Genomic DNA, 144,179 nt, shown 5'->3' on the forward strand with positions numbered 1-144,179 from the left:
ACCAAAAGGGTAAAGAACAAAATCCTTATGCCCATCAAAGTATTGCTCAGAAGGTGTTAGCCTACTTAACTCAACGCTTGGGTAAGTATGAACAAAAAAGTGCAATGGATTAACAAAGATTTATATATATACAGTATAGGTCTACGTATTATCAGTGTTTCAGTTTGAATATCAGAACAAGTGGAACTTTAATTCCAGCAGTAATCCGCTTTCACTGAAATTCTGTAAATCCTCACATGGTCATTAAACTATGAACAATTGTTTCAGTGATTGCAACTAATTTCAGCAGACCCATTACAGCTAATTCTTTTGTGGTTGAGACATGTCTTGCAGTGTGGGCATGTATGCTCTGGCTTCATTCGTAAAGGTCAAATACATGCATTCATAGCTGCAACACAAAAGAATCCATGAGGACATTGTTACCCTCTCTTAAAACCTCGAAAAAGTCAAACCACCTTAACAAATATGTTACATTTACAGAAAGGTAAAAAGAGTGAAATAAAATAAGAACCCAGACAAAAGCATAAAAAAATGTACATTCTTTCCAAAAATCAATTATGTCCTTCCATTCAATATCCACAACAGCCTTCACTTCCTTCAGCCCATTACCTGTAGTCAGTCCCTGACTGTTTTTTTTTTCTTTTCAGATGATGGTGACACTAGCTGAGGGCTGTGCACTCTCCTCATGAGCGTGGCTCTTCAGCAGGTCTTTCATGAACTGCTCCAAGGCAGCGAAGTAGCCCTGACACTGCCACGTGTCGTTGTGTGTGCCCTCTGGAAAGATAGCCAGGCGTTTAGTCCGCGCAGGAGACAGCTCATACAGTTGTTTCATCATGACTGGTGGAATGAGCTGGTCCGACAGACCAGACACAAACAGTGAGGGCATGCGGCATAGCGCCACCTGCCGATAGGACAGGAACTGATTCCTATAGCACCACAAGGGCAGCAGGCGCATGGGCAAGAAGGAAAAGAGTGTTGCTGCCATGTGGGGGATGCTGAGAAAGGTGTTTTCGACAATAATGGCAGCTACGCGGTGGGGATTTACTGAAGCCAGGCGCACAGCCACAGCACCTCCCAGTGAGCGGCCGAATAATACCACCTTTGTCTTGTCGAGGTCAGGACGCGTCATGACATAGTCCAGTGTTGCCTCGGCATCCATGTACAGCCCATCCTCACTGGGCTCACCCTCACTTTTTCCATAGCCACGGTAGTCCACCAGCACCACGTTGGCTTTCAGATTGACCAGCATTAGCAGGGCATTTGGCACCCTGTGACCAATATTACCTGCATTGCCATGGAAATAAAGGATGGTAGGTGGAGCAGAGGAAGCAGGGCTGCTTTGATTGCCTGGGGCAATTCCAGGAGGTGTGTCGCCTCCTGTGTAGCGAAGCAGGATGAGGTTAAGCTTCACACCGTCCTTGGTGCGAATGTACACATTCTCATGTGGGATTCCTGTTGGCATGGGAACATAAAGACGAGAAGAGGAGGGCTGGTCAGGGAAGTAGAGGAGCACATCCTGAAATTTGTAGAGGATGCCCGCCACAGAGGCAAGGATAAGAGCTAGGAGAAAGAATCCTCCATACAGGTGGAAGGTGAGGATGAGGGCCAAAAGAGAGACTCGACAAGCACCCCAGGACCAGGAGGCCAGAGTCAGGGTACAACGCTCCATTGCCCCCCACAGCCTCCAGGGCTTCTCCATGGCTTCACAACAGCTGAGTCACGCGACACACACTCTGTAAACACAAAATAAGAGTACAAGGGAGAGAAGGGGAAATGGCTGAATATAAATGGAGATGACCAAGGAAAGTACTGTATTTAGAAAGTTTCTTGCATTTTGGTGAGTCTATAAAGAAAGTGACGAAGATCTGCCCAGAATTGGTACAGAATGATGCACATTAAGTTCATTATCAATAAGGCAATCTGCTAATGGTTTACTTAATAGTAAAGAGCCCAAAGTGATGGCTTCAAATTGCTTCATTAATCTAACAATCCTAACGTACAATAATGTCCATAAGAGGAAAAACAAACTCAAATCATAGGATCCGCAACAATTAAAAATTTCTGATATTCCTGTGCAAAAGCAGACTGATTATCAAATTACCACCTGTTAATGTTCATCCAATCAGTGGATACACTCAATAAAGTTTGACGATTGCGGCCCTATTTATTTAAAAGAATGCTTATATACAGTCCAGCTAGCCTGCAGCATTTCAGCTCAGTAACAGTAGGTGCTAGTTCTGCAGTTTATGTAAGAGCCACTAGCATTAAATTACAAACAGTATTAGTGCATTATCATTACACACATCACTATAGTGTATAAGGAAAGTTAAATGTTAAAAGTACTTATTTAACTCGAATTACATTTTACAACTACATTTATTAAAGATGTAAGGTTTGGTATCACTACCAAAATGTGCGTACATTTACTTCACTTAATCACTTCCATTCTGAATGTTATATGTCTGATCAGATTCAAGGTTGGCTATTAGGGTGAGAGCAAATTTACTGTCCATACTGTCCACAGCAGGAACTGGACTATGATCTTATCGCAATTACAACCGCAATCAGTCCCAACCATCACTTCTATCAGTCTGTTGCAAGCAGATGTAAGAGATGCGCAATCGAGGTCCAAGACAGCTCCAGTACAACACATTTTTCATCTATAGTGTAGCCTAAACCTGATGGATCAGGTGTGTTCAGCCAATTCAAAGGCTGGTGGGCACCAGCTCTTGATGAACTGAAAACCCCAACTTAACCGAATTAGGCGTGGGCAGTGGTGGGGTTCTCCCGGACAGGGAATGAGCACCACTGAAGGGGGTATGTTACATTAGCGTTAATGTTGCAGGGAGCAAAGTAAGGATGCATTTACAAATATTACAAGACTGAACAGTGTCTTCACCCACCCACAATGAAGAGATGGTGACAGCTGTTGTCAGCCTGGTGAAAAGCACATACGACTAACGTAACGAGTACTTGGAAAGTTAGCGTTAGCCAGCTAACGTCAACCAACGTTTCCGACAGCTATCACTGAGCAATGTAATTCTGGACTGTCAAAACAAGCTGTCAAACCGGGGGCGATACATCAAGATTTGATGTTGCTCACCATAAAACCGAACAACCCCTATTATAATTAACGTTAGCTATTTGCGAGTTAGCTCCGTAACATGCATGCTAACTATCAAGCTATCCTTTGCTCCTATAGCTGCTAGTGCTATCTGCTCTGTAATAGCGTTTTAACTTAGCCACCTATCTCCTCAATGGTTTGCAAGGTAGCCACATACTCACCCTTCTCTCATTTTTAGCGACTCAGCTGCATGAATTTTTTACAAGGCAGTAAGACGCAGACAGCACGGTCACTGTCATTCAGCTATGTACCAGTTAACTAACTGAACAATGAAAGTTAACTGGGGAGAGCGCAAGGTGAGTAACTGTCAGCAGGAACCGGCGAGGCTAGCTGCACAGCTGGTTAGCACAACGAGTGTAGCCTTCTTAAGGTCCGTGTTAGGCTCGGCACCAGAAACAAGGTTCCGCGAGGAAAAAGGTTCTTCTTCTTCCTCTTGTTTGATGTTTAAAGGCAGCAGGCACTCTTAGTGTTGCACTACTGTCATCTTCTGGATTTACTGAATTTCTACAATGTGCGGTTTGTCAGCTTTCCTCAATCTGTGTCCTCTGTCTCTAATCCTGCTCCTGTTAGCCTTAATCTTTTCATTTCTTCCGTCTGTTTTTTTTTTCTTTTTTCTTTTTTCTGTCTCACAACTAACAAGCACATATTCTACAGTTTCTGGTACCTGTTTGTTCTCAAAGACTGGTTGGATGCTTCCTTATAATGTGAAGTATGACTTCAGTCCTTTATTATTGCCATTATTTTGGATAGTAAGTTCAGGAGATCACTGGGTGCACCTGAATGGACAGAGACTCAGCTACTGCAGACTAGCTAGATCTAACTGTAGTTTGATTTGTGCAGCCCATTCTAAAACCATCAAAATGTTGTATAACTCAACACTATACACACTTAAGAAATTAGAAGTTTGTTTTTTGTTGTTTGTATATTTAAACTGTGGCTATGAACTACATCTACTATCTATTATTAGATATGTCCCTTGATCCACTGGTAAAAGCCCCAATATAGTCTGTATATAACAGTCCTTACAACAATGAAACTCACTCACTAAATCTGCACTTCTATTTCTTGTCTTAATCTGCAACTGCAAGTCTACCAACAGAGTTTTAACTAACTAAACAAAACACCTTTTCATATACTTTCATGTACTCCGTAGTCTCTTGCTGCTGTCCAGTGAAACCTTGATTTTTATGTTCTTTCTCCCTTTCTGAGCAGGCCTGTTACACTTTTTTTGGCTGGTTGACTATCGCCATGATTCTCAGATTCATACAATAGTTAGTCAGGAGTTGTTTTCTGCACTGTGGCATTTCCTCTGTCTCAGCTTGTATGGTATACACAGATAAAGTTCTTATTGCTCCTGTCCCTAATGTAAGACCCCGGGCTTGGATCACATCTCATCCACCACGTACAGTTTTTGATGCTGATCCATAAACTACACTCCCATAATCACCCTTGATCTTATTAGAGATACTGTCCATATAGTGTAAATATTTCAAGGATGCAACTCCCCAGTCCAACCCCAAGTGGAATCTGATCACATATTTAACAATTTTCTTTACACTTATCCACAATATTTTTCATTTGTTCTTCTCCATAATAATCTTGAGTCAAAATGAACTCCTAAAAGCTGAAATGTCTCAACTGCTTCTCAGTTATTTCAATACAGTTTCACAGGAAACCTATGGTCCACACCCATTCATTAAACTGTTGCAATGTGCTGAAATACTATAATACTGCCAATGCCTCATGTCAGTCATATGATATTGATAGCATTGAGTCTTGCACAACATAGCAGATGGGTGTTGAAAACAGTGGTCTGATCTACAATTGAGCCATCACCATTGCATGTGCTGTTCAATTTTTGCCCACCAGGTGCTGCTCTTAGAAAGAATATAATCCAGAGAATTCACAGTGTGAAGGTTAATTTTACAGGCAAAATGTAAATGCCACAAATTTAAGTTATAGGGATGTTTTATGAAAAATCAACAATGCTGTTTTATTGTGCACAAACAGACAGGGACTGCAGCTTTTATTCATGCATGACATAAAGCCAAGGCAGGAAGTAGTTTTTTTTCTGTTGTGCTTTTAATGTTGATACAGGACTACACGAATCAACAGTGGTCATTAAGAAGCAAGAATCTTGGGGAAAAAAAGTCTCAAAGACTCTATTTCCTAAATGAAAATCCCTATATAAAGTATACCTGGACAGCCCATGTCAGCCTCTTGCTGTGATCTCAACAGCAGACTATAAAAGACATGTTTTTAAAGTGTTGGTGGACTGATGGAACTGACACATCTAGCCTACAGAAGTGGGTCAAATTGTAGATGTGACAGTTGTAACACTCTGAGCTGCTGACAGGTAGTGTGCTGAGAGAAATGGCCTTGAATGAAATGTCCCTTGATGGAAGAACAGAAAGTGCAGAAAGCATGTCAACCTGCATGCAACCTTCATCTCCAGCCATCTGAGGTCAACAAAACAAACAAAGGTAAGATAACTAAGGTTTTCAGTTGCCTGTTGTGACTGTACGTACTCGCACCGCTGATGACTTCACAAACAATAATATGATGATCTTCTTAAGTACGCAGAAAATAAAGAAATGACATGAAGCAAAGGGCTTGCTAAATATTATTGGATATTATATGTTGATGTTTTTTTCTCTGGTTGCCTATTGGTTTTGCTATATTCAACATCTTGCTCACACTCAGTGTGACCTTGGAGGAGACAGACAGATTATGTGCAGACTGGCACAGCTGTTGGCCGTTCTCTGCCCTTGAAGTTTGTTTGATTCTGTGGTGTTGAAGTCAGCATCAAAATCCTACATGGAGCATGCTTCTGTTCTGTTAAATAAAAACTTCAGAGGCTACCAAAATTGAGCATATGAAAATGCTTGTGTATCAATTCAGCAGGGGTGGGTCTAGGATGTTTCTAAATTAGGGGCCATAAAGGGGCCACATTTTACATACCAGGACCAAGTATATGTCTTTGTGTGGATTATTTTCATGTTTTGGACTAAATATTTTTACTGCAGTGGATTGTCTCGATCTTTGGCAGATCACTGAGAGATGCAATCGGTGAGTTGCCTCAATGTGGCATCAATTTATTGTGCCTCCTGTTGTGATTGTATCTTGAAATGCATCAGTCGATTAATGAGAATCCTCGCTTTCTAACAGAGCATAAATGTGAAGTAGTGTTTTTGTCAACAGACGGAAAGAAAAATAAACAACAAGAATGCTCCTATGGCCCGTCTGCGGGCCATGGGAACGGTTTTGACCTGACTAGTAATGTGTCTTAGTAGCTTGCTGCTACCTTATGTTCCACAATCCTAAATTCTGTGACAGCAGCAAATAAAGGCTCTTTTAACACAAATTAATGTGGGGAATTGTAGCTTACAATGAAGTCTCTAGTGTGGAGGATGAATTCACTTGGAAAACTGCATCTATAGGGATAATGATGCTTTGCACTAAATCATCCAGACTGAGAAATGAGAATGAGCAGTGATTTGTTATTTTTTAACAGGAGGAATGGACCAAAACCCAAAATCAATTTACTAGTAACCCAAAGCCTATAGTAAAAACTACATCTGCAGTCATTTCTCCCTTAAAACAGTTTGTTACAGAGGTGGATTGGTCTGGGGTGTATTTTCTGTATTTTATTTTTAGGAATGTTAGAGGAGGCAGCAGTGTGTCTCTGTGATCCTCTCACTTTTCCGTGACTATGTGTCGCTACTTGTCACTTTGATCGTGAAGGTGACATTACTCTATACTCTAGAGGATATGGGCTACAGTAGAGGATTGAGTATTTATATTGTATAGTTTGGAGAATATTATAGATCCAAGCTGAAGGGCAGGTGTGAGAGAAAAAGGCACAATTACAAATCTGATTCTTCAGCACCACAGACAGTTCCATGGATTTATCAATACACAGCACAGTTACACTACTGATAATTCAGAGCCGTGTTCGTGGTCTTACTTTCTACCATGCACAAACCTCAGTCAGATAAATGATCAATGAATCAGGCAGACTAGACTAACTATTCAACTAAACAACCCCTCTGCCCCTGCATTGAGAATGTGTCCCCCTACGCTTCCCTCAAACCACCTACTGAGGATGAGGGACTGTACTTTTTCAACTTGAACAGATTGACTTGAAATTATGTCCATGTTCAAACTCCATTCATTATTCAGACTGTGTCGTTAAAAAAAAAAAAAAAAAAAAAGCTAATAATACAGAATCCTTGAGCAGTGGCCTTTTCAGTGGCTGCAGCCCTGCCTGGTAGGAGGTGCAGTGTCAATGGAGTGCACACACACACACACACACTCACACACACACAAACTCTCTCACTTGTCTCTTTAGGTTACAGGAAGTGCTGCATTCTGATGGATTCAGCTTATAAGGGACTGACAGCTGGCAAGTTCACTCTCTCCTACCTACCACTCAATTACCTTTGACATGTCAGTCAAAACATCTATTACATACACACACACTCTAACTCTCATACACACTTGTAGCGGTACACTATGTGGCTCCACTCTCGTATTCCCACGACTCAATTACTTGATATATAGCACTCTAAACAGCTGGAGGGCCCAAGCTCAATAATACAAAGTCGGAGCAAGAGGACGAGGAGTGACTGTGATGGCCTGGCTGGGAATATCATATCACCAGGCTAAGGGACATGCTTATCATTCACCTCATGCCATGCGCCCAATGGCCAAGCTATTGATACACTATTGACTTAACTGTCAGTCACCATCGTTTATGACTGGCTGCTGTGGCTTAATCCCTTCATGTGTAATAGTTGCTATCAGTGCGTTTCTGCTGGGTTTGTGAAAGACATAGTTTAGCCCGCCCGACATCAGTGTGAGTGATGCCTCTTTGATTTGCAAGTCACTGAATGCCATGCACAAGGTGATAGATGTGGTGTCCATGGCTACAATGTAAATGTGTTGTCACCTTGGAGACAGAGCATTGCTTTGAGTCAGAGTGGGACAGCTACATAATGGCAACTCTTCATTTTAAACATATCACAGATGAGGGGGCAAATACAGCCAGAAGTTATCTATCAGTGCAGCAGAACATTAAACTGCCTTTTCCTCCCCTTTCATGCTGATTCATAATTAACAAAGTGTTAGCTGCTGTGCTCCTATGGCTCTATTCTTGTGTCAGTCAACAAGGTTTAATGAGACTGTACATTGTACAGTGATGGTCTAATCAGCTAAGTGAAATAAGCAGACCTACCTGGCGTTGTGGACATGTGGCAACGAGTTTTATACACTATGCCTGTCAGGAATAAATTGGGTGGAAACTGCTATATGTCTCAGGCAGCAATTAGGAGGGCTCCTGTGGGGAAAAGGCAGACGTTTAATAAAGGCTACATTTCCCTCATTTCCTTTGCAAATAAACCTGTCACATCTATGATGATATCAATCACTCTAATTAACCAGCAGGTATAGGTTTGCGTGTCCATGTGTCCGTGTGTGTGTGCTCCTGTGTGAAATCTGGGTCCTGTCATGGTAAAGTGCAGGAAGTGGTGAGCATTTAGACCTGTCCCAAACCAAAACTGTTCAGTGAGGTCATAAAGGAATAATTGCATTTTGACTGGACATAGATTCCTCATCACATTGGATTTGAATGAGGTGCTGGGTTTTGTGTAATGATGAACTAAACTTGGCAGGACTTGTAGCTGACATTCCTCACCGTGTTCAGTAAACTCACCAGTGATCACTGCTTTCTCTTACATGCTCGTATCATATCTGCAGCATCTTTAGAGTGTGAATGAACTTATCTATAAGCCGTCATTAATCCCCTGGACTTTGCCCAAACCTTGGCTGATGGTGGAGATAGATAATTAGCACAATGGCCATTGTGCTGAAAATACAGATTGAAAGATGACTTTCAGAGATGGCTTTCTTTGGCTCTTCAGACCTCCGCTGCTGAATCAAGCAATCTTGAAGGTGCAGTTCAAGTGAAAATGCCAGGCTTTGTCTTGGACAATCTTTATTTTTGATCCCGCTGCCACATCGTTAAAGAAATAGTTCGACATTTTGGGAAAATTGTTTATTTCCTCTCTTTCTGAGAATTAAATGATGACATAGATACCACTCTGATGACTGTGCTCTAAATATGAAGCTAAAGCCAGTGGGCAATTAGCCTAGCTTAGCATAAAGACTGGTAGCACAGGAAAACAGCTAGCTTGGCTTGCTTCAAAATTCAAAAATATGCCCACCAGCACCTCTAAAGCACAGTGACTTCCTGGAGTCTCTGCTGGTTGCCTGGTAACCTCACCATGACGACAAAACTCCAGTGACCACCACGACCAACCACTGTTTGGCAAGGAAAAGTACAAAGTAAAACCACAACCAAGCAACATAAAACGTGGTTACTAGGCATAGGCATATTTTTGCTGTTTGGAGAGTATCTCTTTCCCCTGCCTTCATACTGTATGCTAAGCTAGCCTGCTGTTTCCAGCTACCTATGCAACAGTGATATCAATCTTCTCATCTACTGTAACTCTTTGCTAGAGGGAACATATTTCATGTTTCATATTTCCTGAAACGTCAAACAACTCCTCAGAGGCAATAACCACCTCAGCTGCCACCACTGCAGTAATCATCATCATCATTATTGCTATTAATCCCAGTTACAGTAATATATTAACAGCTACTTTGTATCCAGAGCTTGTCATGTTGGGATAAGCCAAAACATGTTTCTCTGTGAAGGGCATTTTCTATCTGAAGGAGGTGCAACAATGAAATGGTGTCAGCAGCAAGCCCTATTTGAAAAAGTGCAATATCAAGGGCATGCTGTAATTACAATGTGTTCAATTTAGCCTGTGGAGACTTCAGCCTCTGCACAGGAGTAGTAGCTGTCCTTGAAAAATGCAGCCACACTGTAAGTCAAGAGGTTCCTAAAGGTAGGGTAAACCGTAGGAATTTGAGTGCATATGGGGCCATGTTGGTAACCGCCATCTACTTAAAGAGCGAATTCACTCAATTTAGAGGAAACTCAGTCACTTTGTGAAGGTCAGTCAGACCAGTAATAAGTGATTGTTTGAGTAGTTTTTGGAGATCACTCCTGACTGGGCTGATACCAGAGGACATGTAGACTGCGCTCGCCTGTAGGAACAGACAGGGTTGTGGTCCAGATGAAAGGTTACTGTTTTATCCTGTGGGGACTGAAAGGCCATCTTTCATTTCTCATTTAATAAGTGCGTGTGGGTGTTTGCGCACGTGAGTGTGGGTTTGTATGGGTGTGTGGATGACCCAAAATGGGAGGTTCAAAAGGAAAGGCTTTGAATTTGTGAAGAATTTGACATGCAAAGCGACAATGACAAATAGTGCAAAATCAGTAGTTTTTTTATAATACAGAAGATGACTCATAAGTTGACTTCCAAATCTTTGTCTTTAAATTACATTTTAAATTAGATAGTGACTTGACAAAGATTTTTTGTGGGCCTTACATATCATTCCACTCCATTTCAATACTTTCACTTTCACTCGCCTACTTTAACACTCCGCTCAGCTGCTTCGTGAACCTGCACCTCCCTAACAAGCATCCATCATGTTTGTAATGACATGTAGAGAGCTACTGGTTGCGTGGCAACTAGCATCACCTCGTGAGTGTCACAAGGGTTACATTCTCTCATCAATGCGAGTTAGCTGAAGTTAGCAATTTGTGCGGACAACTCTGCGGTTCTACATGGACGTGAGATGGACAAACCACCATGGAAAAATTGCTGTGTGGTTCCGTAGAAGGAGGACCAATCACAAACCTTATGAGAAGTTCATGGATGATTTAAACACAGTGGAATAAAAGCTTACACACTGCAAAGGAATGAGGGCTCCTGTAAATACCCAGCGCACACTCTGTTGTTTACTAAGTTGTAATGTCATCCAGTACCATAGCCTTGAAAGTAACGCTTCATGTAATGCAACTGGGGGAGGAAAGTACATATTCATCAGTGTGTGTCAGCAGATCATGCTGTAAATAGATCCTGCAGCAGTGTGTTGCAAATAAAGACTAATTGCCCAGCTGGGGGCAAATAAGTCTCCTAACACCACAATGCTTTGTAGGCAGTACATGTGTAACAATTATCCATTCAATTAAGATCCAGTTACAGACTGGACTGACTGGCCATGCATACTGAAAATCTATCAAGTGCACAACAAGTCACATAAGGTGGTCAGTCACTGCAAAATAAGAGAAAACGACCTAGGAGTAATTATTGCACTGGATGCGGTTTTTAAAAATGTAATATTATTATATAAATATATGTGATATTTAGCTTTACGCAGTCAGAACTCCATGTATAAATTCCTGCATAGGGGCATGAAAATGGACTAGAGTGAGAGCGAGGAAAGAAGAATGATTGAGAGGAAGGGCCAACATCCAAGCCCATGTCGTGATCTATGTATCTGGCTCCCTATATCTCTTCCTTTTCAGTCATATGACCCTGTAGTAAGTCAGTGTAATAGCCATTGCTCAGGGAGCCTTGTGATTTAAAGACAAGAGTTTCAACCTGTGAATCTAGACAATACATCACTGCCTCCCTCCTCGTCTTCCCTTCTTTATCTCCACGCTTGCCTCTCAGTTGTTGTCTGTTTCAAGCTCTCTCTCTCTCTCTCTCTCTCTCTCTCTCTCGTCTGTTCTCCCTTCTCCTGTTCTCTCCCACGCACACACACACACACACACACACACTCCCAGGCTCCTCCCCTCCTCACCCCTGAGGCCCACACAATAAGAGCTTAATGAAAAGGTACTTTACACTGGCGGCTGCGCACTGGGGGAGATATCTTTAAATGTCACTGTTAATGGGAGGAATTAGCAGAGAGCAGGGTGTTCTGTATCTGTGTGTGAATGTGTGCATCCTGATGACAGTGTGTGATACCTGGATAAATGAGTTATAGCTCATTTGTCTTGGTGTGTGTGTGAGAGAGAGAGTTTGTGTGTGTGCAAGAGAGTGTGTGCATGCACATGTTGGTTCACCACCCAGCAGTATATAGTGGCAGTTCATGCAGTTGATTTATGTTCCCCAGGCCTCGGCTCTCTGGACCCCGGCTTGATTACAGTGTATCACTGCAGCTGCAGCCATGACCCCACTGTGACCCCATAAATTATTCCCACTGCATGACGGGAGCTCGCAAAATCAGATGATGCCAATCTTATTGGGCTGATTGATTTAACTATAGCCATAATTTCAGCATATCATTTATTCTCCCCGAGCCTCCTTCCTGTAAATCGAGCATCTCTGTGGTGCAATGCATCACAGCTCCAGTGAGCCCAGAGGAGCCCAGTGAGAAGGATTGATGTTTTTCCGCGGATCACTGCCGAGAGGGTCTGTTTAATGCTTGCAGCAAAGGTTTACATGCTAGAAAAATGAAGGCAGATCATGCTGCTGCTGTCTGATAATCTCAGCTGATGAAACCATGGATACGCTGAGATGAAACACTGGGTGCCTTCTCAAACTCTGGTTTTACACTGATACACAGTAGACAGAGCCAGTGCAGAATTGATCACTTTTGACCTTTTCCTGAACTTTACACTGTCTGTGGCAGATATTTACAGAGCCTCACAGAGAAGGGCATCACTGGTGGAGAGAGAGAGAGGGATAAGTGTCCAAGAGAGAAAAGATGATGGCTGAAGGAGGAAGGAAGGAGGCCATGAGTGTGTGTGTGTGTGTGTGTGTGTGCTTGCTGCTGTAGAGGAGGCAGGCCTCCTTCACATCAAAGCAGCTTTAGAGAGCAGTTAGCCAAGCTGCAAATAGGCGGATAACACAATTAACAGTGGCACAGACTTTACATTCAACGTGGTCCCAGGTTAACTGAATCTGCGGCGGCGCGTCTAAAAAAGCAGCTTGTGAACAGCCGCTAACGGACGACACTCCCACTCTGATTGTCTCACTCAGGCATAGATTTTAGATTGCCAGGAGATGCACAGATGTGTGCTGTGATCAGAAGTGGAGCAAGCCACCACAGGGAGAGAGGGAGAGGTTCACACGTGACCGGCAGACTGCAGAGTGTGTCTGCAAAGTCATCTGAGGTCGGCCAGTCTGTGTGATGAGATGGATGACGCAGAGTAAGGGCTTAGGCCGAGTACAGCACGGTGGCACACGGGCCAGGGCTCGGAACACGCCGCCTTGCATACTAGATTAGATAGCGATTAAACCTTTGCTTTATTTACAAGCAAGGAATCCACACGGAGAGTGTTAAGTGAGGCGCTATAAGTGACATGCTAGCAAGACTAAAACCCAGCACGGTGGTGCAAACGTCAACATGCTAACATGTTCACAATGACAATGCTAGAATTAGCAGGTAGAGTCTTGAGTCCACAATCTTAGTTCATCATGTTAACATGCTAACAGGCTTGCAGATATTAAACATGAATAGAGGCCTTTAACGTTTGGTTGAGTTAATGTAGTAAATTTACATCTTTAATATAAATCCTTATATACATAAATATTATATATAAATGCATAAATATATACATATTTATGTATATATTGCTATAAATGATAACTAAGCTGGTCAAATGAGAAGCAACAAGGCCGCCAAAAAGCAGCGATATAGCACATCTTTTTTACAATTATGCAGTAAGAAAGTGTTGACATGAGTGAGACGGAGAAGAACTTGGTATGGACCTGTGTGATTAGCTGTGTGAGCTGCGTTTTAACACAGTGGCTGGGAGTGCTTGCTGTTGTTCTAAGGCTCAGCATACTAACAGTGCAAACAGGAGCAAGGAGGAAAGGGAAGGAGGGCTGGAGCTGGGGGATTGGAGCAGAGCTACCCTGGCCTTTCTCCAGCCCCAGCCCAGGCACAGTCTGGATAGTAGCTGTCTCTTTATTCCTGTGAACACGCCAGTCCCACAGGAGGAGAGGTGACTGGATCTCAGCACTGGATGCCGCTCAGGTTCCATGTTAGCCAGGATTTGACTCCACTCCCATTTTCCTCCCATCCGATTGGACTTCTTCAAAGGCTTCAGTGTGCAGCCTTCCCCGTTGGATCCAGGGGCAGACATGTCCCTTTCATCAGGAGGTGCTTTTCTCTGACAGCACAGATTAGTGAGAGGCAAATGCACTTAGAAACGCCAGGCTCATTTTCCTTACTCACGCTCTGAGCCTTTACCATGCTTTGCATTAATGAACGCTTCATCCAAAGTCTTCTATCTGTTGTCCCGTTCAGTTCAGCATATGAATTTTTCATGTAACCTCACATCACACAGCGAATTCAAAGTTCAAGTGATACCAACCGCAGTAGAATTTGATGCAAAGAGAGACGACTAGGAGATGAGGATGGATAGACAGCCGGGGAGGGAATAAGGAGCAGCACGTCTAGCTCAGGTTGGTGCTGTCAGCAGGGATGCCTGATGGGCCTCAGCTGTCTCTGCTGGCGTGTGGAGCCTCACTCTTGGTCCTGGAGCTCCTGTCAGTCCTGCCTTCTGCTGTTTACACTAGGGCTAAAGTTGCAGTACAAGGGCCTCCCTCCATCTGGAGGAAGCAGGGCCATGGTTTTGGTGGTGTTCAAGACACTCCAAATGAAATCGCTTCCTTCTTTTAGCAGCTTTTTGTATAAATTTTACATTTCTCACTCAGATGCCCCCTGCTGTAGAGTCTCCACCTGTGTTAGCAGCACTGTGAGGTTCTGCTGTGAGCTAATGTCAGCATGCTAGCATGCTCAAAGTGAGCAGGTATAATAGTTATTCTGTGTTCACCATCTTAGTTTAGCATGTTACCCAAGCAATAAACACAAAGTACAGCTGAGGCTTTTGCTATTTAGTCATATACAAAAGTGCTGGATAAAGTAGATGGCGGCAAGATGAAAAGTCAGAGGATCATCAAGTCATCAGGATTCATCATCTGGGAAACACGTATGTCTGTACATTACTTTCTATGACCAAGTGTGTGAACAACTGACCGGCAGACTGACAATGCCATTTCTAGAGCCGTGCTGTTCGCATGGCTGAAAATTAAGATTTCACCTGTGCGCCAAAATCAACCACAATGAGGAAACAGTAGAATAAAACTCCCCTCATCAACAACTCTTAACCTTCATAATCATACAGACATTTTGAGTTAAATGTTTAAGCTGATTAATCTTGTGCAAAAAGAATTACTTACTGCTAAGAGAGACTTTGTTAAGAGAAACTGTTCCGCTGTTAGAAATAGAGGAGGAAGAGTTAAACCCACTGTGTGATTATCATTTCACCAGCCTTCTGGTCCTTTCCCAGAGAGCAATCACTCCCCCCGTAAGAGATCGTGTGGAGACTGTGAGAGCATCGGGATACAGTCTCAGGCCATCAGTGATGTAACATCAGGGTAAGAGAGGATGAAGACAAACACCCCCCATACACGCACACACACAAATGCATTTACTCATGCTATGCACATATTCAGCAGTGCTTCATGTAACAGTTGTGAAGTGCTGTGATAGTGATATCACTGGAAGATATTCTCAAGAAGAATGTTTTAAATACTGCAGTTTGTACGATATTGAAAATCAGATGTAGATCATAAGAGGGCCTAAAGAGGGTTTAAATAAGATCCCAGTCAAACAGCGCTAATAATACATATATTAATGCAAGGGGCTTAACATCAGTAGATTTTATTGTAACACAAGCAAGTCTCTTCTACTATGTGTTTGTTTTCTGAACGTCAGGCCAAAAGCTGCCTGCCCTGACAGACACATTTCCTTTGAAGCTGCAGGCTGGCTGAACGCAGAGATCCAGATTGCACAGTGGGAATACAGGCCAGGAATCCAGGATCACAGAGATGGGAAAAAGCGGTGTCCTTGGGAAAGGGAGCTGTGTTGATAAGCCGCTGAGGGATTCCTGGAATGGAAATGGAGTGAGTCAATCGATCAGATGAGTAAAACCCTGAGGCGGAGCAGAGGTGGTGCTGGACGGGGAGTTGAACTGCGTGATGCTATCTCCATCATCGGCCTAATCCCCCTCGATTCCAGTGACCAATTGAACAGTCTGAACAATGTTCATTTGTTTCACTAATCACCCCTCACATGCACACAAGAACCATTGTGTGTCTGCATGTTTAATCCGATTTATGGCAAATCATGTATATATATCATACCACTGCTTTTTTTTAACATCTTTTTTCACCTTCTAGGCAGTCATTGGTTTCAATTAGTGGACTCCTGGGTCTTTCTTCGGTTGTGCAATCCATCATAACAAGCATCCCTTTGCTTTTGTCAAAATGTGTATTATAGTTGTGAGGTACACTGTTCAAATATATCAGCAACCATTAGGTTAGAAGCTACCTGACTTTTAATTGATACATATTTTTATCAGATGCTACTCCTGAGGTCAGAAATGAACTTCCACCTTCAAATAATAATTATATTGTGGCACACGCTCAGAGCAGCAGAATTACCACACATAAGACTAACACATACACGGGCATGTATGCACACCTGTGTCTTTGCATGTGCATGCACCGTACTTGTTCTTAAGTGGGATAACGCACTAACCTTATATCACACATACACTCAGGACGGTAAGCCGCGGCTGAGGGTGTTGTCTTCCCCGACCAATCAGAGAGGCTGAGCCTGTCTCCTTCTCGTCTCTGACGTCAGACGGATGAAAGCGCAGAAGGAGGGCGAGACTGAGAGACGGAAGAAGACCGGGTGATGGTGAGCGAGAGCTTAAGGAAGAGTCATATCAGAAGAGCCGTATTGGGTCAGCTGAGTGGGAGATGACGGATGGAGAGAGACGGTGGCAGTAGGAAACATAGAAGACGAGAGAGAGAGAGAGAAAGAAGAGCAAGCATTTTAAAGAGAGAGCTTGAGATGGAGAGAGATACGGTGACAGACTCATTTAAAGAGATCAATTTCCACGCTGACACAGTGCGTAGGAGGTGAGAAGTTTGTTGATTTGACACAAGTTTGGCAAATGGCGCATTTGGATGATGTGACCTGTCTCTTTTCTTTCACCCCATTCTCCTCCTTGTCTGATTGTTGGCAGGTCTGGTCTAGCAGCCACGTCTCAGATGATGATGATGATGATGAGATAGCGAACACCAGGGTGCAAAAAGGTCTTGGCAAAAAAACCTAAATTGCTCACGGAATATTGGTTTAAAGAGCAGACGCTGTCAGCATCAGTTAAGGCTTGTATGACTCAAGAGTAAGAATAGAGAGTGGTTACTCTTTAGAGCTGGAATTGAATCAGAATCAGAGGGACTTAAAAGGCTTCAATCAGAATACCAGAAAGGCAGTAAACCCTCCACGAGGTTATTTTGGATTCGTTTAGAAAACAATTTGAAATAGACATTTATAAATAGCTGGTAGAGCTTAATCTGAATGACACAAGTGCACTTTCAAGTGCCACTGACAAGCCAGGCAGGACAAAGGTGTAAAAATACACATAAAAATGGGTTTTGATAATGAATGACGCATTTATTATTTGCTTTTGATTTATTTCCTCCAAGTCTGCAAATTACCCATGATTAAGCAAGAGCTACAGTGTCAGCACGATGAGTTAATACAATCAATTCTGCACATGCATGTACAGAGAGGGCACACACACACACACACACACGCTAACACACACGTGTTCCCCTGCATGGACAGTGGATGAGTCATGTCTGCCAGCCCTTACTGTTACTGTGATGGCTCCAGATTTAAGGGCCAGCAATCTGCAGTCATCTCACAGACATACTGTACTCTCTCTCTCTCTCTCTCTCTCTCTCTGTGTGTGTGTGTGCCTCACTCTTGCCCTCACATGTCTGTCTCTGTCTCCTTTACACACACACACTAACGCAGGTAGAAAAGTGTTGGGGGTGGTGTGAAACTGACAACTCTCTGCTGTGCCAGACACACGCTCCGTATGTTGTTGATTGGCTACCTCTCAGGAGCTGACATAAGTCAGCCGTTCAGCTCGAACCAATGGAATTTCAGAGCTGAAAATGGTATTAAGAGACTCCTGGCCCCTATATACGCAGCTGAAGGGGAGACGGGCAGGCACACACATGCATGAAAGTGCAGTAAGGGTCAAAGACAGAGCATGAAATTGAGCAACTACAGTTAAAGGCAGACTAGACAATCCCAGCAGAAGTAGGACATCTATCCCCACGAGGCATGATCACAGCATCCTGCAGTGACATAATATGTGAGAGCAACGAGTGATGAATGATGAGCATTCAAGCACCCCCTAGCACTGACACAACAGATGTTTGCCATAACGCCATCCGCGGTTTCAAATCCAGTTAATGCTCCTACCAGCACTCAGGCCCTGCATGGTGAACTTTCTGTCACAGACGGAGGGGTTCAAAAACATTGAGGAAACTGAAACTCCTTGCGTGAACACCCGCTGACATTTGGTGATAAATCAGCCAATAATGTAATTGACAAGGCTTGTTCCCTCCGCTCAGGACAACATAACAGAAATGGCCCTACATTACTGCAGCTTCAGAAGTAGAAAACATAAGTGGTGAGCTATCCAAGGTGCTGAAATTCAGCTGCTCAGTACTCAATATATAACATTTTCATTTAATTCCCTCCCATTGTTCAATATGTTGTCGCATCATTTTTTGGCAGAGGGACACCAGCTGCACTAAAACTAATTGGAGTGGCGTTAAATGAGCACTTTCCCCCCCTCAACAACAAATTGTAGAATAAGCTGCCTTAAGCACAAATTAATCAGGTAATCATCTCTTGTCTTATCCCCAATATACAGCCCATTAACATTAAGCAACACTCTCTGTGGTAGCACTCCAAGCCATGCACACCGACAATGATTAGTAGCTTTAGGGACCAGGATAAATACTGTAATTTGCTTTCAACAGCCTAAGAGCAACTACCACCTATCACCCCCCCTCTCTCTCTCTCTCTCTCTCACACACACACACACACACACACACACACACACAGGGACATTGCCTATAGAGCTATACTGTAAGTCATGTGTTTGTTTTAAACTCACTGACCAAACACAACAGGACTGATAAGATTTGCCGGGAACAGGTACATCATATTGTTAAACCATGCAAGCACCAACCATGCTTGTTCAGCTGCTTTCCACTCGTTCAGAGGCTCAGGCATGACTGGTCTGCACTAGTGTTGTCAAAGCTTTCACTTCCTACACCTTAATTTCACTTCCGTCTCCTGTGGGTAAAAGGGGAAGCTCTGTCATTTGTGGCTCTGCAGTCCACAATGGGTGTATGAAATGGGCCGGATCAGTGAATCTTAATGGCTACATGGAAACAGTGAGTGTGATGTCTTAACTGCATTGTTGTTCTTGTGAATGGAGGATCGCGTCTATCCTGCACCAAAAGCAAGATGTCGCCAAAAGTGTGTGCTTGTACCTCACCGGGACAATAATTGGCGATTATTACTCAGGAAGCGCAGAGTGGACAGTCAAAACACCTTTAACCACCTTTATGTGTGTCTGTGCTCCCTCTCTCTCTCTTTCTCTCTCTCTCTCCCTTCCTGTGTGTGTGTGTGTGTGTGTGTGTGTGTGTGTGCACATAGGTAATAAGCTGCTCCGCCACTGCGCAACGATGGAGCTATCGCAACGATGGAGATGACGCAAACAGACCCCGCTCTCCGAAAAAGTGTTTCAAGACGAACATGGCGGCAACTTAACCGCGGTCCAAGATGACAATGGCCAACGGGAGAAATGATTCTAGGCTTTCCGCCCAGGTACGGGACAGAGAAACCAGCCTGCGTGCATCGAAAGGGCTCGTTGCTCTCCTTTAAGTGAATCTGCAAACCGAACGGCGGCAGACGCGCAGCATCAGTACCGAGAGGCTCGCAACAGCTGGTCTCCCTGCGCCCCCGACGAGAGAACAAACCCGGGGACGGACGGTAAGGAGAGGGGGGCATGCGGTCAAAGAGGACGCCGTTTCCCCCCGGAGAGCCATGGAGAACCGGGATGCGGCAGCGCGAAGCTTAATCTGTGCGGGCGCGCTAATTGGATCGGAATAGCACCGATTGTTGCGGGCGCGATAGAGGAGCGCCCTGGACCGGCGGAGGCACGGCACCACACCGTTACAGAGGAGAACCAACCGGAGTCCATCTCCCCCCAAGTCAATGAGTATTGTGGCAGAGCAGCCCCCGCGGTGGAGTCGGCCAGGGCAGCACTTTCCTAAAATATGACCAGGGGTGCTTGGATGCGTCGGCAGCATGATGAAGGCTTAAAATTCTGGTTTGCACCCCGAGAGAACGAGAAGCCATTTACCGAGTCGGAGCGGGCCCAGAGATGGCGACTGTCGCTGGCCTCTCTGCTGTTCATCACCGTCCTGCTCTCTGATCACTTGTGGTTCTGCGCCGAGGCGAAACTGACGCGAACCCGAGACAAGCGGTCGGACGAGGGGCTTGCAATTACGGACATGGGCGAGTACCCAAACTCCCTCCACCGACACCACATCCCAACATCACCCGACCCCCGCCGTCTCGCCAGAGAGCAAGATGTTATTTTTCTAGGGAATTCTACCAAACCTCTGTGGCGAATGGACACCTGTCACCCTGACAGCCTGTCCAAAGACTGCTTTACTTTCACGGACGCGGAGACCGTGTGCCTGGGCCTCTCCGGTGGAGGGGAAAGGGGGACACAGTTGGCGTACGTGAATCTGAGCGATTTATACCTTTCTTTTTGTAATTCCTACTCACTTTTGGATTTGTTTTACGGGTTTACGAGTCCGGACGATTTGAATTGCACCCTGGATATGGCCATGGGGGTGGATCTGCTGGGATGCAGAGAGTGTGTCCGGGCTTATCAGAGTCTCGACCAGCAGGCGGAGAAGAACTACCGGGAGTTTGAACTGCTGGTTCAGAAATACGAGACGGATGCGTACTCGGTTAGGACGTGCATGGAGGAATGCAAGGTAGGACTAATGAGGCCGGGTCGCGCGCGCGCACACACATTCAGACACACACACACGCGCAAGTACATTTAAGGGGGTGGGCTCACAGTCGTCATGGCAACCGTTGGACATATCTGTCAGTATATTGGTGTAGTTACCAGTAGGCCAGCAGTGCCTTTGCTGCATCATTGACCCGTCAGGGTTCGCACAAACACACTGTTGCACCACATGGGAGTGACACAGGGGGCCAGAGCACAGGTCAGCAGACCCCAGCAGTCCTTCACCATTCTCTTCTCCCTCGCTTTGTTTGTCTTTTTCTGCCGCTGCGAGCTAATCTTTCTACAAAGCACTACTTTGTGGACGGTGACTGTGGAAGTGACGTTTGACATTTGGAGTAAGGGCCAGGCTTGCGCCGCAGCTCTGTGAGATGAGGGGCGAGAGGGCTGTGGAGTGGTGCTCATTTCAATATCGTTAATAGCACGCGAGTGATTTCTAATCCAGGCTTTGTGTTGTCCCCAGTTTGCTTGTTGTTCCAATAGCATGGCAGTCTTAGGGCACACATCTCAGGCTGTGGAGTACATGTTGTGCATGTCAACAGCATTGCGTGCCAAGGTTTACGTCACCTACTGTATATGCACGCACATGCACACATGCACACATACACACATACACACACACACACAGAGACCAACACACTTTCCCTTGTGTTGCTGTAGGCATCAAGGCCCACTCCTCTGTGTTGAATGCTGAAAGCCTGCCAGTAAATAGAAACATGGTGGGGATGCACTGGTTGAATTACACTTCAATCTGTTTCGTTTGTTGTGCGTTGGACTGTTGCAGAGGCTCCGTCTCCCCCTCAGCTGTGCATCCTACTGTTCTCGCTGTCCATGGTGCTGAAAGAAGGCCCTGCACAAGGCCTATAGGGAAGACAAGCTCCTTTTATTACAAATATCCATTTTTTTAACTAGTCTGGCAGTGATGTATAGCAGTGTACAGTAGATAACTTTACTGGCACAAAAACCATGATTAACATGTTCTCCACCTTGCTCACCTCTACCCACACCTGATTAGCTAAATTCAGCCAGAAACTCATGAAGCCACCTGATGGATGGAGGGTGTCCTGTGTGGGGGTATTTTTTTAACAGGATTCAGAATTGCTGGTATGGAATATGGTTAATGACACTGGGGCTGTGGGAGATTTAGGTGGCGATATGATGTTACTCACATTATTGCACACTAGCCTGTGCTACATGCATTTCGTACTGCATGAACAGTATATGTAGCATAGCTTTATCATCTTGAAATTTGAAAAGTCTGATGCCTGGCCAGTTCCCTCACCATGAACATTAAGGTTTTGAGGAAACGTAATGACAGTTGTTATCAAATGTGTCCAAAGCAGAGAGAGCTGCTTCATCACCAAGACAACGCTGTAACACAGGTCAGGGAATGAACCTCGAAAAGCAGGAAGTATTCCCTCAAAACTACCCTCATAATGATCCTGCAGCCCGAACTCCTTTGTGCAAGATGGATGTTGTACGAGGGCAGATGGTCAGGGTGCTGGGCTGTGAGTGCTGATAATCTATGTGAGTGTGTGTGTGTGTGTGTGTGAGGAAGGATAGTTAGTGGGAGGATATACTGAGGATAAACCTTCACAATGGAATCATGTGCTGTTTATATGTTTGTGTATTGTGAGTCATACCTCATTGTTATGCCTGTTTGTCAGAGACTGTGTGCATGCACATATATATGCGCCTGAGTCGGCTTCCTATAAAATCTTATAGCTGCTTCCTTCCTATGCCATCTAATCAGTTGTGTGCCTTTGCACTCCTACTCTTTGCTAATGTAATCAGACTCAGGCAGGGCTACAGCAGCCTTTTAGCCCCTTTAGCCCGATCTGAATTGCTAATCTGCTTCAGTGGTCATATGACCTTTGTGAAAGCACAGCACCCCAGGCCTGCATCACAAACCGCTGCTCCTTGAAGAATCACTCTGCTGGACAATAAAAAGGCATTAGACAGCTGGAAACAACAGTTATTGCTGTTCACTCTTATCTCTTATTCCTCTTATTCCTCTCACCTCAGACCTCTCCACTGTTGTAAATTCATCCACATCTGAAACAGCTGCTCCCTTCAAATGGTTTCAACGAGTTGAAACCGTAGCATCACGTGGTGTTTGTGTATACTGTAGATGTGTGTTGTCGCTGTTGTGTGAGTTTAGGCGACGGGTGAACAGATAAGAAGTGAGGTAAGAAGAAAGGAGAGGGAAACAGGAACCTGTCACAAAGAGGCAGCAATATCAACACATATAAACAGCACGCACAGATACTGCACACATAATAAGACATAACTAGCTTACTAATCTTCTTGGACAGATGTAAACTGTGGGTGTCATTATCACTCAGACCAGCTAGTTTTCATCAGGATGGTGGATCGCACTGAGTCTTGCCTTGTTTACTGTCAGAGGATGATGTGTTACTAGAGTTTGCCAGTTAGCTAAGCTATCCAAAGAAAAACAACTGCAAGCAACACACATCTATTAGGATATCTGGGTGGTGTAAATGGACTGCATTTATATACTCAAAGTGCTTCGCAACACATGCAGCATTCACCCATTTACACACACTTGCATAGCCCGGCACAGCCATCGTGAGCTATTTGGAGTTCAGTGTCTTGGCCAAGGACACTTTGACAAGCAGGCTGGAGGAGCCGGGGATCGAACAACCAGCCTTCTGATAAGTGCAAAACACGCTCTACCTCCTGAACCTGCCCGGGTGTAACTAAGGCAAATATTGCAGACACAATAACACAAACATAACATGTTGCTAAGTCACTAAACGGCTCCTCTTTAGTTCGAAAGTGATGGGATTCCAAAAAGGATTGTGAAGACCAGCTAAATATTCTTAATTTCTTCTGGTTCCCGGACCAGCTGTTGCCGCCATCTTGGTATGCAGACACGTGAAAGGCTGTGGAGCACCCTGATATGATTTTTTGAGGTAGCTAGGTTGCCCCTGCTGAGCTGTATGTATGGTACAATTTCCATCTGCAGCTCAGCGCAGGTTGATGCAGGATTTGCTTCAATGGTCAGGTCTCCATCCTGTGTCATATACAGTTAATGCAAAGAGAGCTTTGGCATTGTCAGATGACGACTATGCTTAGAAGTGCTTTCCTTACCTTCCACTGTCGATATGATGCTGGCCTTCATCCGACTGTTTTTACTACGAGTACGTGAATTGCTCAGTTATAAAGGTTATAAAACAAATTTTCTGCTATTGAATAGACATGGCTGTTGATCATTTCTATATGTTGTCATGGTCAACAAATCCCTTGAAAACATATAAAACAACAATACTTTGATCCTGCTAGCAAGTGTTACCTGTGTAGCTAAAGCCTGATATAGATAACCTCCAAAAACTATTCAAAATATAAGTGAGCCACAGTGTTGCACTTACTTCTCATAAAAATGTGCACTGTAGTTTTTAAGGAGTCCATCCACATACCCCATCCTGATGACATAATCACTCATTGGTGCTCCAAATGTGTATTAATCAGCAGCTGAACATAGTCCCCAACAAATGCATTACACCTGAACAAGATCATTTGACAGGCCTTTTTCAGAGGCGTAAATAATGAAAATGATGATGATGATGGCTGAATTCCATTTAGCTGCTTCAGATTCAGGGTCCTGGTATCATGTATGCTGGCTCACTGTCACACTGTCATGACTTACTGGGACACTCGAATAAAAAAAAGAGCCATTTCTAATGTTAATAACACCTGTGCTGAAATGGCTGGTGTGAAAAAGGCCAGTTTATGCAGATTGCTGGGAGCAACGTGTAGCCTGGCAGTATCTGGAAAGCCCTGAAAAGCTAATTTCAGAACACTAAAGGACTTACAGCAACTGAAGGTTCTCAATATCTAATGTTTTCAAACAGTAATTGTTCAGACTCTTTCATTTGAAATGGAAGAATGGCAACAGGAGATGTGAACAGATGTGAACAGAGCTTTTCTGCTATAACCATTGGCTGCGCCGACAAACAACACAATTTGGGTTAAAAAGTAGAAGTTTTGGTAAAGTGTGGCCTGTGCAGTACACCGTATACACATGCACATACAAATAAAATCTATCAAATCAAAGATAATGGAAGAAGAATGTGGAAAAGCTTATTTTCGGTGTCATTATGATTATTTTATGCGTGCAGGATACGATACCGAGTCGCCCTGTTTAACTTTCTATTCTTTTCTTTCTTTCTTCTTTCCTGCTTGTGCTCTTTATACCTTTTGATCTGTGTACATGCTATGTTGTATCACACGCACACACACAAACACACACACACCCATACACACACACACACATACACAAAGAGCCCCATGTGCAGTGTTTCCTGCAGGTCCAGACCTGACTGTCCCTTCCGGTGTAATTTAATTTGCACTCCCATAATTCTCTGCTTCTCTGGTGGCTGTGTCTCCAGGGCTGCATCTCAACATGTTGATCTCCTCTCTTCCTCTATCTGTCATTGTCTCTCGCTTTCTTTTCACATCCTCTCTCTTTGTCTTCCTCCCATCTGTGCCAGAGCTCTGAGGAACTGGCATCACACGTACACATGTGTCCAGTATTCGTCTCCACATCATCACCACTGCTCTCTCCCTCCTCCTTATAGACTTACTTCCCACCAGGGGCCTTGGTTTATCTCTCCCTCTCCCTTTCTGGAAAGACTGTATGTGGGTGTTGAGCTCTCTCTTCCTGCTGGAGTGATAGATACTGATCTAGGTTAAGGCCCTTTCCTTCCCTTCAATTACAGGCCTGTCCACACAGATCCCACTGTGTGCTCCTTCACACAGCCTCTCTGGCCCCTCTGCTTATTCAATCACCTGTCTCCTTTATCACTCTCTATTCCTACAAGGCCTCGTATTTAATTTAGCTGTTTAGGTTTGCGTTTTAGGATAGGCTGATTGCATTTTCCTTCAAATCAAGCAGAATTACAAAACTCTCCCTAATTAGCATTATAGCAGCACAAGAAGCAGAGCAGAGATGTAGGGAGGAACAGGATAGAAATATAGCAAGTCGAAACAAGAGTCTGCAGTCAGGCTAGCGGCTAAATGAGGTACAAGCTATTCGAATGCAAGCATGCTAACATGCTAACAGTGACAATGCCAACCTGCAGCAGTTTAGTTGTGTTTAACATGGTCAGCAGCTTTGTTTGGCGTGTTTGCTTGCTACCATTTGGTTACTAGCCCTCAACACAAAGTACAGCTGAGGCTGAGGGCAATCTTCCTAATATCTCTAGAGAGTAGTGACCAGTGAAAAGGCTGATGTTGCTATCCCTAATGCCCAACTGCTAGCATGGCTAAAATGATATATAAATATCAAAGCAATCTAAATTATATGCACCACATTACCCAGGATCCTGATATTTCTGCTCAAACTGACAAATTTGCTAAAACACATACAGTATTTATATCTGTATTATTCTCTAAGTTCGGGACAAGACATTCAGAAGTAGTAACACTATAATAAAACATACTGACTCAGCATATGTTAACACATTTTGCTTTAATACAAATGGATGTTATGCTAAACTACTCATTTGCTGAAACTGGCAGCTTTTTTTATGCAAATGAAATGAAAGCAGGCTTTGACACAGCACATAATGTACAGATTGCTCTGCTATCAACACAAACAGCACGGCCCAACTGCAAGTCCCGCACTTTCCTCTCTCTCCATCAAATTCAATTAGGGCTCTGTTGCCTCTCTACGCAGCTCAAATAGATCCAGGGAAACTCCCCTTCATATGAGCTGCCAGTGTTTGTTTCTCCCCAGGCAGGAGATAAGGGAATGCGTCTGTTCGAGAAGAACACAGCAGCACTCCCATGGAAACGCCTCCTCGTCGTCCTCTGTTCCCCGTCTACGCAGCACTGTGACACCGCACCGCGCGCTCCGTGGCTGCCTTGGGCCTCGGCTCCAATCAACGCATCCACACCCATTTCTTTCTCCTCATATTATTTCCCTCCCTCCCTCCTGCAGGCCACCACTCTAAAAAAAAACACAGTCCTTTCCCTCATTCACTTGGTGTATGGAGGAGTACTGTCCTGTTTGCCCGGTGCGTGGGTACCGTTTATTTCAGCTGAAAAAGTCAAACACAACAGTATGCGCTTGTCCATGCACGTGTGTGTGTGAGCTGCATGTATCCAGCCAGTCACTGCAGGCCATAGCTCAGCTCTACTCATAATGAGATAAAAGTTGCAGTGAGTCCTTTTAATGCGTCCAATTCGATCAGATCTATGACATAAACGCATTATGACTTTTACAAATGCACACTTGCTATCTGGCTCATCTCTCCGCTGTCTCACTGGTATGCTTAGTTGAATGATTTGATGAGTGGGTGATGTGTTAGGTTTGATTTTCTGTGACAAAGTGAGGAGAGAGAAGGGGCTAGAGAAAGCAGAAATGGCTGCTATTGATAACTGATAACTGAACACAGGAGACATAAAATCGTTCAACACTGGGCATTTATTCGTTTAAGCTAATGACAAGTGCTCAGCAGCCCGTATCTGTATGGAATATCTTCATGACTTAAGAACAAAAACCATGATGCTTCTGTGCGACAGATTTTTCACAAACAAAACAAATCAGCCACTGTAGTTTTATGCAGCGTCATTTGGTGGAAAACAAAAGGAAGACGACAGTTGGATTGAGAAACAACAGTAATATGAGGAGACTGATTTTAAAACACAAATCATCTGAGATACACAAGTACCGCCATGACAGCACAGCACTGTTTCACATTTCTGGTCTCCTTTGTGTTGAGATGCACATGCTAATTCAGTTTTTGTGCATAAGCATGACATTAATCTGTAGACCGAATTGTTTATGTGAAAGGGATAGAAAATTGCCAGTCAATGGAATGAATCATTGACAAAAATGGAATCCATTTAATCAGAACTTCATTGAAGCAGCTCTTTGGAAGCCATTTATAAAGCAGAGAGTGCAAGTATGTGCTATTTAGACACGGTTTTTAGAGTAATGTCTGTAAGCTGTTTAATGGTGTTCATATTGGGTGAGAAATGGAATGGAACAGCACATCACATTTCATTTACCGTCTCGCCTAGAGGTGAAGGCATCTGAAATATGAATGAATTTGAGGTGAATGGGGTCTTTAGATAAAACCTCTCTGTGAAACAGTTGAATGAATGAGGGTTAAACAATAAAACTGTCATGATTATCACAATGAAAAACGCAACTTTTGAGGAAATTTTACACATCAAAGTGTGTTTACAGGTCTCAGCTAGTACTGCTGCATGTGGGAAGAAAAAGTTTGAATTCTTTTGTGGCTCCAGAGGGAGCTGTGCAAAAACTGATAAATCACCTTAAGTGATGTCACTTGAAGACTACAAGTCTGTAAAATTAAAAAAAAAAAAAAAAAAAAATCTCGGGTGTGGAGTTAGAGAGAAGTGAGCTCACCAAACCTCTGCAGACCGCTCCTTGCTTCTGCTTGTGGCTAGTGGTGCGACGCTACATTAGCAGCTACGAGCATAGCACACCAGAATCTCCAGCCGAACTGTCTGCAGTTACAGTTGCATTATGGGTAATGTAGGTGCCAGGTGTTGACAAGGAATGTGTGGAATAAAATACACTAGATCCCTGGTGCAAGCAGAGTTCTGGTTCAACACCGAGTGGTCTATCACACAGACCATGAGCATCGCTGGTTATTAAGCTTTTTTTTTCCAGTCAAGATCTGATAAATGTGAATGTGACTTCCCGTCTATACTGTTGATGCTGATGGAAAAGGTCCAAGTTGAGTGTAGCTTTTTGTCACCTCCCCCAGCTGCAGCCACCAGGCGAGAAGGGATTCATCTTAAACAAGTCTATTCCATCAGATCTTCATCCACTCCCTGCTTACATGCACAAATAACGGGGCGTTTTATTCCTGAGAGCATGACTTTTCAGTCAGTGCTTCCTCTCCGGTGTAAACAAGTCCTATGTCCTAAATCGACTCAACCGTAACCTTAACCCTCTTGAAGCTAGACCTACAAGATAATAAGTTGATGGGTGAAGGTAGTAAGTGATGGTCGAGGCTCATTGTTTTTACTCTTTAAGAATTTTCATAGAGCGTGCAGCCAAAAAAGCAAAAAAAGCCAGATACTGAACAGGTATCAATGCATCCATCCCTCCAAGATGCAAACATAGTCCTATGTCTTACCAGGCAGAACTACATCAGTATGCTTCCTGTGGAAGTAGCTGTTCTCAGTGCCTATCCCCTGTGATAACGGCTGCTCAAGTGACACTGTCACTACACTGAAATTAGCCGCCATTGTTCCTGTCACAATAAAAGCAACAGAAAGGAAGCAGGACAGCGATTCCAACACATGGGGTCATACAGACGACATAGGGTGCTTTTGCGGTGTTTGTCTGATCCCTGATCGGTGTAACCGCTGAATGATCTGTGTGGGCGACAGAGCATCGATCTGTTATCAGTGAGGAAACGGTGTGAGCGGGTGCCTGTGAGGACGAGCAAAGCTTTTGTCATGCTGGTGCATCTGAATATTCATGTTCACCCATGTGTTTGTGCTATTTTATGGATAGTTACCTCCCACAAGTCATTGCACAAATTGTTCTTCTACAGGTGCTTTCAGCCCAACAGCTTCAGGTGTGGACCCTGATTTAGCACGTAGCCCTGGAAAACCCTGGGATTGCAATCAGATTTGGGATCCGGCTAATGGAGACGCATTGATTCATGCATCGATTATTAAATTGCATCCAGACTTTACCTGCTTGAAAGACACCTGAAATGGGCGCAGAAACTCCCCAGAGCAAAAACAAAGTGAGTGAAGTGTGCTGAGAAAGCTACAGTCTGAGCATCACTGGCAGAGAAACAGAAACCAGTCACAGTTCCCAGACTCTGGTGACATTCTCACATTACTGAGTCATCACCATCATCAGCCGCTCACAGCATGTCCTGATTCAGAGGGAGCAGAGCAGAACAGCGAAGAGAAGACAGACACACATACATGCAGTCTATAAACTCACATACTGTTCTTGCAGGGCATGCTGTAGCATAACCGACAACACCACAGTCGGGGATGGGAGAGAGGCTGACGGAAGCAAACAGAAGTGGGGTGGAGGGAGTGACAAACGACTGGTTAGATTAGAGGGAATACCCATTGATGTGTGCAGCGTGATGGGCTCGTGTCAGATCCCCTGACATACTGTATTTTCTCTGGGTTTTGTACAAACAATTCATCTGAGCACCTGGTCCTAATCCTTTCCATTTTAATCAGGCTAGTGTTTCTGTCAATGGCTGAGTGTGTGTGTGTATTTGTGCAGTGAGGGCACATGTTTGCATGCACGAGTGCATGGCATAGTGGGAAGTTGTAGTCGTTCCCACCGTTTTTTGTCTTGAATTTAGAATGAAGAGTGGCAGGGGCAAATTCACTTGTTTGCTTTCTTGCTGAGACTTAGATGAGAAGATCAACACCGCTCATGTATGTCGAATAAACATGAGGCTACGTCCCTGATGACTGATAGCTTAGCTTAGCTTAGCAAACTGACTGAAAGCAGGAGGAAACAGGTGCGGCTTTAAGGGCTTGTCATTTTAAGATATAGGATAAAGCATGTCAACGTAGAGGTGTTGGTTGGTGGACAGAGCCAGGCTAAGCTAGGCTAACGGGCCGATGGTGCCAGCTTCATATTTAGGCTTCGGTGCAGACATAAGACTGATATTAGAACTGTTCCTTCTCAGTTTTATGTTTGCTAAAACCTATTTTTCCATCAGAGGAAAATCACAGAACATTCACATTTTATAGTTTGCAACTAACAATTATTTTCATTCTTGATTTGCCAATTATTTTGTCGCTTATATATCAGAAAATAATAAAAAAAAAAAATGGCCATCATAATTACCATGAGCCCAGGGTGACATTTTTAAATTGCTTGTTTTACTCCACCATAAATCCAGGCCTAAAGATATTCAAAAACCAGCATATATAACAAACAAAGGTGTGACGTCATCACCCTTGAGCAGCTGTTTTTCTGGTTGATTATCCAAGTAGTACCTAATTAATTTCATGTCCATCACTTCATTGAATAATCAGTTAATTGTTTCAGCTCTAGCTGCAAACAACCTGATGTTCAGCTGACCGGCGGTGACATTCAGAAATTAAAGTGCAGGGAGGTTGTTGATGCAGTTCTTCATTATACCAAGTGTAAAAATAGACTTTGATGATGAAAATGTTTTCAGTCATGATATATATTTTTATCTGTGACTTCTGATTATAAAAATCAAAACAACAGTATTGCATTGTCCCATGGCTGCTGCACTCAGGGTAACAGCCATTAATGCGTGATATTTAAAACTCATTTCTGTGTGTGTGTGTGTGTGTGTGTGTGTGTGTGTGTGTGATCGCTTATGTTTTTCCTAAAAAACTGTTTTCCAGGTACGATGGAAAAACCTCCAAAGGAGCATTTAGGCAGTATTACACTAAACGCCTCCTCCATTCAGATGATGCAAATGAGTTTGTGCTGTCCTCCTCACAGCCCTCATTATGAAGCCAAAGAGGCTGATTATTCACATCATTACTTCAGTGGCACCTAGCAACCACCTCACCACTGAGGAGCCTCTCCGGGCGTGCGATACAGGCTCAAAGTATGCGAGACCTGCCGTGCATTTGCTGGGCCGGGTGAGGATTTGTGATGGGGCTGAAGTGAGGCAAGAAGTATCCTCGCCTCGACACCTCCTGCAGTCTGACACAGTAATTTGATTGTGGATGGGACGGGGAGGGGCACAGAGAGAGAGGTTATTGATGGGTACAGATAGAACATGGAAAAGGAACAAAGCAAGACAGGAGAGGAATGGAGGGGAGCTTGACCTGATGATGAGGGCCTTATCGGCACCTCTTGGTAATGGTTTTTCACCTGCCATGTGTGTGTATGTGTGTGTGAAGTGGATGGATGGTGGAGGGGTTAGCAGGGTTTTTCACGGGCTGAATGTTTCCTCTTTGTCTAAAACCCTTTCGTTCATTTGTCAGCTGCAGCCGTGTTTCTTCATCCTCTTACTCAGTCTTTCCCATTGTTATGTATAGTTCTTTTTCTTTTTTTCTTCCATCTTTTGCCCTCTCTGAAACTACCTGTAGAACATGGTCGGTGCTTTAGTCCGGTCCTGTTTTGTCTCCTTTGTTGCAGTTTTGCCTCACAGTGGCACTGACGGCCCCTGACTGATTCTCTGTAAATTATTCATCTGTCATTGACTTTTCAAAAGCGGCGAGGAGGAACTGGATCACTCCTCTTCCCTGCTCCCACACCCCTATGACACTGCTGCACCTCACTTTTTTGAAAATAATCACACACACTCACACTAAGGCGTGTACACGTAGAAAGCAGGCAGGAGGTTTCATGCTCTCATATCTTCTTATGGGAACCTTTCCAGGAACCTTGGACCATTTTCAGGTTGAAGTAAACTGCTTGATTTTGTTGGAGAAGCAGGAAACAAGACAAAAAAACAGACAAAACCCACTGCGCTTGAAAAACATGGGTATCACAGATACACAGGTGATTCAGTTTAAACCCGGTATTTCTGCACAGTTGTGAATATAGCTCACACTAATATAATTAGTATTATTTTATTTCTAGAATTAGATTCAAGTGGTGGCTGAGCCAGATTGTCTCTGATTTGTGTGATCCAATTTCCAATAAGTGTTGTAAAGTCCAAACGTCATTTTTTTTTTTCTAAAAAAAAAAGGTTCACAACATGTTTTTAATCAAGCAAAATATTCTTTTTTAATCCATATTATCTTGTTAGCGACCAGGTTAGGATTAGGGCAGAGGTTGATAGCTTGGAGGCTGTTGAGGAGACTCTAAAGTACAGTAACACACTGATAGGGGAAGGGGAGGAGAAAGCCAACTGATATAAATGGTCAATGGCAGGTTTATGCCACCAGCCTATTTCCTGTAAGTCCAGCTGCTTTGTACTCTGCGGAATTTTTGCAAATCTTACACTGTCGCGGAAAGAGAAACTTCTACGGACATTTGATCATTAAAAACCCATTTATGTGCGTTTGTGTCAAAATTCATGTTCCATACGCCAAATTCTCATCTGTGTCTTTCGGTACCGTATGTGCCCAGAATCCTGCAGAGCACATGTGAGAGCAGTCCTTGAGTATTTAGACAGTGGGGATGAGCTTAACATAAAATTAAGCTTTTTATAGTGTCCAGACAGCCGCTGTGTGTGTGCGTGCGTTTGCTTTGCTCTAACCTGCAGGGCATGAATGTGTTTTGATGTAGATATCGTCTTCCCGCTGTAATCCTACAGAGTCTGACCTCCGTATTGACGCGTTCTCCACGCAGTCGTCTCCCTGCTTCCCCTCTCCCCATTTCCTTTTTGCATCCCTTCCATTCCTCTTTCCATTTTTATCAAGGTTGTTACCCGTCACACAATCGCTGCTCCTGTTCGTCACATCCTCCTCCTCCTCTCCCTATCTTGCTCCCTGTAGCCCTAATCCTCCTGTGCAGGCTCTTAGCTGGATAAAGCTGTCTCCCATCCTTTCTCTTTATGGCAGGATTTACAGCAGTACCCTTTCATATCCCCCTTTTAGCACTCTTACGGTAGCTTCCACTGTTACAGGGCCGTGCTCTTTGGAGAGCATCAAATTCAGTTGCTCAACGGAAGGAAATCCCAGAGGGACCCTGAAGGTCTCTGACAGACACAGACTAACTACAATTTGAAAAATAACTGAAGAGACTGTAGTATTTTCATGCATAATTTAACATAATCGTTCTGCACCGAACAGGAATTAAAAATAGGCAGGTCAAGGAAGAACATTCTGAAATTTTTATTTTGTTACACACTGCTGTGCGTTCATGTTTTTACCAGCTGTCAAGTGTAGACCTCTCTGACACAGACTAAAATAAACTGTTTGTCGCAAATAGTTTGGACAGAATTCATCATTCTCACAATGATTCTTGGAGCTTTGTTAGGGAGCTATGTGCAGCTCTTTAGCGGAGATGGGAAAGTTAACCAGATGCACATTACCCAAACTGGCCGGTGTTCTGTGGTAAAACTGAGAATTACAGTTTTAAAACACTTGCGATAAAGTACAAATCTAATCTGTGTGTCGCTGGTCAATGTTTTCGTCCAAATGAGGTGAAGAGGACACTTGAAAACAGACTCAGACAATATCTTTTACCAGAAATAGGACATTAAGGATGAGGACTAAGTAGCTGGTTTGACAAATGCACGTCTGGTTAACTGCCCTGGCCCCCTCAGCTCCTCTATGGAAACCCAGGACGAGGGGTTTCCCATCTCTTTAAAACGTCATTGTCTTCATTTGCAGTTGGAAAATAGATGTTTGGCCCCTCAATTTTGTTCAGTTTCCTCTTGTCCTTGGTGTCAGTTGGTTGTGGTGTGCATTGCAGCACCTGAGCTTAATGTGCCGTCATTTTTAGACTATAATACAGTGTGTGTTTGTGTTGCTTCATCCCCGCAGTGCAGTGTCTTTGAGTGGGACAGGATGAAAAGGAGATGTGAATTTGTCAGATTTTCTAAATGTCTAACATTCAGGATTTAATGATGTGTTTTTGTGTTAGTAGCAGTGTTGGTGGGAGATGAGGGAGGGCGTATTACTGTATATGTGACTGTGTTTGTGTGTGTGTGTGTGAGACTGTGCGAGTGAGTAAGCGAAAAGAGAGAGCGAGAGAGAACGAGGGCGACTTTCACAAACGGACTTATTGATTTCCCATTTGAAAGCAGGGGTGAGGTTTGGGCCGGCAGAGATTGGGAGGTGGAGCCGTCAAAGAAAAAGGAAGACATGAGGTGGAAAGAAAAGACAAAAAGAGAGGGGGGCGGGTCCCAGATTGACAGCTGAACAGTATTGATGATGCTTGGAAAGAGAGAGAGCCGGACACACATGCAGAAGGAGAGCGGACAAATGGGGGAGGGCTGTTGATTGGGAGTGAAGGGGCTTGGCCTTACACACAACCCCCACCTCCCATCTAAGATTGATGCTTTCAGTCAAGGCACACAGATGCTGGCAGCACAACTCTGGCATAGGAAATGATGATGATTGATTAATAGGCGACAACGTGGGTCATATCCTGTACAGAGGACAGCAGGACCGTTACTGACAGCATTACGCCGCCTCTTTCTTTCTCTCTTTTATCTCTTCCTCTGTCTCCATCAGTCCTCTGTTCACCTCCCCCAAACCACCACAACATCATCTCTGCCTTCCTATCAACTCAGCCTCTCGCAGCGTTTCTCCTGTTTTATTTCTCCCACGCCACTGATGCAAATTTAGGGTGTCTGTCGATTTCGAGTAGCCATCTACAGTGATATCAATGCTCTTTCTGTGTGTGTAAATCTCTCCGCGTGGGACCGATTAACTCACATTAACTTATGTGTGCAAGAGGCTGCAGCCACGAATCGCTTCTTCACCACAGTGTGAGCAGAGCTGTACATACACCGACGCTGGATGTTTGCTTAGCTGCCTTTCCTGTGACTGTCAAGCTCTCCGCTCTGGCTGTTTACTGTGATAACGGCGGCCAATTTGATGCTTGAAATTTGCAGTAACTTTCGAAACAACGGGTCCTCGATGTCACACAGAAATAAAGAAAAGTGGGCTTCTCGTTTTTCCCCGATGGCTGTCGATTTTGCTGAAATTACAATCGTCTCAAGTGGATTCTGTCAGCTGTAGCTAGGCCTTCCTAGCATAAGCTGCTGCTGCTTAAAATCCATGAGTGAGTTGGAATTCTATGGCTGGCTTATTTCTAGTTAATTCATTTTAAAGGGAAAAGCCTGTTAAAGGATCTTAAATATGCACTTGATGGCTCCCTACATTACATAGTGCTAAAAGACTGAGGCTGAAGCTACATGTCTCAGGTAAAAAGTCTAGAGTGGAGTCCCTCAAAATACTGATAAACTAACACCTCCTACAGGGTGGATGTTCCAGTCCCCAACAGCTGTTTTTGCAACATATCCTGAAACCCCCCATAAAAACATAGTTCACTTGCCTTTGAAAATAATGCTAGGTTACTACTGTAAGCCAGTTATCTGGGCACACTATCGTTTGAAGCTCAGGCTAGAGCAGACACACACTCGGTTTAATCCGTTCCTTAAACTTTTGCTCTTGTGTTTTGGAAAGGTAATTTTAAAAAGCTGCGATACCATCAAGTTCTTGTCTAACACACACACACACACACACACACAGCCCATGCTGTAGAATAACTGCCGCTGTGAGCAGCGGGGATCAGAGCCGGTGCCACACTCGGTGTCTTCTGTGTCCACAAAGAAAAGGCTTCCCTCAGCTTCATTACATAATAACATAATTACAGCTTCTACATCTCCTCAACAAACCACTTCACCTGTGAGTGGCTCTGTGTTTTTTTTTTTTTCCAGACCAATACTGACATGTTGAAGAATGGCGCTCCTCCAGTGGTGGTTTTAACTGCAGTTGCTAAAAATTCCGTGTTAATGAGATCTAACGTGAGTCCTTGTTTTTCCTTTATCGAGTCAAGTATGTGCAAAGTTTCAATATGCTTTCACATGAAAATGAATTTATAGTGAAGAGCATGCAGGAAGTGGCACAGTATCAGTGGCAGCTGTATGTAATGTGTTAGCTTACCACTCTAAATGAACCATGTGGTATAGAAAACTCTGTTTAATGTGGATCATTGTGATCAATGTGACATTTGGCCGATATCTGCTTAATAAGGCGCGGAAAAACTTCGAAGTGCTGCATCCCTTCCTCCTGCTGCTGCCTGTCTGCGTGTCTCGATTTCTCTCTCTCCCATTCTCTGTATGTGTCTCTCGCTCTTTAAGCTGCGTGAACAGTAGCGCAGTGCAACAGGAGAAAGAAGGAGATTGCAAGCGGAGTACATGATGCTTTTACAAGCCTTTGCTTGTGAAACCTCAACCCCATTTATGTTTGTTTGTCGACATGTGTGAGTGTGATCTGGGCATGTGCGTGCTGTGTGTGTGTGTCTGTGTGTGTGTATCATTGTGTTCCTGTGTGTTCTTGGGGCTCAGTGTAATCACAGCTCTACTCTGTCTGCCAGGAGTCTGTGTGTGGGTGACATTAAAGTTCTCATTAGCACTGTAACTCAGCACCAATGTCACTGTGAAGACACCAACGACACATCCACTGCAGCAAAATCTACCCACCATGTCTGCGTGTGTGTACTGTATGTGTGTGTGTGTGTGTGTGAGAGAGAGAGAGAGAGTAAAAGCTTCTTAAGCTATCAGTTCGAATGATTTCTTGCACCCATTCTCCTCAGTGCGCTGTGCAAGTGCAAGATTAGATAAAACAGTGCACGAGTGCTTGGCTTAGTCGCATGCACTGTTAAAAAGTTGAGGAATAATGATAATAGTGTCGTGTGATTTACCGGTTTAACAGTTCTCTTTATAGGCACACTATTTGATGTAGCTTGTGCTGAAGTATGGCAGGATGAGTGAGAAAGAAGAGGTGGAAAGAAGGAATAGTTGGGAAGGAGGAAGAGATGGGTTGCCATGGTAACAGGAAACGAGCTGGAATTGAATGAGCGATGTGGTGTGGACTGTTTTACTGGGCGAAAACCACAACAATACAAGGACTACCACAGCTGCTGTAACCAGCCATGCTGGCTGTGCAGCTGCACGCATGTCTTTTCTCTCGTCAGCCACACGTCGGCATGTTATTTCTATCGCCAGCCCTTGACCCACCTCTGAATGCTGTCTGAATAAGCGTGGCTGTGAGCGCTCTGCACCAACTTAGTCTGAGTTGTTTGCAGCAAGCATATTAAGTAAAAGAACCAGAGCGAGTGAGAGAAGTGGGTCAGAGGAGGATATGGGCGTCTGTACTCAGACCGGGACTGTCTGATTTCACACATCCCAGCTAATCAGCCTCTAACACTTAGCATCCTCACTTTCTCGAGAATGCTAATGCACAAGCGAGCTGCCCTACTAGTTGTAGTTCTAAGAGAGAGGATAATGCTAACATGCTAACACAGAGCTAATCATCTTTGTTGTGCACAAAAATTACATCCTCTGGAGGATACTGTGGCGTTTTAGGGCAATCCAGCATGGTGTTGCTCCTGTGCACGAGTCAGCCAGGTTTCTCTGTTGTTAGCTGCAGATTTGATTTGAAACAGATGCGATTTTGTGGTTCAGGACGGCTTCCCCTGAATGAATGTGTTTTCCTTGAAAAAGGCAGCAAAAAGTGAAAGCGAGAAAAAGAGTGGAGAGAGCGATGGCAGATCCATCAGACTCGTCTCTCGTGTCCTTGGTGACGCAGATCTGCAGTTTTTCTGCAGTAGGAACAACAGAGAGGGAGACAGAGACAGAGAGAAAGAGAGTACATTTCGAGGGTCAGGGGCTGAGACAAACACTGAAGCTCAGGGAGTGAACATTCGGCACCTGCAGTGGGACTTGGCTGCTACAGTAGTTCATTTTTTTCTGGAGGAAATGGGGTCTCTGATTTGCATTATGCAGCACCCTAGCTGCAATGCCAGCTCTGCTACAAAGTACAAAGTTGAGAAATGTCAGCTTTATTTTCAGTAGCTGCGCTTGACTTGGTGTTGAAATGGATTGACTTCTCATTTGGCCTTTGGGCTGAGAGCATGTTGTTTTTGCAGATGATGGCATGTGCGCTGTATATGTGTGTGTATGTGTAAGGGAGCAGCCAGGGGCTGCAGATTGAATGCAGAAGAATGAATGCAGAAAGCTGAAGCAAGTCGATACATTTGGAAACGTGCTGGGCCACTTCAACTTCATTAACAGATGTCTTCTGATATTTTGGGCTGCGGACGACTCAGTTGTTCCCTCTATGAACCAAAAACAACCTCACAGTCATCACATGGAAATTATCCTTACTCACAGCCAGCTCAATGACGAGAAATAATAGTATTCTCCTGTTGTAGAGGTAACTGAGGGAGCAAGCAGGTTCGCTTAGTCATGCAGAGTTAGCTTGATGACAACCAAAGTGTTTTTACTACGCTCACCTGCTAAGTGGTGCTCTTGTGACAGCAGCATATTACCACTTCAGTTATGTATACAGTTTCACCTTAGCATTCAAACACTCACTTTTACTGGCAGCCCAGTTTCCTGTAATGTCCGGTAAACCTTGAATTTAATTGAACTTAGTAAATGTGCGTCCCTTTCGCTGCACAAAGGCAATCATTAGTTCAAATACTGAATAGGCAGGAAGTTGTATTTGTGAATTTTATTGTGTGAATTCTCTGGACTAAAGAGGTGATCACATGCTCGCAGCAGCAGCAGCAGAGATGGAAATATGGCAGCCCGATGAAGAGGGTTCACATAACCAGGAAGTGATCTAACATGTGACGGATCCTTTTCTGTTTTGATCCTATTGACACTGGTATTGATAGTGAAAACAAGACAGATCAGCTAACAACAAACAACACACAGATCAGTAGTACTGATACTTTACGGATCAATCCGCCCGTGACTTCTTTATATCACTTACTTTGTATTGTTCATTTAGTAAAACTATAAATGCAATTAACACAATAAATATTCATCAAAGATTATTTGCATTCTTTCATGTTTTGTGCTATTCTTCATAAAATTGAAATCAATCATCTTCAAATCAATCAATTCAGACTCTTCTTACATTTTACTTTCTCTAACAAACACTAGGCCATGTATGTACACAAGTTAGTTTATTGGAGTGATGGGTAAGGTGTCTGTGTGTGTGCGTGTGTGTGTGGGGTGATGGAGGCGTGATAGGGGTTGATGGACGGGATGAAAAGGGGGTCAAGCGTAAGGACATGAATTGAGGGTTGAATGGGGATTGATGATGGGAAGGGCCATAGCAAGGAAACCTGGGGAGTGAGACTCAGGCTGGGGGAACGTCTCAATGAGGCTTCGTAGCTTCATTACCCCTCCTGTGGTTCTTGTAATAAGAGGGAGTGCGGACAGGGAGCAGGAAATAGGTTTGGGGTTGAGAGAAAGGGGCTACAGTTTACAGGCAGGCATAGAAAATTTGAATTAGAGCGATGCATAGTCTTTATTTCTGAAGTTTTAAAACTTCAGATCTAAGTTTCAGTATGAAGCATGATGTGTTATTATGACATGAAGGAAGATGTTTTACATAAAGTGTGGACCGAGGTCATTAAATGTATGCGTTCTCTCTGCCTTTTTAAATTTTAACCAGCCGTCTTTAAGCTAATCCAGAGCGGTTCTAAAAATGGACCACTGAAAACTTTTGCTTAATTAATAAAGGTTAATGCATTCAAGATGGAACACTTAATCCTGCAATACAAGGGCATTTGGTTGAACATTCACTTTCAGTATGTTTGATATCACTTTCGTCAATATTTAATATAGAAAATGAAGTAAAATTTTAAATGGTCTTTCCGGCCCTTTGCCAAATCTATTCTTCAAGATAATAAAGCATCTTGTACTTGTTCCTCCACTAATTTCGTAACACAAGCATGCAAATAGAGAGCATGTGACAGATGTTTACTTGGAATTTACTCACCATGAACACGATGGTTGAAGGTGGAGAGTGGCTCTCTGATTCAGTAGTAAGTAGAAGGGCCCTCTGAGAACACAATACCTCTGCTAAGGCCAATTGTCCACTCTTAATATGCAAATCTGCAATTTCATGTTTGGATGTGAATAAGAGTATAATTAGCTGCATATGTAGAATTGCAGTGATGTTACAATTGTACTGGTTTTCCCATGAAACTACATGTGCCGGCTACCCCAGAGAATTACAGTCATCGTCTTTTGGCAGTTGGCTGTGATTTGTCACTACTGAACTTCGACCATCTACTGGATTTCAAGGTGTATAGCACATCTCTGTGATTCGGATCACCTACCAAATTTAGGCCCTTCCTTGGCCCGTGCTACACCCATCCACCAAGTTTCATGAAAATCGGACCAGTAGTTTTTCCTGTAATCCTGCTGACAAACAAACCAAGAAACCGGACGGGGAACATAACCTCCTTGTTAGAGGTACGAAACACTGTCTCTCCTCGAAGCTGTCAGTTGTGACTAGGCACCATCCCAATAAAAGTTGGACATGGTTTATTAACTCCATAAACCAGCGAGGAATCCCATCATGGTGCTGTGTTGGAAGTGAAAGTTTCTTCACACAAAGAAAACACAATACGGTTGAAAATAATACTAATAATAAATACATTGAGGCCTTTATTCTGTGTAGGGTAGTTTCAGCTTCATGATCAATGTGATAAGTAGCAACATGTAATCACACAAGAGGGATCATAGAGACCCACTGCTACCTCTACTGTTCATGTAATATTACTTTCTAGAGTGTGCCAAGATATTAATGTTATATGTATGTTGTGTGACAGAGATGATGGAAGTGAATCTTTCTTCTTTCCTCTGGATAAATTTGTTTATGTGTGTAGTGTTGCTGCAGGGTGTCCTTGTCCTTGGCAGTGTGCTGTATGTTTCATGTTATGGCTGATTAAGAATGTGTACTGGTCTTTATAATCTCTCTCTCTCTCTCTCTCTCTCTCTCTCTCTCTCTCTCTCTCTCTCTCTCTCTCTGTGTGTGTGTGTGTGTGAAATGTGTTTTGGTTGATGTTCATATTTCAGGTACTAACTGAATTTACAGTGTTTATTCTTTCCCAGCCTTCCTGCACTGCTCTGCATGCACTGTAGCATGTTTGCAAATTCGGTTTAACAAATAGCACTCCATTTGCTTTATTACAGTGATTAGGCACTGGGTGGCCTAGCAACTAGTAGAGCAATTGTCCGTCAATGAGACAAAGGCTTCTGCTGCAAGACATTTTCAAGAGGCTGGTCATCCGGCCTCGGCTCTCTTCTCTAAGACCAGAAATCTCCAAACCACACAGAGGTGCTGATCAGAGACGACTTAAACTGGAACATATTACAGTCACAGGGGCTCGCTGAGGACTTCTTTTTGTTTCTTCTAATGTCTTATTGTATGTATACAAATATAAATTTATACATGTTGCTAATCATTCAGCTGCTTTTGTTGGCCCAACTGGTTGATGGCCTCATCACTGTTTGTGTGATGGAATATTTGCACCTCCAGAATGACAAGCTCTGTAGCTCGTGCTGAGGATGATTTCATGAGTCTTTTTTTTTTGCCATAGCACAGACCTTTGTTAAATCGACAAGATGACACAGTTGCAAGCTCCTTCACGTTATATATGGTAGAGAAATTTCAAGGTTGCTTGGTTCCGGAGTTTTTATTTGTCATTGCATGAAGTGGCAGGCAGTGTGATCAAAACTCATTCGAGTGTCATATCACTAGTGACAGTACTGCTGTAAACATTCAAACAAACCATTATTTCCCCTTCCAGACTTCCTGTCTGAGCATCTCTAAAGGTAAAGTTAGGGTCAGATTGAACGCAAAGTGAATATGTTGCCAGCTTCGTTAGCACAATTTGGACCACTGATTTAATTTTTTTTTTTTTTTTTTTTTTTTTGTGGTTGGATATTTTGTAACAGAACAAAAGTGAACTTTGTATTTGTGTGATGTGCTCTGGCTAAGGCAGTTTTAAAGCTCATTCTCTCTATTTTATCCCTCCAGACCTTCCCCCTTTTTTATTCGTGTGTCTGTATTTCATGATGTGAGTCATTTCCACTCAATCCGAAACATTTTCAGCTCACTCGAATGCGTCTTCAACTCGGCTTGCATCACCTTGAGTGAACCCTTGCCAGCCACATTCTGTATGCAGTCGCCAAACACAGCTTTGGTTCACTTTAGTTCACTTTGACACTCCAACTACTAACCAGGAAGTAGGAATTATGAGACAAAAACCAAGACTGGGAATCAAATCAAATCCAAGCTGTTGGGTGCTTTGGAGAGGAAGCGAGAAAAAAAAGAGTTGAGAAAAAGGGTCTCCTCCATGTAGCAATGATTTCCAATGCTGGGACAAACCACCTCACTCACTACACACAGTCAGTGTTAGACTATGAACACTGATGGGCCTGCACTGATACGGTGCTTGCTCCGTGCTTAAACTGTTCTCTTGTTTGTTTATTTGCTATGAAACTGCTTCTGTTCTCAAAATACACATCAGACTAACAGGTGGTATTTCAACAAGTGACAGTTGCAACGCTGTTCTGTGAATGTCTCTTCTAATGTCAAAGATTGTTGCCAAATGTCTCCACTTTTTGACAATTATTGATATTTCATGGTAATCTGAAGAAGAATGCACGGTTCAATTACTTTCTGCGTCTATTGGCTTCCGAAGCTTCTTGCACATGTCAGGTCTGGTTTTAATGTATGTAAACGTGGCCCTGAGAATATATCAGCGCAACCATACAAATACTGCAACCATTAGTATCAAAGGTCAGACTGTTCTGCAGTGTATGCAGAGATTTCAGTGAAAGATGATATTAGAGCAGCTGTGGTAACATATCACACCTGCAGCTGCTGGAAGGTTCCCCTCTTAGCTTAGAGGTTTGCTCATGTAAGTGCCGGTGTGTGTGTGTGTGTGTGTGTGTGTGTGTGTGTGTCTGCAGTGTGTGCTTGTGTTTGTTGCTTTGCACACTCACAGACACACACACACACAGAGTCAGCTGTACACCTGTATGTTATGTCCAGTGTCAGTGTGGCCTCTCTGAAGCCTGATGTTATCGACCTCTGGTGATGAAAGGTAGATAGATCGTCCAGGTGTCCCTGGTTGGTGGGGGGGTCTCTGGAAGGTTTCTAACCCTAACCCTCCTCCATGCCCCTTGCTGAACATTCATGATTGGCTTGTTATTAAGCTATTTCATGCTAATGCAAGTTGAGTTTCAAGTCTAGGCGTGGGCCTGAATCAAATCTTTAGTTCCTCTGGATTTATTTTCATCATTTTGAATAATCTCTCACAGGGCTAAGTGCCTGGAACAGTCACCATGATAACGGAGCACGTTGTGTCTGAAGATTGAGTCATGTAGTCTTAACTGCCTATATTGCCTTTTTTTTCAGCCTTTTAAAATTGTACAATGACTGTCTAATTACAGTTTATATGGTGGAGCATATGGAATATACACTTACCATTTTATGAGGTGCATCAAGCTAACAGGAGTGTTGTGCAACACCACAGCCCTGCACCAAATCTTCATGCAGGTTATAACATTTAGCTTTATGATCATTCATTCTTTGCTCGAGTTTGTGTTAGTTTAAAGATATAATATACATATACGCATATATACATACCCAATCATGATAGTATCACCAACAGGTGTTTTTGGAGCGTTCCACAGCTTTCCCAGTCTTTTGTTGCTCCTGTCCCAACTTGTTTGAACGTGTTGCTGATATTTACAAAAATCCTATCAATCTTAGGTCAATTCTCCCTCAGTACTCTTGACCGAGCCACTTTAAATGCAAAGACCAAATTTTACTATGTTGTACTGGGTATGATTGTATGTGACAATAAAGGAATCTTCTTTACACAGTGGGCCGACTTTTTTGGAATCAGGGGTTGTAATAGCCAAAAAACTGATCCGCATTTTTCATGAACAATGGCAGAATTAATCACTTCCAACAGGAGAGCAGTGTTTCCTCTCCTTGTCATCAAATGATTCATCATCTTCAGCATCTTCCTCTCCCTTTTTATCCTTAGAAAACCCGCATGTTTGTGTGTTTCCTCCACATCTTCAGTACAGCAGGCCAGGGAACAGCACAATACACAGGATCTCTGCTACCTTTCAGGACTCTGAGTTTATATTAGGTGACAAAGCCCCTGCTGAATATTTCAGTGATGCTGCCTTCCTACTGGGATGGATAATTCTTGAAATGAGAAAGCTGTAAGGAAGAAAAGGACCATATGTCACTGTGTAGTGCCTGAACATGCTGTTTGGCAGTACAGGTAGAATAGTGTAAATGGTGTATATATCACTGTTTACCGTCTCCTTTGTATTTTATGTTGTGTAAACCAGAGGATTGAAGGCACATTTGTCATTTACTATGAAGCTTTGGCCTGAATGTTGACTTTAATCAGCATAAATTTGCTTGCAAATCACTTGATTAGTGGGTTTTTAAAATTCACCAGACAGAAAGAAAGATCATGAAATAGATGGAATATAATTAAACAGTGCATGTTTCCAATACAATATGATCCAAAATGGGACTCAGAATGCCAGCAGCCATCTTTAGCAAGCTAGCAGTGCTAACAAAGATGACTGAGGAGTTTAAAGTTCTTATGAAAACAGGCTTTTGGAGGATTTCTTTTTGAATCAATATTCAGTGTGCCCATAGCAGGTATAAGCTGGCACGCCAGTCTCAGATCATCACACCACAGGGGAGCTTGAGGTTGAACGAGTGCGGACTGAATTACTGTTATTGTCAAAAATAAGGACAAACCTGTGGTGTTCAAAACTGTCTGCAGGTATGTGGCTTTACAAAATGTGGGAAAGAAATGCAAAAGTTCATGTTTCAACTGATTGTTAAACTTATTCATGAGCTTTCAGAAAGGTCAAAGAAAACTCAATGAAAACTTGTTGGTATTTTAGTCTTTTTTAGTCATCGGATTATTTTAGCATTCCATTCAGTCTAGTTCAGCCAAAACCACCAGTTTGCTGTCAGTTTAGACAAACCTATTTCACATCTTATTATTATCTGATGGAAAACACAGGTTGAACGATGAAGAGTGCAGCTCTGGCCAAAGTGTGCTGTCTAGTGGTCTAAGGGTATCAGTTTAAGGAATATATCCAGATTCATTTTTATACCGAATCAAATCAAATTCATTTTGAATGCAATGTGGAGGACAGATGAACACACCATTCTTATGTACATATCCATCGGTACAATGGTCCAAGCTCTGAGTTGCTCTGTTTAACACAAATACTGATATTGAGCACTTATAGATTGCAATCTCTCTGGCTTCCCTCAGTTTCATCCAGTGTTAAACTACTGTCAGTGAAGCCCAATGCTTTCTGCAGATGTTTCACAATCAAAGCCCACCAGGAAGGAACAAGATCAGGCCCAGCAGTGAACCACTGGAAGGCTTTTAATGTGAAATACCTGTGCTGGAAACATTGAGTTACATAGTAGCTCAACGGCAAATGAAAAGAAGAACCAACTGCGGTGAATGGAGATGTAAAATATAAAACATCCAAAACAGAGTCTTTCCTCTAATATATTAATATGTTTCAACTGAATGCTTAGATCTTTCTGCATTTGAGGAGAGAACCAGGAGTTTTGTCACCTCACATAAACATAGAAACTAAGTGCTCGGAAAGGCAGCAGAGAGCCTGTGTATGTGTTGTTCCCTTGTCTACTCTGCAGTGTTCAACATCACACAAAAATGCAGCAGGAAGTGAAGGGAACATGCAAATTTGATGTTACCTAAGGGTTAAAGGGCAGGTAGTGTAGATGCTGAAGAGAATGCTGTTTAGGAATATAAGGAATAGAGGAATGTTTATGAGTCACATGAAGTGAAATGTTCGGACTGTGTGCGTTAACTTGCTTGCTCTTTTGTGTCTGTGCAGCTAATAAATGCATTCCTTTGAAAGAGTCGTGGCAGGAGGTAGCCAACTACTGTTCAGGCCGCCCCATCTCCCCTCGCTGTGTACCCCCTGCTGGCTCAGCTGGTCTGGAAACCCACCTTAATATAGATCAGGCACCTGGGAGAACAGCGTGGGGTCCTGGCCCTCTGGCCTGTTCCAGGGCTTTATTGATAGGCCCCGAGCCAAGCTGCCAATATCACAGCAGTGCCTGGACCTAGTGGCTGTTGTGTAGTGCGTGTTTGTGTGTGAGTGTGTGTGTGTGTGTGTGTGTGTGTGTGTGTGTGCTCCTTTGTGTACTGTATGTGTGTGTCTGTGTACTTTCTTCTTTTTATTATTTTGTTTTCCATCTTTGCCCTTTATTGACATGTAAGAAAAATGGTTTTGAACACCCAAGCCCACACACACACACACACACACACACACACACACACAAACACACACACACACAGATACACTTACCTGTCTAACATGGGAACATTCTGCATTAGAAAGCAACTTTTCTGTTCTCAAAGTATTTTCAGTGAAAGAGAGTGTATGTCAATGGATTTTCTTTGCTCTGACTCCATCGCTTTATTTTTATACTGCTGCCCCTCATTTTTAAATGTCATGACTTTTTCCATCTAAATAACGACATGGCAATGTTAAATCAATATCATGGAAAATGAGCACACGGCACAGACATGCACATGCTATGTCTTTCCCCCATGTTACAGAGGTTGTTCTTCATCTATACAGCATATTAGAACATGAATAATCTGTGAAAAATGGGGGTAAAGAGGATGGGTAATGAGAAACTGGGGGAAAAAGTGTAGGAGGAGGCAGACAGAATAGAAGGAGAATGAAGAGGTGGTTAATATTTCATTAGTTAATTAGAGACTGTGCTACGTTCTGAGTGAGTGTGCTGTAGCTCCAGGCTCCTGGGTGTCACTGTGGCCAGCACAGTCATCACTTACTGTACCAGCCTATTTCCGATGGCCACCGCTTCACAACAAATACAGTAAAGGGACTAGTTCTTCCTCCACAAACCAAAGGGAAGTTGATGCAGAGAGCTAAAGGAAAGGGAAAGGTTTCTGGAAGGTAGCAGTGTGCACTAAGGTAAACATTGTGCAGGCCCCAGAGGGTGTAGGAGTGGTGTTTTTTGGATCTTTGTGGCCGGAGGACAGCAGGAATACACCAATCTGATCCACAGATGAGCAATATGGATTGGCCAATAGCATTGTGGTAAGCGTAGAATTGTGTAGATTTTGAAAACTTGCATACAGTAATGTATGACGGATATGAGCCTTAATCGCATGTACTCTGCTGCAAATGGCAGACTTCTGAAAACCAGTGAGAGGTCCCTCTCTATTGCAACCTCTGACCACAGACCCCCTGCCCTGCATGTCAGGAAAACCAGTAGATTTGAATGTGAATATGGAGCCAAGATTAGATTTAAAATACACAATTTGCACAAAAACAGACACTTCAAGCCTTGAAGTATAGCTTTAGCATGTGTGGGTCCAGGAGTTGCAGCAAGATGCGATGTAGCGGCCAACATCCGGGTGACGCCACTTTCTTCTTTTTTTATTTGAGGACAGATCAGATTGCCTAACGCTCTGGACTACTCAAGTGTTTTACTGTCACGGAAACATGAGAGCGCATGTTTAGCACACATACAGTGTTTTTTTATGAAGTTAAAGTTTTTGTGTGAATTGTTTCTTCAGTGACTCCTGATGTCACAGTACATGTTTGATAAATAACTCTGTATGGCTGTGACACTGAGGTATAACCAGATAGTTTGATGTGCGTGGTTACTCAGCAGAAAACCACCAGTCTTCAGGTTATTCAGTTACATATAGGTGCTCCTCCATCTTAATGCGACATAATTACCACCAAACACCTTTTTGCTCTGTGCTCTAAACAACTTTATCTGCCACCTTTTCTGAATCTGCACAAAAGTGAGGCCATGAGGTAAGGACAACCAAGGACAGAAGGCAGCAGTGAGGATAGCAGTGGGAGGCATTGGTGTCCTCAGAGAGAGACCGTAGAAATGCCACGGGTTACCTCAGGCTTCTGGGGAGCAGCACTGAGAGAGAGAGGACAGTGAAAGTGTGTGTGCGTGTGTGTGGAAGAGAGAGACTGACAGAGAGGAACATTTGAAGAGATTTAGCATTTGACACACGGCTGCCGAAAAAGCAGAAAAGTCCCCTGTTGAACGTTCACCGATTCTTAATTAAGTCTCATCGCTATTTCAGGCATAGATGTTAAAACCAAGGTGAGAATGTGTCGTCTCTTATTAACGAGCTTGTTGTGATGTGAGAATGTCACTCTGTGAGCAGAAAAGATACAGATGTCTTTATGATGAGTCATAGATATCACAATAGAGGGAGTGTGAGTGCTGATGGAAGAAATAGCTCCTGTGTGTGTGTGTGTGTGTGTGTGTGTGTGTGTGTGTGTGTGTGAGCAGGTAGAGACAGGAAATCCTGACCAGGTCTCTCTACAGGTAGCGAGTGTTTTTTGATTTGCATATTTGACTGCAAAACATTGTGGAAACTAATAATTACACACACACACACACACACACACACACACACTCACACAGCAATGCACATGAAAAGCTCTGTGCAACGTCGTGCTGGTCCATGAATAAAGTTCTCCACAGAGAGGCTGATGCACACAAGCTGCGATTTTTGCTTTATTGAGCTTATCAACCCAGACAGGAAAAGAAAACCTAATTCTCTAACTCCTCTCACCGCAGGACCAGAGGAAAAAACAAAGAGAGCAGGGGCCCAGGTCTGCACATTAATTACAAGTGTATAAGATAAACCCAAGTGCATTGTGTGTGTGTGTGTGTCTGTGTCTGTGTATGTGTGTGTACTCGATAATTAGCACCAATACAAGAAGAATTAGAGGCTTGAAGCCTGACGAAGTCATTCATTCAGAATAAAAGCTCTCATCGTGAACGCTCGTGCATTTCGCAGCTTTAAAGCATCCCAGCTAATGCGTCATAATGGATTTATTTTTTACCACAGTGTAAAGACAACATTGCTGAAAGCAGCTCGCCTGTTTGACACTAATAACGTTGGTCTTAGCAAATCAAAATAAGGAAATGAACACGAAAGAAACCCAATAACCTGAATCAACTGTCCTCCCTCGCTGCCACCAGAGATTAGATGTCTCTTAATTTCCTCCACCTAAACCCTGACAAAACAGAAATTCTTCTAACTGGTCCTGATGACTTTGCCACCGCATTTGATCATTTTATTGCTCCATTTCGCTCTAATATCAGATGTACCGCTAAGAATCTTTGTATCTGATCAGTATGTGACTTTTGACCGCCATGTTAATAAACCTTCCCAGTTCTGTTTTCTTCAGCTAAGGCATATCAGAAAAATCTGATGCATCCCGGCGTCTATGGGTCTTAAACTATTAGTTCACACTTCCATTTTCTCCTGTCCACATTATTGTGATCCTCTCCACACCTGTCTCAGTCAAGCTGCTCTAAATCATTTACAGTTGGTCAAAATGTAGCTGCCAGGCTATTAACTAGAACTAGCCGTCAGTCCAACATTACCCCTGTTTTTGCATCCCTTCACTGGCTTCCTGTTAAATTCAGAAAGAACTACAAGATCCTGTTGATTTCACAAGTAAGTAAATCAAGCTTTACTTACTTATTAAATTCAAAAATATCTCAAATGGTTTGTAAAATATGTTTTTCTAGACTTTTTAGTTCATTTGTTTTCCGAACTTTGACTGTGTCGCCATTGGTGCTGATTTCTTCACTCCTACGTTCAATGCAATGCATTGTGGGACAGTAGTTTCCACTGATGTTATGATCTAAAACATGTTTCTTTAAGTATATTTCTTCTTTTTTTCCTAATTTTGACTAAAAAATGTGGTTAGAATTATAAGCCTACATACTGTACAACTGGTAAGATACATTTTTTTGAATGATTAGTCATAAAGAATCAAGTCAGACTTCAGTGCTGTACAGTTTAACACAATCCAGCAGTGTTTCCATTGAGTGAGTGACTTTGCGTAACCTTAGGTGGCTTTTATATGTGTGTGAGTGAGCATCTGACTGGCCTCCAGCCATTTTCTGAGCTTGTTATGTGCATTTTCATGCATTTGATGTGAGCCTAAAGCATAGCTGCAGTCAAAGTAAATGCATGGCATGGTTCCTGTGAGAAGCTTGAGGGCATTATGCAACAGAACCATTGTACTGTTACAGTATCCGAGGCAACACTTTTCATATGCATCACACCTTCAACGGCCGCAACTGTATGAGCTTGAGCCCCCTTTGCACTTCAAATGAATTTCCGCTCAGATCCGGGCTGGCAAGTTTGCAGCCTCTACCTGAAATGTTTCACTGAGCAGAATTTATTTCACGTCAGAAAATTAGCATTCTACAGTAGCTTTTACTCTCACATCAGGGTGTTGTTGCTGCTGTTTTTAGCAGTTTTCACTCCTACACTCCTGGTTCTAGCCAGTTATGACTCAGGACTACTAATTGTCTTCATGGCATGAAGGAACCCTCAGGGGTATCAGAAAATAGCTCTGAGTGATAACTCACGTTCATACTTTTTTTATTTTAGATCCGTCCCTTGCTTCCAGGTATATCATGTGATCTACAGTGCGTGTGTGTGTGTACTGTAGGTGTCTGTGTGTGCAAATATTCTTGCATACTCACTTCTCGGCAGTAGACAGTATGTCTACTTATCAAATGTCCCCAGAGAACTGAAGTGATTAGTGTGTGTGAGTGTGTGCACGTGTGTGTGTGTGTGTTCATGGAGTGGTGGATGCAGCAGTGTAACTGGGATGATTCCTGCTGCTGGAGTAGATAGTGATGACCTGGCAGTAGTGTTACTTGGCTGAGAAAAGACTTTGGCCTTCTCCAACCCTCTGCTGTACTGATTACTGACTCCTGACTCCTGGCACACACGCCCCAGCTATAGGCCAGGGCAGCTCCACCCCATAATCACTATTGATTACTGATAATCCAGTTAGGAGAAGGAAAACTGCCTGTGTTTTGGCAATGAGGAGATGGCATCAGTTAAATGAGATATCTCCTTACAGTGCTGCTGAAGCAGGAAGGATAGAAAGCACACCGTGTCCTGGAACCTCTTCCTGACATGAGCTTTGTCTCCTGGGCAGCGATCGTGTCCTCCTCATCCTCAGCTGAAAGCAGGATAAGGAAGAAAACAAATATTACATCACTAATAGACCAAGATATCTACAAGTGTTTAGCAGAAGTATGCTTTTGTTTCAATCTTACCATCCTCGTCATTGGCAGTCAATTCACCATCTTCCTCTTCCTCCTCCACTGATGAAGAGGTTTCATCAGAGCATTCTTCATCTGAGCCTGACTCGTATGCAATCCAATGATTCAGTGAGTGAAATTTATATGTCGGCCTCATGTTTGAACAAGTTTCCAAGTTACTGAAATGTTGTGATCACAGTCTTTCTGGATCAGACCTAGTAGCTTTTAATTCTCTTTGTTTTCATCACATAATATTATATATGTTTTTATTGTACACCTCTAGTTTTATTTCTGGTCTCCTGCTTTCTTTATTGTGGTTGTTATGCACCACAACACCAAGGAAAATTCCTTGTATGTGAAGAACTACACACTCAGTCAACATTAAATAAACAGAATGGGCCTGGATGTACGTCTTGGTCGTCCTTCTAAGACTACTGTAGTAACTCTGTCATTTAAGATATGAAAGTAAATATGAGGCCATTTAAATTCTTCTAGATTCTTCTCATGTCAGATCAGGCTCTAAAGCAGTGTTTTTATTCATATTACTCTTTGTGGTGCAGTACAAAAGAATAAAAAACAACCCTTCAGAAAACCACAATAATTATCAGACCATCAGTCTAACTTTTTTCTTTCATTAAAGATAAAAGTTGGCCCCATGAGTCTGGCAGAATGCTACTTACCATGTGAGCAAATAGGAATTAACTGACAGTCAAAACCAAACGTCTTGTTTTTTTTTTTTTTTGTTTGTTTGTTTTTAGCTCTGTTTGGTCGCTGTCAGACTGTGTGCACAATATCTTGACAGCCTTATTAGGAGTCTGGGTTGGTTGGACTGGTGAGAAGAGGTGATGAGCGTCAATTTTCTAGTAGACGAACAAAAGTTATGGGTAAATACAGTGTTACTCACCAAAATGCATTGGCTTTATCCAGGAGGTATATAAAATGAATTCATTTCCTCTCTCATAAAACATTTGCAAAGCCATTTTCAAAAATGTTTTCAATTCTTCTCCTTCTACATCCATGTCTGATGTCTTGCAGCCTTCTTCTTCACTTTGTTGGTGCATGAAACATTTTTTGGCGCATTACTGCCCCCAACTACTGCATTTGCATCAACGGATCAGTGGAATAGCCAGGAAAAGACATTGCTCCACAGCACACCCAGCGGTCAGAAACACTGCAGGGAACCTTAAGCAACGGAGACAAACATTTAACGGCTAACACCGTGAAACTGTGAACACTCTTCTTCTTTTATATCATTTGTAGCTCAAAGCAGTCCAGCAGCACGACCACTGCCTCTAACTCACCGGATGCTAAATGCTGCATGGTCATTCCACCTCTACCCGCTGTGATCCTGTCACATTTGAATAGATCTGCACCACAGAGACTACGTTTGAATGCCAGAAAGTCATTGCGTTAACAGATGTTTCAGCTTCCATGTCTGGGTCATAATGTGTTACATCCTTTGTGAGAGTGCAAGAGAGTCTGCATCTTTGAAGGCCGTCTATTTGCAGTTCAGCAGCCTTTGATGAATTTGATTTTGTTTTTATCAGCGGTTTGATGCTGTGTACTTCCTGAGCGCTGTTTAAGAGAATCGGATATAAAGAAACAGAAAAGACATTTTGAGAGGAGAGAAGAAAAGGAGAGCGGAAACAGAAAAGGAGGCAAAGGAGAGAGGAGGGATAGGTTAAGGAAAACAGCTTCAGTTAATCTGCAGAGTGGGAGATAAAGAGAAAACGCTGTAGGTGTGAGGCCAAAGTGACTAAAGCATTAACGCACAGATGTTTTTGGCACAAAGGTTGTAGCATTATATCATACTGCAGGTCAGGAAACGTGAAAAGCAACGTTGAATTTTAAAGCAGGACAGCGTGAAAAAACAGATTATGTTTGGATTATATGTTAATGCTCCAAAATTTAGAATAAAGTTTATTGTTATCCATAAGAATAAGTATAAGTAAAATAAATCAGGAGAAAAGGGAGCCTTTCTTCACATACTGTACATGCAGGTGATAGGAGATGCAAGTAAAACCACATAAACCGCCTTTAAACCTCATATTTGAATTAAAAAAAAAACATAATATTGAAAGAAAGTGCACCTTCTTTGTACAGATTCTTTGAGATGCTTTCTGGATAATGGTTAAATGTGTGGAAGCAGGCGTGCACTGCGCTGTGTGGCATAATCCTGGCCATCAACTCCCACGCTCTCTGCATCTCCACAGCATGGAGCATCCACTGTCTGTCAACACTCTAATGGGAGGCAAACCAAACAACACAGAGGGAAGGGGACAAGAATATACACAAACTACACAGAGATAAACGGATATTGGGCCGGCGTTTTACAGATCGGAGCGTTGTGAATGATGCCGGTAATGGATCCTGTTTTAGACGATCTGCGTCGGACAGCTGGAGTGGACTGTTCCTTGTGTCACATTTCAGCGTGATGGCTTCAGTGTTAAGAGGCTGTATCAATTGTAATGCGATTATAAATGCTGCAGCTGGGCTGCGGGAAGAGGGCAGAATTTAGAGGGTCATTACAGCAGAAGCTGTTAAAAGCAGACAAGAAACCAAACGTCTTCAGGAATAAAATCAAAGAGCAGGATGGTTTAAAAACTGCATGGCAACATATATTGATTTGCCCTCGTCGCAGTGGAGTAGATTTAAGAGTGCTTGCATAAAACTGAAGGGTAATTAAGGGACTGAAAGATAATTGTATTTACTGCAATGCACACATGGGGTCAGGAATAAGAGTGAATAATGCTGCACAGCGCAGTCAGTGTGTACAGTGGTGCAGGGCCGGCTCGTGTCCTTCCTGTTCTCTGAATTTGGGTCCCATTGGAGTCTGATGGCAGAGATGGCAGCTAAGTGGGCTCTGGATTGATGTTCTCCCACAGCAAAGCACTGCAGAGGCCTGACTCTCCCCTCTTCCCCCCCTTCTGCTAAACCTCTTCTTCACTCACCTGCATTGCACCAGTTATTTCTCACCTCCAACTTAACATCTCCTCTTGTCCTACAGATTCAGTGCTCTGGAGTCCTACCGCCTCCCTCCCTCTGTCCCTCGACCACTCTCTCTGTAAACACTGCAGGGTTTCATTCACCTGTGCTCAGCTGATAATCCTCCTCATAGCAACAATTCTGAAACACAGACATCGACCGTGAGAGTAGTGATGGCATTTTTCCACTGCAGGGACTTAATGACCCGTAACATGGGCTTTCCCAAAACACTTGTACAAACTTGTCATGTTTTGGTTCTAGGTTCTGCCTCGTCTTTTCACTGTGTTTTACAAAGAGAAATGTTTTAACGTTGTTTTACTGAAAAGGTGACTCTGCTGCAGGCCGTAAAAGCTCTAAGACACCTGGTGTAGGTGAGGGTTAACACTACATCGAACGTTCTGTAAGGTTACAAAAACACTACATTTCCTGTGACTGTTTCACAATAAAAGCCAACCAGGCATTGCAACCAGCTGAATGCCTGCATGTAAACTAGCATCAGTTCACATTAGCAATAACTTAATATACTCTAGCTCTGACATAAGAGTGAGCAGTAGACTGGATAATAATAAAATAAGATTAAAAACACTAACACTGGACAACATGCTGCATCATGTGAAACCCTTGTGTGTGAACGTAATTTAAATCCAGCGTGGGATTGGTGGACCACTAACAAGGAAAACTACTATAGAGAAGTAATACAGAGAATTGCTATTGCTGAAAAAATGGAAACCAAAACAAGGTTTGATTACATTAAAAATCGGAAGTCACGCTATAATCACGTGAAAGTCATTTTTACGTGCCGTTTGGTAGGTGAGGGCAGTTGTTGGACTGACAATAGAGGAATGAATAGTGCTGATCTTTTTTTTTCCCCAAAAGCAGTGAGATGTCCACAGAATGGGCTAAACCAGTGTGTCCTTTGGGGCAGGTTGACTGCTCCGTACCGTTAAACCAGTCTGCTGCTTTATTCCCTCTCTCTCTCTTTTCTCTTTATTCTGACCTCATCAGGACCAACTTTGCGTTCTGTGTCTTTCTCAAAGACACTTCAACATGCAGAGCCAGGGATCGGGTAGCCAGTAGCAACCTGTAGCGCAGTCCTGTGGCCAGAATTGCCAGAAACACGTCATATGAGTTATTCATTTATGTCTTGAATCCTATCCCCCTGAGAGTGAATTTAAAGCCAGTCTCACCTTCTGAGCAGTGGCGAAAATGTAGTTCCATGAGTGCATCCCCAAAGCCCAGTGGAGACAACAGCAGAGCCCATGACAATGGCTGTGCGTGAAGTTACGAGTCGTTGAGTTCCCGCAGTGGAAAAGGCTCATGGGATGGAGTAGGTGCATCACCGTTATTGTCAAACAGGAACTGAAGATGTGGCCCAGCCCCTTATAACATCCCAGTGTTGCTCAGCCTCCTCCGCAACACAGGTCTTGACCTGCTCCTGGAGCAGTCAGGTTGGGTAGACTGTGCCCTCCTCAGCTGCTGAACAGTGAGCACTATTCAAGAGCTCTGCTGAGGGGAACAGGACCCAGCTTTATGCCATCAAGATTAAATGCTAAGAGGGGGAAAGCAGGGAGACCAGGTTGTGTGTCTTTGTTTGGTGTGAGTGACAGTCGTGCGTGTGATTGATCGTGACACTAGGATGTGTTTACAGCATTTGGTGTGGCCACTGTAAATCAGGCGTCTTCTTTTCCCCGTAGCTATGGCAATGACTTCCTGATCCACTCTGGGCTGATTTAATAGTCCTAGGGGACTTCTAAACACACGCCATGGATGCTCTCTGGGCTCTGCTCACCAGGATTAGGCTGCCGTAAATTCAGTTACCGGTTAGACCACCTGTGTGCACTTGGGTGAGAATGTGTTTGCGTGTGCGTTTGTGTATTTTTGCACTAAACAAACTTTCTGAAGTAATTCAATCATGCAGTCAGCCTTAGAGTGTTCAAAAGTCTGATCGTGTTGTGAGATGATGAGTTTCCAATTCAAGCGGAGTTGCGATCCGCCTTGTTCCAGGTTTCTCACTTCCAACAGACACAAGTGGAATTAGTTCATCCCTTTGATGGAAAATTCAATTTTCTTTTAATTTAAAGTCAAATTAAGGCTTTATTTTACATAAACATTGAATCAAATAGCTCCTGCTAGTTCGGTCCCACTGAGAGTTAGTGCCTCAGTCTGAAACAGCTTTTAGCTTCAGCTGAAGTGAATGAGCAGTGAAGCAGGCAAAAACCAACCAGTGGCACTGCTGCTCATATTGGTCTGTTTCTGATGGAGGTGTCATTTCTGAAGTACTGTACACACACAGTTACATTCATTCACAGCTGGAAGCTGCCCAGTACAACCGCTGTCCTGTGTGTGTGGCCAGTTGATAAGACTGTGGGCTTCAGCTACACGTTTGCTAGAATATTGGTCAGAAGACTTTAAATCTGCAGTAGCAATTATCCACCAGATAAAGAGCAACACTATCATTCATTTGGACTCGAGTGTTTTTGTTCACCTGGTGAGTTTAAGTTCAGCATTCACCCCATTTTAGTTCTGGGTTGAGAAAAATGTCTGGCTCTTTGCAGAGAAATGTTTTATGCACTATATTCTCTGTCTGTTTGCAGTTTGGTGCGTGCTGTGGCCGAAAACAAAGCTACTGAGTGCGGTGAGAATGAGCCAAAATCAGTAAATCGTCCCTAAAACCAAAACAATGAGCCTAAAGACATGAAAAATCTCTGCAGAGATGAAGGGAACTGCAAGAGTCTTGTGATCATTCTCTGTGGGTTCATCACTGCGAGCTGCCCCTTTCATTTGATCCACTGTTATTATCTCCGCCAGCCATAAGATCATGCGTTTGGTCATGCGTCTGTGTGTGTGTGTGAATCTCACATACTACTGGAGCCATGAGGCTAATATTTTCTGTGCACATTTACGACTGTATGCTCTAGGACTTCTCATGGTCGTAGTAATTCACAATCGTTGAAAAACCTTTTTTATTGACCGCTCTGTTTTATATCGCCATTCCAGCAGTATTGGCCATTTTATGATATGCATTACAGTATAGCAAAAGGCATTTCCAGCCATGGGCTGTGCTAAAAGTGAGGCTTACCTGGTCGGCTGTGGGCCCATTTTGGAAAAGTGGAAAACGTTTGTTTCTCCTGCCTGATTCTAATTCTGAACAGGGACCTGGTCCTTGTTTCCTCTCTCTTTCTATATGGTCAAATACAATAAAAAAGTTATTAAAATGAATCTGAAACAAAGAATTCCCATTAAAAATTAACTTTCATACATAATCACCTCATAATTTTTTAATAAATGCATGCGTGGACACCAGTCATCTTGCTGTGTATTAGCTATCTTCTGCCATGCTGCATGTACGAGGAGTTAAATGTGGGATTGAACATAGGGGAGCTAACCCTGGACCAGAAATAATAAATAGATCCACACCACTTATCTGCAGCCATAGAAACATGGTGTGAAAATGTGTGTTTTATGCCAGCACGCAAGCATGAGTCTGTTTTCCTCTCTCACTGTCTCTCTCTCTTCCTCCTGAAGACACACACAGACACACACGCACCCACACACACACACACACACACACACACACACACGCACACACACGGGGGGAATGAGATAATGGTATGGTGCATTTGTTTGGATTCAGTTAACTGGTATTAAAAGAGACTGCAGTGCAAGAATCAAGACTGGTCTAAGAGGGCATTGCTGGAAAGACCGTGTCCAGCATTGTGTGTCTGTGCGTGCACTGTGTGTTTCAGAGGAACCGTGTTATCAGATAAACCTAATAAGCTGATTGATCACATGTTCATAAACATCCCTCTGCTCATTGATCAACGAGAGCTGAGGGCCTGTGGCACAGGCAGCTGGGTCATTCTCCCAGTGGTGTAGTAAAGTTACAATTACCAACCTGTATGACACAAAAACAAGTAATACTGGCAAAAGCATCTGTGAGTTTCATCTGTGTGTCTCAGTGTTTGTCGTTAGTGGTTAAGACCATAGCAAAGCACATATGTTTTCCTAAGAATCGTTGCATTACTTTGCTGAATTCTCATTACGTTTGTCTCATCGTGCGTTGAGCTGCATGACTTTACTTTTGCATTGCATTGCAGTTGAAAAGAAAAAAGCAGATCTTAAATGCTCTGAACAGTTTATCAGTGTGAAATGAATACAGCCCTAGTATTTTTAAGCAAAGTGCAGGTGCCATAATAACTGCATCGTTTTTAATATTTAATAGCAAATGTGCTTCATTTGCATTGCTTTTACTGGTATTGCACATTCTCACCAGTGGTGTTGATCTGTTCCTTCTTCCTCTTGAAGATTATCTCTCAAAAGTCTAAAAACACATCTCCACCTTTTTTTTACTTTGTGTTTTGGTGAGGATTTTAAGCGCCGCTCCGTTAAAGTTACCCCGTTGGCTCTGCGTGGCACATGGCTGGCTCTGTCTGATTAACAGGAAGGAGAAAATATATAACTGGGAATCAGTTCTGTAGATTTCTGTAAATCTGTTAGAAAATCTTCAGAGTGTAAAGTAGTTTGTTTGTCTTCAGGACTGGGCCAAGTGAAACCTCTCTTTTCCTAATCCTCTCCAAACTTCGCTCAGATTGCAGGAAGATCCTGCAGTTGAGTTTTTGCACACACATTTACTTTCTGGATATTCCAATGCTCTGAATTTAACTTTTAACTAAACACCACATTGTGTGTACAATATGCGGGATAAACCCGTGTCACAAACATGAAAAACCTTGAATATGCTTGCTGGGATAATGCTGAGTCGACCGCATAACCAGCAAATGTATGATTGAAAGGAAATGAGGAGGGAGTTCATTAAACTCGGGAGCAGCAGGAGTTGTGAACATTGACATATGAAGTTTTTGAAGCAAACAGCTGCTTTTTTACACATCCAGCAGTTATAGATCAATCATATCATTCATTTCAAGAGTTTGGCGTTTAACAGCTAAACCAGAATCAGACTTATTTGCCAGGGATGTGTAAACATACAAGGGATTTGACTCCAGTTCTGGGTAAAAGTCCTCATCCACCCATTCATCCACCCTGACCTCCTCCCTGTGGACAGTTTTGCTCTTCATACTACATCACCTTGCTCTGAGTGTCTAATATTGCCGCGGATGGGTTTACACTGGACTTAGTTGAAAGCCCAGTGCGTCTCACACAGACACCAAAGGGTACCTCGTGCATCGTTATGCGATGCTGCAGGACATTATACAACCTGGGAATAAAAAAGGTCTGGACTGACGCTGCTAGAGCATTTCATATCTTATTTTCACATTGTCATTCACTACATTGTTAAAAGTTCATTACTCCATAAGGTCCAGTAGAGCTGTTTGCACGGTCACAGTATGTAATACATACAGTAGCTACCTTGTGAATGCAAAAATCTCTTTTCACTGAATGTTGAAAATGTCTTGAAATCCTTTTGTGTCAAACTTTTATAAACTAAATGTTAATAGTATATATAATGAATGGATGTTCTACCATAAAGCTTTCGACACTTTTAAGGTGGTACATCGTATTTTATAATGTGGATTCTTAAGTTCATGGAGCATGAACATAGATAGATTAGATTAGAAGTTTAGCCTTTCACCGAAAAGTGTAACCGTGGAACACTTTTCACCAGTTACACTTCCTAACAAGAGCTGTTGGTGGAACTAGGCCTGCGGTTGTCACGGAAACTGCTCTATTCATGCCGGGTAATGTACGCCTGCTTCCTGTGCGCTCTCCCCTCGGACATTTCAGCTTAAACACCTGGAAACGGGCCATATATGAAAATATGAAGCATGTTTGGCGGCGCTAGCTTTGAAATGTAGACTGTTTTCTGTCTGAACGCCTTGTCTGGACGCTCTCCCTGCAGCTGTGGGGGGCGTACACATCTGGATGATGTGATGGATGTGTTGCTCTGCCCCTCACAGTGCTGTTGTAGAAATACTTTCTCTTTGCTTCAGTTGACTCACTTTCCTTTATGGAGGTAGACTGATGTCTTCTTCAGCGTTCACACCATCTGACCAGCAGCTGTCAGCTCTTAGTTCTGAAGGTGAGGATCTGTCTGTCCCTGTCGACGCATTTGACACATATATACACACACGCACAAACACGTCCGCAAACACACGCACTCCCCACATGCACCATGCATCAATCCTGCTCTCCCTTCAAAGGGAAAGCTCTAAGCGATAGCCTTAGGGCATTACAAGGTGGCTAGAAAGACCTTTCAGCCTGCTTTAAGCGCCTCCATATTCAACATGCTGGTACGACTCCATCAACGAACACACACGAGCATGAAAGATTTAAAAACACTAATTGATTGCAACACTGTTAAGCAAACAGTGGCCGACCAAGTTCTCACCCCAAAATCCTTGAAAATCCTGTCGCTCACGCATAACTGGCGACATGTGGATGACATAACGGGTGTTTGCATTGATTTTCAGCTGATAACGCAACAGCACAGTACAGTGGAGTGACATAACAAAAGTAGCAGAAGTAGGAAAGTGAGACATTTTTAAAAGTGAACTGTGGGGACAGGACAAAAGAGGAGACAGGCAAACAAAGAAGGCTGATAAAAACGTGTGATTTCTAGCTGTGTCTTTAATGCGGGGAATGCTACAGCTTTACATATTAAACTGTTTTTAAGTGCTACTTCTAAGAGAGAGTTTTAGAGAGGATCCAGTGGTTTGCTAAATATAATTTTTTGGTGATGTATTACAGGAAGGCAACAAATTTAGTATTTGTAAGGATCACCTGGTAGTGAGATGGAGGGGAAACATGCTGCGTTTGAGGACAGAAACACGTTGCCCATGACCTCTGATGACTTTTGTGTGTGTGTGTGTGTTTGCGTGTGCGTGTGTGTGTGTATGTGTGTGTGTGTGTGTGTGTGTGTGTGTGTGCAGTCGGGGAGGAAGCAGGAAAGCAGTAATTTATATTACATTCACTTGGCAGAGGCTTTTGTTCAAAGCGACTCATAACAAGTGCCTTCAAACTCAGGAACTCAAGAAACAAGAAGCTAATTGTCATTAAAAATTGGAAGTGAAACCTGAAGAGAGGCTGAGCTAAAAGTGACTTCAGAGAGCTGCAGCACCGATTCTTGAGGCTGTTATTCATTTATTCTTCTGCTCACCCCATCTACAGTCAGTTAGCAAACCATACACTTGAATCCAACTTATTAAAAAGCACTCTCAGTTTTTTTTTCTTGTAATTATAGTCGGGCTGAAGCAATAAGTTGATTAAATCAATTTTAAATTGACAGAAAATGAATCTGCATCATTTTAATAATCTCTTAATAAATTAAGTTCATTTCTTTCAATTTAGTTTTCATGCACAAATTCATAAATGTCCAACGTTTGTTGGCTGGAGCATCTTAAATGCGAGCTTTTGAGGCTCTTCTCTGTTTTGTGAGAGTGGAAATGGAATATCTTTGTTCTGGACTGCAAACAGAAAGCACTAACCTTGGAAATGTCTTTTTTTCATAATCCGAATAATTCAACAGTTAATCAAAATAAAATCAGCAAGTTATTTTGTATTAAGAAGAATCATGACATATTATGATCTTCTTTCTATACCCTGTAATCTACATCAAGGTTCAACAGCGACACACCCATCATAAGAGGAAGTGATACTAATCTGTCTGCTGACAGCTGCCTCAGAGGACACATCAACAAGACACACTTTTGAATAAGGGCCGCGACCTTCACTTGGTCTGCGCTGGAAACATTATTATTCACTCTGTAACACATAAACACCTCTATACCATGAGGCAAATCTTAATTATGAACACCCTGTAAACAAGTAAAACCAATCAGTTGTTACAGATGTCTTGACTGTGCAGAAAATGTATGAGCCACACACAGCAGAGTGGAACGAGCTTATCGGTTCTCTTTAGAGGTCGCTGAAATTCATTCTGGGAAGTGTAAGGAATGATAGCACAGCAGGGGAACTACACCAGGCAACCAGGACAAAACAAAGCTAATTGGATCACTCAATTTGAAACATAGCTAATTGATGCTGTTTGTAACCTTCCTCTGTGACGTAGCGCGCCTGGTCACCCGCTCCCCCTCTGACATCTGACCTTTCCCCATGAGGCTGCACTCCAATCACAGAAAAACAGGAAGAACATTGCCTCTGACAGCAGGCGTTACGAGTGGCCTCATGGGAAATGTAGTGCTTGGCAATCTAAAGTGGGGTATGAGTCACCATCTGTCTCCCTCACTCAGTCATTACACAAGCGCTGCACATGCGTGTTTTGGTGTGTGTGTGTGAGAGTGTGTGTGTGTGTTTAAACTGTGATTATATTTACTGGTTATTTGTCCCGCTGCTGTCTTACTGTTTTAATCTATTAGATCTGGAATGACAAGGAATTTGTGATTGACCTTGCGAGAAACCGGCAGCGTGTTGGATGTCAGTCCGTCTCGCGTGTGCAGGTGATTTCGGGAATGTCTGTGTGTGTCTGTGGCGTGCCGTCAGTGCTGGTGGCTGTTGATGTGCACGCAGAGGATGCTGCTGCAGCACAGACACACACGTGCACACACATGCGCACACACACACCACCTCAAGGCTGAGACTGTCCTACTGTCTCTACTTGGCACCATGTTTAGGTATTCCAGGCAACGCTCACAGGATATATTGACATTCCTGTCTCATTGCTTGCTCCATCGTGCATTCTGTGAGAGCTAACCCCCATCTCTCTCTCTCTCTCTCTCCCTTTCTCTCTCTCTCGACAGAGCATCAGACTTATTATCCCCTCTCACACTCAGCTTTGGAGTGTGGCAAGACAGCGCATACATCAAAACAGGCACAGACATGCATGCAAACGCACCGTGGTTATTGTATACAGACAATATTTGAAAGATACATTGATTTAGTGACCCTGTTTATGTGACCGCTTTACTGATTTGTCAGCCGGCACTTAATCATGACGTCAGTCTCTTCTTCAACAAAACATATATATGTCTGTGTGTGTGTGTGTGTGTGTGTGTGTGTGTGTGTGTGTGTATATGTATGTATGTTTAGATAGATAGATAGATAGATAGATAGATACAGATATTGATTTAGTAACAAGACTAAGACTCTGCAGCCATGCTTGCTGCATCGTGTGGGTTATATTTTGAGTAAAATGCTAGTGTGAGCATGCTCACATTGACAATGCTAACATGCTGATGTTAAGCAGGTATAATATTTACCGTCTTAGTTACATGTTAGCATGCTAACATTTAATGATGAGCATTAAACACACAGCAAAGCTGAGCCCGATTCACTGGTTTTGTTAGTATTTGGTCACAGAGGATTCTTTAGTCTTCATCTTATGAAAAATGAAAGGAACAGGTGTTTTTCTGCAACCATGCTGAAGCTTTTTTGTGATTGGGACAACTGTATTGCTGAGATGGTTTCAACTTGCTAAAAAAATATCAGATTATTATAGCACTGTTTGTTCTATATGCATATACTGTATGTACAATATATAGCTACCTCAGAAACCTTGGTCGTATTGTTGATGCAAACTTTCTTCCATCAGTCACCATTTTTTCTGACTTCTAGCTGTGGTTTGAATGGGTTATGAGCCATTTTTTGAGAGACAGCTGGCCTGAGTTTTGGATGATCAGCTGTGGGTACATGTTTGACCAACAAATCCCAAATTAATGAACAGACTACGTTGTTGGTCCACGTCCTCTTGAACACCACATGGAAGTGTTTTCTGATCTGACACCCTGAACAGCAGGACCACATCATTTCTCTGTGTCTTCCAAAACTTTTACACTGCGGACAAATATATCCATTTTATGATGTGATAATGCTGTGGTTAAGGTTTAAGCACAAAAAAAGACGTGGTCAAAGTTAGGGAGTGATCGTGCTTTAAAAAAGAAACTCTCTGGCTGGTAGGTAGCAGGAAACAAACAATGGCCTCTCCTATTAAAGTCTGATGTTTTGTCTGTCCATCCTTCCTGCATGAGCTTTGCCACTCTGCAACAACGTCACCTGACTTCCTCCTTTGCTCCTGTCATAACACCTATAGCTGCTTCAAGGCTTCGTCCATTGAATATAAACATTAGTCATTTTGGGGCACTTACTGAAACAGCCGATGCCGTTAATCCTCTCGAGAGGACAATCTCGTTTGCAAGCGTCCATCAAAGCGATGGTCCCTCATCACCAAAGGTGTTAAGAAAAACAAGGATTCTGACGTTTTCAAGAAGCACATATATAGTATAGCGCTGACGTAGACCTCAGGAGCTGGCGTAGTAAACAAATGCTTTACCAATCAAGGTAAATACTGCAGTTGTACTCATACTATTTGTAGCTGTAACAATGAAGCAAGGGCACTGGGACAGACCAAGACACTAGAAAAAACACACTTGATTAAACAATGGTCCAGGGACTGTGATCTCTATGTGTTTGTTTGTGTTCATATCAGACAAGCAGCTGTGGCTCATCTGATGTTTGTTTGCCTCAGTGCTACAGGTGCTGTAAGGAAGACATGCAGGTAAACCTATAAATATTTTACAACCCAGGAACGGATCATTTAAAACAATTCCTTAATTATGTATTGCGTTCGCAGAGAGTCATAAGTGAATAATAATGAAACAATAACAAGGAGAAACAAAACGGTAAAAAACAAGTACAGAAATCCATTTCAAATATGAACTGGAAAATGGAAAGTAGGACTCATAAGCATTGCACACACTTCCCCATATAAACAGACCTAGTTTGCAAACACAAACGCACACACGCATTTGCACACCTTCAGGAGCTGGAAGCGATGGAGCTCACTGGCATCACGCTGGCCTGTGATGTTGGTTTGTTTATGTGTGCCAAGGGAGTGATAACCTGCTACTGTAGCTAACATTTCCAAACAGCACCGGCAGCAGCTGAGAAAATGAATGGGCAGATTTCACCCGAGTCGGGTTGCTTGGCGGAGGGAAGTCTTCGCGGCAGCTGGTCTCTTTGTCAGTTAAAAACACCCATGGGTTTATTTATTTTGACCGTGCTGCATCCTTATCCTTCTTCTCATCCACATTGTACCTCTCAGCTGCTGTCAACTGTTGGTATCTGAACTACAGGTGAAGAGACATGCAGTTTTATTTTGAGCTGTTTTAACTTAATACCACCTCAGGGCACCCCTCCTGCGCTGTACTTGTTTGGCTGTTGCTGCGTTTTACAAGTTTAGCGCTGAAGTGAAACATTAGCAACTAGAGCTACTGTTTTAAATGTGCTCCTGATACCAAAACAGCCCGAATCAAGGACATTTGATTTTTTCTTGTTTTGTCTAGTTTTCAGTCTGTGTGAAGCTACTTTTGTCCCCACTGGTAACTTTTTTACTTTCAGGCGTTTCCACCCAAAGAAAGCCAAAATAGAGGGCCAGGAGTTGAACCTTGACTTTGTCAGTGGGGAAAAGGATTGCAGAGATACTGATGAGATTTGGGAAAGAAAACACAAGATAGCCGGAGAAATAACTCCGGGAGAAAATTGTGCAGAACCTCGTAAAAAGGGGATGAAACGTAGTTTGATGTCAAAATAATATTGAGCTGTCAGCTGATAATCAGCTACTGCAAAGCATCCAGGTGAATAAATGCAATCCTACAACATGAGCAATACATGGCCACACACACACACACACACACACACACAGGCACACACACAGTAGCCTACATTATGCATTTTAAGATATGAAATTTCTTATAAACAACAGCCTTTTGTTCTTCTGCTGTAAAATGTCCTTCTCGACAAACAATGGACCAACTTGTTCAGTATCAAATAAAATGTAGTTTATGAAAAAGGGCTGAGACTTATTCTTATTTTAACTGCAGTTCACTTGCTTATCTTGCAGAAACAAGTTTTAAGATTACAGCAAGGCGGCAAGAAGCAATTATTGACACAAGCTGATGTGTGTGAAAGACAAGATAATTTATTGTAGCACAGTCTCAAGATCTTTTTTTACTTCATTTTTTTCTTTAATTTTTAGATTTTTAATGGCACTTCTGCGTTTATTTGATAGAGTGGCAGTATATACACACAGGAAACACAATGAACTGAACAGGGAACGTTGCTTTCAGGGCCATACACAGGATTTTAGAATAAGTCAGTAAGTTTAAAAAAAGCCACAACGTGCTGTACAATGCAAACACTAAAGAAAAAGCAGTTCTGTTAAACCAGAAAAAAAAAGGTAAGAAGTCCCTCTGGTGCCACACCCTCCATATTTCCAAGTATCCAGGACAGGACTTCAGAAATACTGAGAACATGGACTTAGGTTAAAAGGTTCACAGCCAGGGGACACGAGACTAAACTCAAAATTAATATTCTGGAGATCTGGAGACTTTTGGCATGTTGTATGTAGTGTAATTACATTCTACAATGTGTATCATAGATTGTATTAAACATGTGCATAGTCTTTGTGACGTCACCCATGGCTCTAGCCATCGTCATCTTGGCAGGGCCAATTGAAGAGTGGTTGCTAAAACCAAGCGGCTAGCTGTCACTCAAAGCAGCCATCAGTACAGTTGCCATGAACGGGAGAATTAGCTACAGAGACCAATCTGCCCAAGTTGGGCATTTTAATATGGGAACCACATAAAACAGGCAATTATATTTGCATGTTAGCACACGTACATACACATTTGCACGCTCACACACATACGCAGGACCACTAAACCACATTAAGCGGTTCAGCATTGATCAGAACCCTTGAGAGTGGACCTCGTAGCTCTTTTATTAATTATTGACACAGGCCAGGAAAGCACAGGGGTGCTCGTCTTTACTTAGCATATTAAGGCAGGAACCTTTTCCTTCAAGGCTTAGAGGCAGAAGCCACTTATGGCAGGTTTGTGGCTACTGCATTCGCATGCTGATGACATTTAGCTGAGCAGGGAGTCAGGGGACCTTATTTAGATGATGGAGACATTAAGACGCGGCTGTAAGCTGGCAGACCGAAGTCATAATATCAAACCAAATAACGTGGAGAAATAGAGTGAATTCCCAGGAGACATGCTTGTTTGCTCTATTATCATACATATTTGTCATCACTGCATATTTTATAGAGGTAGTCTCAGGAATAAGCTCCATTTAAGAGGAAAATAACTCCATAGAAGTGCCTTGTTTTGTTGTTATAAGTTGATAGACGGCTTTCATGCCCTGCTTGTATTGAAAAATGTTCTCCTCGTCGTGTTCTGCCAGGCCGGTAGAGCTGAGCGCAGGTTGAAAGAGTTAGGAGGGACGACTTTTAATCATTTCTTCCTGTTTTGATGCGTCTAAGTTGTTAAGCTACACGTAATATTCATGGTAAAAATCACAGTGAGTCAGAGGATGAGATGTGATGTGAGCGTGGAGTTAAATGAGGGGAGAAGTGAAGCCTGCTGGTGTTTGTGCTCCAGCATGCTGTTCAGCAGGTCTGCGGGTCAGAGCTGCCAGGCAGGCAGACAGCGGCGGTGGTGGAGAGCCAGTCACGTACAGATGACACAATCCGCCGCGATGCCACAAAGCTGGCACCGAGAAAGACCAGCGAGAAGGCGGGCGGTGCGCTGCCTGGCATTTCTGCGTTATGTAACTGCTTGTGCACTGTGGAACATTTAAGGCCACGCTGCACCTGAGGCAGCACGTGTTTTCAAACACTCTAAATGTTTTCTGGTGGTCCAGCGAGCAGTGGGGGTATCATGTCACATGTCATGTGAAAGCGGGACAGGGGGAGAAATGAGTAAAAACGGATCCCGGTTGAATTATAGTGAAATAAAGGTCAGAATGATAGCATCGGTATCATCAGCGTCAGCATATTCCCTCCATAAATCACGCTCATTCGACTTCTCATTTCCCCCCTGATTCAGCACCATATAGATATCACAGTCCTGCGTGATTATCCCCCGAATCTCCAACATTTCAGTCACAGATCCACTCAGAAAATCTTGAAATTACAAAAATGCTAACAAAGTAGTTACAGTCCCTGATATGGCTGAGAGAATTTAAATCTAGTGTGACTCCATTCTGCTGCTGCGCTCGCATATGCGCCCTTCTGATCATCTTCGTGCTCTGCTCACTCTTTTGCTGCACGCCAGCTCACTTGTAAGCTTTGCTGTTGCTGGCTGCGACAGCCCCACCTCCACCCAGCACCCACCTGTAGACCACCTTCCCCTAGAGGGAGAAGTAGGTATCGTTGCTCCCAATCCCTGTTGTGCTGAGCTTCATGTTTGCTTGCGGGATGCGACAAAGTCAGAGCCCGGATGCCAAGCATGAATGCTGTTCGTGCTTTTGTTTTTTTTTTTCCGAGTCAAAGTATGAACAGTATGCACAGCAGTTATCTATACGTCAAACTCGACGCAGATGTGACAAACAGATTGCAGACCACTGAACTTGAAATGCCATTCCTCCACACCACAGGGTTGAAACGCGGGTGACAGTTCAAATCTCCTGTCTGCAGTGCACCCTATTTAAAGTGACACATTCATAAATTCACATCCTTTTTCTTTTATGTCGCCCTCAAAGGGCTTTACAATCTGTAAACAGGTGTGAAGCCTGGAAAAGGGCAAACTGTTTATGTAACGGTATAAGCAGGGGTGATGCAGATATATGTGTTTCAGCAATGTCCATTGTGTGCTGTGATTGAATCCATTCAGAATGCCAGTATGGTAGAAAAGGACTCCCCACATTTTGTGCCAGTTAATTGTGTCCTCCTAAGCATCATTTCCCTGCTCGATGAAATGCAGCAGACAAAGGGTGTCCTCAGACCACAGCTACTGCCCACATTATAGACTCATCAGTAAGAAAGCAACGAGCTCTCAGCAAGTGCAGGAGTCATTGTGTTCCCCCTAATGACAACATAAATCCTCGCACGTCCTCTCCTGGCGCTGACTTGGCTTTGTGCGTTCGCGAGCGTGCTCAGGCTGTTTATTCATGTATGTGCATGCGCGCACGTGTATGCACACCCTTTTGTGCATAGTATGTGGGGGAGGAAGAGGAGGTGTCAAGCACGCAGTGGTATCCAGGAAAAGATCGTTCTGTTCTTGTAGATGTGTGTGGGAGGACACTGAGGAGTGGGGTCATGTGGGACCGTGGATACTCAGGGAATTAAGGAATTACTTACTCTGTTTCCAATTTCAATGCAAATGCTGGCGGTGTGAGCTTCTGGATGAGTGCAGAGGCACCAGGAGATGAAGGGAAAGCAAGTGTGCAGGGCTGTTTAGATGCCTGAGTGTATTACCCGTGATTGGTTGTTGTGAGTAAAGATCTCCAAGGGCAGGACCTGCTGGGATCATTATAGCCACAAGAGAATGACCTGAAGAAGGTCAGCACACTCTTTGTGCCAACAGCAGCATGTGCAGCTTCGTCACATTTTCACAAAGCGCTCATTCATAATGTCAAGCTTAGCTCTGTTAGCTACAAGTCAGGCCTCTGCAGCCAGTCCAGTGGAGGACACAGCATATGTACGGTCTTTGTAAAACGTCTGCCCCGCTTTCATAAATTCTCAGGAGTCACTCTTACAGACTCATTTACATAATGGAACAGAGCAGACTCATTTGGGATTGTGACTCTGCAGAAATACGCTCCAAATTTTCAATTTCATGAAGCACATTGTCGTGGCTCAGCAAGCTTTGTCTCCACGCTCAGATACTACTCCGCCACACAGGATCCATCATACCCCCCCTTTTATTTGCAGGATTGTAGGGAGTAGAAAATTACAAGGAGTGAATGAGCAAAGAAAACACGAGAGAACATGAAGGAGATGGCAAATAGCGAGAAAAACTGAACTGAAATTGGGGAAATAGGGCAGGTGGTAATAGTCAGGGTCAGGAGAGAAGAAAAGCGCAAACGTGTGTGAGTGTGACAACAGAAGATCAATGGAATAAGAGAGATTTATAATTATGTTTTAGGTGCCAGATGTACAGCCTGTCAACCACAGATGGTTTATCTCACTGGGATTATTTGGAACAGTACAGTACACGATTATAGCCTCATAGGCTGCGGCCAAACTTCAAACTGAATTCCTAGAATATTAAAGGTCTTAATAACTAAGCAAACCCTTTTACATTTGCATGAATGATTGATCAAATTTCATTATTTCTTAAAAGCCACATGAAAATATGGACTGAACTAAATCAGAGTGGCACAAACAAGACTCTGTGCAGCTGTCTTACTCATATGTTTTTTTTATATATCTGGAACATTTTTCCAGGTACTGGCCTGATGTATTTTGTTTCTTTAAAAACTTGGTTTGAGTTTAAAATAAACTTTGTTTATATATGTACATAGATATATGTAAAAACTGTCTGCACGGAAGAAAAGGAGGCAGTAGTATGGCCAAAGCCGGGTGTAGTTTATGCCTCTGTACGCACAGTATCTACATGCTCCTGCTGCCATAAATCATCATTTGTGCATCAACAACACAGTTGAAAATAGTCCTCAGCAACAGTAATATTTGCTAAAATGTTTTTCCTTAAAAATAAAAGTCTATGCAGTATTCAGAGCTGTATTGAAAGATTTATTTCTTCACTAGAGGTATATGGGCTTTGGGCTGAGAGTCACAGACACAGCAAGTCAGAAAACATAAAGAGACTATTGCATTGTTGTCTTCTCATTGGAATTGGGATACAGAATATTGCCAGCATTATCCTTCACAGCTAATTATGAACTGAAGATGGTCATGTGACCTGACCTGTGATCCTCCAACAGCTCGACACTAACCCCAGTTCTCGGAGAATTTGTATGAGAGGGCCCTGAGCCTGAGACGTCCTGCAGAGCGGACCCTGGACTGCAGGCAGATATGGACTATCAATTATTAATGTGGGGTATCTATTATTTCTGTGCACAGAAAAGTGTTGTAGTTTCACCACTGCAGACAGTTGGTGAGACTCATTAAGCAAACCCTCCATGAGTGGGTGACAGTGATTAGTGCTGAAGAGGACACATATACTTGATGAAGCTGAAGTGTAGTATTAGCCTTTGTTACATAGAGCGTGTGTTTGCAAGTGGAGCAGAGTGCACCAAGAGTTCCTGTGTTCTCTCCTCCTCACAATGGAGGCAGCAGAGTGGAAAATCTCTGGATTATGAAGAGCCTGACCCAGGGACATGCATGCACACACACACACACACACACACACACACACACAACCTGCACACATGCTCCACTCACCCCATTTATGTATAACTCTGCTATGCCTGTGCACCTGCGCTATGCACACAAAATAATGATCATGGGTATTGCAGGTATTGCAGTGTTACTATTATGGGAAACTGCTGCTGCCCCTAAGCTCCTCTCCTCCCTCCTGCTCTCCTCTCATCCTCTCATATATCAACTCCCCTAAGCAGTGGTGAGCTGGGCCCTGAGGCAAGCTCTCTTCCAGCCAATGACGCTATTAGATGGTCCATTTTGTCATCACAGCCCAAAGGAATTACAGCCATGTCGCTGTTCGGATAAATATTGGATGTGAGGAAGGAAGCCTTAAAAGAATACACCTTAATGCACCTTTCTCCGTCACCCTGTCCATTATCTCTGCCTTCCTCATGTGAGCCCTAAATGCTAGTGTATGATATGTATTCTGTTACATCTGAAGCCACTGTGTAGATTGATGATATGAGATGACAGGCGAGGTGGTTTGAGTGGGCCCTTGAGTTGTAATAAGCCAGCAGGTAGTGGGACGCAGCCATGTTCCTACACAGCCTCATGTAATGGGATATATAGCTTAGATTAATGGACCTGTCATTGCTTGGTCTGAACACATGGTCCACATTCACCTGAGAAACAAATATTGGATGGATTTCAGTGCATATACACCTCGTATCTATTTTCCAGCAGCGAAGCCAAACAAAAACACACAAACAAGCAGAAAAACCTCAAGCGTCTGTCAGATATGTTTTTTTGAGTCTAATTTCCTGCTGATGTGTGGAAGCAGTTAATCAGCACTGTACATCGTGTTTTATCCTGAATCATCTTCAAAGTTGCTGTTTTGGAAAATCACATCCTCATCCTCGTCCCTCTGCCTGTTTATCTTTTTTTTTTTTTTTTTTACCCTGAAATAAGGCATATTTGACCAATGAGTACAGCCCTGCCTCCTTTAGTTACTGTTGCTATGGCTGTCAACCTTTCCACTATGCAGTTTGCAATGAAAGTGTTGGCAAATTTAGCTGCCACAGTTTGCTTTTTTAATACATGAATGCATACCGATCCTTGATTTCAGACCAAAATGTACAAGAGAAGGGATGTAAGTTTTAGATGCCAGCTGTTGAGTTGACAACTGCAGTGACGCTGACATCAGTTACAGCTGTTACTGCTGTGTAGTGATGCAAAAACAACTCAAAGCTTAAACATGTGCATCCCTTGTAAAAGTATCTTTGGCAGATGATGATGACATGGAAATAAAGAAGCAGCATTGGTCTTGTATTGCAGAGCCTGTTAGCCGGATTAGCTACTGTGTTGAAAAAAAACAGTACATCAGATACTTCAGAAATACCTTTTAGTTACTTGGACAAGCAACACAAAGGTTAGATCTGTGCTTTACAGCCGCAACGCTTTGTAAAACTTCCTTTAACTTGCTGATCCTTTTACACACATGCTCAACTGAAAACAGTATAAATACAATATATGAAACATTTACAGCTGTCGGTATTGTAAATATATCTGCTTATTCTGAATTTGATGCAGCAACACGTTTCAAACAAGTTGGAACGCTCCAAAAACACCTGTTTGGAACATCATACAGGTAAACAGATTGATTGGTAACAGGTGATCGTATCATGCTTGGGTGTGAAAGGAGCATCCTGGAGGCTCACTACTGTAGCATCTTTTTCCCAGTCTTAGCATACCCCCACAACAAATGTAATTAGCTAGTGATGTATGCTAACTCGTGACCTTGGAAGTGATGCTACTGTAAGTTTCCGATGTAGGTGGCTGACACATTCAGGCTGTCATGCTAACATTAAGGCTTTGCATCAGAGCAGTGTTTAATCCATTCCTTGTTATAAGACTGTTGTATTTTTGGTGTTGGAAAGATGATGAAAACCCACAACCGTCCAAAGCCATTACTGTGCCTAGTTACCGTTTCTCAGCTGTGATTGGACAATCGCTGATTGGGCGTTGTATAAGTACTAGCTTTTCATTCATTGCAATGCTGTTCTCTACCTAGGCAGACACGTTTATGGTGGTTAGAGTATGCAGGACCTTGAATGCTTAACTCAACCACGATAATATTCTCCAAGCTATCATTATAATTCAGTGTAAACTTGATGCTTCTTCCCTGCAGTAGGCCAACTAGCAGTGTGGGGGCTGCTCTGCTCGGTTCTGCTTGCACAAACTCTCATTCTCTCCATGATACAGAGCTGCAGCTCATTCTGGCGGCAGCAATCAGATTAATAAGTAAACAAGCTGGTAATTGTCCTCAATGAAATATTCAAATGATACGGCTGTTTACTAAAAGGATACTCATCTTGGAATTTCAAGCATTAACCACCCATGATGATAAGACATGTCGTTACAAGCGCCATCTCTCGCTCTGCCTCCCTCTCTCACCTCAGCCCCCCTTTGCATGCGAGGTCTCTCTCAGGCCATCAGTGCAACATGCGTGCACATTCTTCAATTGTGGTGTGTTTTAGAATAATGTGCTGCGTAGTACCAAGTGATACATGACTTAATGCTGATCAGACATATACACCGAGAGTTCTTTGCAAAATATGGGGTCATCTCTGCTGTTCCACGGGAACATACATCTACGTATGTGCCGCTGCATGCATTAGATCGCTGTGTTAATCCTTTCATCTTGCAGTGTATGTGTGTATGAGCGCCCATGTATGCTTGTGTGCCTCTGTGATCTTGCTTTCTGTCTAAGCGCAGCATTGCAGAGCACAAGCTGCATACTAACCCAATCATTAAGACATAAATGAGAACATCAGAATCCATCTGCAGTCTTGCACACAGCAGTCCCGAGAGGGAGGCAGAGGGAGGGAGGCAGGGAGGGAGGGAGCGAGAGAGGTGGGGGGAGGGCTGACCAATTTATCTTCAGTCTCTCCTTCCTCCTCTTCTAATGTTTGCATCTCCCCATTTCTCTCTTGCTCTCCCACTTCCTTTCTTTCCCTGACAGATAGAAGCACAGGGGCGGAATGTGGCCTGGTTGAATACATCAGACTTTCTGCCTGTAGTTTTTAGTCTAATTGGGAGCAGCGAAGACGGCTATGTCTCAGGCTTGGCCCAGACGATGTGACCCCATCGGATTCTACCATTCCCTTCTAATTTTGTCCTGCATTTCAAACACCGGCCAATCCTGGCCCACTTTCCTGTCCATATGCGCGATTAAAAAAAGAGAACGTCGGAGCAGAACATGAAACGATGGGAATCTGTGATAGAGAGGGAGTTGGGTAAAAATGGACGAGATGAAACGCTACCAGTATAGTGCTGTTGCTGGAAAGAGTCAAAAATGTAGTCTCTGCGTCTGAATGTGTGAGTAGATAGATGCGTGCTTTTGGTGAGGATGAATGTGCGAAAAGAGATCAGTTAGCTTTTAGTGGAAGCCACACTGTAACCAGAGAAACCAGTGAAGAGGACAATGGAAGAGTGATGGGAAAAGGCATGCTGAAGGATTGAGGGGGTTTTGACTCAGGTTAATGATTCACTGAGGTCAAAACTGGCACTGCTGACCTCTCTGACCCTGCAGCTCTGGGAATGATTCCCATAGGATCTTCCTCTGTGGGAATGGATTATTTTGATCAGTGCAATGCTTTGTAAGCTCCAGGTTATGTGATGAGTCAACAGCAGCTGCAGAAGCGAGAGCTTGATTCACTGCAGCGACTTGTTCCACATAGCGTTTGTGGATGCCTGTGCGTGTACCTACCCTATATCTGTGTGCGCATGTGCATGTGCATAAACATAACATGGAGCATTGCCCTTGAGTTTGCTGCTTCTTTGTGGGATGATGACATTAGAAATTAATCTCCTCAGAAGCATCGCTGACAATGCATGTTTTTGTTTGACCTGCGCTGTTCCAAAAATATCCCAAACAAACCCAAACGTTTCCTGTCGGGGATAATGTGTGTTTGCGGATGTGTTCAGTTGCTCCTGGACTCTCTCAGTCAACTATAACCTCAGTAATACAGTGAAATCTCGGTTAGAGGAGCAGCTTTCCAGACACGAGCTGTCATGGCAGCTTCTCGCTTTACCTTTGATCAGGAAATGCCTCACCTTAACTGTCACACACACCTCCTCACAGCCTCTGTGCAGACAGCGACGGCAACCGACTGAGCTCGCAAAGCATTTCGAGTGTGTCGTATATTCACGTAGGGTTGGTGGGCAAAAAACCTCAGTGTGGATAGAGGAAACGTGTGTGTGGAAACACATTAGAAATCATCAGCAGCTCATGAGGTCTTTTGCCATGCTCATGTGTGGTTATAACTCACATTTATTTTAAACCTGTGCAGCTCAACAACCAATAAACACACCCCTTTTTAACCCGGTTTGATTGGCCAGGACTGTCCGTCTCTTACTTTGATTTTCAATTCAGCATGAAAGTGTTAAAACAAGCTCTGTATGCTATTCACAGCCAATTGGCACAGCCGCTCTATATACCTCTAATCTGATATGAGAGGTGGAATCGATAGCTATCAAACGATCTGGTGCGTTCATGGTTAATTTGATTTTTGCTGTCACTACCACCTTTAATTAAAAGCTTCTTTTAAGGTCACATTATTTAACCCGACGTCTAATTTCTGTCCTGCCAACCCAAAAAGGCCATCTATGACGGATGAATTGCAATGGTTTATCCACAGGGTTTGTCACCTAACTAGCTGAAGATGCTGAAGATTTCAAGAGGCGTTTTATTGATTCCATAGTTTCTGTAAGGGACCATCACAATGTGCCGCGCCCCATGCAAGCATGTAAACCTGCACGTCGCACAATCGCACTGGGATGACATTTTCACTGGGAAGATATCTTCATCATCAAATGCATGGATACGTACATCACATTGATTGGTGGTAAGACGTCAACGGGACTGACACACGGTCAAGCCGACATTGGATCAAACGAGGTGGCGCTGACAGCAGAATCAAATTAAGTGCAGCAGTGAGTTTAAAGAACCAGTGGCAGGGAAATTGCTCTGAACAACTTTAAATTTCGTGTTGATAAATAAATGTCAGGCTGATCAAATCTAATCATAAAATGATTTGTTGGCAGTTTCATTTGATCACAGCGAAATCATGTAATTTGGTTAATTGGTTCTAACACTTCAGTATTTAATTTAATTGCATTTAATTCGATTCAACATTTAATAACATTTTATTCACCATTTAATTTGCTGGCTTTTTAATTGAGTCAGTGTTCAATTGATCATTTTTGTGACCTCCAACACACAGGACACAGTCGAAGTTATCTCCAAATCTACAAGCTGTTTTCATTTCAACGACCGTGTGCTTTGATGATAAGATTCAAACATATTTACTGTGATAAAACGGAGGTTATGTGTCTGATGTCAGATGTTAGCAAAGTGTGTTCTGAATGTCTGCCTCAGTGCATGCTGTAAAGCACATGTGAATTTACAAGCATCCTTTCAGTGCTTTGTCTTAAAACATACAATTACTGTGCTCTGATAAGTGATCTGAGATGCCTTTTACCGTAATGGAGTCCAGTACAGCACCACCTCTGTGGCACAGTGTCCACAGAAAGTGGACAGTCTGGACATCACAAAAATAGGTCTGCACTGGATTATGAAGAATTACCTGATCAGCTGGTAATTTAGTGGCTGCTGGCTGGATTCTCTGAGAGGTTCAGAGTTAATAATGTTCACAGCCGAACCTCCTGTCAGTGGAGCTGGCCTCTACGCAGCGTGTGTGTGTGTGTGTGTGTGTGTGAGTGTGTGATGTCCTTTAGCAGCTAGCCTTAGGTTCACAGCTGACTGTGGCTAGACCAGCCCAGACAAGACCTCTATTATCAATACCTCCTCAGCTCTGGTAGCTGTTCATCTGATAATTAAACAGCTGATTTTCTGTTGTGTACCAGAAGATCGTGTATGTCTGTGTGTGTCTGTGTGTGTGTGTGTGTGTGTGTGTGGCCATGTATCATTCAGGTTGTACGAACATAAATCTGTTAACACGGTCACATTGTGGGGACTCGCCTTCCTTATGGGGATAAAAAATGCAAATGATTAAATTTCAGGGTACGACTTGAGCTAAGGTTGGGGTAAGGTTAGGTTTAGTTTAAAGTTAGGGTTAGGATTAGGGTTAGTTATGTAGTGTAATGATGGAAAACCTGCAGAGTGAACATGTGGTAGTGTGTGTGCATGTGTGTTTGTATACGTAAGGATGTTCACCGTTTCTTGTTGTATCTCACATGTTCCAGGCTTCATGTTGACAGCACCTTATTTGTATTCATGGAAAACTAAACCTCCTCATCTTTCAGGACATTATATGTAATACTGTATGCTCCGCTTCCTCACTCATGAATTTACAGGCCATAACATAATTCACAAGGCAATTACATTTCCTCTGGTAAAATATATATATATATATATATATATATATATATATATATATTTTTTTTTTTTTTTTTTTTTTTTTTTCCAGGAGACTGGGTTGTCATGGTGGTGGAATATTATGTTCTACTTATTATTTAGCATTAAATTGATTTCCGTCTGGATTATTTCATTTTATTTTATCAGCCTAAACATGATTTTGGACTGAGAATGACATTTATAAGTAATGTTAGTAACAGTGGGATGGGAATAAAGACGATCAGAATAAAGAAACAGTTAGTTGAATAGAATCATCCACAGGAGAACAATACAAACCAATAACTGGACCCCTGCCCACAAAAGGATGAAATTATAACCATGTTTGAACATTGTTTGCAGCAGTGATTACTACAACATTTTATTATTATGATTTGTTCACTATATTATATGGCAACATTCTTTCACTTATAATATTACTGTTATTTTTTACTTTGCATGAATTACATCAACTCTGACTCATGCTGAGGCATATGATGTAGCAACAGTGTGGTGGATTTGCTGACTGAAGCAGAAACACTGGAACACAAACGGGACAGTGGCAGATACTGCATGACAGTAATTTACTGCATGACTTTGGAAATATAAAGGCCTGCTTCACAGAAAGAAACTGTTGCTGTTCTTCTTTTTGGTACTTTTCTGGTCTCTTTTCGACTCGCGAATTAGCTTCTTTGCAGGACACAAGCTGTAAACAGAAGCTCACCCAGTTAGCTTTACATCAAAAATGTTCTGCAGTTAGCTGCTGGAAACATGAATCTATCTCATATTCCTGCATATTAACATTTTGGCTTTCATTGCTATCATTAAAGTGACTTTCAGTCACTGATGACATTTGCACATTCAGCTTAAATGTCTTCCAGTGATCTTTTCTGCTGAGCAGTGAGACAAAGAGACAGAGTGTGATTGGTCCTCCTGTGTACTTTAGGGACATGTCAGGAAAGCGGGGACTAAGGGAGAACTATGGGGTAGAACCCATATGCAGACACACAAGGGGGCGCTTGACTCAAATTAATAAATTTATTAAACACAAGGAAAACTCAAGACAACCAAAATTCAGTGGACTAAAGATTGACACACCAGGGTAACAGAATTCACACAACAACAACGCAATGCAGGGAGATACAACACATTAACACAAGACACATGAGAGCAAGGGACAAGGCTATGAATAACTAACAACGAATAAGATAAAGGACAGAAAACGCTCCCAGAGGAGGAAAATGGAACGGACTACTGAAAGATCTAGATAAGAAAAACTAACAACTCAAAATATGCTCTTGTAATTTTTATCCAAATGCCCACATTTCTGGCACAAAGTCTGTATACGAGCACGTTTTGTGAGGAAGATGAAACATTAAGCATCTCTCTGTATCTTCAGTGTGTCCAGTGGAACACAGAAAACCTGCGCTTGCAAGCATCACTGTTGTGTTCACTGTTGCTGGTTGACATGAACGGTCAGAGTTCAGTGAGCAGTCGCTGCGTTTTGGATTTGGCTTAACACTGAACATTGAGAGGCAGAAATTAACTTTTGTTTTCGGCGGCATATGAGCATCATTAAAAACACTGGGGTGGTGATTATGCGCTTGTCTCCATCTCATTGCAACAGTGTTGCAGAGGAATAGCCAGCGCTTCCTGTAAGCCTTCGATTAACTCTGTGTTACCTGTCCCTCTACCTTCTCTGCTTCCCATGGCTCTCACCTTTACATTAGCTTTTAATTAAAACATGCAGCTTTTTTGCTCCTGCGTTGCTTTGAAGAAAGCTTTGATTCCCTCCCCGACCCCAACACAGAGATAAACTTCAGTGACACCCTTTGTAGATTCCCCCTTCTTTCTCTTTGACTTCATCTTTTATGCCTGTGTCAGATGAACATGGATGGAATGATTTTCTTTTTACGGAGATGCCAATAGCAAAACATCTGAGTAAAGGAAAGGTGCACACATATGCATGTCTGTATATACTGCAAACGGTGCATACGTATACATTTTTAATCAACTAACTGCAGTGTGGATTTCACATCTCTGAACTGTGGTTGCTAAGACTGCAAGACACACACTGTGCCCATTTGATTTGTGTGCCTTTAAACAAAAAAGGTTTTCAAGTGACAAAACTAGGAGGACAATTTAGGACACAGGCTCAACTTCGAGTGGCCTGACGTGGCTGGCCTGGCTGGGTCAGTGGTACTCAAGGGAGGAGAGCCCCCTGATAACAAGCTACTGACAACTGTACGTTATTAATGCTGTAAAAACCTGCTGACACCTTTGTCCCTCCTCGTCTGTCTCTAACTCTTTCTCTCATTCACCCTTGTTCTACACATCAGTGTGTGTGTGTGTGTGTGTGTGTGTGTGTGTGTGTGTGTGTGCTTGCCTTACCTGTAAAAGAGACAGAAAGAGAGCAAGCTAGAGAAATAGCACAGCAAAGCTAGAAAGAGAGCACAGTGTGTGTCTGAAGGTGAGTGTGTATATCTGTTATGTCTCTGCTGGCAACCTTGCGCCAGCCCCCCCTTCCAGGCCATTTTTCATCCAACTGCTGCAGTACACACTGCAGAGGGAGGCAAGGGTGGTGGGGTGGGGGGTGACATGGAGAGCAGCAGCAGAGATAGCAGTTCTGCGAGGAGAGAGGGATTTTGCTGTGATACTGTGGTGAACAGTTGTCTGTTGCTGGGATTAGGTGCATTATTAAACAGGTTAGCATGGCTGGGGGTGCAGGAATGGGACCCCACAGAGGCAGAGCTAGTTGGTAACCGAGCTGCAGGTGCATGCACATGCATACGAGCATGGCCTGGCAGAGCTAATAGCAGGCTGCACGACTGCAGTGGGTGTTGATTCATCACTCTCACTCACAGTAGGCCCATCTTGCCGATAATTATCTTTGTCAAATTAATTATCAGTGTAAGTGTCAGCATGGCGGTGCCGATGAATTACATCCAGATAACCTTGATTAATCAACAAAATGAGTTTTAGGGCAAATGTTTCGCGCATATGGATGTGCTCCCTGTGGAAAATGTCCCATGTGCTCTCCCTCCTCACATGCATCACTTGCCATAGTCGCATCTTTCTCCGACGCTTTCTTTGTCTCCGCTCTCTGTATTCTCATAGAACAGGTTTTCTCTTATCTTCTCAGTCTGAAAACAGAGCTGTCTGTCTACAGGAGGTGCAATCAGTCCGTGGCACGGCTGAGATGTAGATGAACGAATGATATTCATGTCATGAGTCATGGTAAATGAATTTCTTGTGAACCTTGAACTTCGTGGGACAATTTTTTCTACTCTTGATCTGATTTCAGGGAGTTTTGTGTTTTGTTTGGTTTTTTTCAAACTGTAAAATCCAGCACTTGCATAAAAGCATATAAACCCAAAACATTAATGTCCCAACCTGCCACAGAGTAAGTGACAAAAAACGGAGTCAGACATGGATTAAATTTATCATAAACCTAAAGCAGATATAATCAATATTTTTTAGAACAGCAATGAATCACATGATAACTTAGATGGGAAGAGTCCTGCAGTTCCCCTCAGCGTGACAGAGCTTTACAGCTTCTTCCAGCTCATTGGTTTGATTTTACATCCTGCAACCCTCATCGCCGGCTCTCTGTCATCGCTCATTTCCAGACACAGCAGGCAGCTTTTTTCAGCAAGAAAGCTCTAGAAAAAAATCTGAATTTAGCACACGATTGACTGTCAGTATGGTGTTTGCAGCCTGTTTCCACTGCCCCCAAGTGCCCAAAAAGGAGTTATTGCCACTTTAAGCTACAATAGTGTTATATGTATAATATGCGTTGTTTAGGACTGTCAGTAATGGCTGCGCTGCCTGGGTGAATGTTCTGTATGATCTGTGGAAACATAACACCTTAATCCAAACTAGCCACAGCTATGCATGCAGCTCTGTGAGGCTGTGCTTGGACACCATGGTGCCACACAACATGCTAACACGTGAACGATTACTGTACAATGTTAGCATGCTGATGTTAAGCAGGTGTAATGTTTCATTTGGTTATCAGCTGTTCATTAGTTCAATCATTCATTAGTTTTGCGGGTGGTGTTGGAGTATTGGACATGAAGTCAAATGACCTGATGGCTCTATATGAGAAGTGAAGGGAGTGATATCAGTTCAACCTGAATGGGCAGGAGTGTCTGCAATAAAATTTCATGGCAATCCATGAATTAGTTTTTGAGATGTTTCTGGACCAAAGTGGTGGACCAACAGACCAACTTTGCCTAAATCTAATGCCGTGCCTGAACCACAGAGGCTGTAGCAGTTCATGTTTACAAATGTGTATGTGTGTGTGTGTGTGTGTGTGTGTGTGTGTGTGTGTGTCATGGGTGCTGGACGAGGGACACGAACCAGAGCGTCTCGGGGGGTCAGAGGGCAGCGCAGAGCATCACCTGCCACACCCTCGGAGGCTGTGGACCCCTCCTGCGTGGAGGAAACTCATTCTGTCATTATTAATTCACACACTGCCATGACCGTATCTTTCATTCATTCATTCTTTATGTAACCCCGCACTCCTGCTATTTTGCAATTCAGCACTCATAATGCTTCCTGTATTCTTTCCCTTTTTCACTGAGAATCACGCTGCTTTGTTAAACGCTCGTGTGTTAAACGTCTCAGTGTAACAGTCTGGTGAACTTGTGCTGTCTGTATAGTCGGAGGTTATCCTGTTTTTGTGCCCCTCTGGCTCCCTATTTGTTTGGCTATATAATACTGTATGTCCTTGCTGTGTGGTAATTGCATTAGCGTGCCTATTGTTTGCCAAATGAGCAGCCCGTTATAAAAGACACAAGGTGGGATTTTGCTGCCGGTGATTGCATGTGTGTCTGCGTGTGTTTGCTGTGTTTTTTTGTGTATCCGCCACAAAAAGCAGGTGGATCTTTACTGAGAAATCAGGCCTGTGTGTGTCGACACAGTTATTCAAACCTAACGTGAAAGTATTTGAATAGGTGCCTCTCTGGGAGTTGCACGAGTGCTTTCTGCGTCACTTCACTTTCAATCAGCGTATTGTGTTGCGGCTTCAGTCTGCCAGCAGCCTCGCTCGTCCTTTTGTCTTTCTATTACATTCTCATTGGCTCCTCTAACCATCTTGGCTAAACCTGCCGGTTTATTTCATGTCTGTCTTGTTGGGATCATTAGCTACATTACATCTTCTGTATAGCTGCTGCTGACACTGCTTGTGCGCCTGCCAGGGGCTGGCGCCCCAGGCAAGGCAACATACACGCATGCATTTTTTAGCTCTACACGCAAGGAGATGCACATATGAGGGCATCACAGCCAATTAAACGTTGTCTGCTTAAATCAGCAGAGTAGTTCTGCAGCGGTATTGATATGATTATGCATGCACCTTCCTCGCACAGAGCAATGGTTTGTTTTTTCTTTGTGTTTGAGTTCACGCTTGATTACATTCATTGACTTGCCGACGTGTTTAGCCATGCACACTCATTTGTTTGCGTATGTGGATGTTGTTTTTCAGATTATAGCTGGCGTAACCTTTGCTATTCGACCCTTCAGCCACATCTTGCGGTGGAAATCCCATGGGGCATTGCTGCTGCCGTAGGAAGTAAAATGATAGTTTACACGCTTGCTCCTACCAAAGAGCACCCTCTATTTCAGCGCTGAGTGTCACCGCTTGAATGGACTGCTCATGTCATTCAACACTGTAGAGCGTGCAGAATGCTAATCTGTGCTTCTGTGGACAGGACATAGAAAATTACATTTGATGCAGTAGAAAGTACACAGTACATAAGGAAGGGCATTCCAAAATGAATCCTGAAGTGCATCTTAATTAGAATATTTTATGAGTGGGTTACAATCGCCACATGAATCCAAAAGTATTCTCTGGTTTAATCATTTCTAGTTCTTTTACATGGTTAATTTGTGTCCTTTCTCCAAAGATTGTCTCAGCTTGGCTCATTGACTGTAAAGTGGTTTTTGCAAAAAACATTTTGGTGCGTGGACACAAAATCTGGATGATAATCAGTTTAAACCAGTGTAAAAGTTACACAACCAAAAGAATATCCGTGTGTCTTCCAGTGAAAAACAGTGAGACGATGAGGCTTAACTTGAATCCACTCAGTTTTCATCATTTGCCTTCTGTTGTTTTACTCCCATGCCCCATTCTGTCACAACTCAACATTATGCTAATAGCAGGCTATTGTGCTGCACACTTGCCCTGCTTCATTACTAAAGCAGAGGATCATTTAAATAAACAGAGCAGAAAAGAGGATAAAAGAAATGAGGATATAGCCTAAATGCAGTGAATGGCTGTGCTAGTTAGGATTGCCAAAGCAGCTCATGAGTGTGTCTGTGCCTGTCTGCAGCGCTGCTGCTGCTGCACTGTACTGCATGTTGAAGAGGAATGAGTTGCAGTGATCTGGTGTGCTGCTACCACCTCCCTCAGCCTCCGTCAGCAGTTTAAGCCACAACCGCAAGTCCAGGGAAAACATTAAAGACGGGGCACTGACAAGGCGGGGCCATCCGGGGCCACTTAAAACCAATACCACAGGGCAGAGTACGGCCCTCCATCAATTACAACCTTATTAGCCTAATCATTATGAAATAATCCAATCCAGGAGACAGCTGAGTCTCAACTCTGCCGATCACAAGCAGGCAAGCAAACCAGTGGAGAGCAGGGAGGGAGGCGTAGCAAAATATTGTGGTATTATGTCTAGCAAATCAAAAATGATATGCATTGAGCTTATTTCATCTTGCTTTGACCACTGCAGTAGTCTTCCAGCCGCAAGCAATGAACAAGTCTCCTGACTGACTTTTGTAGTGACAACAAGCATCAGCTGAGTGATTACTCAGAGCAGGCAGAGAGTTTTTCAGACAGACCAGGAGCTCAGGTTTCTCTCATCCTCTTTATACAGTCAGCGGTCTCGGTGCAGTCCTGGAGTCACAGGTTTTCACTGGAGAAGTTCACTGTCTTCTTTCCATTGACTTCCACTGAAATGATTGCATTTCTGCAGCCTCTGAATATCTGTCTGCGTTGTGCAGAGACATCACAACTGAACTAAAGCCTTTGCTTTAGAAATCGGGGCTTCTGGCGGAGCAAAGAACAAACAAATTTAAACTTTTTCTTCCATTCATTACATTTACAGTACAGACATTAATTTAAACACGCATTTTCGACCACGTTCACCTGCATGGACAGCACCTTGGGATTTGGTGTCCTGCACTTCTGCCTCACCTCTCAGCAACCTAACCTTTATCTGAGATGATCTTATATTAGAGAAATTTCTTACAAATATATTTCATCATATTTCACGATGACAAATGTCTGTTTTCTGATCTGCTCCCATTGTTGATGCTGTTTGCTCCATATTTATATATTTAGGGTAAATCTTATGACACAGCATTAAGTCCATCAGTACAACAACATATTATGTTCCACTCACTGCAGCATTGCTCTTTGTAAGAGAAACACTGTTTTCACTCAGTAATTTCTTCCATTAATTTCGTGTTTATTAATCTCAACATCTCCTGGATAGATGTGTCACATTTAAAGCCTCTGAGCAACTCCACTGGCATAATCCCCCCCTGTCCCGATGGGCTTTTAATGCGAATCATTTGCAGGAGTTGTTGCGTTTTACTGGCAGTAGCTTAACAGTGAATAGAAAAAATGCAAAAAGTACAAGCCATTGTGACTAATTAGCGACTAAGTAGAGCAATTCTGTGAAAAAGAAAAACTCAAGCTACGTGGGCTTTTCGCGTGTGCCCCTACATGAGGATTTACGATAAAGCAAATCAAACTATCTGCGCCTTGTACCGCAGTCGCACCCTCAACGGGAAAGATGACACGGTGACAGGAGTTAAGACAGCAGAGGCGAGTGGGAGATGTAAAAGGAAGTGAAAGGTGACAGAAAAAGGAGAATAAGAATTTGAAAGCCAGCTGGCTGACCTCTAACTCAGTGAGTCGGTGATTGAGGAGAAGGCAGTATTTTGCTCTCTCCCCAAGGGGCTTGAGAGAACACAGCGGATTGGAACAAAGTTACATAAAGGAGAGAAGGAGTCCATCCCACCACTATCTCTGTCATGACACTCCTCTCCCTATCTCTCCCACTCGCTGTCTCTTTCTCCCTTTCTGAGATTTGACAGCAGGATGATAAACTACCAGTCGTGGGTCTACAGTACGCTGATAACTGAGGGAGTGGAGAGCTTGCATGCAGCGGCAGCGGCAGTGGGTTTCACTAACTGGGACTGAGTGCAAAAGGACATGACCGTGTGGCAAAGGGCCAAAAAGAGCCGGGGTTTCTCGCCACATCTGGTGCACTTCGCCTCACACGTGCCTTCGTTTGTCCCAGTCACACGGTCAAGGTGTCGCCTACATCTAACCTGCGTTCTTTAGCATAAATAAACACTGACACGTATTCCGAGGGAAGGAAATGTAAAACGCATGGAAATGGCTGCTGTGTGCTTGAGATCTTTTCTTCTCGGCTCCAGTCAAAGCTAAGGGGCCGCTTCAGGCAGTGTTTAAAGATAATCTCCTCAGTTGTGATGTTATTGATTATTCAGCTTTTGATTTTTTGATCCGTGTCTGAGCCTCGGTGCAAATGACCAGACAGACCTTGACTTCACCATTGTTTTTTCTGAGACTCTGCTGAGTAGGGGGAAATAAACGCTTAACACCGACGCGCCTAACATCGCTTGAGGCCCGCTGCCAGCGGCATGTATAATGCATGCGTGTGCAATTTGAGACGTTGCTGACTTTCTCTCAGTTTGTCTTTATCTCCGCATGCTGACAGCTGAAGCGAGCGGTTGTCCGAACGCCGGCGCCGGGAGGACACGAAATGGAAAATGTGTTGCACAAAGACGGCCGTGTGCTCGTTCACACAAACACGTGGACGCTCACATTCGCACCCGCACGCAGCCGCGCAGCACGTTAATGATTTCGAAATATTAATCTAATGTATACAAGATGTGACCACATTTTAATGTGTGACATTCACACAGTGATAGATTAGAGAGAAGGGCAGCAAGGGTGTGTGTGTGTGTGTGTGTGTGTGTGTGTGTGTGTGTGTGTGTCTTTGGACTGGAAATCTAATCTGCAGCATCTGTGAATGCGTGCAAAATGTCTGCATGTGCACGTGTTCAGCGGTTCATATATAGTACATACCTCCCAGTCTACAAAATGCAAGACAGATGATTCAACCCAACACCTACTGTGTTGTTTTACATCAATATTTCTGTAATGGTAATAAGAATTTTCACACATCCCAGTGGGGCCATCTGAAGCACAAAGTGTGTTTGATAGGTGCCTTTCACAGTAAAGACCACTGTTAAACTTCTCTTTGTTATTTCAGCAACAATTGAACCTACAGTGACATTCCCTCACTCAAATTCTGAATAATTTGCATACATGAATGGAGGACAGCTTTATTTGTTCCTCAGTTGAATCACATATTGCATCCTGTTTTGCCCACGAATCATTTGTAAAATGATACACAAATATTTGTTAATACAATTAGAAGTCAAGGAAAGATGAAAAATGAAAAAAAGTCAACATGTTATCATCATTAGCTCAACTGTAGTCATTCATTTTGTACCCTCAGTACCTTTTCTTGTCCTCTCCACTGCTTTACGTTACTTACATCTTGGCTGGTTTACAACCATCCACGCAGCCTTTTTTGTTTCCTGTCATCTTACTTTTTTTTTATCAGTATATTTGCGACTTGTGGTTGTGTATTTTTTCTTCTTTGATGTATTCGGGGATTTTAATGCTATTCATGCGTGTTTTTCAAAAATATATAACCACACACTCCATCTTGCCCTCTCCCTTTTTTCCACACACGCACATGCAACCACAGTATCAACATGCGAGTATCTCTGGAGGAGTGACATGATCTGTGGTTTGCTGCACTGTTTTTAGGCGCTGATTAGCTCGCAGCAGGTGCTAGCTTGCCTCGCAGTCCCTGGAGTGTTTCACAGGAAATACCAGCTAATTGCTGCAGGTGATAATGCCACACAATGAGGCGGCCACCTTATCGCATGAGAAAGGGAAAAAAAGGCGCTAAGTAAATAATTTGTCCCCACTTGTGCACTTGTGGAGTTGAGAAAACGGGTGACCAGGAATGACCACATTGCCACACACAGACACCAACATCATGTAATACTATAGGTCATTTTCACTGTATACAGGAAGCACCAGTGTTCCATTATTAAACATTTGTGAAGTGAAATAATGCAAAATATAAGCTCGTTTCCTGCTTCTCTACAAACATTACTGATATGAACACATGGCATCAGATACCATTAATAACTTGATTATTTCTGAGAAACTGTATGTGCTGGACTTCCTGTTCGAGAATAAAATATCAACTAAAGCCCATCTTACTAGCTTTTTCCGGATCTTTCAACCACATCTCATTGGCTTCCTCAGTGGATGGAGTTTGCTCAGTTGCCATGCCACTGTTTTATCCTCTGGATCGTTATTGATTATTCTACTGTAAGCCTGTTTTACCTTACTGATGTAAACAAACTGTGATAGAGAGTGATAGCAGGTTCTAATCCTTTGTTATGCTTTTTTTTGGTGGGATCATGGTAAAGATTGTAACTTTAAACGCTTGTAAAACAACTCAGGCTGCATGTGGTCCACAATTTGAGGGTCACTGCATGTAAAAACAGAATTATTCTCTTTGAAACATGAAGCAGACTAAGTTTACATGCACAAAATATTCTGATTTCTGCCCTTATTCTGAAAAAAAGACAATATTCTTACTTAACTGTTTACATGACTAATGAACATGAATATTCCACTAATATAATACTAATATATTCCTGTTTACATGTTTGTCATGGGTCGATACCCTAAAATGATAGTTATCAAGTTAAAATATGGAAATGTGGAACAGCTGGAGCCACTTGAGTCATTTTAGTTCTTGACATCAAAGTAGGATTTTGATGTCAAGAACTTCTGGAAAAGTAGAAGTTTTCCACTGGTGGCCATCTTGTTCGTGCAAAAACAGCCTCCCTCTTTCATTCACTCAACCACCTTGAAAAAGGCACTGTTGCAATATTTGCACATATGCAAAAACCTGTTTATATCCAAGTCTTACATGATGTTTAGAAGAACTTTCTTTTGTGCATGCATCTCTACTGTAGCCTTGCAAACTGTTGGCTAGTCAATGAACAGACCTGACTGTAAATAGGCCAAACTGTAGTAAAAACTCCAACTGAGATGCATAATTCTGAATGTGCTTTATACAGGTCCAAAGAATGCTCCCAAAACCCAAACAATATGTATTGTATAAAATCATTATATCCCACAAGTTCTAATTGGAAAATGCTACATTCAGAATTAAGCCTAATTCGGAATATCAAAACCAGAATATAATTTGGAATATTGTTGTATTTGGGAATAACAGTGGAATATTAGTGTGCATGTGCACATAGTCATTAATACTTAGCTGCTCTGAAGAGGAGGTTTGCTGATACTGCATATTGACTGACAAAGTGATGACCAGCAACAGTCACATTCATTAAGCAGTGGATATGAGGATCACCAGGACATCTGCTCAGCCCTGTGTGAATCAATAGCTGTAGAGGTCATGGATGGTGCCCATACATGTGAGAGTGTGCTTGTGTGTACGTGTGTTATCCAATGAAACCCTCCTTAACTCATCAATATCCTCTCTCTGCACCCCCACCCCCCCCACCCTCCGCCTGTCTCTTTCCCCTGCCCTCACCTCTGTGTCTCCCATCCAGATGGTTTATAAGCCCTGGCTGTGTTCTCAGTACTTCCAGACCACCCAGATGCACTGCAGTAAGCGAATCCCCTGTGGTCAGTACTGCCTGGAGGTGCAGCAGCGGTGCCCCTTTGTCCTGCCCGACAATGATGATCTCATTCATGGAGGCAGCCCCAGTTTTATATGCACAGGTACAAAAAAATCACCTCACTGTTTATGCATCCTTGTGTTTGTTTGATCACATGTGTTTGTTTTCTTATTTTAAAGATTAGCATCGGTACAGTACAGGCAGCTTGCCAGTGTAACTTTTGCTTTAATGGAGCTTTAGGGCCAGAGAGCTTTGTTGACTATTTCAGGCATAAAAGAGCATCACTGCCCTAAATCCAAGCTTCTCTAACCTTGACTGCCTCTGCCCACCCTACGTACTGTAGTTCGTGACTTACTGTACAATGAGCAGACACATAGTGAGCACATGAGTAGTGTAGCATCTTGCTCAATGGTGCTTCAATAGGACACACAACCTCTGCTGGACACACGGTGCACACTTGTTACAGTTACAGGATGTTCTGTGTAATCACCGGACTAACAGGGTGATGCACCATAACGAGGAAGTGTTGCCAATTATTCACAGCACCGAGAGGCAGCTGCACCGTGGAGCACCGTGACGACAAGTCTGTGTGCTCTGTCTGTACTGAACAGCATACAGCTGACTCTGCGGGTCAGTGTTAGTGAATGCAGTGCTGACTTCCAGCCCAGGACACACACACACACACACACACACACACACACACAAATCTGAATGCTAGATTAATGGTTAACCTTGTCAGTACCGGATTTCTGTCTCCACATACATTGAAGGTGAGTCCCCCACTAGCAGATCTTCCCCACAACAACATTAATACAAACACTTACATCACATGTCGATGCTGCCCTCTGGTGGTCATGTTGAGCATCAGGTTAATTTCCTGGACAGTATGACATAAGAAATTCAAAGCAGTGTTTGTCTCTTATTTGTGTACATTTTTTTTCTTTGATTGATCATTTGTACTGATTTATATCTCTCTCTAGATAGTTTCTGGTTCCCCCAGGGTGTTTATAGCTCTCAGTCTGAATCTCATTCGCTCCATCTGAATAAATCTTTAAATGGGTCACAGAGATATTTACATGTATATATATATATATATATATAGATAGATAGATAGATAAAGGTTAAATCATTTTCTAAAATAAAAAATACAGAATGTCACCAAACTTTTATAGCACTTTTCATGCAATAGAAAGGTCTTACAATGTGGTTATCAATTGTTAATTGACAATCTTTTACTTTTGCATGTATGCACATGTATTTCGTCAATAACTCTGTAACATGGTCACTCTAAATGCAGATTTTTCAGAAACTTGCAGTAATTACACGGTAACTGTCACAGTTAAGCTGCTGACAGTCAAACTGTGCTGAGTGGGCACACACTTCAAATTTCACTGCTCACATTAGCATGCACACAGGCCGTGACAAACCCCCTTTGCTTATAATGTCAGTGGAGACAGAGTCAGACAGCTGTTTGTGATTTCAGTCCTTGTGGCAATGCAGTATTGGCTACAGTATAGTGAATGTATCTCTACTATGTGCTTTGTGTTTCCACATTTCTTAAAAAGCACCCATACATCATATGCACTTCTATAGTGTATCTGAAAGCCTGGTTGCTAAGACAAGGCTGATTTCAGTCATTCAGCTGAATTGCTGAGCAGAACACAACATTTAGAACATTTAAAGTCATTTCAATTACTGAATGAATTAAACATCCGGTCTATAAAATGTCTGTTAACATTTTGCATCTCTGCTTGAAAAACTGATTATCTGATAAATTTTCTGTCGACTGACTGCTTGAATAGCTGTTAGAACTAAATGAAACACAGCACTCATCAAGAAACAGTGCAACAAAACAAAACAGAAGTGAGCAAAAAGACTAAAGAAGTTTTCTTGGGAGAATTTAAACTGATGAACACGTGCCGACGCATGATTCTGTGTTGGATAATGAAGCAGGGTGATATGATATTATCGTAGATATTAGCTCTGGGCCCAGTGTCAGCCTGTCTCTAATTGCTAGCGTACCTGAAGACTTCTTTTGTGCTGTTAACTCAGCTTGGATTTGTTCTGCGTGCAGTTCACAGGTTGTCAAATCTAACATATCATTCAAAAGAATATGTTCCTTCATTTTCATTGTTCCTTCATTGTTTTTTCCTTCTGGTGTTTTCTTACATTGCAGTGCACTGAGCTCTCTTGGCCGCTTTCCAACAATCATTTCAACTTGAGAATAATCAAGTTCATTGAAATTCATTCTCACTAGTGTCCGATTTTGTTATTGTCTTTCATATCTTTTGGTTGTCAAAGTAGTGCTTGCGGGGGCCGTGCTGTTTTTGTGACAGGAAGTGAGAGCAGGATTTATCAAAAAAATGCATGTGAGCTAACTGTTTATATATCCACCACCACCCCCACAACCCCCAGGGCTGCTGGAGGACTATCCATCAGGTGTGGACCCAGATGCAGAGTGCTGCGACGTGCGGTGGGACTTGAAAGTGGACAACCGTTCCCGGGGGACCCTGAAAAGAACTCACCCGCCATGCCAGCACCGTACCTCCCTCAGCTCCTCGGCAGCCTGCAGACTGTGTAACAGCCGGCTCAAACTCTGCCTGCTGGTCCTCGTCCTCCTACACACTGTTGCCAGCCTCACTGCATCCCACAATGCAACAGGACTGGGCCTCCCCGCCATCACGCCTCTGGAGGAGAGCCCTGCCAACGAGGAGTGATAGAGCTGCCAGGAGGAGGTGAGGTTGTTGGGGCGGGGGATTCCCTCGCCATGGCAACCGATGGTGGAAAAATACAGCCGCAGTTGTGCGAACGGCCAGAGCTGTGTGCCTGTGGACATTCTGCAACGCGTTCTGGCAAATGGAAATATGCGGGACGCTTTGAGACGAAAGACACACAAATCAATCAAAACAAATGAATAAGTAAACAAACAGACACACTAAGGGACTCGAGCAGTCCCTGAGGTAGAAAGGGGACAATGCCACAGCCTTTGTTGAGTGGGAAGGTCGGCTTCCTCATGGCTGAGTTTCTCTCACTACGCTTTTTTACACTGTGTTCCAATTATTGGTTTCTGTTGCACTGGCTGACTATGGAATAACACAATCATATTCTCTTTCTAATGTTCATCCTTTGTGTTTGTTTCTGGGTCTCTCATACAGGAAGAAAATATGTTCTCTAAATAAGACAGAAACTGTGTAAAAAAAAAAAAGTAATTAGCTGCAAGTTTGTGAGCGCGTGACGGTTGGTGTTTCTAGATTTACTGCGTGTGCGCGAGCATGCGTGGGTGTGCGTGTGCGCTTGTATGCCTGTCTTCACACATGTGTGTATGCGTGCGTGGGAGGATGAGTGTGCGTCGGCGACATGTACCCTAAAAGTCTACCTAACAGGCTGGTGCAGCGATGATCTTTTTATCAAGCCCCCTCACCCCCAGATGTCGCTGAGCTCTGCCGCGCTGGTTTGTTGGCCACAATCCCATTGAAACTCCACTGGGTTTTTGAATGCGGTTCTGATGTCCATGAAAAGCACTGCTTAACACGCCTTTATGGCTTTCCCTCACTTTGTTTTGTGAGATAATGTTCACCTCTTAACACTGTTTTCAAGGCTCAAAACATTTGCATCAGTAAGGAGCTAACACCTGGCTAAACTAACAGGAGGCTCGAAGTCTGGAAGGAAGACAAGACAACTTGTGTCCTTTTTCATATTTTTGACCATGATTCTGATCACAGCACTGTATTCATCATGTGTTTTGCTCTGTGGGAGTGGGACAAAATCAGGTCTGACAGGGAAAGAGACACAAGCAGTCCCAGTTCAAACAAACCCCTAGAACTCATGGGCAGAACTACAAAAGAAAGACCCAAACTTAAATAAACCGGAATGATCCTTTAAACTACAGGCTAATACTGCGATAGGGTTGAATCACATGAGCAAAATCTGAATCAAAATTATTTTGCATTGCTACAAATTCACAATAAATCTGACATGGGCAAAACTAGGAGGGTGTTTTTGGTTCCGGGAATAATTGTCAGTTGTTAAAGGTGGGATAACTGTTCTCCTGTATCCCAGGTTTTAAAGAGTTAGCCACTTGTTAGCTGGAAGCTAAAACAAAACAAAAAAAAAAGCACATATTGTAATTTTATCTCACAGAACAAAACATTAAACCGTGTTAAGCTTGTCTTAACCAAAGATGTAATTTCAGGCATTTTAACAAAACCCCATTCAAATTCTGGTCACTTTTCAGCAACGTTGCTCAGCAAAGTTAACTGACATCAGGATTTTGGCACAGGATGTAGTATTCACTGTCGCTCCAGGTGAAGAAGCTTTTTTTTATTTGAGATTTTAAAGGTACTATCCAGTCAAAATAACAATTGCAACATGCAACAACATTGTTACTGAAGGGTTCCCTCTGTCTGGTCTGCCTCAAGAGCCTTGGTTCTTTACCTTCTCCCTGTGATTAATAATCACATGTGACCAGCAGTTCAAGTATAAATAATTTTCTTCTATCACCACTACTTGAAAAGAAAAACTCAATTTTGCTGTTTGCCCTTGAACCAATACTGACATCTATGTGAGTGGTGTCATTTTAAGCTCAGGCCTTTTTATTCACAGAAAACATGATGACTGGATGTTACCCTTAAGAACTTTCACGATGATTGGTGAACTGTAATTCCCCCGCAGTTATGATGAAGCTAAAATATCACCATATTGCTAGGAAGGTAGCGTGCCACCTGCAAAAGCGTGATGGAAAATCCCCTGCCCACATTACACTGACCATGAAGTAGGTACAGGATGACATTCTGCGTATCACCGACACGGATACAATTTCTTCAGAATGGTCAGTTTGTTTCTGTTGACACAAAATGTGTAATCTATTTCCATGAACTGCATGTGGAGGCCCTCTGCAACCTTATGACAGCCTCTTTGGTTGGTTTTTGTCCTCAGCCCCAATCCACACCGCATCCGATCCCAAATCAGCTCCTGTAGCATGCCCACTGTCTTGTACTTTTCTCCTCAAAACATTGAATTAATGTCTCATTAAGTAAAGGGCTTATTAAGATATACAGTACAAACATTATCATCAACACAGTCAGACATACTTGCACATCCAAATTGTTAGCGGACAAAATGTAAAAAAAAAAAAAAAAAAAAAACATGGCTCGTTTCCTGTTTCTTTTTAAACTCGGACACCTGCGGCACAGAGGCGTTCCTCTGGCTGTCGCCGGAGAGAGGAGCACGTCATTGTTTGTGTAAGCACTAATGGCATAGCCTGATAATCGTCTAAGTCAGCTGACACTTGTGTTTATTTTACAAATGTTGACCAGCGTGTGAACAGAGAGGAACGGTGTGACCTTAAGGGCTGACTTCTTCTTTTGGTTTCTAGATTTTCTTTGGTCTCTTCGATGAACAAAGCTGTGAGATCAGGTATTTCGAAGACAAACAGATGTTACTGAATGCTTTTTTTTTTGTTCCACTCTAAACTATGTTGATTACTAAAATGAGATGTCCAATCCAATATCTGATGTCAAGAATTGTATTATACAGCTTATATGAGGATTTAAAATTCATCATTATTCACGCCATGCCTATATAAACAGTCTGTTGACTTCTTTTGACACTTCTGCTGTTTAAACCCTGCCCCACTCTAGACTCCACCCTTCCCGCTTGCATGAAACACATGACTGCTCATTGTCATTCAGCACAGCACACCCATGCCCATCCTGGATGACCGCATCCAGTAATAGAAAAATGCTGCTATTCTATTGGCCACCAGGAGATGGAGATATTTTTTATTCTTTTATATTGCTACTGCTGCTGAAGACCTACCACACATGGACTGTCATATACACAGGAATCAGGAAGGCTGAGCACTGGAAGAGGAAGTGATGGGCCTGTGGGTAAAAGTGTGCTTGTGTGTGTGTGTGTGTGTGTGTGTGTGTGTTTGCGTATGAGTGTATGCAGGGATGTGTGTTTGTGTCTGTCGCTAATTGCTGTGTGTTCTCTGGAGAGCTCATTAGCGTTGCCACGACCTTGGGGCCTGCAGGACAGGTGTGGTCAACCGCCACTGTCCTTAGCCCCCGCAGGGACCTGCTACATCAGTGGTCTCGTTATTCACTGCAGCCCTAAAGCTGCACGGACTGTAGTATGAAACCATTGTACTGTACAATGTGTAATAACTGTGTCAGTGCCCCAAGTCTCAAAGCAGACTAGGGTAGGGGTAGATCTATGTTTTCGCTGCACCTGTCTAATAGAATATTCCCCCAACCCTTGTCTGAAATGAGATGGAAGATGTCAAAGGTAGTGCACAGGAGCGGACAATGAAATGACCTGACACTGGTGCCAAAGCAAACCATGTATTGAGCAAATTAACCCAATTCAAATCTGATATGACGCGCTGCTTCTCAAGATCAAACTTAATGGGGCGACAGCAGGAAAACAGGGTCTGTCAGTGTCGTAGAAATGTGCCATGCTAGCAATATATGGATTGCACCTCATCAGCCTCACACCATAAACGCATGCAAGGGATCTCTTGGAGACATACATCCGATTTCATTCTGCCTAGCATGCCAGCGGTCGCGCTGCGATGCAACAGCCATCACAAACCAACTGCTGGACATGCATTCATACAAGAGACCTGCATTCGAAAAGTCACGCAGAGGCCACGTCCATGCAGAAATGCATCCCCACCGTGGCTGCATGGGCGCGAATGCTGTGCATTGTTGTCCTTCATGTCCCCTCAGACACGCTTGCACCAGGGATGGACATTTTTGTGTGCAAGGTTTCTCCCAAACAATACGAGAATTAGATTTGACTGATGTAAATCTCTGATTTGACTTTTGTTGGTAATGCAGGCATGCACGCAACAGTTACTCTGCTGTGATAATTTAATTTTTTGTGCGTTTGGGTTTGTCCCTTTTCTACTGCATTATACTGAGAAGAAATTGTGTAGGGTCCTATAGATTCAGTCTAGATCCCCGACAATGGTCTGTAGCAGTCGTAGGGTATGGTCTGTCACATTCCATAACATACCAACCTACAAAAACTAATTTTGTGTTTTACCCCTGCACATATAGACTATGTATGCCTCTTGCCCCTAACCCTCTGTGCACCCACCACCAAATGGTATGTACACAAATATTGCCCTCTTTCACTCCCTCTCAGCCTCTCTCTGTTTTCACAATAGTTCCGTTCTCTATCCTGTGGATCTATGCAGAAGCCCATTCCTTTTTTTGGTTGTAAATACGTTCCCTAGTATGCTGAACAATGTATGTCTTTGCGTCCAGGTTTCCTTGTGTACTTTGAGTTGATGTCATGCTGTTACTTCCTTCTTCTTCTTCTTCTTCTTCAGATTCTTTTTTTATTTTAAGCGTCTGAAATCATTGATGTTAAAAGAGAATGTGGTGAGGTTTAACCAATAGACTTGTCCTCAGCTTCGCAACCTTATTGTGAAAGGTTGTGGTTCTGTGTGTGTGAAAGCGAAAGATTTATGAGTATAGAAATGGAAAAGGTTCAAAGTCATATAGAAGTATCATTGCGATTATGATTATTATGATTACTATTATACTACCAGTATATTGTAATATTATAGATGCTTTAGTTCAAGTAACTTCTTTAATTTTTTTACAAACAACTTTGATGAAATGATTTATAAAACAGTCTCACAAGTCATGATCTTTTCGAAAAGTATGAAAACTACTGCTACAATGATTAAAATTGTGTTCTGATGAAAATAAATACAGACATATAATCTGTTCCTCGGTTGTGTTTTTGTATGCGGTGACATTGTTCCAGCTGAGAAACAGCATTTGTGTCTCTGCTAATGCTATTGCTAACTGCTAATGATCCCAGATGACGCTGGTGGGCAACAATGACATCATGTTCGGCAAAGGTAACGTATGTGCATGAGCACAAGCACAAGTACTGAACTTTATGTGGCATATAGTCGTTCAGATGTTTCACTGTCGAATCAACATCTTTTTTACCCCAGTTAACTTCAGAGAAGTTTTTGTTCACTCCCTCACAATCATTCACCTATTCTTTTTCAGTCTTAGAGGTAAAATTGGTGTTACAGAGGCCGTGATAACTTGATGTGAATCATGATGTCAGTGCTGGAGGAAGTATTCAGATCATTTATTTAAATTACTGTAACTAATACTCCAGGGTAAGTGAAAGGCCTGCATTGAAAACCTCACTGAAGAACAAGTATGTGAACATATTAATCGCTGACAAATGGCCTCTCTTAGTGTGTGTAATATATATAATGATATACTATGTACTATGATATATTATTAGATTATTATTATTATGCATGCATTATTTTTAAGTAGAATTTAATTCTTGTTGAGGTGGAGCTAATTTTTAAGTTAATGATCATTTTTATTGTTCATTAATCTGCTGATTCATTTGTTTATTATTTAATTTGTAAAAGGTACTAAAATAGAAAGAAATGCCTCTAGTGGAGTATTTTCACAATGTAGTATTGCTTTTACTAAAGTAAAGAATTTGAAAACTTCTTCCACCACTGCAAGCCAAGGTACTCACTGTTTTCACTATGCAGAAAATCCATTACATTATTCAATTATATTTATTGAAGAGTTTTTTTAAGCTTCAGTTAAATGTATTCAATGAGTTTTGGACCTCAAGCAACCTCAATTAAATGTGTTCAGAGAAATTCGTGGGAGAGAATTAAGGGAGGGGGTTGTTGTGACAGTGAGGAAAGGCTGCTTTATACTGTATGAATTGTGGATGGATTTTTAAACCTTCAGTAATTAAGCTTAATAGAAATTAACATGGAGTCTGAATTCATAATGATGAAAAGCAGAAGGAAAATGTGCATGTGAATTTAACTGTGCAAGCTGTGTCATCTGTTGGTCCCAATAATTCACCTTGTGCGAGAACGGCTGCAGCACAGACACAGGCTGCGGTTCCAAAGGAAACCAGGAGATGGCAGCATCCTTGTACTAATCCAAGAAACCCAAAATGGACCTTTAAAAAAATGTGGCCAGTGTAATCACAGGGATCATGAATGAATACTATATGGGGTTTTTTTGTATTCAGTTTTGTGCTGAACTCAGTGTATCTTCACATCAGCAGAGGGATTAATTCATACAATAGCCACTAGGTGTTATTGGTCTGTTACGTATTTACTTTATTAAATATATATCTCAGCACAGGGATAAGCCAGAGGACTGGATATATCTTGCAATCATATATTCTGAAATTCTGCTGAGCAAGACCGGCCGAGGCCAGTCGGGTCAATTGCATAAACATACACTCACCTTTAAATATTTAATGTTACAGCACATACATTTATTCAGCTGTTTATTGAGCATCATTGACATTTTGGAGGGAGTCTTGAGTTTGCATAATGTGTGAATCTCTGAAAAGTGAAGCCGTGGCTGTTTCCATTCACACTGTGGGTCAGTGAGATGTGCTGCCTGAGCTTTTTTGTCTCTAGTAGGCCATATTGCATACAGACAGGCTCAAAACTCACTGCTATTGTAACGGTGGATTACAGAACTGAGGGACAATAACAAATTGCATATTCTGGTTTCCCTCCCGCTCTGTGTCAGTGGCCCTTCCACTTCGGATTAAAGCCCTCATTTCTATTTCAGCTTGTTGGGGGGATGATGTGCTCAGCTGACTAATCCTCAGATAGCTCGCCAATAGTCAGCATCCAATATTCCACCTGTCATTCACAGACTGTGTGTGTGTGTGTGTGTGTGTGTGTGTGTGTGTATGAGAGAGAGAGCTATTAAAAGGTCATGTGTTATTTATAAAGGAAAATTGATATTGACAGTGTTGGCATGCAGCAGTACTAACAGAATATAAAGAGAAGTAGGTATTGATGCCGATTTTCAACAACAATGATATTGAAAACGAGAGGTTTTTAATTGTAGAAATTTTAGTAATGTATGTCAGACATGCTGTAGGTTTACTCTGTGCTTCCATATATCCACCAACAGAGGTCAGTACTATGCAGGCATTAAAGGAAATTTAACATCACATAGATTTGTGGATTGGTCCCAGTTATTAAAAGGGAAAATGTATTTTACAGACAACATGCTTCTTTTTGCTTCTTTTCATTGTACAACATTCCTTCTCGCAACTAAAAGAAAGCATAAACACCCATGTTTTTGCTTCAAATCCTTAAATCAAAGGGCAGAAACTGAGCTGCGTGTTGAGCAGAACCACTGAACCAAACTGAGCTGAGCTGAGCTTGGCTGAAATGAGATGTTTTTTTTAACTTGCTTCTGCAGATTGGTTATAAACTAATCCCTCGCAGAACAGCCATTTGTCAGCTCTGCTGGGAGCTTTGCTGGTGCGGAATATCAGAAATTAATAAACATTTTACACAAGCTTCAAGTCACTGTTTCACCACCCAGTTAGTTCTGATTTAGCACCTGTCACTTGCTGCATCTCTCACGGAGGTGCTGCTGCTTGTATACTTCTTGTGTGGGATTCTCATGTGAGAAGAGTTGAGGAATGTCAGCCTGATTTAATTTTTCGCAAAGTTAAAGCCTCTGAAGCCCTTATGTAATGGTCCCTCGTAATAGTTTTTAAGCCAAGTCTCTGGCACACATGTTATTGCAGTGAGTGTGTGCAGTGTGTATGTTCAGGTTTTATAACAAGAGGGAGGGGAGGAAAGCAACATTAGGGCGACAGGGATTTAAGAAGATCATCTGCCACAGTGGAAATTCAAACACATCAGACACAGCAGTGTCATTCAAATCGTTGCTTACACAGGAAAGAAAAGTGACGCTGTTGGTTGTGTTGCACATTTTCTGATTTGTGAGCATCAGTGAAGGGGTCACTGTTGAAGGCTTAATGGATGAGGCATGATTAAACAGATGCTGAAGTGTTGCTGATTGGATTAGCTGAGATGGGCACTGGGTGGTAGATGTTGCTGACCACAGTATGAGTGGCATCGTGGCAAGTGTCAGTCACAGCCAGAGTAGCCCAATTACCCACTAATTGTTTCCTATCGCCCCTCAGTTACTAATGAGGTGCATCTGCTCTTCAGGTCTCCCTGGATTTCATTCCGCTGGAGAGGGAAGCCACCACTGGCAGCTGAATATAATGACCTTTAATGAAAAGATGGTTAGTCCAAGGAGCCACGTCGAGAAACCTCACCACCTCACTGTTTAATTTGAACAGCCTATGCATTTCATTTCAATATGAAATGATATATGTGTATCTTGATCTGCACCAGTGTGTACAGTTTTCTAGGTTCCTAGACTGTCTAGAGGTAATATTATGCAGGAGACATTTACATCTCTTGCATTTCTCCTGCATAATGCAACAGCAGCATCACTCAACATTGAGCCTTCAAACTGCAGACATTATGGGGCAACAACTCACTTCAAACATACAGTCCAAAGCATTCAAATCCAGAATGGATTATATGTGGTTGCCAGGCAAAGGAGCTCTTTCCAGCATGCATCCCTCTCCTATCAGGTGAACATACTCTGCATGCCTCACATGTGCCAGCTGGATTCATAACCTCTCTCAACTTACATCCTTTGGCATATCGGAAGAAATAATTAGGAGAGCCCACTTAGGGCTTTAAAGCACTGTCTCACTCTGGTTTTCTTTCTCCCTCTCATTCTCTCACACTTTTTCTCTGCCCTCATCATCTGCACCCTATGGACCAATGCCAGCACAGCCAGTCATTCACATCAAAACACACAGGACAGGGTGCCTCCTCATTGGTGGCAAAATATGGACAGTTTTGTTTCATGGAAAGAAAGAGCATATGTTGCTGCAGTGAAACATGCAAATAAAACTGCCATTGTTAAATAAATGTTGCACCAGTGAAAACATCAAGTGGATCTGCGTCCTTAGAATGAATCATATAATGAAGCTTAGCGGAAGTTCAATCAGGAGAACTATCGTCATGCTACTCTAATCATTTACATTCTCTCTCTCTCTCTGCTTTTTTCCGCTCAATCAACTGACTGAGGGCGTTCACGCTTTCAGTTTCGCCGTGTCCTCGTAATGCTGTCAAACTTTAAAACCGTTCCTTCCTCTGCTGCCGACAGCTGGCATTTCAGTGTCAGATCGATGTGACCCTCCTCCACCCCTCCACCTCCAGTTTTCATCACATCCAGCGCACATGGGTCCCTCCACTGAGCTCATCAGAAGCCCCGCTCCACATCACATCCATTCAGATCTTCCACCATCGCCCGGCACCCCTTCGCCACTACTATTCACAAAAGGCTTCCTATTGTGCTCTATGTCAATTAGTTTAATTACTCTTCAAGCCTCTTTTTGCCTGGGAGGAATAGACAGTTTCCCTGGTGTTGACATTATTCACAGGAGTAACACCAGCTTCATGAATATACACTGCTCATTGCGACTGTCAAGCTGGATGAAGCAGGCATGTAGCCATTCCCCTGCTGCCATATAATGCTGTTTCTACAGGGCTGCATTTGTCACAAGCTTACTTTGACATCAAAGAGGATGCTTGCATGGATGCTGCTGATGTGTGTCTTTATATCTGTGTGTCCGTCTTGTGCTCACACTCACTGGTTTGATGGCAGGACTACTAGCCCGAAGCCTTTTAAGCCTCTTCTCTCACCACAGAGGGTTTGCTTGGATGTGGACCCAGAGGCTCCTTTTCAGGATTTTCCGCAGTGTAGTGTAGTGTGTCAGCACCAGAATTTCACGGCGTTGAGGCCATCCAAAACAAAGCAACTCAAACAAACCTTTTCTTTGGAAAGGTTCATAAAAAGAGAAGCTCAAGTGCTTGTGTGTTGTGACAATACAACCCACCCAAAATTTGTAACTTCTGAGACCACTGTGTTGATACATACATGCAAGTTTACATTGTAGGATCGCATTATTGACCTCAGCAGAGGTAAAGGACTGCCGCCATGGTAAATTGGAAAATCATCTCTGATAATCCTCTATTATAAACAGTTGTGCTATGTTCAGGCTCCTGACAGGCCCCCAAATGTATGGATGCTGTACACCAGCACAGCTCCTTGTGTTTTTTTTTTTTTTTTTCAGTCTGAACACCTTGTAAGTGTCTCTCACATGGGTGTCATGTGACCTATAAAACTCACATGTTCATCCTCAGTCGACATCATGTGACGTCATGGCGTAATTGACCCTAAGTGCTTCAGATGCCTGCGACTCCCCCATCAGCCAGAAATAATGAACCCTCATGGATTATTAGTGAAACACGTTTTACTCTACAGTCCAGTGGATAGTTTAAATCCATTTTGGTGTTTACAGTCTCTAAACTGATGGCATTTAGAGAGAAAATAAGCTTTTGTAGACAGCAAATGACACCCAATGGCAAATATCTATGATCAAATAAGATATGACAAGAAAAACTGAACCAAGGTTTTTTTTTTCTGTGTGTTTTGCATTAATGGCAAAACTACCAGGAATAAATCAGGCAGTAAACAGCAAGGGTGGGGGAGCTCAGCTTAAAACACAATAAACACATTACAGCTCCGACATAACTTGGCTGCACTCAGTCAGCAAAGATGAAACTAATGCTCAACAGCTACTGAACTTAATGCACTCAGAAAGTCTGGTAAAACACACCATGTGACACACACACACACACACACACACACACACACACACACACACACTTGCCTTCCATTTGTGTCTTTGCACTGTCCAAGAGTTTATCAGAGTGGCTCGTTCGGTATTCAAGCAAGGTATGCTGATATTTACAAGCAATTAGATGAATGGACCAGTTTTCCATTTACAGTTCTTGTTTCCCATGACTACTGTTGCTGTGACTAATAGCAAATATAATGAAACACTGCATCGAACTGGGAAATATGCTTCCAATCTGTTTTACCCAGAGGAGGAAGAGGAGGAGGAAACTGTTATCCTAGCTGCGTCAGAAGTACCCTGCATTTTATATTTTATGTTCGTGCATGTGTGCAATAATAAATCATCTTTGAAAGGTTGACATTGTAGTTTAAGGAACAGTTAGCGTACAGATAGAGTCCATCCTATGTGAAAATATTTTAATGAAAGAATATGAAAGCATAGAATTTCTCCTTCTTCACATCTGCCACGACTGGAAACAGCAGGAACACCCCAGCGTAAAGAGCTTAGCGTTGGTCCAATTTATTATCAGGCATCAGCTGGTCTATCGGCTGGAAATCTGTCTCATAACTGGATAGTTCAGTTGATTTGATGGGATTATCAGAGGATGACACAGAGCCAATGAGAGTCAGTGTCATTATTAAAAAAATGTCACATGAGGACTCTATTGATGAATAGCTAGGAGACACATCATGCATCATAGCTGCACTGTAAGGAGCTCACATGAGATTGAGAGTATTCAGATATTTGATTTTTACATATAATTAAGGGAGGTGTCAACTGTCATCAGACATTTTCATGCATATATCAGAACGAGGATTGCACACAAGTTTGCACACACACACACAAAAATTTGTCCCTGTGGCCCAGTTTCAAGTCCCTTCATAAGTTAGCCATCCTGCCTGTTTGCTGCTGGTGGTACTTCTCCGTTAACAGAGCTATTGTGCCGATGTTTACGTATGTTGCCCAGATGGGATCCGAACATCTCTATCACAGACACGACACACACCTGCACATAGGCACACACACACACACACACACAGCACAACCTGGGAGCCGTTCCACATTCCCATCATCTCATCACCATGGTAGCACTTCAAAGGGCTCGTCTGAAGCTCTGATGTGCCATAAGAGCTTCTTAGAGACTCGCCTATGCAATGGGGGTCACACGAACACCAACAGATTGTGAACACATACAGTATATATTTGCATATCTTCCTTTTTTGGGACCAGAAACAAGATCGTGTACACAGGTAAATGGGCACTCCCAGATCTTATGCTTCCACCCTGCTTTGTTTGAAGACTTATGTGAAGAGACCCTGCAGCATCTTATGCGTATTACCAGTGACCCTCTCTGTCACACTTAGATTTTAACCCTTACAGAAGTTTGCATGTCATCGTGGCACAATGGAGGGTGGGAGCCATGTGCCATCATATTCTTCTCCCCAATAAGACTGTGTTCCTTCAGAGAGTTTAAATGTTCAAAACTCTGTCCAATTCCTGAGATGTTGTAAACTCCCTTGATTCAATGTCTCATTCTCTTACGGTCAAAAATGAACACATAAACATGTAAGAAAAAATCACAGAGCGAGACCACTGAATCGAATTTTAATCTTCTCTTTGATGCATCTCTTTTCTTTCTCATCAGAGAACAAGGCGTTTCAACATCGATGTCCAGCGACAGTTACTTTTGTGATTACTGTCATAGCTAAGCTAGTGTACACATTGCATCCCAGTCACTGAAGAGGTCGCAGGCCACACAGATGGGATGGACAGAAGATTTAAAAGTTAGTGGGTAATGGGGTAAAATACTGTCATCTGTTTAGCTCTCTGCTGCAGGATGGCTAGTTTAAAAACAGACTAATCCCACACACACACATACACACACACACACGCACACAAACACACAAACACATATAAGCAGACAGACACACACAGCCACGTTGATGTAAGAAGCAGTTTTTAGTTGTTTTAACATTGGTATTAAATGCATTGACACACTCACACACACGTAGCTGTCTCTCTCTCTCACACACGCACGTATGCATGCATTAACACATGCACACGCATACGCAGGTCACATAGAGCATCAGTGATTAGACCCAAATGGAGCTCAAGCCTGACTGATAGCATCTGTTTCTAATGCCATCTGTCGCTGGCTACATTCATGGCAAGACTTGCATAACATTGTTATGAATGGATATTTGTTTTGTTTTGTTAAATCATGTTACAGAACTGATAAAGGTGCGATCTTGACAATCTGTAAAGATGGTTCCTAAAGGCCCAGCACCTGCGCGCAGATGGGTTTCCAAGCATCACTGGCCTTTTATCCAGAAGCGAATAATAAAATGAACAATGGCTGAATTCCATTTAGCTGCTTCAGTTTTCAGGGTCCTGTGCATGTGTGTGTATCGTGCATGCTGGCTCACTCCCTTTTCCTACTTTGACAAGTTCAAATGAAAAGGCCCATTATGAGATGTTTACACATAGCATTGGGTGATATGATGCTATATTTTTATATGCGACGGCAGAAATGTGTCCACCAGCAGAGAACTGGCAATACCGTTTCCACCGAGCTCTCCCTTAAACTGTATTTACACACTGTCGTTCACAGTGTTTGCACTGCAGCCCTGCCACACAGCGAGCGAGCGGGCTTGTTGACGATGTTGCACAGAGTGTAACTGCTTTGTACTCTTTTCTGCTTTCCTGTCTATAGTTTTCCAGTCTTTCGTTGACACTGCAAATACGTCCAAATACTTGTAGTATTGATATCACCACAAAAAACGTGAGCACTGTGGATGAGTCCTCCTCCTCCTCCTGCACCCTCAACCAATGCATCGCCCCTCACCTAAACCTAACAAACTAAGGGAAAGCACATCTGACACAGACAAATGTACTACATTTGTTGAGGGCAAATCTGAACAATTTAATGTCCCTCCTTGCCCATATGTTCGGGTTAGGGTTAGGCGCAGGGAGCTGTAGCAATCCAGCAGGACTGCTTACCACGTTCTCGCACGAATGAGGTGGAAAATGTTCAGTCGGAAGAAAATTTCTTTTAAACACAGGGTGCAAATAGTTGGCTGTTTGCAGCTAGTGATCTGGTCAGGGATCTGATTTAGCTTTTGTTTACACAACCTGTAGCATCTCCTGATATGATTTCCTCTCAGGACTCAGATTATGACTGGAATAAATATGAAAATTTGATTCATTTAAACATGTTGCTCTGTATGTTGGATTCAGTGACAACAGAGAGCTTTACTGCATGTCTGGTGTTCATTAGACAAGCCACAGTTCTCTGTGTAGGCTATACTGTCCTGTGTCTGCCCGGGAACACACCTAAGGGACGGCTGCCTCAGAAGTAATCAGCATCTGTTGCCTTAAGGGAACTGGTTCTAACAGTGAATCATATACTGTAAATAACGTTCCACACCATGGGTGTGAGTAACCATCATAATAGGAAATGAAACAATCAGTCATGAATCTATTGGCTCCTCCGTCGTGAACGTTTATAATGATGATGTTTATCTTTCATCTGTCCTGACTTCCTTTCAGCATAACAATTCCACCAAAAACCGTCACACATGCACACACACACACACACACACACAGATTTATGCACTTTTCAGACTTGTAGACTTCACATAGCTGATAGCAGGATATTGATCTAATCACAGGGGTGGCACGGCTGAGCCTGATTAATTCATTAGCAAAGGTTGAACCTTCACCTTCATTTGAGTTATGAGAGGTGTGCAGGAAAGAGGGAGCATGACACTGAATATGACACAAGCTATACATCGGCAGTACTCGTCATCGGCAGCAATATTTCCATGCATCTCTGACGGCAGGGTGTAATCCATAAAGATATCACATGATGAGGGAGCTTGAACAATATTGCAAGAGTAAAGAGAATATGATAAATAGATGGTGTTCATCAGAGGATAGAGTGCTGCTTTTGATAATGTCAACATTTTCCAGCTTGTATTAGCTCATTACAATACTACAGAATAAAGAATGCCTAGTTATTCTTATTTGTGCCAGTAAAAGAAGACCCATGCTGTTATTTATTTTACTGGGCAGCTTCACAACAAAGTTATAAAGAAGTATTAAATTTATTGGATAAAAAAAAGAAATTCAAAACACATCCAATTAAATCTTAAGACAGGAGTTGGCCTTCAGAGTTTTTACTGGAAGCTAATATGAAGCTGTGGAAACAGTATTGAATAATACACATCAAATGTAATGATTATAAAGTAGAAAAATTGTTCATTCAGAAAAGTATAGCCCGTCAAATTAGCTCCATTGTTCCTCATGCTAGGAACAAAGCTAAAGACCAACATTAAGTCTCTAACACTAAATTGCTAACATTGTTATTTATTATTAATAATCTTATAAACATACATTAAGTCCATAAAGGTAAACACAAATGCAGTTAGATACATAACAGTAAAACAGTTAGCAAACTAAAATAAATATATTAGCAACACATTCAGGAGATGATGTCAAAATGGACGATGTCAGTTAGACCACGATTGAACCAGTAGTGCCAGACGTGGTTGCTACCAGCAACATAATGTTTATCTGAAAATAACCGCTGCCGGCAGAAAAACGCATGACACACACAATGAAATAGATCTGCCTCACTTGTGTCCCTGAAGTCAAGTGGAACGGTAGTGATGAATTACTGTTTTCTTAATGCAAAGAAAATCTAATACAGGGAAAGCAGAGAACATCCCGAATCCAGGAGCTATAAAACCCTTAAGTTTGGTTCAATCAGCTTGATTGAGTTTTTTTGTTTTTCTTCCCATACATCATCTTGACAGGCATGATGTCAAGGATGTTTTGATATCGTTTTGTTACTGCCGTTACCCAATGGCAATTGCATTGCTATTCAGATCAGTGATATTGTATTATTCCAACATGTGCAGTGTCCTCGAGGGTAGTCTTCCATTATCCTTTGTGATATTTGAAAACCATTTTAATCAGTGGGTCCAAATTCAAGCTTGCCTTGCAAGTGTTTTCAGTATATGCGTCGCCTTGTCCATATATAACTCTGGAAAACAAGAAAAGATTTCTTATCAATTAATTGCAGGCCTGTTGATTTCTTCCATGAAACAAACTCTGTACAGCAGCTTCATGTCAGGACCCAACAAACCCTGCAAGGCAAAAATCTATGTTGAGTTTTGAAGGATTGGTGAAGTAGAGTTCAAAACACACCACTGAAAGCTAATGCACCTTGTGAACTTCACTACAGTAGTTTTCAGTGGTGTGGAGAACATACAACAGACATGTATGCGCATCTATGCAGCCAGTCACTCAGGGTTTCACAGAAAGACAATCATATCAGCGCCTGACAAGAGACAATTGCCAATGTTAAAATTAATGCAGGGGCAGTTAAACAATAGCAAAAAGCCCATAAAATGCTCAAACCTATTGAGGGTGACCAGGCATATAGTTAAGGATGAAATGCTCGAAGTAGATTCGCACTTTGTAAAACTGCTGTCAGAATTTCTTTTTAATTCCAGCAGAGTCAGGAGCATCCGCAGCCGTTTGATCTGACTCAGACTGAGCTATTTGCAGCATGTAGCAGCCGTGCACATTCGTGACGTAATGCAGCTCTGCCAGTCGCTGCCAGTCACTGCGTGGCTCGACGTGACGGCCGACTGCGGCAGCGCTTTGACAGCAGTCAGGAGGCGAGAGCAGCGAGTGATCATGAGGAAATGGCTTGCTCAAAAATTAGAAAAGTTGATCCTGTCTGAAGATGACAGCTGACATTTGCATTGCGTCAACTTTAGTCAGATTCAGAATTCTCCCACACGTGCTTAAATGAGTCAATATTGTCTGGACAAAAAGAGTATGGGAGGATTGAAGGATGAGCAGAGATATCTAAGGGAAGATTCGTTAAAGTCAGTATGAAGTAAACTTACCCACCCAAGTGTTAAAGACAAGATACTTGTACACCCAATGAAAATGATTTATATTGGATCACCACTGCGAATGGATACACCTAAATTTCCAGACCATTAAACACAGTGAGGTCTGGAGTCAGTGTTTAATTAACACCGGCAGCTTTACGCCCAGAAAAATCTTCAGTAAAATACTGACAATCCCTCTGCACAAAGAAAATATTTGGGTTCCCAATGGATACTTTACAAACCTCTACTCACTTAACCTGCAGCCTGCTCTGCTGGGTGGGCTGATGCGATTGTAAAAGAGGATTTTGGAGGCTTTCAGGCTCAGAGACCAGAATGGCAGAGCAGGGATTAATTTGGTGTTTTCATCAGCAGAGCAGTGCAGGAGACCTCTCAGTGTCGGCTCAGTATGCCAGAAAGCATCTGAGCTATCTTTTATTTAGCCACCAATTGGCTCTAAGTCTGGTTAGCCCACTGGGTGGTACGATTGTTATCAAAAAGGACACTGAACAGAGAGAAATCAGCCTCTGATTCAGAAATCAGACTGGATGTCCTCAGGTTGCATCACTGAGTGTCTCTTTATCTAAGCTTTTCCTTAAATAAATTCAATGATTTTAAGGGAGTATGTGGACGTCTGTACTGTCTGTTTTTAGCTGCTGTCTGGCTGCACTGTGTGGAGTTCGCAGTTTCAGGATAGAAACTGTTGCGCTCTGAACAGCATCAGCAGAGGGCAGTGAACTTGTATACGGCGCCTGTGAGTGTGGACAACAACATGTTACCCAGCAATCATCTGTTTCTGACATGAATACCAGAGAAAAAAAGGAAATATTCCTTCAACTGAATCTGTTTTTTACAGTTTCTTCATAGTTTTTATGGTATATGTAGAATACGCCTAGAATTTTATTATACTTTGCTTGCTACTGACGTTTTTTTTTTTTTTTTCAATAAAATTACTGACAGCATGACAGAGGTGCATGTGCACATTTGAGGATGTATATATCAACTGACCTCACAGAAAAATAAGGAAATGCAAGATTGGGAGATTGTGAATGGCAGCGCTGCTTTGAAACATTTTGAAACATCACCACAGCTCTGCTGCTCTCACAATCTGGTAGGGCCCACTTGTGATACAGGCCCTGATGCTTCACGGGCCCCAGTGTGGCTGAACTGTCTGCACTGTCTATAGCTACGCCCGAGAAAACTGCTAAATCAAGCAGCAACCAATTCCCATAGACCCCCACATTAAAATGGCAAACTTTACAGCAGCAGTCTGGTGCAATTTTTTTTTTGTGACAAGTGTAAAAATCTGCATAATTATGGGCATTGCTGCTTTGAGTGACAGCTGTCTGTTAGGCTTCAGCAACCATGCGTCATTCAGCCCGCCTTAGCTTGACCCACACTAAGATAGTGACGCACCATCACTGAGCAACACTTGATACTGTCAAGTTTTACGTATCTACTCAGAACCCAAATGTAGAACTGAGATTCAGAAACCATGTAAAAGTTCAGATCAGTAAATGGGAGAAATCCGGAGCGATGCAGTGGGACAGCAGGTGAGGTGAGTAGGTGGGAGGAGGAAACCAGGTTGCTACACCTTGATTGAAACTGAAACACCCAAACAAACAAACAGAGACAAACAGGACACACTGTGGAGGGGAAAACAGCAGAGACATGAGGGAGGAATCCTGCTTGATGCTATCAGATACACCAATATATTGATTTGTTAAAAAACACTTCTAACTTATGACATGACAGCTGAATTCTATCTTTCTACTTTGTTGGGAACATTTATTTCATGTTCTTCATTAACACAGACAGTTCAGATTAATGACAGACGAAGAGGAAAAAAACTGAGGGAAATATTTTGGCAGACAAGCACATGAGCCCTCAGTCTGGGATGCAGTTCACCCTCAGAACTAATCGAGTTTGAAAGGAGGACGACTGAATTAAAACAGATGTTTGCTCACTGGTGTAAAAATATGAACTGATGTTATGAAATGCTTCTAAGCGGCTTGGTGGGTAAAAATAGCGGCGAGTGTGTTTGCTTTGACCCCCGCTGTGCTCCCCACCCCAGTCCGTCTGCCTCCTCACTGTTTTCATTCGCAGCAAACACTCAGTTCATTACTTCAATGCTAGATTTTAATACAGAAACGACCTGCAGCAGAAGCTGCCTGCTGCTGAAACAGAGCCACAATATATTTAAAGAACACTTTTAAAAATTGCACTTAGTTGACCTGCTTAAATGTTTTATCCTTAATAGCCTTAAATTTAATTGACTTTATTTCAACCTGTCAAAAAAGAGCTCAATCTTTAAGGCTCTTATTTACTGTACATCTGTGTTAGTCATTCCAGCTGCTTTTATTCCGATCTAATCAAAGTGCATTATGTATCCAAGAGCTGCGGTCAAGTCAACCTGAAATCATCCATTTAAGCCTCTTCAGATTCTAAGGATCTCATTTTTTTTAAGTTTAAGATAATTTAACCCTTTCTGGCTCTCTCATTCTCTGTTACTCATTCTTTTGTTCCTTATTAATAGATGCACTTTGTTCATTCTCTGCTTTTCCGTCTCTGAGTCACTCATTCTATTCCTGCTAGTTTGTGAACATCTGCTCGGTGTGTGTATGGGCACGCACACGAATGTATGCGAGGTGTGTGTGATTGTGACTATAAGGCAAAGGGCACTCCTGGCCTTCTTCCGATTTCTTCTGCTGGCCGTATTGAGCCACCAGTTAAGCCCTGTCAGATCAGTGCGTCAACAGGATTCCAGTCAGTTAAGATGCTGTGGGTGTACGCCCACCCATCAAGGCTGCGCGTTGACTTTGTCACGCACTTCTCCGCCCAGAAGTGGAAACTTTATCACCTACTCAGTCCTTATCAAAGTCTGCAGCGTCGCTATCAGTGTTTTCCATCAGTGGGGTTGATGAGAGGTCCCAAGGCCAGGCTATTGTTATGTGTTGTAGTAGACAGAAGGTAGAGGCTCTAAGTCTCCATGACAGGTGTTAGCATCACCTGGGACACCCCAATATTTTTGTCCTCGAAAACCCATCTACCGTTTAGCTAAATGTAAACAATTTTTTTTATATTTTTTTTACTTCTTTTGTCTGGAGATGTAGAGAGGTAGTCCCCATTCACAGACAAACACTCAAAAAATATAGAGAGGAAAAGCCAAAGTATGAACAACCTTTAGACTCATTCACTTTATCTATTCAACCAGCTGCACTGTAATTTTGCTCTCAAAATGATTTAAAACTAAAGTCTATAAAAGCTAGATGAACAAAAAGGCACTGAATGTTTCTCAGTCACTGTTGGTTTCTTTTTTTTATTTCATGCATGTTTTGCATTTCTTTCCTGCACTGATAGCGAGTGGGAGAATACACGGAGGCCGGAATGATCTTCAGTATGTTTTATTTATAGTTTTTATCACATCAACAAGTAATGAAGGTTGGTATTGGTAAGGTTCTAAAAAAGGAAAAGCCTTCTATTATCACACGCGCTCAGGCACAGGGTTCTGAACTTAATTGCACAACTAATACACCAGGGTAGGAACACAAAAGGCTCAAGGCTGGTTTTAACAAAAGGCTCTCAAAATACAAAAATGAACAAATGGTGCGTAATAGTCAAAAGTAAACCTGAAACTCCTCCTACAGACACACCGAAGTTGTTTCATAAACATTCAAATAACAAATCTATCTATAAACAATCAAACCAATTCTTAATCATTGTTCTAAATGTGCTATATTAATAAAGAAAGCTGGCTGTTTAGCAGACTATAAAAAGGCTCTCCCCAGAAATAATGAAACTCCCCTCTGAACTCTACTGAACATGGTACAGTCTGAGTTCCCACTTCTATAAAGCCCATTGGATGCTTTCACTTCCTGCTTGGAGCTATGACTTGTGGGTAATATGGATGAGAACTCACAGAACAAACATTGCTCAAGTGAAGTTGATTTAAATAGATTAATAAATGAGTTTAGAGGTTATTTCACTAACAATGTGAATAGTGACAGTATGTGTACTGAGATTACCAAAACTCGTTTATGTTAGCAGGTTAGCATGCTACAAATGTACGCTGTATGCTAACCTAACTGACAGAGGCCTGAGCTTCACAACTTTGCTACACAGTTAGGACTACAGATCCATAATGGCAGCAGGATGGAATAAATGATAGAACGGCAGAAACTAGAATGTGCTTGAGCCGTTGCTTTTGCTCTGTATCTCTGACATGTCTCCCCACTGACGGCCAATTTAAACTGAATGTGTTCACAGTAAGTTGGATGGCTTTTAGCCTGATCTGTGTTGGCCCAGATGAGCGACCACGTTCGGATATGTCACCATCCATAATGAAGCCTGGCCTGCTGTCTATGATTGTGTCAAGTTAACAAGGATGGATACCTAAAATGAGAGCCTCCAGGGACTGCTATGACGTGCAAGGTGAGAGTCATATGACAGATGGAAGCCACTGACAGCATCAGCAGACTGCCTTTCAGTGGCCTTGATATCTTGTCTACTTGTACTTTAATCAGGGAAAAAGCAGAAAACTAATTTATCCTTGAAGTTCTAAAGTCAATTGAATGAATCCTCGTGAGACACAAGAACAGTTTCATACAAAATAAAAAGCATTTACCTCACTACAGTGCTAAAGAAAAAGTCAGGGGATGCACAAAGTCTTTAGGGTTCATTTCAGATGAAAATGTGTACAAAGTAGTTGTTACTCCAGACTGATACTCAAGTCTGGTCCAGAGTGGCGGACTGACCTACACCATCATCCCTGGTACCTGGACTTCAGTGTTCATGTTCCAAAGCAAAGATTTGCTAGTAAATTGGAGATCACAAACATAAGAGCCGTACATTTAAAAAACTGAGATGCATGAATTTAAATTCCTGATCAAACTGCAGTCACCAGTACATTTACTGCAAGGATCTTATCTGTTTAATTTCTGCGTTTTTGTTTTTTTTTCAGCTCTCTCTCAAATCTTAAATATTTCGCACGATAGAGAAAATCCCTAATGTGAAATAACCCAAACTGTTCTACTTTGGTGGAAAATTGATAAGAATTTGATTGGGTATCCTTCATTTGGGTTTCCATAATCTCTGGTTGGCCTCCATTCTAATCTGTGTTCCCATCATGCTTATGTTGAAATTTATCTGATCAGCATTTAACACACAAGAAATGAAAAAAAAAAAACAAAAACAAAACAACCTGTTCCAGAGGACACAAAGGCACAAAAGACTGTACAAATAATTGACATGGAAAGACAGGGACAGGAGGACCACGATGCAGGCAGCAGGGCGGCACTTCATTGCTTTATTTTAGTGTTTGTAACTTTTAAATGTAAAGTGCAACCATTGCTAACTAAATTCAGTAGCCTGATGATAAAATCAAGCGAACAAGAGAAAAGATGAAGAAAGTGAAAACCTGCTGCAGTGACATCAAACAGAAGCAGGAAGTGAGGTCAAATGAGCCAGAAATGGATAATGCTGACTCCAAAAGTACAAAGGGGAGGCAGAAAGATGAAAAATAGAGACATGGTGGCATCACCCTTGCTGCTTTTACGCGAGTGCTCTGCTTTGTTCCTGCACTGATTCTCCCTCTGGTGAGAGGCACTGAGGGGAAGCCAGCAATTAGTGCTGATAGATTTGATTACCTGAGTTGTCAACCTGCAGTGTGACTGTACAAACGGCCTCCGGTCATCCACATCTATAAGCGACAGAGGGAAGGGGCAGAGGAGATGAAGAGCCGCAAGGTTAATTGAAGGTTTATGAGATCTTTCATGGCTGAGGCTGAAAGCACAACTTAATTTTTCATTAAAACAAGATACGTTGACTCAGTGTTCATGCCTGTGACATTCATGGCTGGTCTTTGCTGTGACTACAGAATGAGACCATTGCTGGTTCATGAAGCGTTGTCAGCCGCACAACCTTTTGAACACATATTTGGGACTGCAAAGTTTTTATAGTGGTAATAGAGTTAGCAAATGTTGTGCGTTTGTACTTCGGAGTGACTGCTCGCGTATCACCTTTAGTGATAGAGTTTATGATGTGTGTGCATGTTTTGCTCGGCGTTAAATTCATTTCTGATTTCCCTTTTGGTAGAGACAGCCTCACTCTTTGATTAACATGTTAGAATTCAGCTCTGTTGTTGTTTACCAGCATCCCACAGGCAGACAGAGAAGATCCTGAACGCATGCAAGCATGTAGCATTTGCTCATTCCTTCCTCAAACTACATCAGTCATGGGGAATGAGGTGCAGCTGACATCAGTAATTACCGTCAACCATTTTGATGAGATGAATTCCCGACTATAAGATCAGGGCATTTAGTGGAAACTTGTGTGCTTCCTTCCACATAGTAGGAAATTCCTGCCATCCACAAGACCTTACTTCCTCCACAACAAAACTGTTCTTAATGTTTTTCATGTGTAAATGTTTGTGTAGCACTGTGTTGGTACCTTAAATCAAACTATATGCTCAGGCAGAGTCATGGCTGAGCAAGTAACTAAATATGAACAACTAAGACTCACACTGTTGGCTGATCAGTTTTATCTGAAATGTGCAACATGAACATGCCGCTTTTGGGAGTATGAAGCCACAAGTCACCTAATTGCAAGCAAACCCCAGAAGTCTTCAGTGTAGCAACAAGTTTATAATGCAAAGAGCATATGCAAAGAGGCAGAAAAAGGAAATAATAATAGCAACTGTGATATATCACACAATCTGTGTAAATGGTAATGACACCATATGCCCGAAATGGCAAAATATATTGTTATTTTAGTATAAATTGGTAATGTATTATACTGCAACATATGCCATAATTGACACATGCATTAAAAACATCCACCAGAGAGGTTGGAACAGAGGAAAGGAAGGATTTCCCTGCTAAACTCTCTGTCGTAAATGGGGAATACATTTCTTTCTAATGGCCACCTAATATACCGCAAGATGACAGTAAATGCAGCATGTTTATTTAAATTATTGAGCAAATCAGCGTAAAGATACAGAATGTGATGCAAAATGTGATTGTATATCAAACAAAGCTGTTTGTTGAGTTGCTAATTTACTTTACAGTGATGCTGCTGAGCTCCACAGTGGCCATACATGTACAGAGTGACCTCAAAACTATTAATTGTCCTATTGATTGTCCCCATAATCAGCCTCTCCATCACATCATGTCACTGATGACGGCAGCAATGACTCTGGTGCCTTTCCACCTTTCTCCCTGTGGAGATATCCTGTTAGCATGATGAAACAACCGAAAGGTCACCTGTCGGTCTCATTGGCAGGTCAAGCCTTTCAATCCCTGAACCTCCTGACCACCCACTCCCCCAATAAGACAGCTGCCACCGTGAGTAAAGGGTAATGCTATTATATGTTATATGTCTCAGAGTGAGAGTCACACTGTATCCTCTTCATCATTCATTCATTTTCATCAGTTTATCTGGAAACCTGCCATTCACACATTTCGATTAACTCAAATTAAAGGAATACTATCTTTTGAGTATTAAACACTCGTCCTCTGTAGGCTTGAAAGGTGGAAATGTTGTGCTCTTTTGCTACCAGAGATTCATATGTTCAGATATGTGCAAACACAGTTTCTCTTCAGTATAGCTAAAAACACGACTGCACACCCTCTTAATAGCCTGAATATCTTGAACAAGCAAATACTTTCAGATTGATACTGTAGATCTTGAATTAGGAGGTGTAGTTACCACCAGCAAATAGCTCAGGCTTTATTTGCGTTCACTGACAAGTGAATGATTACAATAAGTGCACAAAGCCCATAGTCGTCCTGTTTGTAGCACCCTGTTGCTGTAGTGGTTGGGAATGACATGATGAATATCATTGGGCACAGCTGTATATTTGTTTCAGCTGTAATTACAATACTGAAGAACTTCTGCTTAGTACTAAGTCAATCATCCTACCATCCATTCTAGTTAGCTCTATTGATCCAGCTTAGATAAGTGAATTTATTTGGTGGAGGGTCTGCTTTGCATTCGTCCTTGACAGGAAGCGAGAATAAAGTCAGCTGAAACCAGTTAATTGACAGTGAGGTGCTGCCAGTTGCTGTATATTTTCAAATTTAAAAGCTGTATAAACATAGCACAGTTTGCATTTTTACAAAAACATGATGAATGTGCTGCAGAATGCAACCTTTTTAATCAATTTAGTGGACCTGCGACAGTCAGTGGCTGACATCTGGATGACATCTGGATTCAAGCCGTCAAGACTGACCAGCTGCCATCTTAAATACTGATCAGAGTCAGTAGTCTACATCATTACAAGCCGTTGTACTGATATTCCCTTTACTCTTCCATTCCCGGCTAGCATTTTGACGTTTTCTAGCCATTGTCTGAACGTCCTCTGAATGACTTTTATAGATGTTCTCTGATAGTGTAAAAATGGTTCAAAAATAAAAGCCTTGGACTGCAGGATGTACTTCCAAAGAAGAGAAAGAGGGAACAGTACGTATGAAATCAAGATGCATAACCAGTTTATAGACAGATCCATCGAGGTTTTCTGACTCATGAATCCTCATTGAGGACTTGGCCCTCCCTGATCTTCTAAACTTTCTTTCATCAGGTGTTCTGATGGCGCTTTCTAACAACTCAACAAGTTCTTGCTCCACATTGACAGAAGGGTGACTGCTGCTAATTAGCTGTTAATTAGTTAGAATTTAGGATCTTGGCAGCTTGGAGAATAAGTGCATCATTCTAGCAAGGCTGAAAAAGTCTACATTGGAAAGTATGGAGTCACAACCTGGTACAAGGAGAATGTTTTAATGCATGTATTCCAGTTAAGTTGTACACCAACAGCATCTGACTGCAGTTAACGTAGTTCTAATAGGGGCCAGTGTTTGTTCTGGATCTGTACACCTCTTTGGGTTTTGTGATCCATGTGTCAGATCTGGGACCAGTATTCTCCTAATCTAGTGCTTCTTATCCTGAGACTGTGGTGGGTTGTGTCCCCTGCTGTTTGAATATTGCTGATCAGTGTGTTCGCTCTTGTCTTGTCCATCAATATTTCCTGAGACGCCCTTGTCTACAAGAAACGGGAGGTGTGCATGAGCCTTTACAGTTAAGATTTCAGGTAGAATAACGTAAAAAGTAAACACAACACAGTCCTGTTGGGTTTTCAAGCTAGTTGTCTTCGATTCTGCTGCACTTTGTCATAGAGGATTTCTTTGATCTGTCTCTCGCAGGTAAAGGACGCACCTTAGCTGCTAGTAAAAACTGTAAATCTACTCATATTTTATTGAGTCAGTGAAGCCTCAGAGTCACTTTGCATTTGTTCACACATTTTAGTAAAGAAGTTGGCAAAATTCAAACTGCCATAACTTTATATAGAGACTTTATCAATATTCTGGGCAGGAAACGCATTGCTCCGTAATGGATTTTAAAGTAGTAGGTTTGACAATAAGAGCGCACAGTCTTCTCTGAGGTAGGCTTTTAGCCGTGTGGTAATAATATCTGCACAGAGCTCCATCAAGTCTGTAGAATTGCTGTACTCTGCATTAAAGCTCACTTTTTTCTCTATTTCCATGGCTCTCCGGAGTGCTCCATTTTTCCGTCCTGTCTTTTAATGTGGGAATTACGTAACAGAAGATGTCAGTGGAGAGTCACCGACCAATCACCCCAATATGACCTTTTGTCTCTTTTACAGCTCTGCTGTCGCCTTATTATGGGTTTTAGCTGCCTGTCTCTCTCTTCTGTTCTGTCCTTCCCCACCTGAAGTTGGTGTCATTTGGAGGCAATAATGTGCATGCCTCAAAGTCACTTTCATTAACGGGACCACACCAGCCAATTTCAGAGCGTTCTAAAATGTTAATAAATGCTGTTACACTAGGCTCTTGTTAGTTGCATACATAAAATAAACACAACGCTGTGAAGATGAGTAATTATTATAAAATTCTGTCTATATATTGGTGTGTTTATTGTGCCTCAGATACCTACCTTCATAAACACACTCCCAGCTGCTCTGGTTAAGCTCTTAAATGTGTTCCCCTGCTGAAGCCCCGTTATGGATGAAGGCCCAACTTCAGAAAAGGTGTTCAACAGGTGTCCAGAGTAGCACTCAGTATTTTAATGTAGCCTTTGTGAGCTGTGAAGGAACCCTCCAGGACTGGCCAACTGTACCGACACTGTATCTTCTCACAGTGTGTATAGAAAGTGGATCCTGGGCTTTTACATTAAATGAATAAACAATAACGTATCCCATGCCGTATGTGTTCCTTTTTGTGAATGGCAGACAGAATACACATGTGCTATTATTCGTCAAATCATTTTCTGTGCCTGATGAGAAGCTCGCATCCTGCCACAGTGACACAAACAAAAGATGTCATTTCCCTCCTTTTATCACAGAGTTAGTTGCTAAGTTACTGAAATCGACTAATGAACTGTTCCATTCAAAAGCAAGTCTACTGAAAGAAAGGCTCCCCGAAATGCTTTGTGTTTCTCTTTCTCTTATTGGTTCTCTGGGGGGTCTTGTTGTCCTCACCCCGTAAACTGCAGGCAGCTATGCCAAAGTGATGTGAGTCAATATGCTGCTTTGTGTGTGTGCATTTCTTCTTGTTGCCTCTTTGCGTGCTACTCCGTGTCCACCAGCGTGACTACCTGCCAGCATTTCTGTATATCCGTCACTTTGTCAGCCCCTGTGGCTCTTCGTATCTCATTTTAACCAACCAGGGGTTAAACTCCAGCTGGCCAGTATCAACACAACAACATTTTTAGAGAATTTGTCATTTCCTGGCATTCACTCCCATAAGAAGCTTTTAGTATTTCCAAAATCAATGTGATGAACAGCATTTTGTCAGCTGAGGGCCAGCAGGTAGATGATAAGTTCACGGTTACTCTGAAGTGGCCGGAGGCACAGAGTCCCAACAATTTGTCAAAGCGTTCTCAAAGGATCTCAAGTGATTCTTGAGCTAAAATGTAACTTCACTGTAAGAGCAAGTGGGGCTGCAGCCTTTTTGTCTACCCGCTTCCTTTGTATCATTGCCTTTGATTCTGTGCACAAGAGTCTTGACATTTTTGAAGAATGCAAACTCTTAACCTCATTCTGTAGTGTTGTCTCGGCTTTCTGAATCAGTACACGGGACAATTATTTCAATTCATTACGGTTCAAATCTCTGGGGGAGGTTATATGTCTCTAACACGAAGCCGGCGTTCAAACCAAACACAGCTCTGTGTTAAGATGCAAGGAGCTGCGTCGGTGGGGGCGTGTTGCCTCAGGCACCGGCAAGACAATGAAATACGGTCGAGGAAGTCCAGTCTGAGTAATAGATCAGTGAGTGTGAAGGCTCATCGATGCCAAAAGACTGCACAACCGTTTGTAACACTCTCACAATGGATTTAACAACCCTGGAAGGTTATCATGGCAGCAGCTATTTTATCTTTCGTTACAGCGATCGTGACACCGTAACTGCTGCAATCTTAATCTCCCAGGAGTGTGAGATGACACCTATTTCATATGGCACTGGCTTGACAGATGAGGCCATGCTGCATTTTAGCAAAAGTTGAGCCTGGTTCACCTTTTTGTTCTATCTTCTGTGTGGTTTTTTTTTTTTTTTTTTTTGCTGGAGCCCTCTGCGCTGGCATCCCCGCTGGAGGCCCAGCCTCGTCAAACGTATGACAAGGCTGGGCCTACGTGGCTCCTACTGTAGTAGTGATGTATCATGCCTGAGAATGAGCAGCAATGTGCTTATGACTGTATACACAAATGTCCCAGAGGTGCTGATGAAAACGCCTGAGAGGGAGGCTGTGATGATGCAAGGATGAGTGTAGGATGGAAGGCAAGCAGATAAGAGCAGATTTAATCCAGTATATATATAAGATTACCTTTGAGACCATAATGTGAAATACTAGGTGTGTCAACCTTTACTGCAGCTAATAAAATAAAACTGGGGAGAATGAAAAGACAGAGTGGATGTTCGTTTCCTCCATTTTTAAGTTGGTCGGAAGCTAATTTGAGGCTCCAGTAGGCCAAGCTAGTCGAGTCAAGTGGGTGTCTTTGTCCTGGCAGTCTTGTGTAGGTTTATTGGCAATGTTATCTCTTGGCAACAAACCACATGCAACTGCCAGAATGTATCAAAATCTCATTAAAAAGACCAGAACTTTGGAAGATACCTGTTTGACTAACTCAGACTGGATCCTGCTATCTGACATTGGAAAGGCATTAGGATGGGATTGGTTTATGGGACATATGGATGGGATGAATGCTTACAGGGACTGGTATGTCTCTAAATGTGTACACGGACATAGAAGTATTGTTTTAAGATGGTTTTGAAAAAAATAAAACAAACATATCCTTTAAAACAGGCTTCATGTTGTGGGTAAAAGCCAACAGATGTTGTATTATTTGAGGCAATGTAAGCTCATGCTCTTATAGGCTTATGCATTCACAGCAGACACAATATCACACATGTGTTATGTTTATGTTTTTGTTCCTTTTTGCTCACAGGGCTTGTATTTTAGCTCCCTCACTACATCCTGCTCTTATGGAGCTCACACCCTGTTTGTCCCAAGACGTGGCTGCAGCACTTATTTACTGCCAAGGTTTATAGCTCATCCTGTCACTGTGCAGATTTTCTGCTTCCCAGAGAGGCAAAGGCTGAGTGCTCCTCCAATTCACAGTGTCCAATATGTCCAGAGTACAAGGAAGGCTAGCGGGAGGGATTATTTCCGTCCCATGACATGCCTCATGGGAGACACAAGGTCACAGAGGAACACAATTGCTCATCAGCCCACTTCACACAGAAAAATGGACAGTTCAGCTCTTCTTCATTTAAATAAACTAGGCCTCCCTCAGACCGACAATAACAAAGTCACCGCAAGGGTGTTAGTGTGGCAGTGTTGCCGCAGGATAAAAAATAAAATGCAAACTAGGAAGTTCAAGGCTCATAAGACATGAGGATGCTGTTTATATCTGGAAAATTATCAGGCCATCAGTGCTGCCTCTGAATGCTAGTGAGTTGTCCACATTCAAATAAGCACAATACTACAAGCAGCATGTTGCAAGATATTTAACCATGTTTCACCAACTCATGCTGTGTACTATTTGTTCGTAAGTTTGCAAACCGTATGTTGCAAAAAATGTAGCCAGGACAAGCTTTTGAGCCGCATTACCCTTTTTTAAATAAATGAGGGGCTGTCGGCCTGTGCACCATCAAGAACTCTAATTGTACATGAGGCATTGACATGGCAAACAGGAAAGAACCCTAAACTCTTGCTGGAACGCTGGAAGCACACTTTTGTATGCCGTAACATCAAGAATCCTCTCGACAGGAAGGGATATCCACATAGCTGACTTGAATTTCTTTGACAAAGTCAGAATCGGCTTTCTTGGCCAAGTACATATTTACATATAAGGAATTTCACAGCAGTAGCATTGGGATATTTTGCCCAATGTGTGAAAACATACTGGATGTCCAAATGTTTGCGTCCTTGCTTGTGTAATTTGAATATTTAATGTGCAAAGCATCAGCATCCGTACTGATCTTCTTATACTGTTTTGGGCTACATCCAGGTCTCACCTCACAGAAAACCAGTGTATCACACAGCCACATGTCACGTTTTTTCGTACCCCAGTGAACGCTGACACTCGGGGGAGATCATTTACACGTGAAACCTGACTCTCACTGGTGGTCACAATGCCAGGCACAGTCAGATCGTTGCTTTGTTACATTTCACTTGGTTGCATTGTTGGTGCAACAGGTCAGGGAAGAAGACATCCAGTGTCTGGTGATCTGACAGCAGCAGCGATAAATGCATCTCTTTCCGAAGTAATCTGCAAGCACAATGACCTGGAGGTGGTATTTCTGAAGGTAATGGTCTTGGCTGATGGATGCTACTTGAGCTGCTGTTCCAGTCATAAAAATGCTGATATGAGAGAAAAGGTGTAGATGTGTATGTATGCAGAAACACGTTTGTGTGTGGGAATTCCTGACTGTATGCGCCTGCACTGGTTATTCCCCAAAGTGTGGAACAAAGCACGATTCTGTTGGTGCTCTGAGGTTGGGTTCAGCAGAACGCAGCAGCCAGACTACCAACAAAACCAAGAAAACACATCGTATTACTTACCTTTTCATTTCTTTAATTGGCTAACAGTGTGTTACAATATAGACTTTAAGATTTTGCTCATTATCCAAGATTCCTCAGATTATACTGCCTGACAAAAAAACTATTTTTATTGAAAGACTATTTTCAAATGTCATTTAATTTGGGCCATTTGTTTTAATGTGCTACAATTACCTATGTAACATGTATATATCTCTATTACCTGATCTGAATTTTGAATGATCCAGTTCAAATATTTATGGTTTACTGTTACTTGTTAAAAGTGGCTCTAACAAGAAGGTTTGATAAGTATATAAGTAACATTCTATTATTATTATGTATGTATGTCTCTTTGCATTGACAGCAGCTGACTTTAAAGGAGCATGTTCAGGCAGTCTGCGGCCACCCTGACCTTCTATACTTTGACTGTGATGAGGTGGTGATTGCAGCAGGAGGTAATGGCCATTGTTGGTAATTGCTCCCTGAAATTTACTGGCTTAAAGCCACAAAGTGAGCTTCCATAAGTCTGATAATATCAGTATTTAATGATCCTAGGAGAGATCAATAGTTCTTTATTGCCTGTCAGATGAGAAAAGTCGGAAAAAACCTTTCATGCATTTGTTTTTGTGCAAGCCAAACTGTGTCCTAATGACAGCAGCAGTCAAGAACACTGTAATTCTATTCACTTGAGGCGGAAAGGACCGGTGTCATTATTCACAGGTAGGATTGATGAAATCTCTCCAACTCCACATTGATTTCTGGGCTGAATGCTCATCCGCTCATGAATTAGCCAAGCAGCACTAATCCTCGTCAGAATCACTGCGTTAATAACAAGTACTCTTTTCAGTACGGTCATCCATTACACCGAGCCTTCCCATCTAAATCATATTCAGTTTGCAATGATTACCCCTTCAAGCACACAGCGGTATCTATTACAATTAAAATGCTGTCAGGAGATGCCTGCTGGAAGGGACGCTCAAGATGACAATACTAAATCTGCACGTCTCTGCGTAGCATGCACGAAGTCTTTCATCGCTGTGTGTGATGGAATGCATTTTGTCACAGTTTCGGTATGCTTTGCTGCCCATTAAGGCCAAGTGGTTATTTCAAAGTACATGATATAGATTTATTTACGTTTTATGTGCTGTTGCTGTTTGAGAGGATACACAGGAGCTACGTACGGAGCCATAAGCCAACATTAAGTTCCTATTTGATTCCATTAAGACCACTCTAAGCTAAGAACTACCAAGTAAGCAAGAGAATGAGTCAGTGCACTTTATCTTCTCAAGTTTCAGCGTGCCCTTGCACTTTGCTTAAAGTGCTCACAGGAGCTGAAACGGACTCAGATTGGGCCGCATGAGTTTGTTGCTCTTGTCCTTCCAGTTAAATTGTCAGTGAAGTACTTTAAGACTCATGAAAGGCATCCAAGGCACAGAAAAAAACACTTAAAGTCAAAGCGAAATGTACTTGATTTTTGGTATAATTTGACATAGAGACTTTATTGGAATTAAATAACATTACACAAAACGAGCAAAAACAAAGCACTAACATCTGGATAGTCGCCCAGTTGTACATATACATTAATAATTGTGTGAGTGTGTGTGTGTGTGTGTGTGTGTGAGAGAGAGAGAGAGAGAGAGAGAGAGTGACAGTGTGTGTGTGGTGATGAGAGAGAGAGAGGCACACAAACACAGAGACAAATAGGAAAACAAAGAGAATCTGCATCTGTCAGACAAGAGGATCACCAGTCTAATAAGCCACAGCAGCCAGCGTGAAATCTCAAACATCACGTACTATTACAAGCAGCACAAAATCTGCCTTAACTTGACGATCCTGTCTCCTCCTCTAATCCACACACACACCCACACTCACACTTTCCATACTAAGAATACACAAATGCTGTCCAGATGATCCTGGTGCTGAGAGATAGCACATCTCTCCCGTCTGCCAAGTCAGGAGCAGCGAACAGTGGCTGTGATGACAATCATAATAGCAATGAATCTGCGCTGTCATAAGGGAGGTAGACCTGCTGAACCTCCTCCATCCAGAGCATAAACCAGAACGGAAAACTACACATTCCAAACCACGAGTAAACACCTAAGGCCGAGTAGCGTCACAGCAGCGCAAACATACTTGTCAAGATAACGGCGTGGACAGCAGCCAAGAAAACCACTGCAACTATTTTTCACAGATTGTTTTCTCAAAGTTGTCACTGTTTCAGAAAGGGCAAGAGTCACAGTAAGCTCTGTTCTGTTAACATTTAACCATTAAACAGCTGATGATGATAAGCCAACCCCGAGCACGTCGGGCTCGAGAGCGGCTGCCATTGCCCGCGTTCTTTCCCATGGATGGAGAAACAACCCTGGCAGATGCTTCCATCTCCAGCTCTCTTTTTGCCTCAAACAACAGTGACTCATGTGTACACGCAGTAAATGCATGAGGGACACGCACGCGCGCACACACAGATATACACATACTGTACGCTCAAAACACACTTAAGGCAATGGTGGCCTGGCAACTGTGACCGTTGGAGTAGATCTAAATGTGCCCTTGTATGCTTCTCTAACCCTTCATCCCTGTTCATCCCATATGAGCCTGCGGCCTGAACAAGCTGCTTAGAAACACGGCACACTGCTGTACATCACTGAAACACAAGATCAGCGCCTTCCTTCACAGAACATCACTAAGCAAATATACGCGAGTATTTTATTTCATACGGTTAACACCTGATGCCAGTACTTTTCAGCACAATGTGTGTCTATTTATAAGGATACAGATAGGTGCACATATGGATGCAATTTATATTTGCATGTTAAAGCATGTTGTGTCTCCACATGCTGCTGCTGACATTCACAGCAAGATGGCTGCACTAATACAAAATGTGCCCCAGAGACAGTCACCATCAACACGAATGAAACAATAGCCAAATATTTGCTCTAACTTTCAGATGATCTTTAATCCTCATCATTATCCTCACAATTTTCTATCTACGCTCACTCCACGTGGCTTATATTGGCATAATGGCTGAAATGACCTGTACATCTTCCTTATAATACAACCCAGATGACGATATTAAAACATAACTAACGCTGCAACTTCACGCGCACGTGCACAAAGAGCTGTCAATTCTGCTCATTTTAACAACTCAACAACAAAGATGAGACAGCCTTTGACGAAAGACTGTATGTGTTTTTTCTTCTGGTTCCTTCAAGGGACATCAAAACCTTTGTTGTGCTACAAAGGAGATTCCCGTTTAATAAGTGAATGTGTACAAGTAATTAACAGTCTGGATTACCAACCAGGCAAAGCTGGCCGCTATCCTGAGGCGCCAGACCTCCAGGGGCCCCAAAAGCCCCAAATTCACTGTGGTGTTTTTGTAATTTGGTTAATTGCAAACTTGTTGATGAATCCGCACCACAAAGGTACAACATCAAACCGTGTGTTATAAATGTTGTGGCTATCTTAGTAGTGATGCAAAATATTCAAACATTATTTTAAGTATTGATTTGAACACTAAGCTACTGGCTGCATTTGACTCAACTGGAACATTAAGACACATTTCATAGCAGGAGATACATGTGGGGGGGGGGGGGGCTAAGGTCCCAACAGCAGTTTGGCCTTGAGACTGTCCTTCCAAGAAGAACGACAGCATCAGTCATTTCACTGAGTGCCTCAAAGCTGCATATGTGAGGTCCAAGTCATAAAACCCTCAACCATGGACGACAGTTTTGACCTGATCAAAGTAAGTTCTGTGAATTAAAGTGACAAAATGTGCTTATGGGGGTTTATCCACTCAAGGATTTTCATTTGCTATTCACCTTTTTCTTAGCTTCTTGCCACTGATTTCTCATCAATGCACCTGTGCAGCTTCGCCAGGCATATTTGCTCCTCAATGACCAGCTTTGCTCACATGACCCACCCAAACTGCCAACCCCAGAGACTCGCTGTCAGCACTTGTTGACGGTGTCCTTATCATTCACTAACAGCACTCCCCCCGAGCACAGCACCACCATTTGTCAGTGGGACGTGTGTCAAAGAACATATAACCATTTATTGTGACAAATGGTCATGCTGTAATTTGGATGAACAGGCTGTGCTCATGAGGGTGCTGCAATGACAGATGCATCCAGCAATGAGAGGCTGCTGTGAGAGTTTAAGCGAAGGATCCAATAAGGCGCCTATCCAACAGACATATCGATGAGGTATGAGCACACATAATGCTAAAGGTAGGAGATGCCAAGCCTGTCCTCACCAGCCGTATAGGTCATCTGTGCGAGTAGGATACTATGATCCATATTTCCGTTCATTGTTAGGCTGCAACTTCTAGTGGCTGTAGAAATTGTGATGGAGCAAAGTCATGTGACGTAGTGTAAAGGGCAAGAAAGTCTGCATATGGGCTGAGGTGGATGGATGCGGCAAACAGACACAGGAGTTTCACAAAGGAAACCAAAAGTCAAACAGTTATTTTAATTTGTGTTACGTAATGTATGTAACAGTAACGTTTTTGACCCAAACCATAATTTCCACAATCTAATGCCTAAAACCTCAGCAAACTGCGACCGCTTCACAACGTTAACCACAAGATGACAAAGCTCCCACGTGCTCATTGCTGGTAATCTCTATGGCCATTATTGGAGTCATTTGCAATCGACCTAGTCAATCGTTAAGGTATGAGGACGTGTTTAATAAGAAGTTACAGGGGAATACCGAGGTGGCGGAGGGAGAAATCAATCACACAACCAGTAACAGCCTGGTGTGGTCTTTGTGGAGAAGAGAGGCTAGTTTGAGAGGCAGCTGGGCTATAATCACAAGACTGAGTGAAGGCTTGTCACTTTAAAGGCCACCTCATTGTCTGGACTGATTGATCACTTGTGTGAATGTGAGAAGAGACCCTGATAGTAATCAGTCAACTGTTTGCACAATTGGTATTTCTTTTACCCCTCTTACAATTAGTTGTACATTCACACACCATATCATTAATTATAACAACAGACAGTTAGATCAGCATATTTGTACTCTTTCCTGAACTTAAAAGTGTCTCATTAACCTCACTAAACTTTCTGCAAGATTGGCATGATCACTATGGACAATGTTTGTAATTTGGATAAACTGACTTTAAAAAAAAGCACTTTTTTTAAAAAAATTATCTAGCCTTGCAGATAGTTGAAGTTTTATTTGCCCAGCTTTTGAGGTATTTTGGTGGTATTTCTGTCTCTGAGATTTCTGCCACCATTGCAATGCAATGGAGGTAAATTCCTCTTGAGATGCTTAAAGATTTACATTTACCATTTAAAACCTCTATTTCAAAATCATTATTCATTTTTTGTGAGTAATGAACAACACATACATAAATTCCATTCACCTCTATTTTGGGGGGATGTCAGTACAACTGCCCAAAGTGGATATGTAAAAACCTTTGCACACACAGCTGAAACAATCTGTATGGCTACAATACATACATTTGGGTGAACTGGCCCTTTAAAGAGTGCTTTTTTTGAGGGAAAGTGCATGCTCTTTTTCAGCAATGTGCCTCATCAAACACATTGCATTACATCAGGTCTCTTGAGCAAGCCGGCCAGTTTAGCTCTGTTTTTGGGAGGGAAATATCTGGATCTTAAGTGGAGAGATTCTCCTCTCTGTTCACCAACTGCTCGCTGACTTTGGCAAAAGAAACCTCTCTGGAGAGATCCACTGTTAGTCAGCTGAGTTTAAGCATTAGCATTAGCTTACTATAGCTAGCTACGCTTAAAAAAATCTGCTAGCAAGAGTCATCATTTTAGCCAACAGTCCACCACAGTCGTCGGTTAGACAGGAGAAGCCTGCTCTTGTTTACTTCTGTGAGGAATCGAAGGTCCAGTGTTGCAGGAATTACTGCAAACTTCACCGCTATCACTGTGAACTGCATATGTGCAGGGCCAGAGTGGAAAGCAACAGTAATTAATGAGCCCGGGGTTCAGTGAAGGGTCAATTTCTGCCTTCGCCTTTCCTGATTGAAGAATATGTCACATGTAAAATGGAGCTCGTGAATTTGCTCACCAATGTGACATTTATAAACAGAAGACTGAACCGTAACCTTTAGCACTTTCATTCACACTGACATTTATCTATACGTAAGTGGAATATGCTAATTACAGATCCAGCTAATACTTACAGCGTATGTTTCATCACTGATCTTTTGATACTGAGCTTTAGCTTTGAACACATTTTCATTCGTTCATTCCTTATTAATTTTGTGAAGAGGGACTGTAACTTATCATTGGCGTCTGTCTGTAATTGGTTGTGAGCATGTGCATAATAACCAGCTGAAGCTGGATTACTTTGTGTACGTGTGTGTGTGTCTGTGTCTGTGTCTGTGTGTGTGTTTGTGTTTGTTAGCGGCCACTGGATGAGGTGGGGTGGATTGGGGAGCGAGTCATAACGTCAAACCGCCTCTGAGACACCACAGGGAAATCAGCCTCTCACAGCTCTCCATAAAAAAAAAAAAAAAAACCCTTTGCCACTCATAAACAACACTGTGTTACAGTATTTCTGTATGTGGGAAATGCTGCTAGCAGCCGCATAAATCTGTCTGCAGCAGGAGGAGAGCTTTGTTCACAGGAAAATGTCTGATTTCCAAGGTTTAACAACAAGACTGTGAGATTTGATCTGAAAACACACGCTGTGTACCATGGTTTCACTGTATGTGCATATTTAAGATCAGAGCCTGATGCCCTTGTGTACAGTGAGACAAGGGGAAGGTCAAACTAATGTTCTGGCTTTCAGTTTGTCCTCCTCCACACTGGATGCATGTGCAGGTAAGGTTGTCTCAGTGTAGAGAACTAAGGGCAGGAGCAGCTAATTGATTAGCACATAAGTGAAGGATTTTATTGGTGTGATGACAAGATTGTAATTTGCTAAATCTCCTGTAGCACGCATAAAATTCTTTCTTTTTCTTTCTGTCGTTTATTCTCCTGCAGTAGTGCGGCGCTATGATTTATATTTTGAACACAAACAGCACAATGAGCCACAAAAGCCGAAGGCCGATCTAGAATTTTCCAAAAAATAAATGCTCACAAAAGCAGGCCATACATCTATTAGCGGTGAGACTGACAGCATTGTGCTTTGGTGCACTCAGTGAAATATGCTCATCCGTTCAGCCTGGCAGGGTCGAGGTTTTAACGCAATTAGTGCGAGGTGAGCGGGGGAGCCGGAGTCAGGCATGCTAGACAGAGCCTGACAAACAGAGACCTCTGAAAAGCCGGGCTGTCATTTTGCAGCCCGCAGGTGAGCTCAACAGGGACCGCGAGTCGCCGAACAATCACTGAGCTCATACTGTAGTTCCTCCTGTTACCTCCTTTTAAACATGCTGTAAGGCTGCAGTGAACTTCCATACTGTCGCCATGTACATCTATGGTAACAAATATAACATAGCATCATTACTGTATGTATAAGATACTGTACAACAGAATGAACATGTGCATGTGACTCCTTGTTTAATCCTAAACTCGTGTTTGATGCCATTATGAGTCAAATGTTTTGCTGGTTATATTAGAATCATATTTTGTTGTCTTGTCACCGAGCACTGTATACTGAACACAACAACGCAGTGACAGTGGTTGCTGAGATGCAACAGATTAACAATTACCTCCAAGACTATTCAGCCATGTTAGCACATCTAAGGTGATGAGGTAAATGAAAAAAGAAAAGTTGGGATGCTGTGAGAAACATAAATAAACCAGAATGCAATAATTTGCAAATGAATTGTTTACTGTGTAGTGACATCCTTTATACAGCAACGTGTTCACTAAGTGGTGAACCTCGCTCCATCCTCGCTCGTGAGGGACTGAGCCTTTCCAGGATGCTCCTTTCATACCCAATCATGATACTATCACCTGTTACCAATCAACCTGTTTACCTGTGGAATGATCCAAACAGGTGTTTTTGGAGCGTTCCACAACTTTCCCAGTCTTTTGTTGCTCCTGTCCCAAATTGTTGGAAACCTGTTGCTGCATCAAACTCAGAATAAGCAGATATTTACAAAAATGAATGGAGTTGTTGAGGTAAATCAGTAAAAATGTTGTCTTTGTGCTATTTTCAGTTGAGCATTTTATTAATGTTTTACACAGCGTCCCAACTTTTTTGGAATCGGGGTTGTAAACTATTTGGCTTATGTCATCAGTTAAATGCTGTATTCTTGACGACTAAACTTGATGTTGCCCTGCTCTTCATTTGGATACAATTCAGGTGGTCTTGAGTGTAACACAATGTAATAAGTAAGCTTTTACCCTTAAGGCCACTAGTTTTAGAGTGGTAAACTTGATTTAAATCTCACTCAGCAAGTGCTAGCAGGCCTCCGAGCAGTGGTGGGTTGCCTGGGCACTGTGCAAGTCTGAGCAGCAACCCACTGATACTGTAACATGAACCTTTACCCGAGCATTTCATCAGTGTTTCAAAATATGGCCACTTGTGTGATTTCAAGCGCTGTGTGCATTATTATCAGTAAAACAAACCTACATTTACAGGATGCACGAATGTGCCTCGTACATGTACGTAGCATATTCTATATGAAGAGATATGATAACATCAGAATGTATTTCTTTTAAAACTTGTTATGTTTCTCTGTCAAAATTTTCTTTACTACTATCAACTTCATCCAAGGTTTTGTCCTTGCAATGTGCAGTACCGTCTGTTGTACTGAGGGGAGTTCTTCTAATATTGTATCAGAAATACAATACTGTGTGGAAATAGTCCTCCACAAAGTGTTCTCCACGAAGTGCTGAATACTTATCAGCAGGTTTTGCACTGCCCTCAATCTATACACCCAGATATGAGAAACAAGCACAATTCTAAGTACCCTTATCCCATTTGCTACTGTGTTCACCTGCAAGGACACAATACAAACATTGCAGCATACACAGAAAAAAACACAAAGGTGGCTAGCATCACAGTTCACAACCACAGCACAAGGCAACACCACTGCCCATCTAAGCTGTTTATAGCACTGAAGAGTTTTCTGCGAGCCATGGAGCCACGTACAACTGGCAACCCACTCATTCATCAGCTCCCATGTGGAGGAAACTCCTGTCGTCTGTGGAGGATTTTCAGTTTGTTTATTTTTTTCCTACGAGTCTTTAAACTCAACTTCCCTCAGGTTCCACTGTGCCTGTGATTATGGTGCCTGTGATGAATGAGGCAAATCAACAGTAGACAAACATAGTATTTAGAGCCAGGCACTTAGTCCACAAGGCATCACCATCATTAACACAGATAAACGCTAACAACTGACAGCAAAATATAAAACACAGTTTAAAAATTACATAGCAAATGGTCCTATTTTAGCTACATAGTGACTGCTACGTTATCAAACTGCTTCACATGACACACAGCCCCCCACGACTCACATCCTCTGTACTGCTTGCGCAAACACACACATCCTCCATCGAAGCAAACAACATGCCTTGATCCACTGTGATAAGAGATAGCTGTATGCTCTGTTTTTTTTTTGTGCTTTTTCAGTGTATCTATGGAGGTATTTACAATGTAAGACTGGGTTTCATGAAGTAATACCTATAAGCTTACTCACAGTCATAGGTGAAGCTTCTATACTGCTACACTATGTGGCCTGTTTTTCCACTCCACATTACCGTCCCTATGAGCACAGATTTGGCCTAAAGACAAATGATGTGGGGTGCTGTGTTGCCGTAGAAACTGTTTCTTCTGGATTGTGCCTGCATCCATCTGCCTCAGCAGGTTCCCATGGTGCTGACTGTCGTGTAGCTGAACTTCGACATGGACGCTCCCGTTGCCATAACATCCTCCTCGTTGTCCCGCAGCCCACGGCGACGACGGCGATGGCAAGGTGCAGCGCAGCAGGAAAAGGTGGCGAGCAGGGCTTTGCGGAAACGCGTGTTCATGAAGCAGTAAATAATTGGGTTGACACAGGCAGAGGTGTAGCACAACAAATGGATGAAAGCGATAGGTGCCCCGGAGAGGGCATGTTTGGCAGAGAGGTCATCAAAAGCCCGCCAGGTGTTGGCACAGTACAGTGGCATCCAGCAGAGAAAGAACAGGACAACGATCACCACCAGCATGCGGATTACTCGCTTCTTGGCCTCCAGCTTAGCCTCAGATGTGTTGCTGCGCGGTCTCTCTGCCTTGACTGCCCGGCTTGATGCAGCCATGGTGGACATCTCCATCGAGTGCGGCCGCTGGACGACATTTACGTAGCAACCATCTCCGTCATCGCTGCCAGTAGACACAGTGGAGGTCAGTCCATTCTTCACATCTGTAAGGATGAGCAAAGTCAAATAATATAGTGAAAGTACATACTTTATTATTGTATTTAAAATAGTGAAGTAAGTTTGATCACATAATATGTGAGCAATGTTTCCATTTCGTGACACTTTCTGCTTTTACTTTACTTTCCAGGTATTGTGAAGTACGGAAGCTGAGAAAGGCCATTCTTGTAGTTATTTTTCCATCCTGTTTTTTATTTTTTTTTTCGAGTGATTATGCACTAATAAAAATGTAATTATGGATATTATATTTAATTTCTGCCATATTCTGCCAATAAATCGCGCTAAATCTAAACACATTAGTCCTTTAAGCGACAGATATACTCCCCATACTTGATACCTAAAGTCTGAACGCTGCAGATACAAAGTCTTTTTCTGAGTTTCAATATTAGCATCATTTGGATTTGACGCCAAAAACTGGATCCGTCTCACATTAGGTCACATTCTGCGCACATGAAAACAGTTGCCACTGCATGCTCTCTCCGCTCTGCTGTTGCTGCTGTTGTGCGCGTACGAGCAGCGATCTCCTCATTAGTTCAGAGAAAAACACAATAACTATTTGTAATTGACCATTAAATCTCTCTTGTGTCTTCACATGTGCTGTATGTCATTAGGTAGATAGTACAGATTAGTAAAATAAATGTCTAATGCTTGCAGACAGTAGAAATTAAGTTATGTTTAGAAGAAGCGTATTAATGATGTCTTCCTCTCATACATCATCATACAACATGATGATACATTAGCTGCGCTGATAATAAAAAGCAGGAATCAGTAGCATCATTGGTGGTTTTGTCCCTGGTATTACTGTATGTGGTACCGGATCTGAACCAAAAGATGTGGTTGAACCCGTCCCTAATGCACACGGTTGGACTGGACTGGAAGAGGTTGGAGGGTCCTTGCGGATGCTCACAGCTATGTCGACACAGAAAGTACAATTGGTGCTTTATTTTGCAGAATAAGATTTCACATACAGAAGATATGAAATAGGGCCGAAATATATGCAAAAACAAAAATGTGATGGTGATATGAGTTACAATTTTAGTGGGAAAGGTGACGATGGTATTTGCTGGGGTCTGTACCGAACAAGCATGTTTCCTTACATCTTGGGAATATGATTTGCAGGTTGGGGCATCTCTGCAGCACCAACATGCTTCATTTATGATTGTATGTTGTGGTACATTTTACCTTTACCCTAATTTGGATATTGCACTTGACCATATTGCTTGATTATGATATTAATTGTTCAGCCTTTTGTGTTTTGTTTGTATGTGGTTTGCTGTGAATCACTCTCTGCAAAACAAATCTACCCTAGGGTATAAATAAAGTAACCTTGAAAATTGAACCTTGAACCTTACCCGGCAGAATTCATCAGTATTTGAATAAGTCAGACCGAGCACAACTGACACTATTTGTACTTTAGAAGTATGTACTAGTACTACTTATGTACCACTAAGTCCAGCTAGTACAAGTACTGACAACTACGCAGTCACACTTTAGTAAAAAACAGTTGTCAATAAAAACTGTGCACAGTGACGGCTGTGGATTATTGCTTTTGAAAAAGAAATGTGTTTTTTTTTTATGCTTTTTCGGACTTACCGGCTGCAGGTATTTATTCTATTCCAGTACAATATTTGTCATATATTTGATTAATAAGTTAATTGTGTGCTGTCCTACAACCAGCTGATTTCTAAAAATATTACATTATCAATTAAGCCAAAGTGCCATGGCTCTGTAAAAGCGCATGTCTGTACGGTTTATTTTGAGCGAATCATAGCTCTTAGAGAGCAGAGGCTCACCTTAATGGAAAGAAGAGTGACTGGCAATTCTTGCTGAGACACAGTTATCATCCATCAGAGTATATTGCAATTTATTGATAAAATCTAATAGTCCAGCAAAGGACAAAAGACAACATACATCGAGTACACCGAGCCCTAAGGCAAGCAGATACAGACAAAACCTGGTACAGTAGAGATGACACAATTTGCTAAACCGGTCCTGGATTATTAAATCAAACACATTTTCCAAGAGGTTATTTTAGAAGTTCATTATCCTTTCCCCCCTGATTTCCTGTTTGTTTTTTACCTCATGCTCTTTGTCTGTCAAGCTCCTTTTCTTTCTTTTTTTTTGACAGCCTTGTTCTCTCTGAGATCAAGCAGATGGTGATGTCCAGGCCCGCAGCTGCCAGCCAATTCCATCCTCTAATGGAGCACCGGCAAACACACTCCATGCTGCTATCATCCCAGACACACTCGCATATGCCCACAAAAGGTTATGTTTCACTTAATCTGCACACATCACAATGATTGTAGCCCTGATGAAATCTTCAATAAGATGAATTTCCTCATTGTGCCCATAAATCACATGAAAGGAATGTGAATGCTAACGTTAGAGTCGGGTTGGCAGGTGGCGGATCAGCATCATTAAAGTCAAATCTGGAATACTGCTTCATCAGACACGTTTTTATGTTCATAGTGTGTCCACATTATCAACATAACAAGCCAATGAACTACTGGGCTGAAACGGTCAGAAAATGTAAATGCTGTGTTTAAAAAGACAGATCCAGGCTTTTTCCCTCTGGAAACTTTGAGATCGATAGAAAAGCTTTTAAATCAGAGTTTGTGTCGTATGTTTGCGCCTGTTAAGGTAAGAGCACAACCGCCAATGATAGGAATAGGATTTATTAAAAAGGATGTTGTTAAAGGTTTGACAGCTGTTTCATGAGAAAATGCTTTGGAGAAAAGTTGAAATGTTCAGTCTCAGGTCATCCCTTGTTTGGCGTTTTCAGTCGTCTAGAAAGTGTTGAGTGTCCACTGGAGGACGCTGAGATCAGAGGACATTTGTGTGCACACCTGTGGAACTCTGGAGAGGCGTGATACCTGCTTGTTTCCAGAGACGCAGGTAGACCTTTTGACATAATTCATAAGGCTTCATTTCATATATTTTTACAATTTTTATTTTTTTAAAGGCTTTATTTCACATTAATTGCCTATTTTATTGGCCCAATTTTCAGGTGCATGACTTGATCAGCGAACGGGAATGCATGCATGTAAAGCCGCTGGTGTAACTTTAACTGATATTTACTGCAGAAAGCTTCTGGAGTCCGAGCACACTTCAGACTGAGTTCAGTTTTCTTTTATCAGGATATATGAGGTATAACGTCAGCAGCTATTGACTTTTTAAACAAAATAGAATTTGGTCTGTCTGTGTGGAGATGACAGAGTGGTACTATCCTTCTCTTTCTGCTCTAGGTATTTGTTCATGGTGACAATGACAACAGCGATGTTGGTGTTTTGGACTCTTGTTTCCACTCTTTGCTTTACTGTTGAGTATTTTATTATTCACAATGGCTGCCTATGAGCCAATTTACCCAGCTGTTGTCTTCCTGTTTTCCACATGTAGTGTACATGGCCTCACCAGTAGAGTCTTTTTTGTGGCCCATCTCAAAGTGGATGCCTCTATAAAGTTCCCTGGAGATCAGCCCATAGGCCACGATCATCACCAACCCCGGGATCGCAAACAGCACAAGCAGTAGCAGGATGTACCTAAAAGAGACACAAGAGAGGTTAGTATCCTGATGTCCATGTATAAGGATAATGGTGCATGCAGGCACTCGTGCAGCCCTAGTTTGTACCTCTCATGTATTAATGTGTTACCTTTACCTGCACAGAGCCAAGCATTATTTTTCAAGAAAAAGAAATACCAGGTGATTTTTGTAGTGGATAATTCACCCTTTGTATTCAGAAGAAACAACGCTTTGCTCTGTGAATCAAATTCTTACGGTAAAACACTAGCGACACGAACTGCATCCAGTACCCATGCACAGATTTACACACCCACATAATTTTGAGCTGTGCACAAATACACACGGATATGCACAGAGTTAACTGAAAACACCCCAAAGCCTGTTCCATCCAAAGTCCAAAACACAAAGCACACGGAAACATCCGTCTGGTCTCTTCATCCGCCTGAATGTTTCCACGAAATGACCAGATATACAGAAAGTGAGAGCGGCTAAAAACAGGCTCCAGGTCCAAACATGGAAGTAAATTAGGCGTTGCAGTGGAGCGTGCCTTGTTGAAAGCACACACACACACCTCAAACAGAGTTCATCTCAAGTTTATTTGATACAAAACAGCTCATGTTCCAGACGACAAGCGCCGGGAGAGTAAAGATAAATGGACGACCTGACTGCAAGTTTTATGTTAAGTTGCATTTTATGTGCTTCTGTGTGCTCAGTTGCCCTGGAAATTTAACTGATGACACTTAGTCAAGGGGAAGAAAACAGCTGGTTTATATCTCCAGTTAACAGTGTTTTATTATCTTTTTGAATTGGATTATCTGGGATTGCAAAAGGAAACCCCCTTTTTCATGATAACAAGATAATGCCATTATAACAGAAAACACATAGAGTATGTTACAACAAGCAATGGATCCAGTTAAAGCCTAAAGAGAGGACGTTGTGTTATGTGTAGAAACTGTGTGTGTTGTTTGGATACGCTCACTAATCTCTATTTATTCTTCCATCGATCTGTTGTTTTTTAATCTGTCAATGAGACGCACCGAACAGTGAGTGGTTTTATAGGACCATGGTGGGGTGCACACTGCAGTGCACAGAGTGGTGTGATAATCTCCTCCATTATTTCATATTCATTACCAACTGCATGGAGAGAAATCTATTTCTAACTGAACAAATTTCATGCAATGCGACTCTTTCTGTGTTAAAGTGACCCTGAGTTTTTTTGTACTCAGTTAAACCTGCAGTTTCCTTCATCGCAGATCATCCCATACCTTAATCCAAGAGTGAGACTCTCTGTCACGTAGCCTCCTACATCCTTCCACTGGATCAATGAGAAATGATGCTGAGAGTTCAGACCGATATACGCTCTGATATTCAAAGTAGTGTGCGCAGAATGAAAAATAGCAAAATCTCACAATGTCTTACTTGAAAGCCTGAAATAACACTACTTTAAATTGTTTAAATGATTAGTCTTCCATTTCTCCGATATAAGCTACTATGTGTTTTCTCCTGGCATCACAACGTGTCCTTTAAGAAAAGTTTGTTTTTTATTCTTCTATCTTATTTAAAAATAAGAAAGCTAGTAATAATCACAACGTTTACAATTTAAAACGGATATACCATTAACATCACTATTAAAAGAAAAAGTAAAATATTTTTTCTTTGTTTAAGATTTGAATTAATAAACAATAAAACGTAGCATTTCTCACTTCAACATATGGAAAGGATCTTCCCCTGTATAGTTTCATTTACAGCAGTCTGGACCGACCTGTAGCTTATGGTGGCTAATGTTAGCTAATGTTAACAGTAACAGTTTTTCTCATCTTTGTATAATGAGAAAAACATTCACTGAGTATAAAGAGAAACTGAACCCCTATATTATTGTAGATTGAACTGTATAAAGTCATTAAAATGAGCTTCACTTGTCCTGCTGCAACACTTAAGTGATCAACACATTAAGGCATCATTTCTAAACTGTGGTGTTGGTACTTTGACTTGAGTAAAGGATCTGAGTGCTTGTACCACCACTGGTGGGGGGCTGCACACCCACTGCCCAAAGGTTGACACCTGAAAACATCCCGAACACAGCAAAATAAGAAAATACTAGCACAGAGAAGCAGATACGAACACCATGACTCTATATGACTCTATACATTGTTTTTTTTAGGAAAATCCTGCTCATTCTGCCTTTAAAGAACACATCAACACTCACCAGGTCTGCTCTGCCGTGGCGAGGGGCCACTTGTGGCGACACTGGTGAGCAGTGGTGTTGTCGGGACGCTGAAAAGTCTCCAGGTGACTGATGATCGGATAGGGGATCATGATGGTGAAGGCCAGCAGCCACGTAGCAGCGATCACCCGATACGCATGGGACCGGGTCTGCCACACCCGTGACTTCAGGGGGTTGCAGATGGCGCTGTAGCGCTCAATCGCTATGGCAACCAGGCTAAATGTGGAGATGCTCACTGATATGCCTGCAGGAAAACAAAAGAGATTATTTAAGGTAAATAAACATGCGACTGTCTGCTCTCAGATATCTTTTCTTTCGACGAATGAAAAGTTATTACCGCTCCGGGCTAAGAATGGAGTTTGGACATGTAATAAAAAGCAACAAAAACATGTTTGTTGATGTGCACGTAATATCTGGAATAATAACGGAGAACAGAATGCGTCGCTCTGTGGAGATGTGCTTGTGAATGAATATAGAGCAAGGCGGGGAGGTGGGGATGCTTATCTGGGTCTTGGTAGAAGAAATCACGTTGAGCTCGGCCACTGATGTGATCTGCCGTCTCCCCCCTGACAGGGCAAGACGGGAAATTACTCTTTACCTCTCTTATCCACGTCCTCAGTGAGAACACAAACTCTGTGTGTGTGCGTGTGTGTGTATGTGTGTGTGTGTGTGTGATAGAGAGAGAGAGAGAGTGTGTGTGCGCCTCAGGACCCAGGGGTGCACTGTGTTGTATGAGGGCAGCTTTACAGCAGATCCCTCTGAAGCAATCAGCCCACAATCAGCCGACAGTCCCTCCCCTGGGTTTGTCCACTTTTCCTTGGCGCATCATGACAACGGCGCTCCTTCATTCAGAGGCCATGTGCTGTCCTTTTCTCTTCAGTTCTCAGATGGTGTTTCTCTCTTGGTCAGCACGGTGTTTCTGTTCTTGTTCATTTTAGTTGTCTCTAACTTTCACTCATTCTTTTTGTTTTAGGTCCTTTTTATCTACTTCTCCATGTTTATGCAGAAGCTTATGTGGTCTATGTTTTCATATTTGCTTTGATAATATAGATGATGGTATAGATGAGTGTAGAATTTCATTTCCAAGTGCAGGAGAGCATGAGCATCTGTTACCTCTATTACTTCCATGGATCTGAGTTTACTTCTATGACTTAATTTTCCTTTGGTCAGTCAGTAATGGAAAGTAACTCGATGCATTTACTCAAGTGCTGTAAGAACACAATTTTGAGGTCCTTGTTCTCCATTTTATACTCCACTACGCTCTAGAGAGACCTATTTTGCTTTTTACTCTACTACATTTTTCTGACATCTATAATGATTAGTTATTTTGCATACTTTTACATGATATATTGTTTATAGATTTAACAGAAGTGTGTAAAGAAGTCCAGAACTACAAGCTTCATTATAAGTGAATGCATCAATGATAATCATCAATGATAAATAATCCAACACGATAGACTATTCTGTATAATGCATACTTTTACTTCTGATACTGTAAGTATATCTACTGCTTGTGCAGAAACTTAAACAATAGTTATTTTTGGGAAACATGCTTATGTGTTTTTATTTGCAAAGAGTTGAGAGGATCAATACTACTCATGACTGTAGTGTAAATATGAAGCTACACCCAGCTACTGGTTATCTTAGCTTAGCATAAAGACTTCAAACAGGGGGAAACAGCTGGCTCCAGGAAGCCAGGCATTTCACCCCCCCATAAAACCACATCATGTCCTTTTTACACATGGTCATTTATACAGATTAGACAAGCAAGATATCATATGTTAATTAATAAAAGCATGCCATAGTTCATATGTTTCGCTACCAGCTGAACAGTATCAACCAATCATATTTACACAAGTGTTTTTTGCATTAGTATTGTTATCTTGCTAAGCTCTAGGTTCATATTTCTTTATCTGATGCTTTATCCTAAGGTTTAAGGAGGATTAGCTCTATCAGCAGGATCCTCATCACTGCCGGGAGTCATTTACAGCTCCCGTAAACAGCAGAGCCTTTTCCACCAAATCTGACTGTGTAACCATTTGCATGGTTAATTCCTTGACGTTAAGTGTTTCTGCCTGAAATGAGTTTTAGAAGGCAGATTTTGTTACCTTCCAGAGCCAGGCTAACCGTTACACCTGTTTCCAGTCTTTGTGCTAAGATAATCTAACAATCTACTGGCTGTAGCTTCATATTTGCCGTACAGACATGGGAGTGGTATCGATCTTCTCATTTAACTCTGAATAAGAGTATTTCCCAAATGTCTATTTCTTTCAGTAAAGGGCCTGTGAGATGTACTCATTACCTAAAGGCATGAATACGCCCTTGATGTGAACTAGGAGAATGACCCCTTGCTCACTTAAAGTGAATATTAAAGGAACAAGCGCATCCCACTGAGATTCCTCGACCTCCCACAAATGGGGGGATAATGAAAATGGGTTGTGCATGTGATACTGTGCAACGGTAATCAATACCTTTTCTTGTAAAGTGATGGACTGGAGGTCGGAGAACTTGTTAACTTCCTGATTGCTTCTTTTTTCCAAGGAATTTGCAGCCCAGGTTCACAATTAAGATAAATCAATATAGAAGCTGCATCTGAATGGAGTTTTAGTTCCGCACTAAAATAATTCGCTGCAAAGTCCCAGCGGCCGTGGTTTAGCCCCCTTTTCATTTTCTTTTGGATGCCACTAAGTCACTTCTCAAGGCAATATAGGATTAGCCTAAGAAACAGGCGGAAATATTGTTTTGTTTCTATTTTAATCACACAAAAAAGGGGCAAAGCAGGCAGCTTCTGCAGAGTCAGTTTTGTCAGGTTTGAAGACGTGCTATAATGGGATAGCAGGTGATGCAAAATATACAATATATGATGGCAGTTATACACAAAGAGCGTCTTCATCTTTATTCTAGCCACTATTTTTCACCTTTTTAAATCTTTTCTTGCCTTCTCATCACAAGTCACCCACCCCCTTCCCTCGCCACCACCCTTCTCTTACCCATGAGGTAGGACACTATCTTGCACATGGCGGCACCGAAGATGAAGTCCTTGAGGATGCTGGGGATGAGGGTGAAGGGCATGCAGAAGACGGCCATCATCAGGTCACTGACGGCGAGCGACAGCAGGAAGGTGTTGGTCACGGTGCGCATGCGCTTATTGACCGTCAGCACCACAATGATCAGCAGGTTGCCAATTACGCTCAAGAAGAAGATGAGTGAGTAGAGCAGGATCCGCAGTGTGTGGTCCCCATCTAGTACAGAGAGACAGGCAGGAGCAGAGGATTGCGTTACAGCATGAACGTGTTTGCTCTGCTGAACCAGTCCGTCTGTTCTGTTTTACATGAAGATCAATGTGATCACGCTGTTTTTATTGATCCTGACAGCCTCAAGCCAATAACACCGTGTATAACTGTTTCTGTGTGTTTGTGTGTGTGTGTGTGTGTGTGTGTGTGTGTGTTTTACTCTTGATGAACAGTCTAAAAACAAAAACTGCTCTTTGTCACATTCTCTGAGCCAGTTTGTGACCTGATTTTACTGTCAGCTGACATTTTCTCATGCTGATGGTTGGTTGTCCACCTGGTGGTTTCCACAGGTAACACACAGTCTCAGGTTTGACAGCCAGCGATCACTGGGTGACCAAGCACAGTTCCAGGACTCTCAAGTGCTTTACCAGGATTTAGCACACACATTTCAAAATTACTGCAATGACAAACAAATGTATCCACTTTCTTTCTTTTGAAGAACATCTGGATAGGATGCACAGTAATAAAATGCAATAATAATAATAATAATAATAAGTGCGACACTGCTAACACACTATGTGCTGACCCCATAAAGTTACTTGCACTTTTTAAAGCCACTTATCACTCGAAACAAGAGTTCATATTTTAAGGTATCACAGATTTGATGTTTCATTTACAAAATCTTACATTAATTATAACTTTGTTTGCACACGTAGATCAATATAGCAACACTTTCCGAAAAAACATAATGGTAGTTAATAGCTTTTAGTGGTGGAAAGTAACTAAGTACTTTTACTTAATGTTGAGATGCTTTGACTTCAGTTGAGTATTTCAGTTTTATGATACTTTGTACTTCTACTGCTTTACATTTCACAGGGACATACTGTATACTCCACTACATTCATGCGACAGCTGGGGTTACTACAGATTAATATATTACAAACAAAACATATGATCAATTTACAAAATATGATACTGTGCTACAGATTAAACTCTCCAGCAGTTTAGTATAGCAGTAATAGTCGCAGTGGTTAAAATGTGATCCTCCTCCAGCAGCTGGAACATTAAAATGCTGCTTGCACCTTAAATCATCACTAATAGTGTTCCTGTATGATGAGACCATTCTGCTATTCTGTTTCAGATATGCACTTAATGTAAGACTTTTACTGGTTGTAGAATATTAGTAGAGCAGTAGTGCTACTTTCACTTGAGTAGAAGATGTGAGTTCTTCCACCACTGCTTTTAGCTTGTACAAACAAAGTCCACTATAACCAATTACTGTTAATTAGCTCCATGTTTTCAGTCATTTGGGGCCATTTGCACTAATTTGTCTGCTGTGTATCACATTTATGTACCAGCATTAATCCCTCCACCCCTAACAGCACACAAAACACTGGAAAGTACAAAATGCTGGAGCCCTGCAGCCCGTAGCCTGTCGGTGCCGCCAGCCATCAGCAGCTTCACTGGATCATATCCTGCAAAGGTCCATGTCTGCTACACTCCCTGTTATCTTCACCTCACCCGCTGCTTAGACACAACACTTTTTAACGGCCAACCTACTGTGTCTGTATCCTGGGGATTACAGAGGCACCCATGTGCGCCACATCCGCAGGACACAA

The 144,179-nt window shown here is 42.5% G+C and overlaps 3 protein-coding genes across 4 annotated transcripts in view; 1 reads left to right on the top strand and 2 right to left on the bottom strand.

Annotated features, from left to right (window-relative positions):
- Positions 1 to 3,449, bottom strand: part of abhd13 (abhydrolase domain containing 13) — a 5,607-nt gene extending 2,158 nt beyond the window's left edge. Inside the window, exons 1-2 of the mRNA XM_041950763.1 lie at positions 3,286 to 3,449; positions 1 to 1,733 (exon numbers count right to left, since the gene is read on the bottom strand). The exon at positions 1 to 1,733 is cut by the window's left edge and continues 2,158 nt beyond it. Of these exons, the coding sequence (XP_041806697.1) occupies positions 644 to 1,699 (1,056 nt within the window). The 5' untranslated portion in view covers positions 1,700 to 1,733; positions 3,286 to 3,449 and the 3' untranslated portion in view covers positions 1 to 643. The remainder of the gene's footprint in view (positions 1,734 to 3,285) is intronic.
- Positions 3,450 to 19,991: 16,542 nt separating this feature from the next.
- On the top strand, positions 19,992 to 92,502 carry LOC121616594 (transmembrane protein FAM155A). Its single transcript, XM_041951432.1, has 3 exons — positions 19,992 to 20,949; positions 89,717 to 89,888; positions 92,201 to 92,502. The coding sequence occupies exons 1-3, from the start codon at positions 20,218 to 20,220 to the stop codon at positions 92,500 to 92,502; spliced, it is 1,206 nt and encodes a 401-aa protein (XP_041807366.1). The 5' UTR covers positions 19,992 to 20,217.
- A 40,526-nt stretch (positions 92,503 to 133,028) lies between these two features.
- The window catches only part of LOC121616482 (cholecystokinin receptor), an 18,671-nt gene continuing 7,520 nt past the window's right edge, over positions 133,029 to 144,179 (bottom strand). For both annotated transcript variants that reach the window (XM_041951264.1, XM_041951263.1), the window contains 4 exons: positions 142,318 to 142,569; positions 139,310 to 139,571; positions 136,995 to 137,122; positions 133,029 to 133,570 (listed from right to left, as the gene is read on the bottom strand). In XM_041951264.1, the coding sequence (XP_041807198.1) occupies positions 133,029 to 133,570; positions 136,995 to 137,122; positions 139,310 to 139,571; positions 142,318 to 142,569 (1,184 nt within the window). The remainder of the gene's footprint in view (positions 133,571 to 136,994; positions 137,123 to 139,309; positions 139,572 to 142,317; positions 142,570 to 144,179) is intronic.

The sequence above is a fragment of the Chelmon rostratus genome, chromosome 13 (genome assembly GCF_017976325.1).
Source record: "Chelmon rostratus isolate fCheRos1 chromosome 13, fCheRos1.pri, whole genome shotgun sequence".
NCBI lineage: Eukaryota > Metazoa > Chordata > Actinopteri > Chaetodontiformes > Chaetodontidae > Chelmon > Chelmon rostratus.

Bases quoted from the DNA above. Each gene is read 5' to 3' on its own strand.
- LOC121616594 (XM_041951432.1), top strand. From the start codon at position 20,218: ATGACCAGGGGTGCTTGGATGCGTCGGCAGCATGATGAAGGCTTAAAA. The intron at 20,950-89,716 runs GTAGGACTAATG...TCTCCCATCCAG, and splicing joins CGTGCATGGAGGAATGCAAG to ATGGTTTATAAGCCCTGGCT. The intron at 89,889-92,200 runs GTACAAAAAAAT...CACAACCCCCAG, and splicing joins CCCCAGTTTTATATGCACAG to GGCTGCTGGAGGACTATCCA.